Source organism: Balaenoptera musculus, chromosome 20 (genome assembly GCF_009873245.2).
Source record: "Balaenoptera musculus isolate JJ_BM4_2016_0621 chromosome 20, mBalMus1.pri.v3, whole genome shotgun sequence".
NCBI classification, from domain to species: domain Eukaryota; kingdom Metazoa; phylum Chordata; class Mammalia; order Artiodactyla; family Balaenopteridae; genus Balaenoptera; species Balaenoptera musculus.
The window spans coordinates 57,722,438-57,855,016 of record NC_045804.1 but is presented as its reverse complement, the minus strand read 5'-3'; the positions used below and the strand labels follow the sequence as shown (position 1 = coordinate 57,855,016).

The 132,579-nt window shown below is 44.3% G+C and overlaps 3 protein-coding genes, 1 non-coding gene and 1 pseudogene across 14 annotated transcripts in view; 1 reads left to right on the top strand and 4 right to left on the bottom strand.

Moving 5' to 3' along the window:
* Nucleotides 1–13,061: 13,061 nt before the first annotated feature.
* Nucleotides 13,062–78,929, bottom strand: ULK2 (unc-51 like autophagy activating kinase 2). Of its 7 annotated transcripts, XM_036836649.1 has the most exons (28): nucleotides 78,591–78,929; nucleotides 77,588–77,680; nucleotides 76,392–76,433; nucleotides 67,998–68,030; nucleotides 67,672–67,708; nucleotides 62,800–62,973; nucleotides 61,868–61,941; nucleotides 59,985–60,086; nucleotides 58,301–58,359; nucleotides 57,004–57,086; nucleotides 55,410–55,457; nucleotides 54,979–55,067; nucleotides 49,006–49,177; nucleotides 40,547–40,607; nucleotides 35,224–35,361; nucleotides 31,874–32,019; nucleotides 29,912–29,992; nucleotides 27,775–28,061; nucleotides 26,705–26,892; nucleotides 26,188–26,291; nucleotides 22,879–23,028; nucleotides 21,255–21,463; nucleotides 19,521–19,726; nucleotides 18,993–19,111; nucleotides 18,498–18,655; nucleotides 16,171–16,306; nucleotides 15,245–15,333; nucleotides 13,062–13,347 (listed from the first exon to the last, which is right to left on the bottom strand). In XM_036836649.1, the coding sequence occupies exons 1-27, from the start codon at nucleotides 78,678–78,680 to the stop codon at nucleotides 15,275–15,277; spliced, it is 3,138 nt and encodes a 1,045-aa protein (XP_036692544.1). In that variant the 5' UTR covers nucleotides 78,681–78,929; the 3' UTR covers nucleotides 13,062–13,347; nucleotides 15,245–15,274. The 7 variants fall into 7 exon arrangements, with proteins under 7 accessions (XP_036692544.1, XP_036692543.1, XP_036692547.1 ...); XM_036836648.1 differs by having other exon boundaries at nucleotides 13,062–15,333; XM_036836652.1 differs by lacking the exon at nucleotides 15,245–15,333.
* Nucleotides 39,261–39,333, bottom strand: TRNAK-UUU. The gene has a single exon. It is a non-coding gene; the product is annotated as a tRNA-Lys (tRNA).
* A 7,209-nt stretch (nucleotides 78,930–86,138) lies between the features above and the next one.
* Nucleotides 86,139–86,393, bottom strand: LOC118887391 (annotated as a pseudogene).
* A 6,469-nt stretch (nucleotides 86,394–92,862) lies between these two features.
* Nucleotides 92,863–93,240, top strand: LOC118887389 (heat shock factor-binding protein 1-like). Its single transcript, XM_036838181.1, has 2 exons — nucleotides 92,863–92,894; nucleotides 92,985–93,240. The coding sequence occupies exons 1-2, from the start codon at nucleotides 92,863–92,865 to the stop codon at nucleotides 93,238–93,240; spliced, it is 288 nt and encodes a 95-aa protein (XP_036694076.1).
* Nucleotides 93,241–104,034: 10,794 nt separating this feature from the next.
* The window catches only part of AKAP10 (A-kinase anchoring protein 10), a 55,585-nt gene continuing 27,040 nt past the window's right edge, over nucleotides 104,035–132,579 (bottom strand). The window contains exons 6-15 of one of the 5 annotated variants that reach the window (XM_036836506.1): nucleotides 129,248–129,332; nucleotides 128,312–128,435; nucleotides 127,043–127,179; nucleotides 124,647–124,791; nucleotides 122,716–122,889; nucleotides 117,304–117,413; nucleotides 113,723–113,805; nucleotides 109,401–109,453; nucleotides 108,683–108,778; nucleotides 104,035–105,520 (exon numbers count right to left, since the gene is read on the bottom strand). In XM_036836506.1, coding sequence (XP_036692401.1) covers nucleotides 105,515–105,520; nucleotides 108,683–108,778; nucleotides 109,401–109,453; nucleotides 113,723–113,805; nucleotides 117,304–117,413; nucleotides 122,716–122,889; nucleotides 124,647–124,791; nucleotides 127,043–127,179; nucleotides 128,312–128,435; nucleotides 129,248–129,332 — 1,013 coding nt within the window. In that variant the 3' untranslated portion in view covers nucleotides 104,035–105,514. Of the gene's footprint in view, nucleotides 105,521–108,254; nucleotides 108,779–109,400; nucleotides 109,454–113,722; nucleotides 113,806–117,303; nucleotides 117,414–122,715; nucleotides 122,890–124,646; nucleotides 124,792–127,042; nucleotides 127,180–128,311; nucleotides 128,436–129,247; nucleotides 129,333–132,579 lie in introns of those variants that run through there. The other 4 variants (XM_036836508.1, XM_036836507.1, XM_036836505.1 and 1 more) reach the window with 4 other exon arrangements.

The following is a 132,579-nucleotide window of genomic DNA, read 5'->3' as shown; positions in this document are numbered from 1 at the left end:
CACACGTACCTTCTAAGAGAAGCGTGAATGTAGGTTTCTCATTCATTTCTGTTCTTCTTCATCAATTCCATCTTCCTACTTTCTTTTTGTACTTAAACTGGGTAAGTAGGCCCTCTGACTTTTGTTTTCCTATTTTCATACCGATGGCCTTTGTCTTTATTTTCCACTGAATACGGTTTTGCCGTGTCCTGGAGTTTTGAGAATGTAACATTCTTATTTTCACCGCTTTCCAATAATTTTTAATTTCCCTCTTGATGGCCTCTTTGTTTTTTATAAGTGTGTTTCCTAATATCAAAGTAGTTAACATTATATTCGTCACACCTTTATTATTTACTGCCAGTTTTCTCAGATTATGATAAAAATATGGCCGCCTTCTCTGCTTTTCTCTATTGGTTCAGGCCTTCTTTGTGGTCGAATAGATAATTTCTGTAGCCGTTCCAGGGACATATGAATGAGATGCATTATTTCTGTTCATAGATGTAAGAATCTCCGCCTATTGAATCAAATGTACTGATTTTTCCTGGGTATATTATCCAGCTGTCCTTACAATTCTGATGCTTCTGCTTTGTGTGTTTAATCACATTTTGCTTTGTTCATACAAGTTTATGACTGATCCTCTTTATAATTTTTGCTTTTCTTCTTCCTCTGTTTTGATCTTAAAGGCCACCTTATCTGATGTTAATTTGGGTGGTCCTGCCTTATTGTTGTTTGCACCCGTCTGAACACCTAATTCCCTCCAGCCCTTCTTTAGCCTGCGGCTTTACATGCACTTCTCATAAATGACAGAGGGAGGGTTTGTCTTAGCCGCCCTTCTGACAGTCTATTTTACTAGAAAGACTGAGACCTTCCATCGTATTCTTCCCATTACCTTTGTGTCCACTCTTCATGTCGCTCTCTCCTCTCTGATGGTCACGGTTCCTCCCTTTCCCTGCTCATCCGAAAGCTCTGCTGCCAGGGAAGTCCCCGAAATGGCTTTTTAATGTGTTTTCAATTCCTGCTTCCAGCTGCGCCTCCTCAAATCTTTCTGTCCCTTCAAACATTCTGAGCGGCTCCATCACTTCCTGGTCAATTTCCGGTGCCTAAAGCTCCGTCCAGACTAACTTAGCACTCTGATCCCAGTGCAGAGCCTCCGCCAGCTCAGCTCCAGTCTGTGGCCCCAGGAAGGGGACAGGTCTCACCCCGCCACGTCCCCCGAGGTTCCGTCCCCCGAGGCCCCGTCCCCCTGGCGCAGGGGCTGACAGGAGGAGAAGGGACCAGGGCAGCGTCCTTCTGCTTACCTGGCGCTCCCCATGGCCTCTGGGGACTCCCAGGGGTCCCGCAGCTCCTGCCACCACACAGGTCCCGGGAAAGGAGAGACTTCCCCGCACCCTCAGTTCCAGCCCCACCCTCCAGGGCACCTTCCTCGGGTCCCCTCACCTGGCTGGCAGCTCCCCTGGTATCAGCGAGATGGTCCACAGGCCTGCTTCCTCGGAGTGCGGTCAGCTGGAGGAAACTCACACATCCTCGTGTGCAAATGGGGCCCCCTCTGCCCGGCTGTCTCTCTCTTTTCCAGCTCCATCATCTCGGATGACACAGAGGGTAGCTCAGCAAGCCCCCTGGGTGAGGAGATGTCCCTTCCCCAGGTACCCCGATCTCTCTCGGTGACTCTCGGAGCCCCCCTCGGTTGGCTTGGAGAGGTGGGGACTCCACCTTTGGGGGAGTGTCGGGGGGAAGGGAAAAGGCCACAGGCCCCCCTCAGGTGCACGACCTTGACTCTTACAATTGCTGCACTTTCTAGTTCCCTGTCTCCATGGCAGAGAGATGCTGGAAGCAGTTCTCTCCCTCACCTGGAGCGAGGTCTCCACGGGGCGAAGGGCCAGAGCGCACAAAGGAAGGACATACGGAGCCCAAGGGGAGGGGGCGTTTCAGGCCCTGGGGCCCCTGGCGGGTGGCTGGAGAGCTGGCCATTCCCACACTGGCACACATGCCGGTCTCCCCTGAGTCCATCCTGGTGATGCTGGGGAGGGCTCGGCAGCCGCTCGTGGGACCGTGGAGCCACTACGGGGAACACGGCCCGGTCAAAACCACCTGCGCAACTAACTACAGCGGAGCGTCATCCAGCCTTGAAAAAGGGGGGAAATCCTGGGACTGCCCTGGTGGTCTATTGGAAGAAATCCTGGGGACTGCCCTGGTGGTCTGCTGGATAAGACTCAGGGCTCCCAATGCAGGGGGCCTGAGGTTCGATCCCTGGTCAGGGAACTAGATCCTGCATGCATGCCTCAACTAAGAGTCCTCATGCCACAACTAAGGAGCCCGTGAGCTGCAACTAAGGAGCCTAAGAGCTGCAACTAAGGAGCCCGCCTTCTGCAAGCTGGTGCAACCAAATAAATAAATTTTTAAAAAATGTTAAAAAAAAAAAAAAGGGGCATACTTCCCTGGTGGCGCAGTGGTTAAGAATCCGCCTGCCAACGCAGGGGACACGTGTTCGAGCCCTGGTCCGGGAAGATCCCACATGCTGCGGAGCCACTAAGCCCACGTGCCACAACTACTGAGCCCAAGTGCTGCAACTACTGAAGCCCACGCGCCTAGAGCCCGTGCTCCGCAACGAGTAGCCCCCGCTCGCAGCAACTAGAGAAAGCCCGTGTGCAGCAACAAAGACCCAATGTGGCCAAAAATAAATAAAATTTAAAAAATAAGGTGGGGGAGGAAATCCTGACACCTGCTCCAACAGGATGAACGTGGAGGGCATTGTGCTGAAATAGTCAGTCACAGCAGGATGAGTACTGTATGACTCCACTTGTATGAGGTCCCTGGAGTCATCAAATCCACAGAGACAGAAGGTGGGATTGGGGGGGGGGGTGTGCCAGGGGCTGGGGGAGGGGTGGAGAGTGAGGGTTCAATGGGGACAGAGTTTCAGTTTGGGAAGATGAGAAAGTTCTGGAGATGATGTTGGGGATGGATGCATAACAACGTGAATGTACTTAATGACACTGAATTGCGCACTTAAAAATGATGAAGATGGTAAATTTTACGTTGTGTGTGCGCCTAAGTTCTCCACTCAATTCCACTGCTAAACTCGGCTCTAAGCTGTGGACACCATCTGGGAACCAGAGCTACTCTTCCCATCAAACCAGGGGCCTTCTTTGTCACGGGGCGGGGGCATGGAGAGAACCCATTTCTCCAGGCTCTTCCCTACCCGTGCCTGACAAGTGTGGACTCCAGTTTCGCTGAGAGTCGTTTTCCTACATCATTGCGGCTAATAATGAGACTCAACTCATGTCTCAACCAGACTCCGTGTAGTTATTTCCTTGGAACCATCAGCTGACGTTTCATATGGACCTTAACTCTGACTAGAATTTAAAGTCTCTGTATCAGCACAGTATAATTTCTGTTGCCCTTACCCTCCGCTCCCTTTTTTTTCTATTTTAATCAGAAAATATAAATACTGAAAAAAAAAAAAATCCCATCCACATGGACCCACTAACGTAGCAAATGCATGGACACCCTCTACTGAGCCCCCTGTCCCGGGTACTGGGGCGGGAGCCACGGTGGACAAAGGGGAGAGGCGACCCTTGCCCTCAGAGACCCCACCCCGCAGGGACAGAGACGGCAGAGGCTCTCGGGGAGCTGGGTGGAGGCCCTGTGCGGTGGGTCAGGGGAAGTGGCCCCAGCACTTGTCCAGGTGTGAACCAGCTCCGGCTTTAAGTGAGCAAGGCCGGACTTGCTGAGAGACACGGGTGGAGGAAGATAAAGCCGCATCAGGACAGCGGTAACCTCTGGGGGCGGGGAGAGGAATAGATGGGGGGGTGGGAGAATGCACCAAGGGCTTTCTAGGTATGTCATTTCTAAAGCTGGGTGGAGGGAACACAGGTGTTAAGTATTTTCGTATATTTTTGTATGCCTAATATATTTCATTGTTTAAAGTTAAGACTATTTTTTAGAGCAGTTTTAGGCACAGCAAAACTGGGGGGGAAGACACAGGGAGTTCCTGTGCACGCCCTGCCCCGCCGCATGCACAGCTTCCCCACCATCAACACCCCACCAGACGGTACATCTGTTACCACCGAGGAAGCTGCGTGGACACGTCATCACCACCCAGAGCCCAGAGTTTACATGAAGCTCACCCCTGCTCTTGTATATTCTGTGGGTTTGGACAGATGTATCATGAGCTGTACCTATCATTATCATATTGCACAGAGTATTTTCTCTGCCCAAAAGAAGAAAAATGTAGCTTTCGAGGTGTCTGTGTGACATCCAAGCTAAGTGTCCGGTGGTCATGGGAGTGTTGCTGGGTCAGAGCCCCACTGTAGACACGGGCTCCCCTGCGGGGTGAAACTGAGAGCCAAAGAAGGGAAAACAGGATTGAATCCTGGAAGCCACGGGCTCGAACAGAGGGGGAGAGAGGCAATGGATTCAGGCGCAGCTTCAGCAGAGCAATTTATCTGTGAAACCAAAGAAGTGAGGGAACCATTAGGTACTAGCAGCCTCACTGGGGCGTCACTGGTGAACAGCACAGGATTGGAGCAGCCCGCAGGCCCGACAGGTCAGGACCGGTTAAACAAATGAAGGCGCAGCCATTCGAGAAATAGCTTCAGATCTGTAAAAAGGGCAGATGTTCATAATATATTCATACATAAGGAACACAAGTTTTAAAATAGTATATTTTGTATAATTCTATTTTTTTTTTAAAGTATTACCCTGGGTAGGTATAGGAAGCACTTTTTTAAAAAAAATTTATTTATTTGGTTGCGCCGGGTCTTAGTTGTGGCATGTGAGCTCCTTAGTTGCAGCTCACCAGCTCCTTAGTTGTGGCATGCGGGTTCCTTCGTTGTGGCATGCAAACTCTTAGTCGCGGCACGCAAACTCTTAGTTGCAGCATGCATGTGGGATCTTAGTTCCCTCACCAGGGATCAAACCCAGGCCCCCAGCAGTGGAAGCACAGTGTCTTAACCACTGGACTGCCAGGAAAGTCCCTACAATTCGATTTTTATAAAAGATTTTGTTTGCACAGGGAAATCATGTGGGCAGATGAATTAAAATGTTAATATAATCTCTGGGATGATGCGAGGTTTGTTCTTTTTATTTATCTGCCTTTGTAAAGGTTTCTGCAATGAACACAAAGTACTTACGAATATGAAAAGGAGAAGGGCCTCCCACAGGGAGCGGGTCCTGTCATTTCCCGGGACGCTGAGAGAGGAGTGGGTCCCACGGCAGGGAAGCCGTGCTCCGTCCGGGGCAGCCAGCATCTGAACTCCACCGGGCCGGGCCTGGGAGACAGACCGGCACGTTGTCGGCCCTTCTCAGTGCGAGGCAGGCGAGGCGTAGGGAAGCCTCCCTGCCTGCGGGTCTGAGCGAGGGTTCCTCCGACACAGCGGGGTCCAGAGTTCTCTCCTTCCCTCGAGGGGTGGATTTGGGGGAGCCCCCGACCCCTCCACCCCCGGGACATAGGAGACTCCACGCCTCAGGCAGATGGCTGTGCACTCCCCCTGCCCTTAGCCTCTGACGGTGTCTCCAGCTTTCTGCCAAGGTCCCCTTACACCAGCCTGGCCAAGACCCCAGCCCACATCTCTCCCCTCGACACCCCCCTCACATCCTCTGCAAACACTGCAAAGTGTTTGAGAGCCGCTGGCTAGGTGCGACCTCTTGGCCACCTGCGTTCTCAGGTCTCAGACACCATCCACGATGGCCCCCGGTCAGAAGATACACATAAAAATCCCCCTAGGCTCCTCGGTGCCAGCAGCCCTCGGCCCTCCATCTGCGGCGTAGGGGTGGGGAGGGGCCTGAAGCACAGTCTTGGCCTCGGGCCCCGAAAAGGCAGGGCCGAGATAAAGGCTCCTGGGCAGGACCTCGCCGGGAGTGCGAGCCCAGGGGGCATGAGATGGGGAAGGGGAGCCCACAGGAGGACGGGTGCTGCGCTGGTGACCACGCCACCCCGGATGCGGGCTACTGCGGACCACGTGGGGGCCAGCCTGGAGGCTGGGCTGCTGCAGGACAGGCACCAGGGCCGCTGGCTGTGGCTCGTGGCACAAGCACTGGGCTCTCTGGACAGAGGCTGGTCGACCACTGGACAAGTCTTCCACGACCTGGTTTGCTCGGCGCTCCCCCTGGTGGCCACTTGCATGAAACGCAACGCTGTGCGCCCACTCCCGAGGTCATCCGCTCGGGCCAACCCCAGACCTCCGCACGTCTGATTTCCTGGTCTCCCTTCTAGGCCCCGGCCCCCCAGCACAGCCTTCACCACCACCCACATGTCTGCGTAGACCCTTACCCTGGACCTCTCCCCTCCACGCAAAGGCAATGACTGTGCACAAGCTCTGCCTGCCTTGCAAACGGGGGTCTTGCATGTGACCCAGGAGGAGCGAGGTGGTCCGGGGTGTGTGTGTGCGTGGGTGATCTGGGGTGTGTGGGTGATCTGGGGTGTGGTGTGTGTGTGTGTGTGTGTGTGTGGTGTGTGTGGTCTCCTCTCTGACACCAGGCAGGGTTGCTGCAGGATCAAACCCCCAGAGCAGCACGGACACAGGGTCACAGCAGTGCAGTGACACCCGTCCTGCACGTCCTGTGCCCTGATTTCTGATTTTGTTCCCAGGCCACCGCAAAATTCTTTTTACAAATAGCCATTTTTCACCAATTCCGTTCTGCTTAAATCAGCCAGAGTCCTTTCCATTCGTGGCAGACTGCAAAAATGGCCACAGGGATTCCTCCCCCCGCCCCCCACCCCCGTTGTGAGCACAGGGTTTCGTGGTAGGTCGTTGCCGTGCTTCCCCACCTTGAACCCGGACTCGGTCCACGGGACGCTGGCAGATCTGACGCCACAGGGCTGAGGGGTGAGCGCCTGGCGCTTGTCCTCTGAACAGGGCTGGGCCGGCAGTTGACGGCAGAACGTCAAGCAAACCCACAAGCACAGGTGAGGCCACCTCAGGCCACTGAGCACCAGCCACGCTGAGCCAGAGCAGAGCCACCCAAATGGACCACAGAACTATGAGAAATAATACGTGTTCATTGTGTTAAGCCACTGTCTTTGGAGTGGTTTTGTTACACAGCAAACGTGAGCTCATACGCGATGTCTAGCAACGGAGAATCCTACCCGATCCACCTACATCCTACTCCTCTCCAAGTCATGTGGGTTTTCGCTCCTCCCTACCTCTTGGAAGCAGGCATTTTCTCCTCTGTGTCTCAGTGGGTGTCCCTGCAGCCATTTATGCCGCCTCCCGTCTTTTCTCCAACCCGCCAGTTCGATCAGGCCACCCCCTCTGCTTCGAACCTTCTTACGGCTGCTAGAGGGCCTCCCCCAGCCTCCCTCGCCGCTCACTTTGTCCCCACACGCCGACCTTTGGTCAGTCAGGGCTGGTGCCGAGAGCCTGTGCCCGTCACGGGATGGACGCGCTCACACGTGCACAGACACGCGTAAAACAGTCTCTGCGCACAAGCAGAGTCCTTGCTATACCTGCATCTTGCGGCGGTGCGTCAGGGCACGGGCTCGGGAGAGCCTGCCTGAGATGAAGCCTGACACAGGCAGTGACCGCTGTGAGATTCAGCAAGTTACTTCTGTCTCTCACAGGGGGCTGCGAGGTTCACACAAGTTCACACACACGAGATTCTTGGAAGTGCAATGGCACAGGACTGCACACAGTGTCTGCCTGGAATGCGGACGTAACCACCATCATCAATGTCACCACCACCATCACCATCACCATCACCACCACGACCACCACCACCATCACCACCATCATTGTCACCATCACCATGACCATCACTATCATCACCACCACCGCCATCATCAATGTCACTGTCATTTTCCACAAATATCTGTTGAGCACCTGCTCTTTGCCAGGCACTGTCCTAGGAGCTAGGGACACTATTAACAAGACAGATTCCTGGCTTGAGAGAGCTGACATTTTAGTGAGGTGAGTAGAGTAACAAGTAAAAATATAAACAGGGTAATTTCAGAAACTGGTTACTGCGCTGCAAAAAGCAAACGGTGCTGGGACAGAGAATGAGTGCCGTGTCTGCGGTGCCTCTGTCGTTGCAGGCTCCCCCTGCCACGGGGCCTTTGCACATGCTAGTCCCGCTCTTAGAACATCCTCCCCTCCTTCATTAACCTGGTCAGCGGCCACTCATTTTTTCCTGACTTTGGTCCCGTCACCCCCGCCACAAGCCCCCCCACAAGCAATAACATCATCCACCTCTCTTTTGCGGCATTCATCATACCTGTGTGTTTATCAGTCTTGTCTGAAGTGTACACTCGGTGAGGGCAGCCAAGCCTCTCTCTCGCTGCTGTACCCCCAGCACAGCAGGTGCTTAACAGTTTTGAATAACAAACAAAGCTGGAGAAAAGACCAAATCTGAAGTCCAACATTACAGTTTCTTGAAATTTATCCGTCAGCTTCTGGCCTAGGAAACATCTCACAGAGGAGGAGACGCCTTCCCTAGACCCTGCCTCACACCAAACCCCTCTTCCCTGCGTGCGGTTCCAGGTGTTCACCCTGAATCCAATCATAGAGAAACTTGGGATTTTTCCTTCTCTACCCTGGTTGGCTGGAGGCCTGGCTCTTCTCGCCCACAAAAGACCCTCCAGGGCCGCCCTCAACACAAGAGCGTGAAGGCCCCTGGGGCCAGAAGTCAGAGGGAAACCAAGGGCAGCCTTTCCCCCAGGGTCCCTCTGTCTCTCCTTTGGGGCCCGATGCCCCACCCACTCTCAAGGGAAAGGCTGGTCTCACCAGCCCCAGGAGGAGCCTGGGGGGCTCCTCGGGGCAGTTTGCTTGGAGGAAGTGGGTGTAGGACTCATCTCCCTGCTCCCATCAGAAGGGAGCTGGGCTTCTGGGGGTCAGGGTCAAGTGGGCACCTGGGGACCCTGTGAGCTCCTGCGCTTAGGTTTTCCTCAGGCCCTCAAGTGCCCGTCACTGTGCAAAGGGCATTTTCCCCACAAGAATTGTGTGAGAAGGTACTACTCTGATCTTCAATGGATGGAAACTGGAGGCCCAGGAGGGCGAGGGGACCTGCCCAGGGCCACACAGCAAGAGTGAGAAGTACCTCGTTTGTCAAAGAAGCAGAAAAAACATGTGCTCCCCAAAATATTCCAAAACTAAGAATTGTACAGACCTTACATTCTGTGTGTTTACTAGCCGTTTGATGAAATGTCTAAGAGCAGGACCGTCGCTGGGGAGGCGCTGCTGACCTGGGGACACTGTCCACATCCGGGCTAGCTGATCCCAGGAGGGCGAGGAGCACGCGTCCCTGGTGGCCTGGGTCCGCCGCCGCGTGCGCCTCGATGCCTGGCTCTTCCGCGGTTCATCTGTGCGCCGGGGCCACACGCGACGGCCTGCAGGCCAGGTCCGGTCCACAGCCTAGAGATTAAGAATGGTTCTTACGTTTTAAGTGGATTGGAAAAGAAAAGGCTATTTTGTGACACGTGAAATTTACAAGAAACTCAAATTTCAGGTGCATCGTACCGGCCCCGGCTACTTTCTGTGGCACGACAGCAGAGCCGAGCAGCTGTCAAAGGCGCTGCCGTAGGGTCCTGAACGGAGAAAGTGGGCACCGCGTGGTGCCCTGGACGTCCTGTCCGATTTCCTCTGACACGACGCTACAGACGAACAGATGATGTGTTCGTGACCGTGTGGAAGGAAGCTGGGATCCTCACGAGTAAACAAGCTGCTTATGTAACAGGCATCTGTTTCCCGAGAATCCCCCCAGGTTTCACATCCTTCCTGAGCTGACACGCTTTTGTCACATGCTGGCTCCTCTGACGGCGACTGAATAAATGTCGATGTGTGCTCTGCACCAACTTGTCTAAGAATTGTTATTTTAGCACATTCTCAGTGGAAGGGAGGATTTGCGTCTCCAAAATCCTGATGTGACAAGGAGCCGGCCTGTGACCGGAGAAGGGCCCCCCGCCTCAGCCTCGCTCACCACCCCGCACCCACCTCCCGGGGCTTAGATCCGCCCCCCTATTCTGAGCCCAGAGACGAGGACCCTCGGCCCGTCTGTGCCAGGGGCTTTTTATTCTGCTGCTCCAAGAAGCCTTCAGTCTGAAGGGGGGGAGGGGAGCGGGGGGAGGGCTCTTGGGGGAGGGGGAAGGGAATTTCCTTACTTTCTCCCAGCATTTCCCCCACCTTAACTCCCCTCATCTGTTGTGTTGACTGCCAATACCTTTCCTAGTTGATGACCTGAGCTTTAGAGTTCTTCCCGTACTGAGAACACCTTGTTAAAGAATTAGAAAATTAACAAGCTCACAGTGAAACGACATCAGCATCACCACCCCCCACGACAGACACTCCCGACAGGGAAGGAAAACCTGTTGTCCCGCTGGACCAGCGGCGACGTGCGTCTTCATCACCTCACAGACCCTCCCCTCCGTGGAAGGCACCCTGCCCTCGCGAGGATCCCCACATCGGCCGCCCGCCCTGTGGTTCATTCTCAGCGCACAGCCCGCTCACCCCCCATCTTCACAGGAACCCTCCAGCTGGAACAGAGGCAGGCCCGTCGGGCCCCACCAGAGCCTCTGGCCGCAGCTCAGTGTGCCAGGCAGAAGTCCTGTTGTCGCCCAGACGGGACTCTGGGCAAAGGCTCGTGACCTGCCCCTGCCTGGCCCACCATCTCCCCACCCCCACCCCACCCCACCCCCGACCTCGCCCTACAGCAAGGGCAGAAGGTGGGAGAAGGGGCAGCTGGGTGGGCCTCAGTGCTTCTAGATGAAGACAGGGCTCCACGTGCCACCTCCTGTTGAGGGACCGAGGGGAGGGCGCTGGCTTACGTCCCTGGGAGACGGTCCCTACACGCCGCCGTCAGCGAAAGAGCTGGTCTTAGGACACCAGGGCCTGCAGGGGTCCCCTTGGCAAACCTGGGGTTGAGGCCCCTCCCACCCAGGACTGGCTGAATCCCTGCTGGTCTATCTCAGCGGCTCATGCACAGATAAACAAACAAGCAGGGAACCTGCAAAGTGCCCATCTGTCCTTGTACCCCTGAAGCCCTTCCCCTGGGGGTTCTGAGAGTGGTTCTGCTCTTGGGCTCCTGCTCCAGCCCCCAAGGGGATGGCAGATCTGCTAACCTCACCTGCTTCTCAAAACTTGCTGCCTGCCACTTGGCAGGGGGAGTCCAGCCGGAGACACCTGCGCACCAGGAAGCATAAAAGTGCACCAGCAGAAAGGAGGGGCTGGAAGGCCGAGGGGTGAGCAGGGGCCGGGGCTCCAGGCACGTGTGCGGGATGAGGAGCTCGTGGGCCCAGGCCCTGCCCAGTAGCCTGGCTGGCCAAACCCCAGCCCTGGCTTTTTTCTCTTTGGAAACTACTTGTCAGGTCTGCCTTTTCCATCTGTGAAACGAGGCCAATGAGAGTTGGTACGAAGACCAAATGAAGTAATAAATATTAGATTGCCACAAACCTTGAACTACAAGGGTCAGATCAATCCACAGGGAAAGGACGTCTGCAAGCAGGTGCCCAGGGCTCGGCCGCGGCGGCGGGGCTGGTCCTTTCAGACGGCGTCCAGACAGAGCCTGAAACCGGGCCTCACCCCAAACCAGGCGGAACAGTGAGGAGCTGCACGCTGCCCACCGCCCACGGCTGGGGCTCTTCAAACCACCTCACGCCCAGTAACTCGTTTCGTCCTCACCACCGACCAGCTCCGTGCCGGACGCGGACAGGTGTGGAGAGGTTAGGGAGGGAAAGCGCCCAAGGACGCGCCGCTCTGCACGGGAGTCTGAGACCAAGACAGCTGCACCCAAGGAAGCGGAGAACAGCCCGCAGCGAGCAAACTCTGAGACGGGGCAGCCTGGGAGCAGGAGGGCGAGGGGAAGCCCCAGGGCTCGGCCACCGCCGCAGCAGCCCCCGCTCAGATCCACGCCAGGAGGCTGTTCAGAAAGGACGGCACGTTCACAACCGGCCGAGCGAGGCCCTCCGTGCAAGGGGACCCGGGGGCTCTGCCAGGCGCCCTGCTCTGCGTGGGCCCGAGCTGTCGGCAGCCTCGCAGACCTCGGCTCCCTCCTCCACAACAGTCTGGGCACTGACCCCTGTGACCCTTCACCTGTTTGGCTCCGCCTTGTCCACCGAAGCTGGGACTTTAGGGACCGACTGCCGTTTCCCGCCGTGCGGTGCCTTCCCAGGCGGGTCGCTTCTGACGTGACTTCCTGTGATTCCGGTGAGGACGATGCCACCTTGACCCCTCTCCCAAGGACAGCATTCCGGCCAGGGCTGTGGCAGGCGAGGCGGCGCCTCGGGCAGGGCCCAGGACCCAGCGTCCGTCGTCTCCCGGGTGCAGCGGTGGACACGGACGCTCCTAGGCTGCGCCCGTCAACGCGGGAAGACACCGAGCCCTCCGGCGGCAGCGGTCCCCCTGGAACAACAGAGCCGGGAAGACACCGAGCCCTCCGGCGGCAGCGGTCCCCCTGGAACAACAGAGCCGGGAAGACACCGAGCCCTCCGGGCGGCAGCGGTCCCCCTGGAACAACAGAGCCGGGAAGACACCGAGCCCTCCGGCGGCAGCGGTCCCCCTGGAACGACAGAGCCGGGAAGACACCGAGCCCTCCGGCGGCAGCGGTCCCCCTGGAACGACAGAGCCGGGAAGACACCGAGCCCTCCGGCGGCAGTGACCTCCCTGGAACGACAGAGCCGGGAAGACACCGAGCCCTCCGGCGGCAGCGGCCCCCCTGGAACAACAGAGCCGCGCTCTGCCCCCCCCGCAGGAGCGGGCGCTGCCCACAGAAGCGGCCGGAGGCGCTCGGCGCGAGCGGCAAGTCTTCCTCCGTCACCTCAGGAGGAAGCCACGTCAGTGACTTCACACCCACGGTGCGCAGCTCGAGTCCCCTGCCATTCCCTGTGGGGACCGGGCTCCTCTGCTGGACCCCAGGAGGGGCAGAAGGACGCCCGCCCTGGGGAGACGGGCGTGTGGGAAGCATGCCCCGGGCCCAGCGCACGCGCCATGAGGGCGAGTCCTCACAGCAGGAACGGCCCCTCGGCGCTCACGGATCAGCCTCGCGCGCACCTGCGCGCCCGCGACCTTCCGGCTCGCCTGGGCACCGCTGTCGACGCGTGCATGTGTGGGCTGGTTTCTTTCTTTTTTATAAAAGAGGTGATACAAAATCAAAAGATACACGTGGAAACATAAAGCATTTGTTTATTATTGCTATAATCAAGGCAAAATCTCTTAAAACAATTGGCCTTGATGATGGAAATATAATCAGAACCATTAATCACGAGTTTACAGTTTGTTCTTCTCTGCTGTTCAGACTTCACGGTCTCACACATACCACCTACCACCTGACCTTGGTCGTACAAGAAGAAGAAGAATGCACTTGGAGGTCACAAAGCACAGCCCGGCCACTTCCCTAGGTACTGACTGCAGACCAAGCACTTCCTCGCTGTGAACCTGTTTCATCCTGTGTTTAAAAAACAAACGGAAGAGGGGAGGAGGGGCCGGAATGTACCCACCCCCTCGGAGGATCAGTGAGATGACACGGGCGGTAACTGAGAGAACATACAAGAAACTGCCCTTTACTCTCGAAAAAATCATACAGAATGGGGTATCGCCAGTGACAGTGCTTACCACCCCTGCAGGGAGGGCAGGAACCCACCACGCAGCCCATGCTCCTGGCAGCCTGCAGGACAGTCACCGAGCATCTGAAATCCTGGGGCAGGGCAACGGGTGTTAACCACCAAGCCTCCAAACACACTGAGGAAGGACCTGGCCTGACAAGCCACATCACAGGGACCCAGCCTTACCCTAGAAACACCTGGTCAGTTTTATTTACCTTAATATACATCTGTACAGGCAATAATAAAAAGGCTATTACACAACAATTCAGTGAGTTTTACCTAGTTTCATGAATAATGCATGCAGTTACAAATAAGAGGTAGAAACACTGTATTAAAGACCTAAAAATATAAACATCATATAAATAAATGTTCAAATTAACTGCTGGAATTTCATATAGATAAATAAAGTAAAAATTACATTACTTCGTCAAAGTAAAGAGAAACCATGTTTTTGTTTTTATCAATACACTAAATTAGATTAATGCCAAAGAGCTTCTGTGCAATTTGTCAGAGTTCAGATTATATTATCTAAAAGGATTAAAACTGGAGAATGGTTTATTCAAGTATTCAAGCAGGTAAGTAAGAGAAACGAAATAATCTACAACGTAGGCACCATTTCTAGAGGGATGTTAAGGGCCCACATTCTCCACGACTAGCTATCTGGTGAACTGTCAGGGTTAACACGGAAACGCACACAGGCTGGAAAGAGCTGCCCCTTTTCCTAAGAGAAAACAAACCTCATTTTTCACTAACTTCATGTAAAATTCCACATCACTAGTAAGCCTTTAAGTCACCAACTTTGTTTTGGCCCTATTACAACTCTCGAGAGTATCTCTGGATTGACACTTGTTCTAATACTGCCCCAATAAACCTAGCCTTTAGTAAACCTAGAGGTCATAGGCATGAATGCACATTCTGCATGCACAGCAAAAGATGCAAACAGAAGCAGACAACCAGCAACTTAAAAATATCACTGAGAAAACCTGTAGGTGTAGACGAATAGGTTAAGAAAATGCAAAGGTTCACACAACACAAGTTTTTACCACTTAAAAGTCCAAGAGAGATTACCTGTGAATTCTGGAAAGGGTACGTGTATATAATCAAGTAAAATATTTTAAACAAGTCCATTGTGCCTCAGTTGGTTTTAAATTGCAAAATCCAATACACAGTTGTTTTAATAAATTAGTGCAATATGAAAGATTTTAGAAGATTATTAATATGTGTCCATATTAGATCAAATTGAAGATTTCACAATTTCTTCCAAGAGACGTCTTTCATTCCCTCTTAAGCTATTTCTTCCTGAGCTGTTTATGGACGCGTGCTCAGACTCAGATAAACTTACCCCGAGTACCAAACGGCCTGGATGAGACGTGGCTTTTTACTTTTTCGCCTCAGTGAACGTGTGGAACCCCACACTTTGCTCTGGTGAGTGGCGTGAAGAGCCACTCATCGTTTCATTCCTAATTATCCTTAAGAAGAACTGTACTGACAACTCTAGCTCTAAGGTGCATTTATTTACCAAGTTCAAACTGAAAGCCAAGTGGAATACTCTTGCTTCCGCTTCTACAAAGAAAAAGGGAAGGGGCGACTTCTCTGATAAGGCAGGTAGTTCTGGGGTTGTTTTTCCTTTTTGAAATCACTGCTTGCTCTTTGGTAGTCACCGTGTAGGAACCCACAGTTTCCTGGGGGTGGGGCGACAGGATCCAAGCTGTGCTCCCAAACGCATCCCCTCACACCCACCACTGGTCCTGGGGGCAGGCCTGCTGCGGCTCACGAGGTCGAGGTGCTGTAGCAGAGGGCCGACAATCTCCTTTCAATACTAGATTTATCTAGAAATAAAATAAATTCATAATAAAAATCATTTATATTTTCAAAAGCAAGGAATGAAGAACCAATGAAAAAAAATCTCTCACTCTCCACCTACACCCTCACCTCTGTTCTATCTTTGCCCCAGAGTTAACAGTTCTGAGTACTTTTTCTTCTTTCCGCCTGGTAATTGTTTAGCTTAGTGCTGCACAGTGGTAAAAGCTAGATTAGACGTCAAATGAAGAACATTTAGGTTTTAACAGCTAGTTCGCTCACAACTGCCAACAATTTTAGAACTGCCAGCCCCTTGTGGCTCTTCAAAATGTGGCATGACCACACCTCCTCCTCCAAGAGGTCCACCTCCTCCTCCTCAAAAAATCACTGGTCTTTTATCTGACAAGTGGAAACACCATCCTGGTACCCTACCGGTCTCCACCCCGTTCTGTACACCAAACCTGCAGTACACAGGGTTTTCACAGGGCTCTTCGGTCACTAAGCCAACGAGGATTGAAACAGTTGCCTTTCTTATTGTTTAATGATAAAAGCAAAGTTCCCTGCATACACAAACACACCCACCTATACAGTCATGCAGTGTAGAAATCTAAAGACTAATGACAAAAGCCAACAGCTCCGTACAAGCAACCTCTCTAATCCTCACAACAGCTCCGCAAGGCAGGCATTGTTCCTCATCTTGTAGAAGAGACAGAGACCACAGAAAGGGTGAGTGACTTGCCCAAGGTTGGGAAGCCAAGATGCAACCCCCAGGCTGCACGGTTCCGAACTCCATGCTCTGTCTACTGCACCAGGAGGAGACAATGCAAGTGCAACCAACACGCACACTACTTTCTAAGTCAACTCACATTTGTGTACATTTTCAATATCTGCTGGGTCCTGGAGAATCTTAGTTAAGCCTTCCAAAAGAAGGGCCGCCTTATGATAGCGATAAACAATATCTTCAGTCTGCTGGAACATCTCATCCAGGGCTGCAGCCTGAACCTGGAACCAGTCAGCGAAAACAAGAAGGTTCTCAGCTTTCCCATGAAAATATGAATCCATTCAGGCAATGCAGCTTTAAATGGAATCTGTCTAAAATTAATACGTTTTGACAAAATGATATAATCTATCGGATAAGCAACATAAAAGAGCTTCTTGACAAAAGAGTTACTCTGCATTCAAACATAACTTTCTTGAACTCAGAGATTCATAACTCACAATATTTATACTTCTAAACTGGCTCTTCTATGACTTCACTAAAAAGTTTGTTTAAACTTTTCCACTAGTACACTTCCACACTAGTAACCTGGCATTTCACTAAAGTAGACCTTGTTACAATGAAATAATTAAATGATGTTAAAAGCCACTTATCAGCTTTTCCTTTTAGTTACAGAATTTTCTGGTGTGTGGGATTCATTCACTCAGAGGTATTTACTGGGCACCTGCTGAGGGTCGGCCCAGAGCATACGATGAAGGTGAGCTCCCAGTCCAGAGGGAGGCGTGGGCTGTGAACTCCAAGGGGTACATGGCATCACAGGAAGAAGCCCCGGACGGTACAGAACACACGCGAGAGGCATCTAACCCGACTAGGGAGGAAGAGCCTCCAGGAAGTGACGCTGAGGAAGAGCCATAAGGAAGCAGCAGCGAGCTGGGCAGGGGGAGAGGTGGGTAGGGCTCCCCAGAAAGACGGGCACAGTGTCATTCACGGGGTTAGGAGCATTTGTTTCCCCAACAGCATCCTGATTTTCTCTTTAATCATTCACTGCCCAGACTGTCAGTAATCCAGTATCCTAATTTACTTGTCAGTATGCTCTGTCTCTTTCAAAGAGTAAAGCCACATACAATACGATAAATAAAATGGATACAGAAAATTCAAGCCCTGAAAAGGAAGGAGAGAGAAATAACTAAATATAAGTTGAGTGTCTCCAAGCTTGCTCAGCAGCCAGGGCACAAGGAGAGACTTGTTGGAGGCACGTGGCTCTATCATCAGAAGAGACAGAAGCACCGTAACTCCGACGAGAGGACGTCTTTCCTGGCACAAATTTCTACAAGAAAATCTGTCCTATGAAGTCTTAATTCGGTACACAACGATACAATGCATATTATTCATGTCAACAGTTTAGGGCAATATAATGTATATTATTCTCATCAACAGTTTATATTCCAAAACTATTTTCATACGCCTTTTTATTATGATGGCTTTCAAAATAAGACCAAGGGGGTAATATAACAGTACAATTCAAAGTACACAAATTTGAGAGGGAGAAGGAAGCTCAACTATGTTAATATGGTAAAAACTATAAGGTTGGTCAGTAATTAAATTTTTCCCCACTTAATTACTTCTTTGACAGTCCCTAATTTCATGTTTCCTTCAGAGCAATTTTTCCCCCAAGATACAAAAAACAAATTATTTCCACTAATATAACCAGACAGTTGGAAAAGTAGATTATACTTTGTGTGTCTACACTTAAGGTCGGTCAGTTGTGGAATCTGAGCACGTGAATTTCTGCAGATTGGGTAATAAGAGCAGTATTTTTTCTAATGTTTTATCAGCCAAATTTCTTAAATAGTAGAAAACAGAAGAAACAGATCCAGTGAAAGCTTTTAGATGCAAACTATAAGAAGATTAGATCATGCCTAATGTTAGCAATTTTTAAGAGGTATGGTAAACTTTTACCAAATGTGGTAGGTAACCAACATAACTTATGTTTGTTGCATGTTAATTAAGTGTAATCACTCCTTCAGGAAGAGGGACCACAATACCTGAGACTTGGGAGTGGTGGGGCATAAACTCTTTTTAAAAGGATGATGTCAAGTAGGTGTGCACTTCAAAAGATGCTCTTAGGGGGCTTCCCTGGCGGCGCAGTGGTTAAGAACCCGCCTGCCAATGCAGGGGACACGGATTCGAGCCCTGGTCCGGGAAGATCCCGCGTGCCGCGGAGCACCTAAGTCCCTGCGCCACAACTACTGAGCCTGCGCTCTAGAGCCTGTGCTCCGCAACAAAGAGAAGCCACCGCAATGAGAAGCCCGCGCACCGCATGGAAGAGCAGTCCCCTGCTCGCTGCAACTAGAGAAAGCCCGCGCGCAGCAACAGAGACCCAACGCAGCCAAGAAAAACAAAAAACAAAAAACAAAAGATGCTCTTAAAGACAAGTAGTATTACTATGCAATATTACACCTTAAAAAGGGTTACCATTTCTACAGCACAATTATAGATGAGTTTCTCTGCTGTTACGCTGTTGATTTCATCAATAAATCTCTGTTTGTCAGAGAAGAAGCGATTCAGCTTTTCTGTAAGTTTCTTGCACATGCTGATGCAGAATTTATATCGTTCATTCAGATTTTTGACAACTGGAAAAAAAATTGAAATGAGAATTTTAATTTTCCTCCAGAAACAGAGTCATGGTGACATGCAACTTTCCTGCTGATTTATGGAAAGCGACACTAAATGATCACTGAAAAAAGTGACTGGAAATCATTCTTCCACATGTTCTCTCGCTCAGTGAAGAGAAGACTGAGAACAAAGTAATTCTGACTGCTCTCTGTATCCGTTAAATGGCAAAACCAAAAAACAGAAAAGCCAGCATCTTTTCCCATTTAAGAATGCTTAATACCACGGTGACCCCCCACCAAAAACTTCCCTTCCCAGTGTAAGGGGAAAAGCAGCCCCGTCACGCTCCGCTTGTACCTTGTTTCACACCCGTGGACGGGCTCAGCTTCCCGGACTTGATCTGCTCTTTGGCGAGATGCAGAGAGGCTGCCAGCAGCTGTGCGGCCTTCATGTATAACACCAGCTGCTCCACCCGCCTGCACCAGAGACAGCAAGCAGAGCGTCAGCCTGTGAACCGACAGGCCAGGGCCCCATCACAACAGTCTCTCTAAGGGAACATCATTCCCCTTGACACTTTCAGGGCACGAACACCTCCTGAAGGGAGAAGGGCCGGCATGGAGAAAGACGTGTGTACTTTGAATACGATGGGCACACTCAGATAAAAATACAATCTCTTTATCACCAAATATCTTAACAGCATGATTTACAGGAAAGGAAACACCAAGGCTGCAGAACCTCCAAGTCTTGGCTCACACAGTGAAATCGAGCACAAGGAGATAACTCAGAGACGCCCATGACCTTCAGTGGATGACACGGCCCCCAGCTTGGACACCAGTTTACAGAGGGCAGGAAGCCTCTGGAGATGGATGGCAAGGGGGCACCTACCCCCAGTCTTTGCTCAGCTGGCTGATCTGGTCCACCACCGCGCTCTCCTGGATCTGGTACAAGGAGACCGCGGACGCGCAGAGCCCTGGGTCTCCCCCACGCACGGCCGTCAGGTCCAGCACACACTCCGTGAACAACAGCATTGCGTTCAGGTGGCGGAAGGTGTCTGTGTGCTCTCGCTGCGGCAAAGCCAATCGTCTTAGAAACTTGTAGGTTAAGGAGAGGCGCACACTCATTTCTGCACATAAACTGTGGCCACTGCTAGTGTTTTCTATACTTATGAATGTCAGAATGATCAGAGGAGAATGAAAGTTTTAAATTCCAGAAAACTGTGAGAAAAATAAACACAAATGAAACCAAACAAGAGTGTGGCATGTGTTTGTGTGTATGGATGTATGAGAGCACCCACAAAATCCAGCCTCAAAGATGTGAGGTCATTGTACTTGCACCAGGAAAAAAATGAAACACAGAACAATTAAATCAATATATATGAGACAGAAACATGGCAAAATAGATACTAAGATATAAGAATGTAAGGATATTCTGTGCAGTAAACCACACTTCTTGATAGTTTAATGAATTCTACTGACTTACAATTTCAGAGACACTTTATTTTAATTTCTGGTGGCTCTTCAGTTAACAGTGATTCCTAATACCAAGGCTCTAAATTTTGTGATCTTTTCAGTTAGTTAAAGAGTGGAGTATAGATAGACATAATAGCAGCACATTAAAACTGGGTACTCTAAAATTAATGTTGTTTTGAGATTTGTTTTTAGCTATAAATGTATTTTGAAATCTCAAATAAGACTAAGTTTCTCACTCTCCTTTTATGGTTAAAAAGGGATGAGAATCAGTGTACTAGAGACAGAAGAATAAACCAATCAACTTTTGAAAGTCTCTCTGCTCTATGACAGCATATCAGACTATATGTTCCAGTACATATTGGAACATAATTTATGCCTAATTTGATGGAGATTGAAAAAACTCTGAAGATTGCTTTTCCAATCTCAGATTATACATATTTTCAAAATTACAACTTACTACAGAATCACTACTAAAATTCTGCATGCAGTATTTTATAACTTTTATGTGAAATACTTAATTCTCCTTCACACACAATACAAATATGGAAAGAGAATTTGTTCTTTAGTTGACCTGGAGGAGATGCAGTCTGTGGAACGCTGTCCTAGAGTCGACACTGAGCAATTAGCCGGCAGAGGCTCTGGAATCATAAAATTCACCTCTATTCTGCATTTGTGCTCAGCACACTTCACGTTCTGAGGTGTTCTTCCCTGGAGACCTGGCTCCGCGGAGGGAAGGTACTGGTGCACACACGCGACTGTCCAGTCTGCCGGGCAGCTTTATTCCTCAGCGTTATTGACTGATTTGGCATCTTAATTTGTTTTTTTAAACCTAAGTTTAAGTGTATCATTTTATCTTATGAAGAAAAGCAAGCTTTGAGAATAAAAAGTTATGGTTTTAGGAAAAAGATTATGTTTTAAAAGTCCTATAAGTAGTAAATAAACTTCAGATAAAGAAATTAAGAATACAAAAATCTGTTTGCGTCACTTCCTGTCAACCAAAGCTTGTTATGAATGAGTGTCACTGTCAACATTATTCTGAAAATATATGAGCAATGTTCCAAACAGGAAAGGTAAGGGGGATTTTGTCCTCCCATCACCGACACCCTCCTCGGAGCACCCTTAAGGAACACGTCACAGGGTCTCTTCCCACCTCCATCAGCGTCTCCTCGGGCAGTTCAGGGGCTTCAAAGGCGACGAGCCCCTCCAGGTTGGGGGGTGAAGCACCACAAGGCGCGTGTCTCAGGCTGGGAGCTGCCTCTGCTCCCGGAGGGGGAGACCCCGAGCACGGCCCAGGCGGGGAGCCCCCAGACACGTGGCCCCCGGCGGAGCCCAGGGAACCTCCGGAGCCGCTGGAGCCCCCTGCGGAGACGGGCGAGGAAGCGTTAAAAGGAAGGCCCCCGACCCCTCCCTGAGCACACGAACAGGCTTTATCTTCCCAGGCTCACCTTCATTCCTTACAGAATCAGCAGAGCTACTTTTAAATTCTGTTTTAAACAAATTTCTGGCATACACATTTCTCCCTGCTGCTCCACAGTCCTCACGGTGATAAAACTCAGCGGATGCGTGCGCTTCACTAAAATTATACCCCAATGCTTATGTGGAGGCACTTATACTATTTCTGATTTTTTTTTAATGCCACCAATAACACTGTAATGAAATCCTTCCTTCTTTTGAGTTATTTGTGATAAAGACTTTATAAGACCACTTTGTTGTAAGTGGCCTTATAAACAGAATGGGATTACCACAGATCAAATATTACTATAAATATTTTTATAGCTCTTTGTAAGACTTGCCACGCTATTTTCTAAAGCAGCCGTGAGTAAGCACAGAGATCCCACTAAGCCTCAACAACATTGGACATTACATTTTTTAAATGTTGGCTTAGTTAACAGGTATAAAAAGTTATTTTCTCAAAGTGGTATTTTCTTATTATTTAATACTCTTAATAATCCTAAAATCAAGATTATTAGCTCTTTTTCCACTCTCATTATCTATTTATATCCTTTGCTTATTAATCTACTGGTATCTTGATTAGTAACTGATTTAGCATAAGAGAACTTAAGGGACACAAGGTATAATATATGATGTCAAATGATAACTCAAGTCCAATCTAAATACTTTCTTAATTTTTCGTACCAATTACCTATTTATAGACTATGGCTGATAAACCCAATCTATCAGCCTATCTAAAAGCAGGATATAGGATTAAGTGCAAAGATTGGGACTCAAAGTACCAAAAAAAAGGTGAAACCTAGGTTTCTAAAAATACCCACAAAAACAAAAATAAACAACAATCTATCATTTTCAAAAAATTTACTGGATGTACTAAAATAAGCCTTCAATATAAGCTAAGAAGCACCAATATGCATAGCTGCTTCACTGTGGAGAAGTCACATTTATGTAATAATGTTATAAAATTATATAAATATTATTACAAATATATAACATAGTACCTTTTATTTTGCAAAGTTTTTTTTTTCCCCACAAGTATTGTCTCATTTACTCTTTTTTTTTTTTTTTTTGGCCGCACAGCGTGGCATGCGGGATCTTAGTTCCCCGACCAGGTATCGAACCCATGCCCCCTGCCGTGCAAGCGCAGAGTCTTAACCACGGGACTGCCAGGTAAGTCCCCTCATCTACTCTTCATAACCCTTTAAGGTAAAGTAAATTGTTATCTCCACATCATTGGTAAAGAAACTACGTCACACCATTAAGCCATTATCAGAATCTGCACACCAAACACGAGCCCAAGGCGGAACTAAGACAATCCTCACCTGAGGTGGTTCTTGTCCGAAGGACTATATGGGTACAAGCGGGGGTCGCGGCCCTGTGTGGAGGAGACCCTACCGTGAACAGCACAGCCCTGGGACTCGCTGCTGTTCCCACAGAAGGAGCCCGTGCAACACCACAGGCTCCTGCAGGGGCTGCAATAAAAAGTTCACCAAATGTGTCACATACCGGAGGGTGGGTTTATAGGGACACCTTTACTTTTATATTAGTTTTGTTTTCTTTTTTTACAATAAGCATTTATTACTCTTTTTTTTTTTAATTGCTGTTTACTATATTTTATTTATTTATTTATTTTTAATTTTTGGCCTCACTACGCAGCATGTGGGATCTTAGTTCCCCGACCAGGGATCGAACCCACGCCTCCTGCATTGGAAAGCAGATTCTTAACCACTGGACCACCAGGGGAGTCCCCGCATTTATTACTCTTAAAAACAGAAAATTCAATATAGATCTCCATTAAAAATATTTTATGGTAATCTCTTCACAGCTGTGAATCTTCTTTTCGCCAAAGCCTACAATTCAGTTACTTCTACGTGAATTGCCGTCACACCTGAGGATAATGTGAAAAGGTGGAAACCAAGAACTGGGAATAAAACTGTGGGGAAACAACCTGATTAAAAAAATGGGCAGAAGACCTGAATAGTTATTTTTCCAAAAAATACATATGGCCAACAGGCACATGAAAAGATGCTCAACATCACTAACCATCAGGCAAATGCAAATAAAAACCCCAATGAGACATCACCTCACACCTGTCAGAACGGTTATCATCGAAAAGACCACAAACAACAAACGTTGGTGAGAATGTGGAGAAACTAAGAGCTAAGCTGTTTTTTGTTTTTGTTTTCTTATACATTTATTTATTTATTTTTGGCTGTGCTGGGTCTTCGCTGCTGCACACGGGCTTTCTCTAGTTGTGGCGAGTGGGGGCTGGTGTACAGGCTTCTCACTGAGGTGGCTTCTCTTTGTTGCAGAGCACAGGCTCTAGGTGCACGGGCTTCAGTAGCTGTGGCTCGTGGGCTCTAGAGCGCAGGCTCAATAGTTGTGGCGCACGGGCTTAGTTGCTCCGCAGCAGGTTGGATCTTCCCGAACCAGGGCTCGAACCCATGTCCCCTGCATTGGCAGGCGGATTCTTAACCACTGTGCCACCAGGGAAGTCCCTAAGCTGTTTTATAGCTTATATTTTCTTAGAAGAAAATATAGTGTTAGGCATTTAAGAAGGGGTATCTAGGGAAACTCAAAGACAACAGGGGAGACAAAAACAAAGACACCAGAGAAAAGTTTACCCTGATGCCTATGGCTACAGCAAACACTAAACACAGCCTAACTCTTAGCCAGATAAACAAAAAAAACCCTCACACTATTTAACTCAATTCTATGTCCAGTAATATCATTTCTGGCTTTCAAAAAAAATTAAAAGGCAAGCTAAAAGGTAAAAACAGCCTGAAGAGACAGAGCAAGCACTGAACCAGACTCAGATATAGCACACATATTGGACTTATCACACCAGAAATTATAATAACTTCGATTAATGTTAAGAACTCTAATGGAAAAAATAAACAACATGTAAGAGCAAATGAGTAACAAAGCAGAGAGATGGCAACTCTAAGAAAGACTCAAAGGAAATGCTGTAAGTCAGAATCACTGACACAGAAATGAAGAATGTATTTGATGAGCTCATCAACAGACAGGACATGGTTGAGAAGAAAATCAGTTAGCTTGAAGATATGTCAATAGGAACTTCCAAAACTGAAAAGCAAAGAGAAAGAAGAATTAAAACAACAACAACAACAACAAAAATCCCAGAATATCCAAGAACTGTGGGACATCTACAAAGATATAATATATGTACAACAGGAATATCAAAAGGACAAAGAGAAAGAAACAGAAGAAATATGTGAAGTAGTAATGACCAAGAAATTTCCAAAATAAATGCAGAACCAAACCTTCCAAGTCCAGGAAGCTTAAAGAACACCAAGCAGTTAGAATGCCAAAAAATCTATACCTGTGCATTTCATCTTCAAACAGCAGAGAATCAAAGAAAAAATCCTGAAAGAAGCCAAAGAAAAAAAGCACCTCATTTATAAGAGGAACGAGGGTAAGAATTACACCAGACTTCTCTTCAGAAACCATGCCAGCAAGATGATGGTGGAGTGAAATATCAAGCCCTACAGCACAGAAACCATACTCGGGTGTTTGCTGGTCTAGATATTTCCTCCTTTGGAGGCTCATGGGAGAGACGGTAAAAGAATTACAGAGAAAACAAGAACAAAGAGGCTCCAATACTGACTCTCAAATTTAAGTGGACATAATAATCATGTGGGGAACTTGTTAAAGACACAGATTCCTAAAATCCTTTCCCAGAAAACTTGATTAAACAACTCTGGGTTAGGGTCTGGAGCCAGCCCTTTGTTTTCATTTTTTGATAAGCAGTCTGAAGTAATCTAGATGTGGGTCCATGGACATAAAGTTCCCTGGAACGACTATGAAAGAGCCAGGGATCTCAGTGACCTATGGCTCTTCATAGGTTGGGCTTGCTGTATAAGAAATGCTCAAGAGTACAGATGTGTAAGGCAACTTTGGCCAGTGTTATCCTACTGATAAAAAGCAATCTTGGTCGGCATCTAACTTCTAACTCATGGGCTGCTGATCATCAAGACACTGAACAAGTCCCTGTCTTGACAGGCTCCTAAGAAATTAGATGAGATGATAGGGACTGGATGAAGAAATCTGGTCAACAGGTTCGTCAACAGTCAACAGGAGTAGATGGGCAGAGTAATTACCCCCACGCCCAAGCCAAAGATGCCCACGTCCTGACCCCTGAAACTTGTAAATAGGCTATGTTACATGGCAAAGGGGAACTAAAGTTGCAGATGGAACCAGGGCTGCTAATCAGCTGAACTTAAAGAGATTATCCAGATTATCCAGTGGGTCCAATGTAATCACAGGGGTCCTTTAAGTGTAGACTTAAGGGGGCAGAAGGTCCAAGTCTAGACTGGCCATTGCTGGCTTTCACGGTCGAAGGGGCCACAAGCCAAGGGATGAAGGCAGCCCCCAGAAGCTGCAAAAGGCCAGGAAGTGCACTCTCCCCGAGAGCCTGCAGAAGGAACCAGCCCTGCCTACACCTCGATTTTAGCCTAGTGAGACCCACTGTGGACTTCTGCCCTCCAGAACTGTAAAATAATACATCCGTGTTGTTTTTAAGCTACCAAGCTTGTGGTAATTTGTTACAGCAGCAATAGGAAAGTTAACAAACAGATTACCTGCCTGAAAAGAAACCAGACTTCTCTTACCTATATCCATTGGTCGTTCTGTACTTAAACTGTCCGTGCTGCCCTGATGTCCACCTAAAGGTGTTTTTACCGGTGGATCTGATAATTTCCCAGTACTGACAGATCTAAAAAGAAGAATGATAATAATGTAAATGTATACTTTTAAAAAATCCAGACATATCAGTAATAAGGGTGATTTAGACCAAGCCAGAAAAGGGTTAAAGGAAGGTCAGAGAACAAGGAGACAAAAAATAGAGACCGAACAATTCAAGGTAGAGATAAACTTCAACACCCAAAATAAACAAAAAGGCAGAACCAGACTACTCAGGAGGCTCAGGAGGCGCTCCGGACTCCCACAGGTATAGGCAACAGCCAGGGCCTTCAGAGGCTCTAGGTGTGTGCAGTGCCTCGCACGTGCACAGCGTCACGAAGCACCGGCATAAACCAGCTCCTCATCGGGTCTAGCTGCCTCATGACAGGAATGGAGGCACTGTTACAGTTCCCACGCTCAGGGCTGGAAGGAAACGGCGTCTCTTACCTGCCGAACGCCGCCCTGACCTGCCGCTCGGACGTCTGCCTCTCCCCTCCTGGTACTGAGAGAAGGTGAGAGCATCCCCGTGCGTCACTCCCATCTTTCGACTGCCCCTCAGAAGGCCCGCGGCGAGCGGCCAAGGCTAGCAGGTTGGAAGACGCTTGCGTTTTCGGGATTTTGAAAGGAGCCGTGGTCTAAGGGAACACATGTAAACTGGTTGCTATGACGCAGGAATGTTCAGAACCGTCAGGCTCGTGGCACAGTGGCCGGAGCAGAGACTCCAGACTCTGTCAGTCTTGCATTCAAGTGCCGGCTCTCCTGCTTCCAGTCTCTGTGACCTTGACAGTTCATTCACGCTAGGCCTGTTTCCTTTTTTCAGCATTAAATGGGAACGTGTATATAAAGCATTCAGCAAGTAAAGGACTTACACTTTGCCTGGTACACGGCAGGTGCTGATTAAATTGCAGCTATCCTCTTCCTGAATGCTGTCTATAAAGTACTTATGATACTAGTTCATGACCTACTACTGAGAGTTAAGCTACTCCATGGTATTGCTGCTTCCACATCCACTGTGCTTGGCTATGCGGCCTGCAGGGACCTTAAATTGACACCAGCCCCGTGTACAAGCACACGCCCTAGACAGCAGCCCACAGAATTGCAAATAAATGTACGTTCCGGATACGACTTCCCTGACAGGCCTGGTGATCTGCCCCCGTCTCCCAGGGCCTTCCCGCTGTGTGCCCCTTAGACAAGACCCCCGTGGAGCTTATCAGAACCCTGCTCTTTTGGTTTGGATTGACCCATCCAGCCTTAGCCCGGGAACCCCACAGCACTCCACCCACAGACCCTAATAAAGGCATGTGCCCAGGTCCTGTCTCTCTCTGCACTTTGACTTGACTTCCCCGTGTGGCATCTGGGTGCTTCTTCCAGGACCACTGAGTAACCAACTTCTCTATTTCAATTTCTCCTGTGGTCCGTTGCTGGACCTCAGCTGACCACCCGGAACAAAATGCCCCAGTTAACAAATGTTAATTTAGCAAAGTCACAACATCTACAAAAGGGCTTAATAAACACACCTTAGTAGGAGAGCCAATGATTGTTGGTAATGGAGTTTTGAAGAACCAGTCGGAACTCCGCGGGGAGGACCCCGCGTGCTTGGTGGGAGAGGTCCCGAGGCTGCCGGGCCGACTGGGCTGGGGGGAGCAGCTGCACCCAGCCCCGGCGTGGGACGGGCACACGGGGTCCGAGTGCTGCTTTCTGAGCTTCTGCTTGTTCTGGTAGATGTCGGTGAGGGTGGAGGCGCTCTGCAGTCTAGTACCCAACAAGAGTGGCTGCGGCGACGGAGGCTGCGGCACGGGAGAGCCTGCCGAGGACAGAGACAGCGTTAACCCACAGGGAAGAAGCGCAGGGCAGGAACTGGCGAGTTAAGAAGACACCTCTTCAAGGAGAGTTCCAATGAATATCTTGTTTCCCGTGAGATATTCTAAAAGTTGTTCACCTGGCAAGAGACATTTTTTGGCATCCTTTACAAACAGTGACAAGCATGCTGCCGTTGGCCTTCCCAGGAGACAGGGGTTAGTGACCACGGGTCTGTCGGCTGTTTTACCAACAGCGGGCACACAACTCAATTAACGTAGCGTCTAGTCAGCACCACAGAGAGCTAAAGAGTGCGTAAAGCCAAGGAAAACAACAAAAATCTACATGGAACGAGATGATTTCCACTCTTCATATCGATACGTATGTGTGTATTATCAATGTAATTATTCTCTTTTCTCACATAGCAACTAAAAGAAACTTTTCAAGCTAACCTAGAATAGCTCTTTATTCAAAACAGAACGTTGGAAAGAAAATTAGAAAGATAATATACTTTTCCTGGATTTTATTTTGTCTAAAAATAACAAGCATATGCATATTTATTTTTGTCAGTTTCACGAAATTCATTTAAAACCTAAAGTATCCATCTTCTCTACAAAGAAAACACTTGTCCACAGATATTCTTGCCTCTTAAGGGGACACTGGGTGATGGGGTCTTGACATGATGAACAGCTGGCTATAACAAGGGAATTCCCCCCCACAAACCCTGCTGTTGCTGACTTGACATTCACTAAGCCTGGGGCTCCGGTTACAAATTCCTTGGAGCTTCTTGCAAGCCAAACTACCACCAATAACGTTAAAGACACACAAACCTTCTTAGTGGCTGATAACCATCATCTTTCCCAACAAACAGGAGCTCTTGCTGCTGACCACTCGTGGCTTAATCTCCTCCTAAATCTACTATTTCATTTTTCAGAACTGGGTTCTGCCACACATGTGTGTATATACGTACACATACACAAATAAACAGTGACAAAATGTTATGATCCGGACAAAGTTAATCAAGCTTTATTTTTAAAGAAACACAAAATATGAAACACTAAACCTAGAAAAGAGTGCTTTTCTTTTCTTTAAAAAACCTCTAATTAACTTTTTTTTTTTTTGCAGCTGCGTTGGATCTTTGTTGCTGCGCGCAAGCTTTCTCTAGCTGCGGAGATGGGGGGCTACTCTTCGTTGCGGTGTGCAGGCTTCTCTTGTTGCGGAGCATGGGCTCTAGTCGTGCAGGCTTCAGTAGTTGTGGCGCACGGGCTTAATTGCTCTGCGGCATGTGGGATCTTCCCCGGCCCAGGGATCAAACCCGTGTCCCCTGCATTGGCAGGCAAACTCTTAACCACTGCACCACCAGAGACGTCCCAAGAGTGCTTTTCTAAGTAACACAGCATTCCTTTCACTGCCCAACTCCTCAAATGCACATACAATAAAATCTGACTTATCAAAGTGTGATTTGCGCAGATCTTTTCAGGCATACATATTTTAGATAATAAAGCAAATAAACATCCATAGTTCTTTTTCATCTGATGCTAACTAGTAGCTCTTATCAAAACCAGTATTAATCAAAGTAATGAAATTTCATTTTCTAGACTGATTTTCATTATCTGTGGGACAACAACCGGAGTTTAGCCAAGTTGTGTAATTCCCAGGACTTAGTTTCATAAAAGAATCCTATACGTAGGCGAGAACCAACTGGCAGTGATACGCTAGAGCACATTAGCATAAAAGACAGGAGAGCAGAGAAAATACTTCCCATAAATTCTGTTGGTTTGTTATGACTGGAAAAACATATCTCAAATTCACTTACGACGGGATTTTAACTATTAACATTGCGAGTCCATCTCCTACCTGACCAGTTCCTGCTCCTGGATTCCTGGCCCTGAGGATGCCCACAGCAGCACTGACTAAACTGCTCAGGAATGGTGCCAACTGTGAAGAAGGGAAGGGCAAAGCACGGAGAAATGGCACACAACTAATACAGCATGGAAGAGGCGACACATGCACAGATCGCACATTACAGCTGACACCATTCAACTAGCGAAGATGCAGTTCAGCTCACACGTACTAAGCGACAGCGTGCTGGGCACCCTGAGCTAGGTCAAAGCACCGTAGGACCCGCCCGGAGGGCAGAGACTGGGCAAGAGCCAGGCAAACCTTTGCCGTGGGTCTCGGGCGTGGGGCTGCCGGGGCCCAGCTGCTGCCCCTCCAGCCGCCGCACTCCCCTCCCGCCGAGCTTGCCCCCCGGGCTGGCCCAGCTGCTGCCCCTCCAGCCGCCGCACTCCCCTCCCGCCGAGCTTGCCCCCCGGGCTGGCCCAGCTGCTGCCCCTCCAGCCGCCGCACTCCCCTCCCGCCGAGCTTGCCCCCGGCTGGCCCAGCTGCTGCCCCTCCAGCCGCCGCACTCCCCTCCCGCCGAGCTTGCCCCCCGGCTGGCCCAGCCCGACTGTGTGGGTCACGGGGATTCTGGGTGGCTTGAGCCTGGGGACGCTCCTCAGAACTCACCGGCCGTCGAGACGCCTGCCCACCCCTCCTTCCTGCCCTCTCCCCCCGGGCGTCAGGCCTACAAGGTGGTCAGAAGGGGCGCCCTGCGGCCCCTGCTTCCTCACGGCGGCTGCCCAGGCGCTCCGCGCACATTTCTGCAGCCCCTTCTTTGTATCTACCGCTGCGAACCCGAATTAACAAGAGGGGGAGGCGGGGAAGGCTTCCGGGAGCTCCAGCAGACGAGAGACGTGTGTCTCCAGCAGCGGCGGAACAGCGTGCAGAGACTCGACCCCGAGGGAGGGCCGCCTCCCTGAGAGCAAGGGTTGGGGCCTCGTCCGCAAACCCCGGGGGCCCGGGGGCCTCTGAGGGGGCGAGGAGGGGCCAAGACTTTGCTTGAAGATTTTCCAGCTAAAAGTAGTGTCCACACCACTGCCACAGGGGAAGTGGTGACATAAACTTTTAAAAAACATGATCACTGTGGTTTTCGCTTTGTGAACCGCGGCTCCTGGGCGAGGCTTCGGTCTCGCTCGCTCCGCCTTCTTCCGAGACGCGCCCCTCCCTCCCAGTCCTACTCCGGGGCGGAGACGGAGGGTGGGGCCTCCCCCTTCGGGGGGGGGGGGGGCGGGTGTGTGTGTGTGTGTGCGCGTGCGCGCTGGCCCTCCCTGCTCCCGTTCTCCCCCACGGTGCCGCTAGGGGGCCGCTGCTCACGGACTCTGGATCTCCGTTGCCCTGGCCTCTCTCGCGTGTGTTCTGAAGCTGGAGCGTTTTCTCTTAGTTAAGCCCCTGAAAATGTGGTTCGAGGTCTTCCTGTGGGGTTGCGATTGGCTGTTCTGTGGCCTCCCTGCGTGCCTCGGGCGGCTATTTTCGAGCTCCCCATGTTGCTGCCCGCGGCGTCCAGGAGAGGTGGGACGATCCGCAGTGGAGCTGCCCCCCGGTCCCTCCGCAGCGGGAAGGCCTCTGGTGGACGTAACCCAGCGCCGTCACGTACTCTACTGCCTTTTAATCCTCGTAACTCCTAGTGCCAAGTAGGATAGGCATTTTATGTACTTTCACCTAGGGTTTCTGAGTTGGTGTTTAGAGCCCAAACCCAGTGGAGATGCTTTTTATCCGCAAGATCCATTTATATTACCCAGTTTCCGACAGCGGTCTGAATGGCTTTATACAGAGATTCTCAAGAGGGAATCAGAGCAGGGTAGGGTTGGAGGGGCGGGATATGGCTCCCAGTCAGCTGGGACTCACTGCCATCGTGAGCCAGTGTTCCTAAAGAGAGTGTCATGTCGCATTGGTCATAATGAAAAAAGGTTGGAAACAACTGCTATAAATTCTCCTTACCCGAAGGGGAAGGTGAGTAAGGCCTGGAAGACCCCGTGGAGAGTCTTCGTCCGACCGCCTGTACTGCGTCTGCCGGCGCCGGGGAGCAGGATCCCAGCCGGGGGAAGCCCATGGGGCTGGTGTTCGACCTTCGTACCACCGCAGATCTAAAGAGAAAAATAATATTACTCCCTCACCGGCAGGTTCTAGGACTTTATTTCTCTCTTTTTTCCTAAAACTTCCTAACAATATGCCGTGGAGTCGATTTTTTAAACATATGGAACATAGTCATATGCAACAAACATAAAACCTATAAAATTATACAGAGTGAGGTCTCCCTCCCATCCTTGTATCCGTCTACCTAATTCCCAACACTTCCTCAATCCTGCTCAAAAGGTTACCATTATTTTTAGTTTCTAATGTATCCTTCCAGAGTTCCTTAATTCAAATACAAGCAAACTGAATATATAATCTTATTTTCATCTTGTTTTAACAAAGGTAATAGATTCCATACCAATCATTTTCAACTTTTTTGGTCTTAGATCCCCTTTATATTCTTAAAGTTACTGAAGATACCAGAGAGTTTTTATTTATGCAACTTATTATATCTATTGATTTTTATGGTACCAGAAGTTAAAACTGAGAAATTTTTATAATTATTAATTCATTAAAAATAATAAACTTATGACACAAGATTATGAAAAATATTTTCCAAAACAAATTATTGAGAAGCATGACATTATTTTACATTTTGCAAATCTCTGTCTGGCTCAAGAGATGGCAGTTGGGTATTCATAACTGTTTCTACATTCAGTCTGTTATACGTGTTATTTTGGGAGAAGTACATGAAGAAAACACTGCCTTATAAATTTGTAACTGGAAATAGGAGAAGCACTTTGGTAGCCTTTCAGATACTGTGACACTCCTCTTTTTTTTTTTTTAATTAATTATTTATTTATTTATTTATTTTTATGTATTTATGGCTGTGTTGGGTCTTCGTTTCTGTGCGAGGAAGGGCCTTCTCTAATTGCGGCAAGCGGGGGTCACTCCTCATCACGGTGCGCGGGCCTCTCACTGCGGCCTCTCTTGTTACGGAGCACAGGCTCCAGACACGCAGGCTCAGTAACTGTGGCTCACGGGCCCAGCTGCTCCATGGCATGTGGAATCTTCCCAGACCAGGGCTCGAACCCGTGTCCCCTGCATTGGCAGGCAGATTGTCAACCACTGCGCCACCAGGGAAGCCCTGTGACACTCCTCTTTGATGCTACCCCAAATTCAGCAAGTGGTCATTTCTAAGATCAGCTGCAATGTGGAATCTGAAACCACATCGGTAAAATTTGTACTCTGTTCCATTAAACTCCATTCTCTGGCAAAAGTATCTTGGACTTGGAATGGATCTTATATCTGTGCATGCTTTTTAAAAAATTTGGTCATTTGGAAAATACTGGTTGACAGAGTTATGCAGATATTCCAAACGCTGACGCATTATATAATATCAAAAAGTCACATTCATATCAAAATATCACCACCAACTTAGTTCACTTTTGACAAAATGGCTGTCAACACCACAGCCACAGCTGTCCTCTCAAGCACCAGGTGTTCCATGAAAAAGTGGCTAAAATTCAGCTCACAATGAAAACAACCATACAAGGGCTTTTCCTTAGGACCGCTACTCCGATGTGCAGCAAAGGTGCTTTATGCGTACTTTCCACTCAAGGTTGAGATTTTCAAAGAGAGATAATACCTTTCACTGTTTCACTAAAGACACTCTTCGGAACTACAAGTGTGTGGAGGTAAAGAGACCAGGGCTAATGGCAGAACGGGAACCACTCCTGTGACGTGTCCTGAGGCACCAGCAGCTTTCCCATCACTGTGTTCACACCAACAGTGCACGTGTCAGCGCAGTGAAGAAAGCAAACCGTGTCCTGGAATTACCATGGAAACAGTCTCCACCTCATGGACCCTCTGAAATGGAGCCGCAGACCACACTTTGAGAACCACTGCTAGTGCGCTGTTATTCACTTTGCTGTTTTCATTTTATAATATACCTTGGAAACCGCCCTACCTCACCACACAGAGAGCTTCCTGACTCTCTCTGGAAGGTGTTCCACTGTCACAATGGATCAGAATAAACCTGTCCCTTACTGGTGGGCACTGGGCTTATTGCTCATCCTTCGCTATTATAACAATTAACCACTTTGTATACATACGATTTTATACACAGGCAAGGAATATGTATCTTAGAATAAGTTACCAGAAGCTGACTGATGGGTCAAAGGATATATGCATTACTGATTTTCACAGATATTGCCAAATACCCTTCCTAGAAGTTTTCTTAATTTACATCGTACAAGACGGTGAGGATCCTTTTCGATTCACTGAGCTATTCCTTTGGTGGGTCCTTTTAATCTAAAATCTTGTCTCCTCCAATTTTGGAAAAAACTTTCTTAATTATTTCCTGGAAATTTTCTTCCTTGCTATTATAGTTTTCTTTCTAGAATGCCTAAACTAATTAATCCTTGAAGAGTATTATTAATTCACACTTTCCATCTTCTTGATTTGATTATCTATTTCAAATATTTCCTCAGCTCTGTCTTCCAACATTTATTTTTGTTTAGTTCAGTTATTCTATTTTGTAATGTCCAAGAGGTCTCTTTTACTTCGCTTGTTTTCAGTAGCATTTCGTTCTTACTTACAGATGCAGTCTCTAACCTAGCTCTCAGGTACTAGTTCTTCACGTGAGTTTTCCTCTCTTTGCACTCACGCGCTTTCCTCCAGATGCAGCTTTCCTGCTCTCAGCCGCCCGCCTCCATCTGGCCACCCCGCCTGAGCTAAGACTCCGGCTGCCCTGTTTTGCCGGAGCCCCACCTGCTCACACACTTACCCTGCCCGGTGGTGACAGCAGGCACCCCTCCGCTGTTCTCTCTCACTTCCAGAAATGTGTCGGAAGCGCTCACCCACTCAATACTTATTCTCGTTTTACTTGTCTTTGTGGACTTATACCTTTGTCATTCCTTTTCTACTTGAGTGGGGTTTTAGGATGTGGGAGAAATAAATAATATGTACATAGTCTGCTAAAACTGGTGAGATTTCATTTTTTAACAAGTTCTTCCTCAATTCTTAAAAATAATTATACTTGTGGACAAATATATATATATATATATCTCATACTATATTAATTACCCAGCCAAGCTTAAATATCACTTAAATAGACCCATTACAAAGAAATTTATTATTATTCAATTTTGTACATCTCCATTACACACACAGGTAAGAGTCTAAGTCGACCATGGAAATTAACGTATCTTTCAATCACAACAACAATTTTAAAAGAAAGGAAGAATTGGGAAAGGAAGCAACTGCTAGCTTACCTTGGAGAGCCATGCAGATTTGTGCCAGAGCTGGCAGTGGAGGAGAGGTTCTGCTCTATGCGCTGGTAGTTCCTTATCTGAGTAGGGACGGGAATGGGGGTGGCTGCGCTGTGAGGGGACACGGTGGGCTGGCACTGCCTGCAGACATCATTCATTGAAAAAGGAAAGAAATACAAGTGAGACCGCTTTCCTTTCATCTGACGCATTGGTGGTATTTAGAGGAAATTCTATAAGAAGCCAAATGATCACTTCTGAATGTGAATAAGAAATGATCACCTTGAAAATATACATAAAGCCAAAAAAACCACACTTGTCCTTTACAGAAGTCTACTGGCCTGCACATGCATACTGAGGAGGAAGACTTGTAAGAAGAAGGGGACAGACGCCCCTCTGCAACAACAGGAAAGAGCCACAGGCCGCAAAACGCAGCTTCATCTGCTCACATTCTGCTATGCACTCCTCATGCAAGAGGAAAAATACTTCTAGGAAAATATGCTGGGTAAAAGAACAGGAAGTTCAAGACTAGAGATGACTGGAATGTTTACAAAAGTTGTGAGTGTAGTAAGCGTTCCCAAGGAACTTGGACTTTGATGAAGACTGAAAATACACTGTGTGACTCTCCCTGCACATAACCCATCTGAGGTCCACATTTTGTAGTGTAGCTGGTTTCTTTCCTTGCTTTTCATAAATTCAGAAACAGCACGTCCTTCGATGACTTTCAGTTCAATTTACAACATACCTTAAAACATCAGGGACAGTACTGGGCCTTAAGAAAGATGAGTTATTTCCTTCTTTTGCCCTTCTGTAATTCTAAAAAAGCCACAAACTCTCCCATTTTTGCCCAATTACAACCTTACAGAGATAAAGAGATTATATATTTAGTTACCTAAACAAACAATATGATTATCTTCTAAAGTGTCACTTTAGAACTTTTGGAACCATTATTTCATATTTAAATAAAAAGAAAATCTAAGGACTTCCTGGGTGGTCCAGTGGTTAAGACTCTGCACTCCCAATGCAGGGGTCCTGGGCTGGATCCCTGGTCAGGGAACTAGATCCCCCATGTCTCAACTAAGACCCAGCGCAGCATGCATGCATGAATGAATGAATAAATAAATAAATATTAAAAAAAAAGAATCTAAGAGACAAAAGTACCCCCAAATTATAAATCTAGGTATTAATGGGTAAACACTAAATAAAGATGTAATCTGGAACATCAGTAACATAAAGGTGGGGGGCAGTATACTCTTATACTCTATAGGAGTAGAGTTTTTATATGTGATTGAAGTTGTTATCAGTTTCAAATAGATTGCTATAACTTTAAATTATTGTATATACTCTCAATGGTAACCTCAAAGAATATACCTACAGAATATACACAATAGGAAATGAGAAGAGAATCAAAGCATATCAGTACCGAAAAAAACTACAAAATACAAAGGTAGTAAGAAAGGAAATGAGGGACAAAAGAGCCACAAGACATACAGAAAAGTAACAAAATGGCAGTAATAAATCTTTCCCTATTAGGCTGGAAGTGCAAGGATGGAAAGAGATATTCCATGCAAATGGTTCCCAAAGGGGAGCAGGGGTGGCTACATTAACATCAGACAGAATAGACTTTCAGTCAGATGCTGTTATAAGAAACAAAAAAAAGACATTATTTAATGATAAAAGGGTCAATTAACCATGAAGACATAACAATTATAAATATTCATGCACCAAACATCAGCACTACCACATATATGAGGCACATACATAACAGACTTGAAGGGAGAAAAGACAATTCTACAAAAATAATCGCAGGCTGAACCCACACCCTCAATCATGGATAGAACAACCAGATGGAAGACCAATAAAGAAACAACCGCCTGAACACCACCACAGACAACAGGACCTAACAGACGCTGCAGAACACTCCCCCCACTGACAGAACACATTTTTCTCTGATGCACTGGAAACATTCTCCAGGACATACCACATGGTAGGCCACAAAATGAATCTTAACAAATTTAAATCATACAAAGTATCTTTTCCAATCAATCACAAAGGATAGAAACCAGAAATCAACAGCAGAAGGAAAACTAGAAAATCCACAAATACATAGAAACTAAGCAACACAACTCTTAAACAACCTATGGGTCAAAGAAGAATTCTTGGAAAAAATCAGCAAATAACCTGAGAAAAAGAAAAATGAAAACACAATGTACCAAAACTTACGGGATACAGTGAAAGTAGTGCTAAGATGAAGTTTGTATCTCACATTCGAAAAGGTCTCAAATCAACGATCTAACTCTCTCCCTCAAGGAACTAGAAAAAGAAGACAACTAAACTCAAAGCTAGCAGAAGGAAGGAAATAACAGGTAGATGTCAGAACATATACAGATTGTGCATCTTGATTTATTCAGAACTCTTTTTCTAAGATTCTGGTTGTCTTCCACTTGAGGGAAGGAAATAATAAAGATTAGAGGAGAGGTAAAGAAAATTGAGAAAATGGAAAAACAATAGAAAAAAATCAAGGAAACTAAGAGTTGGTTTATTTTTTTTAAATAAAATCAATGAAATTGACAAACCCTTAGCAAGATTAACTAAGGATAAAAGAGAAAAGACTCAAAATCAGAAAGGAAAGAAGGGACATAACTAATGCCACAGAAATAAAAAGGATTTTAAAAGAATACTATGAACAATTGCTTACCAACAAACTGATAACCTAGAAGATACAGAAAAAATCCTACAAATACACAAACTACCAAGACTGGATCATGAAGAAAGAAAATGTGAACAGACCCATTACTAGTAATGAGACTGAATCAGTAATTGAAAACCTCCCAACAAAGAAAAGTCTAGGACCAGATGGCTTCACTGGTGAATTCTATCGAACAGTTAAAGACTTAACACAAACACCCAAACTCTTCCAAAAATTTGAAGAGGAGGGAACACTCCCAAACTCATTCCATGAGTTCAGCATTACCCTAGTACCAAAGCCAGACACAGACACTACAAGAAAACTACAGAATATCCCTGATGAAATTTGATGTGAAAATCCTCAACAAAATACTAGCAAACCAAATTCAACAGCACCTTAAAAGGATCAAACACCATGACTAAACGGGATTTACAGTATACCACCATTAACAGAACACGGACAAAAACCACATGATCATTGCAATTGATGCAGAAAGAGCATTTGTCAAAATCCAACACCCTTTCATGATAAAACCACTAAATAAAATAGGAATAGAAGGAAATTACCTCAATATAATAAAGGTCATATATGAAAAGCCCACAGCTAACAGCATACTCAATGGTGAAAGACAGAAAGCCTTTCTTCTATGATCAGTAATGAGACAAGAATGGCCACTCTCAACACTTCTATTCAACGTAGAATTCCCAGCCAGAGCAATTAGGCAAGAAAAAGAAATTAAAGACTTTCAAACTGGAAAGGAAGAAGTAAAATGATCTCTGTTCACAGATAACATGACCTTAAATGTAGAAAACTCTAAAGATTTCACATGCAAAAAAACCCCAAAACACATTAGAGCTAGCAAACTCAGCAAAGGTGCAGGATACAAAATCAACACCCACAAATCAGCTGTATTTCCATTTACTAAAAATGAACAATCCCAAAAGGAAATTAAGAAAACAATCTCACTGACAATAGTATCAAAAAGAATAAAATACTGAGGAGTAAGTCTAACCAAGGAGACGAAAGACTTGTATGCTGAAAACTACAAAACACTGCTAAAAGAAATTAAAGAAGACATCTCATATTCATAGATTGGATGACTTAGTATTTAAGATGTCAATAGTACTACCCAAAGTGTTTTATATGGATCAGTGCAATCCCTATCAAAATCCCAATGGCAATTTTTGCATAAATAGAAAAATTTAAAAATCTATCCTAGAATTCATATGGAATCTGCAAGGACCCTGAATAGTCAAAATAATCTTGGAAAAGAAGAATAAAATTAGAAGTCTCATAATTCTTCTTTTTATTTATTTATTTTTTTTGCTGCACCACACGGCTTGTGGGATCTTAGTTCCCCAACTGGGGATTGAACCCAGGCCCACAGCAGTAAAAGTACTGAGTCCTAACCATTGGACCGCCAGGGAATTCCCGGAGGTCTCATACTTTTTTATTTAAAAACATATTTCAGGACTTCTCTGGTGGCGCAGTTGTTAAGAATCTGCCTGCCAATGCAGGGGACACAGGTTCAAGCCCTGGTCCGGGAAGATCCCACATACTGCAGAGCAACTAAGCCCATGCACCACAACTACTGAGCCTGTGCTCTAGAGCCCGTGCTCCACAAGAGAGGCTACCACAATGAGAAGCCCGTGCACCGCAATGAAGAGTAGCCCCTGCTCGCCACAACTAGAGGAAGCCCATGTGCAGCAAGGAAGACCCAACACAGCCAAAAATAAATAAATTTAAAAAAACATATCACAAAGCTACAGTAATCAAAACAGCGTGGCACTGGCATAAAGACAGATCTATAGACCAGTAGAGCAGAATAGAGAGCCCAGAAACAAACACTTGCATACATGGACAAATGATCTATGACAAGGGTGCCAGCACCACTCAATGGAGAAAGGACAGTCTCTTCAGCAAATGGTGCTGGGAAAACTAGACATCCACATGCAAAAAATGAAACTGGACCCTTCCTTATCTTATGCCGTATACAAAAATCAACTAAAAATAGATTAAAGATCTAAATATAACAATATAATATATAACCATATAAAAGTATATGGAGGGACTTCCCTGGTGGTGCAGTGGTTAAGAATCTGCCCGCAAATGCAGGGGACACGGGTTCAAGCCCTGGTTTGGGAAGACCCCACATGCCGTGGAGCAACTAAGCCCGTGCGCCACAACTACGGAGCCTGCGCTCTAGAGCCTGCGAGCCGCAACTACTGAGCCCGCGTGCCACAACTACTGAAGCCCGTGCACCTAGAGACTGTGCTCTGGAACAAGAGAAGCCACCGCAATGAGAAGCCCCCGCTCGACACAACTAAAGAAAGCCAGCGCGCAGCAATGAAGACCCAACACAGCCAAAAATAAACACATAAATAAATGTACATTAAAAAAATAATAAGTATATGGAGACCTGTTCCACAACATTGTGGATATACTTAATGCTATTATTGAACTCAAACTGAAAAATGGTTAAGACGGAAGATTTAATGTTTTTTAACACAATTAAAAAAGTTTTTAAAGAATAGATTGTGAAACAAAATAAATTTTACATCAAGAACACAGAGTTCTATAACTCTACTCACACACACAAAAAATATGAAAAAATGTTTAGTGAAATATATGCAAACATACCCTCCACACACCAAGAACTCATTAGAAGCACGTCTGCCAGCAGTGCCCATCGGCATATCATCTAAAGGAAAAAGAGAAAAATACAGTCAGTTCTGCTATACCACCTGTTAAAAAAATGTATATTGTTCCAACATGACTATTAGGAAACAATCTGATCACAGTACAAATTTACCATTTGCTTATGTTGTGATTCTGCCCATGAGTAACAACAGGTGAGCACAGAACACTGCACCCAGCTGAATTCACAGGCTGCCAACATCAGGTCTTTTCAGGGTAAAGTGTCATACTTATTGCAGTGTATACATATTTCTTCACCTTTTAACATGTGCAAAATCTGTGTTTTTATCATGTTCCTTTTCATGTGCCACGGACAAAGGTTTTGAGTGTTGTGCTCCTAATCCCAATTTGCCCATAAACTCTGTGGTTTTTACTGAACTACTTTGCAGGGTGTGGTGACTTTTAGGAACACGTGTGTCACATTCTAGTACAGCTGCCTGTATCCGAAGTCTAATTCACTCTAACGCTGGAGCACCCACACTCCTGCGTGACACTCTCCTGTGTCTTGCACGGGTAGCTGAACAAGATGTCATGAAACTGGGGCCTCTTGGACACAGATGCCACAGGCCATCTTCATGCTCAGACATCATCCATCTAAGGGAATAGAGCGCAGCTCAGAACACAGGGGCCTGTCACCTCTATACCCACTAGATCATACTGCCCTGTGTGACCTTTACATGGCTGCAAAGGTATAATTCATATGTGTTGATGTGAAATAGCAGTGTTGACCAAATAATATAAATTTTTAAAAATAAAATAAACTGTGGTAACCTCAAAATACTCAAAAAGGAAAAAAATAATCATAAATATCCTTTTGAATGGCCACACATGGAACTGAGAAATACATTTACTTTGGTCACTACTCTCATGAAGCTTACATTCTAGTAGTGAAAGAAGGTAATAATACCAGGCAGTGATAAGATGGATAAAAGGAAAATGAATCAGGGTAAGGGGATAAAGAGAGGGGCAAGGAAGGAGTCGATTTTAAAGACAATAGTTTCCTACGGAGGAAACGGGGCAGAGGGGACAGGGTTGGAAGCTGGAGTTCACTAAGAGTTCACCCCTTCATTTTGTAGCTTTGAGTTTGGAATCATATATCATTACGAAACAAAATTAAGTCAAAAGAAAAGAACAAGCTCTAGAAATCAAAAATAAAATGAAGCGATGGAACCTAATCATATATCAACTTGGTAGCATAACCACCAGAGGGGAATGAATGCTTTCTTTTTTTTTTTTTTAAGTTCTTTATTGAGGATTTTTTGTTTTTGATTTTGTTTGGGTTGGGTCTCCATTGCTGTGCGTGGGCTTTCTCTACTTGCGGCGAGCGGGGGCTACTCTTCGTTCCGGTGCACAGGCTTCTCATTGCAGTGGCTTCTCCTGTTGTGGAGCATGGGCTCTAGGTGCGTGGGCTTCAGTAGTTGTGGCGCACAGGCTTAGTTGCTCCGCGGCATGTGGGATCTTCCTTGACCAGGGATCGAACCCATGTCCCCTGCACTGGCAGGTGGGCTCTTAACCACTGCGCCACCAGGGAAGTCTGGGGATGCTTTCAAGTGACTTTAAACTCAGTAATTTAATTGGGGGGGTGGGTGGGAAACACCCAACTCCAGGCCCCTGTAGTCCTCCTGTTCCACCTGAGGCGAGAGGAAGAATCTGAAACACCTGTGAAGTTCACGGCCCAGAGGCACAGGCTCAACGCAAGGCAGAGCCCCAATCACAGGGCTCGCCCACTCCTCACCACCACATCACTAAAGGCCTACTGACAGCAGGTCCTTTCACCCGGTACATCATGTGCGCCTATCAAGAAAGAATTACAGGGCTTCCCTGGTGACGCAGTGGTTAAGAATCCGCCTGCCAACGCAGGCCACATGGGTTCGAGCCCTGGTCCGGGAAGATCCCACATGCCACGGAGCAACTAAGCCTGTGCGCCACAACTACTGAGTCTGTGCTCTAGAGCTCGCAAGCCACAACTACTGAGCCCAAGTGCTGCAACTACTGAAGCCCCCATGCCTAGAGCCCGTGCTCCGCAGCAAGAGAAGCCACTGCAATGAGAAGCCCGCGCACCGCAACGAAGAGTAGCCCCCGCTCACTGTAACTAGAGAAAGCCCGTGCGCAGCAACGGAGACCCAACGCCGCCAAAAATAAAAATAAATAAAATAAAGAAATTTATTTTTTAAAAAAAGAATCTTATTTCTTTAAAAAAAAAAGAAAGAAAGAATTACAAGGCATATCAAAAGGCAAAAAAAAACACACTTTGAAGAGACAGAGCAAGCATCAGAACCAGACATGGTGAGGATGTTGGATTATCAGACAGGGAATTTAAAACAAGTATGATTAATATGCTCAGGGCTCTAATGGGGAAAGCAGATAGCATGCAAGAACAGGTGGGCAAGGTAAGCAGAGATGGAAATCCTAAGAAAGATCCAAAAAGAAATGCTGGAGATAAACACTGTAACATTAATGAAGAATGTCTTTGGTGTGCTTATTAGTAGACTGGACATGTCTGAGAACAGAATCTCTGAGCAAGAGTATTATTTCAAGAGAATCCTTGAAAACCCAAAAACAAAGAGAACAAAGACTTAAAAAAAAAAAAACACCCAAAAAACAGAACAGAATATCCACAGTCTGTGGGACAACTATAAAAGGTATAACATATGCATAATGGTGATTCCAGAAGGAGAAGAAAGAGGAGCAACAGAAGGAAATATTTGAAACAATGACTGAGAATTTCCCCAAATTAATGTCAGACACCAAGCCACAGATCCAGGAAGCTCAGAAAACACCCAGCAGGGTAAATGCCCCAAACAACTACACTTCAGCATGTCATTTTCAAATTACAGAAAATCAAACATAAAGAAAATATCCTGAAAGAAGCCAGAGGAAAGGAACACCATACCTACAGAGGAACAAAGATAAGAATTACATAGACTTCTCCTCAGAAACCATGCAAGCAGAAAGAGAGTGGAGGGAAATATTTAAGGTGTTGAGAGAAATAAACCACCAACTTAGAGTTCTGTACCCTGCAAAATTATCCTCCAAAATGAAGGAGAAATAAAGACTCTCAGACAAATAAAAATTGAGGGGATTTGTTGCCAGTAGATCTGCCTTGCAAGAAGTTCTTTAGAGAGAAGGAAAATAATATGGATCAGAAAACCGAATCTACATAAAGAAAGGAAGAACACTGAAGAAAGAATAAGTGAAGGTAAAATAAAAACTTTTATTTTTATTATTATTTTTTAATTGGAGTAAAATTGCTTTACAATGTTGTTAAGTTTCTGCTGTACAATGAAATGAATCAGCTATATGCAGACATATATCCCCTCCCTCTTGGACCTCCCTCCCACCCCCCCACATCCCACCCGTCTAGGTCGTCACAGAGCACCGAGCTGATCTCCCTGTGCTTTACAGCAGGTTCTCACTAGCTATCTGTTTTACACATGATAGTGTATTTATGTCAAACCTAAGCTCCCAATTCGTCCTAGCTTCCCCTTCCCCACTGTGTCCACATGTCCATCCTCTATGTCTACGTCTCTATTCCTGCCCTGGAACTAGGTTCATCTGTACCATTTTTCTAGATTCCACGTATATGCGTTAATATACGATATTTGTTTTTCTCTTTTTGGCTTACTTCACTCTGTATGACAGACTCTAGGTCCATCCACATCTCTACAAATCCCAATTTCATTCCTTTTTATGGATGAGTAATATTCCACTGTATATACCATACCACATCTTCTTTATCCATTCACCTATCATTGGACATTTAGGTTGTTTCCATGTCCTGGCTACTGTAAATAGTGCTACAATGAACATTGGGGTACATGTGTCCTTTTGAATTATGGTTTTATCAGGGTACATGCCCAGTAGTGGGGTTGCTGGGTCATATGGTAGTTCTATTTTTAGTTTTTTAAGGAACCTCCATACTGTTCTCCATAGTGGCTGTATCAATTTACATTCCCACCAGCAGTGCAAAAGGGTTCCTTTTTCTCCACACCCTCTCCAGCATTTATTGTTTATAGATTTTTTGATGATGGCCATTCTGACTGGTGTGAGGTGATACTTCATTGTAGTTTTGATTTGCGTTTCTCTAATAATTAGTGATGTTGAGCATCTTTTCACGTGCCTCTTGGCCACCTGTATGTCTTCTTTGGTGAAATGTCTGTTTAGGTCTTCCGCCCGTATTTTAATTGGGTTGTTTGTTTTTTTGATATTGATCTCCATGAGCTGTTTACAGGTAACAATTTGTTCAAAATAACAACAGCAACAATGTACTCAGTTATGTATGCTTCCCTACATATCTTATGTGTATATATACAGACATACTTATGTAGCTTATATATAAGTGCGATTAATGACAGTGATACAAGGGATGGGAGGAAGGAATTAGGATTATTTTGTTATTGATATTATAAGATACCCACACTATTTATGAATGGTATAGCATATTTGAAAGTGGACTTGGATTAGTTACACATGTATTTTGCAAATCTAGGGCAACCACTAAAAAAAATAAAAAAGAGGTATAATTGATATGCTAAGAAAGGAAAGAAAATAGAACCATAATAAATGCTCAATTAAAACCACAAAAGGTAGCAAAAGAGTGGAAGACAAAGACAAGAACAAAGATCAAGGACAACAACAGAAAACAGTAATGAATATGGTAGATACTAATCCAGGTACAGCAATAATCACTTTTAACATCAGTGGTCTAAATGCACAATTAAAAGACAGAAATTTCAAAGAAGATACACAGATGGCCAACAGGCACATGAAAAGATATTCAACATCACTTATTATTAAAGAAACGCAAATCAAAACCACAATGAGGTACACCACCTCACACCAGTCTGAATGGCTACCATCAAAAAGTCTACAAATAATAAATGCTGGAGAGAGGGTGGAGAAAAGGGAACCCTCCTATTCCACCACTGTTGGTGGGAATGTAAATTGGTGCAGCCACTATGGAGAATAGTATGGAGGTTCCTCAAAAAACTAAAAATAGAGATGTCATATGATCCAGCAATCCTACTCCTGGGGATATATCTGGAGAAAACTCTAATTCAAAAAGATACATGCACCCGTATGTTCATAGCAGCACTATTCACAATGGCCAAGACATGGAAACAACCTAAAGGTCCATCAACAGATGAATGGATAAAGAAGATGTTGTACATATACACAATGGAAATTACTCATAAAAAAGAATGAAAAATGACATTTACAGCTTCATGGCTGGATCTAGAGATTATCATACTAAGTGAAGTAAGTCAGACAGAGAAAGACAAATACCATATATCACTTATATGTGGAATCTAAAAACATGATACAAATGAACTTATGTACAAAACAGAAATAGACTCACAGACATAGAAAACAAACTTATGGTTAGCAAAGGGGATAAGGAGGGATAAATTAGGAGTTTGGGATTAACATATACACACTACTGTATATAAAGCAGATAACCAACAAGGACCTATACTGTATAACACAGAGAACTCTATTCAATATCTTGTAATCACCTATAATGGAAAATAATCTGAAAGAGAATACATATATACATATATGTATAACTCAATCACTTTGCTGTACACTTGAAAATAACACAACATTGTAAATTAACTATACTTCAATTTAAAAAAAGTAGGAAAGGGGGAGGGAGAGCTGTACAGAGGAGCCACAAATCCCACCCACAATGCAGGAGCTGCAGTCCCCTTCAAAAAAAAAAAAAATCAGTGGTTTCCAGGGGTCAGGTGGGGAGAAATAAGTAGGTAGACCACAGAGGATTTTTAAGGCAGTGAAAATGCTCTGTATAATAACAATGGTGGAAACATGTCATTATACATTTGTCCAAACCACAGAATGTACACCACCAAGAGTGAACTCTGAAGTAAACTGTGGACGTTAGGTGATTATGATGTGTCAATGTCGGTTCATCGTTGGTGACAAATGAACCACTCTGGTGACTGATGATTACAACGGGGGAAGCTATGCAATAAGGGGTACATAAGGGTATATGGGGAATCTCTGTACTTTTCTCTCAATTTTGTTGTATAACCTAAAACTGCCCTAAAAAATTAAATCTTGGCGAGCTCCCTGAGGGACTAGTGGTTAGAATTCCAAGCTTTCACTACCGTGGCCCAGGTTCAGTCCCTGGTTGGGGAAATGAGATCCCGCAAGCCGCGTGCCGTGGCCAAAAAGGAAAAATTAAATCTTTTAAAAAACTATCTTATACATATGATATACTTCACGATAACAAATTTTTACTAATTACATGGCAGGGTGTGGTCAACCGTAACAAATGTTGTGGACACATCAAAAAGATGAGGACTGAGAAATGACCCCTGGGATTTGGCAGCATAAAAAGACCTCGACAGGAGCAGTTTGGGAAAAAAAGAAATGTTTTTAAGACAACATTTATACAATACAAAAAAACCCAAAGGTAACTTCAATAAAACAAAAGGTGTGAATGTCCTTTACGTAAAGTATAAACATGCATCAAAACACACTAAAGAAATCTAAGTAAGTGGAGGAACAAACACACAAACATTCTTGAGCAGACAATTCTCTAGGTCCCTGAATAGGTCTTAGAGAATCAGTACAATGCTAATCAAAATCCCCAAATGGTTTTTTGTAGGATTTTCAAGTTGAAATTAAACTATATGGGGGGGGGGGGAAAGGGGACCAAGAATAGCCCGGGTGACTCCACAGAATTCTAGGATGCTCCCCACCATCACCTTCCACCCCATCTTACGCACACACAATGAAACAAATCCTTTATATAAGCCTGATATGACAAGTCTGGAATTGCATATCAGTGTAGAAAGGACAGAATATTCAATAAATAATGCTAGGGTAATTGACAGAGCCCTTATGCCATCTACACAAATTAATTCCAGGTAAAGTTAAATATGAAAAAAAACCATGAAAATCTTTAGAAGGCACCATGATAACATTGGGGCAGCATGGCAGAGGTGTTAGTGGCCACAACTTGCTTATACCAATATTTTATAGAGTTAAAGTTATACATATCTATAGCATCCACCTGGAAGAAATTCTGGCACAAGGACATCTGTTATAACACATTTTGAACAGTAAAAAGAAATGTTCCAAGTCATAATCAGTAGGGAAATGGATGGTGGTTTAGTTGCACTATAAATATCATATATTAAAATGAACTAGATACACACCTAGATATAGATCTAGATACACAGCAAAAATATGAATAAAAAAGCAAACTATAGAAAACAATATTCTATATAACATTTACTTGAAACTAAAATCATGAAAATACTTTATGTTCTTTATGGATACAGGGACATATTAGAATTACAGATCAAGAGGCAGAATGCATCTCTGGCAAGAGAAGAATGATGCAAGGTGCTCTGGTTGTACCTACAGCATTTTACACCTTTAAAAAGACATCTAAAACATATATGGCAAAATGTTGACATAAATAAAATTAGCACGGTGGATGATTTGAGTACCTGCCGTATTATTTTGTTTGAAATATTTCACAATTTTAAAAGTTTTAATTAACTTTTTAGTGAAACAAAACCACCACACAGGATGAGTTTTAAAGGCAGCTCCCAGCCCTCAGCACACGGGTCAGGCCTGCCGCTTGCCTTAGGTGCCGTGTGGTTCCCCTGCCCCAGCCAATCAGCCCCGAAGCATGTTTGGTCTAGGGCCACAGCCTTCACAACAGCCAGCGCAGGGGTGAACGTCAGCAGCTACTAAATACGTATTTGACAAACAACTAGAGACCTCTTGATACAAACGTCTCCAACTTTCTACATCTGCACACAGTCAACTGGGTACTATTCACTTGTTGAAAGTAATCAAATTTCCAAGCCATGTTTCCATCCTTTTTCATGGTTTTGTCTAACTTCTCTTTTTGTAGGTTTTCTGGTGCCCTTCACTGTTCCACAGAACCCTGACTGTATTTAGTCAGCTTGGATTCTGCTTCCTTTATAAAAAATTCTTCCTGTAAATTTATGAGACTCATTCCTGAACTCAGGCCAGTAGCTCCTGAAGCACCATCCAGACTGTTTTTAAGACCCTTTGACTCTCAGTTTTTTTCCAAAAGAGGTCTTCTTTTAATTCCTTTCCTTAAATTTAATTTCTCTCATTATGTTGGCTTCTCTATTCCTTTCTGTTTGGATACAAACAGAATTTGAGATCATTTCCTACAAAGTTTTCATCTACCTTCAGAATCCAAGGTTACTGTCTTATAGAAGATGACTGAGCAGATTACAGGAAGGTAGGTAGATAGTTCTGGGAATTCCATCAACTAAATAAAATGTCCATTTGAAAAGGTGTCCTACACGAGAGAGCGTGATATGAAGGTTAAAAAATGCTAGTCTAGTCAATTCAGAAATATAATGTGTACAAGCAGAAAAGATTCTCACATGAGTGGTCTGACGAGGTGCTGTGTGGAACCAAAACAAAGTCATCCGTGTCACAAGAAGAGTTCTTGCTACTAGTACTGGCAGAATCTTTGGACACCTGGAGATAGTTGGGAGGACCCAATGGTGGGGAGGATAAGTTTTCTTCCTGAATATGCTGCATATCTGGAAGGGACTAAAATTAACAACATAAAATTAAAAGTGGCCTCATAATAAAATGCAAGTCAGAATAGCCATCAGACTAACGAATATTTTTTTCATGAAAGTGGCATAGAGTTCAATTCCATTTAAGATTTTAAAAAATCTCTTTGGAAAATCTTTCCCTTAGAAAAGCACAGTTTAAAGTGTCTTTGCATAATGACTTCTACAGTGTTTTCCAAAAATGATACTTAAAAATACATCATACCAAAAAAAAAACAACAACAAAAAAACCATCATACCAGTTATCACATGTACACGCTGCCTCTCCTGAAATGGTTCAGGTGAGTTTTTATCATCTCCACATCCCCGTTTCAGCGCATGGCCTAGCAAAGCAGATACTCAATACCTGTTTACTTAATGACTAAAACAAAACGTCCAGGGACTTTAAATTAATGACATCCTGCACACACAAAGTTTTAAATCTCCAATGAAGAAAACATTATAAAAGGGAAAGCAAGAGACCATGTTAACAGTAAGGATAAGGGCATGTAAGCACAGAGATTATTTACACTTCCAGAAGGAGAGATTTAGAAAACCTTACAGGCGTGGGTGTGTTCCTTTTCTGTTCTTTTTTGTCAGAGGAAGGAGTTGATTTGTGGGAGATACGACAGGAAGGGAAGAAAAGCATATAAAGATATTGACAGATACGTGGGCGTAAGTAGCTATAGACCTCTTGACACTTGCCCACTTCAAGGACACTAGTGACAACTCTAATTGAATGTCTTCATTATACAACAGTTTCCTAAAACAATGAACTTCATAATTTATTGTGTTAGGTCCCCATTACCATGTTTTGTTTTGTTTTTTAAATTTAGGTGTAGTTTAATCACGTAATAGTTTTACATTTTGAATGTTTAAGTTATATTTAATTTCCACCCACATAGCCCCAAAGAAAGAAAGTAATCATTCACTGTTAGTTGTGTTTCACTAAAACAAACCATTACCATGTTTAACCTTTGTTTCTATTTAAGAAAAAGAAAAATACTACAAAATGCTCTTTAAACCCCAGTCTTAAACTGCTGGCGCTCCTTTGAAGGTCACGGAGCAATGAAATCAGTCTCAAATCTCCTGATCACTTCTTTGTGTGTATGTGTGTGTTTGACATACACATGATATAAATTCTCCTTATCACTTTTTGAAGAGCACTTATGCTTCAAGGTTATAAGAGAGAGGAAGATGGAGGGACTAACATTACAGAGCACCTACCACGGGCTGGGCACTGCTAAGAGCTTTCTGTGTATGATCTAACTTCGGCCCTGTTCTGAAATCCATTTCATATATAAATAAACAAAACTCAGAAGATGAGGAAATCTGCCAACTGAAGAGCAGCTGAGCTGGGCTGGATCCCAAGTATCTAACTCCATGATTTCTTTCCAGTGCCATTTCTTTCCAGGCAGGAACTCTCAGTTTCTTCCTTTGCTATTTATAAAATCACCTTCATCCACAACCACTTGGGTGGAAGAGATGCTTCTTGCGTTCAAAGCTAATCTCTCCACTAATTCTCCCCACCTCCTCAAGGACCCAGATCACTCCCCTCTGCTCCTGACACTTTCACCCTCTCCCTTTATTCTGGCTTTTTTCCCCTCTGCACACAAACATGTTTAATTTTTCCACATCTCAAATCAATGCAACCCTCTCAATTACCATCTTCTCTCCCTTCTTCACTTAACAACGTTTCTTGAAACTTCAGTCTTCACTGACCCCAATTCCTCACCCCCTGTGTGTCGCCTAACCCACCATAACCCACCTCCTGCTTTCAACCCTCCACCAAAGCCGCCTTTATGAAGCCCGCCGGGGACCCCTGTGGCCGCGTTCTCCGGAGGCTCCTCTATGCCTTCAGTTACCTGCCTCTGCGACTCCGACACTGTGGGCCACTCTCCTCCTGACCCACCCCCTCCATTCAGTGACGCTACTCTCTTGCTTTCCCCGCGACTTCTTAGTCTCCTTTGCCCCTTGACGGAGAGGAGGGGCTTGCGGGATTCCCCAGGGCCACCCTGGGCCTCCACTCCGCACACTTCGTAGCCTCACCTGGGGTCACTCTCACCTTCCTGCCTCGGCTACCACTGCCAGAGGGACGACTGCAGCCCTGCCTCTCCCAGGCTGCCCCGCGCCTGCCCCCGCGCCTGCACACCACCAGCGCATTGCCTCTGTGCTCCCTCGCTGAGTGGCTCCATCAAAGTCCAACCACTTGGGTCCCGTCAAGATCACCCTCTTCCTTAGGTCCCCAGTTCAAGCAATCCAAGCGCCACGAACGCTTCACCTTGCTCCTCCTGGCCCCTCGTCTTCCCCTTTCCTACTGCTGACTTACTTCAGGCCCTCATTCTCAATAAAAACGAAGCAAAACCAAACCCAAACCGAAAAGTCTGCAATGGTCACAGGCTGTTCTCTCTGATCTGGCGGAGAGGCTTCTCTCCGTGTCCCCGATCCAATCCTCCACCCGCGTACAGAGGGATTTATTCGCTAAAACACAGCGGACCAGATGACGCCCCCACTTAGACTCCCTCAAATGGCTCACCACAGAAAGTCCGGCAGCCTCTGCTCGGTGCCCAAAGTCTGCCAAGACACAGCCTCTCCCTACCCTTCTGGCTCTGCTTTCCCCTCAGCACATCACCAATGCTCTCTGCACCCTACAGACTGAATCGTCAGAGAAGCCTGTCCAACAGAGCTTCCTGCAACGATGGGAGAGTTCTGTTCTATCCAGCGTGGCGGCCACCAGCTACATGTGGCTATGAGCACTTGAAATGTGGCCAGGGAGACTACGGAGCTGAACTTAATTCTAATAAACGTTGTGGCCAAGGACGGCTACAGATTCCTTCAGCGGGTCACCATTCCACAGGGATTCCTCTGCTTACAACACCACTCTTCTACAAATTCACCGTGCTTACTCTTCCTTCAAAACTCAGCTCAAGGGCTTCCCTGGTGGCGCAGTGGTTGAGAATCCGCCTGCCAGTGCAAGGGACACGGGTTCAAGCCCTGGTCCAGGAAGATCCCACATGCCGCGGAGCAACTAAGCCCGTGCGCCACAACTACTGAGCCCACGCTCTAGAGCCCGCGAGCCACAACTACTGAGCCCATGTGCTACAACTACTGAAGCCCGCCCGCCTAGAGCCCATGCGCCACAACAAGAGAAGCCACCGCAATGAGAAGCCTGCGCAACACGATGAAGAGTAGCCCCCGCTCGCCGCAACTAGAGAAAACCCGCGCGCAGCAACGAAGACCCAACGCAGCCAAAAATAAATAAATAAAAAAACAAAAACAAAAGCAAAAAACTCAGCTCAGTGCCTCTCCTGAGCATCTTTGCTGGCTTCTTAGTCTGATTTCATGCCCCTCATCCACACTCCCACAGGCAGTAAAGGCGTGTATACATATGCTTCTATAGTGATGCTTCACCTGACTCTTCTCCACACAATTAAACTAAAAGCTCCTCAATGAAGGGACCTGGTCATATCTTCCACTGGTATCAACCAAAACTTCACATAAAGTAGGCATTTAATAAATGTCATTAAAGCAACAGATATTCAAGAGATATTATCTAAATAGCATTTAGCCTATAGCCAGTATCATAACTAAAAGAGTGATTTGAGTTTTTTGTTACAGAGTTTTTCTTTTTCACCTTTCAAAGATTTCTCTGGAAGGAAGTAGCAGCTGGATATTTGTGTGAGAATGTAAAAAAGAGAATGTTACGTGGGCATGCCTGCATGCGTCCACCCTCAGTACAAGAGTCTGCTGCAGCCCTAGGAAGGAAGGCAGTGCCTATAGGAAGTCCTCTCACTTTTGCAGACTATGTTGAAAGCAAGGCCTATCAAACCATCCCATTTTCTAATCTCATTAACTGGAAATTACATTACATTACATTACATTATATTATATTATTCCTGCTCTCCTCTTATTTCCAGATTTCCTTCTTTTCACTTCAAGCATTAGCTTCTCAAAAAGGCCTTCTAAAAAAGGCTTTTCCACCGAAGTTCTGCGCATCTAAGTATGTCTCCCCTCCCCCGCCCCTCGCCCCTCCCCCTGTGAGCACGTGTTCCGCTCTTCCCAGCGGCCCAAGACGCGCTGCTGTCTTGCACTCCCTTTCAAAGCATCCCCATCCAACAAAAGCCCAGCACACTCTGTCCAGTCAAAGCACTTCCCAGCTGCATCCCTCCTGGCGGCCCCTCTCTTTCTCCTCCCTTGGGGTCCTACCATCCCCCAGGCTTCCCCACACTCAGGTTCTCCCCTGCTGTCCTTCTCCAGCACCATCTCTGCTTTTCACACCACGTGTCACCTTGTATCACATACGTGCTCCATCATGGTAGCTACAGTTATCAAGTACTCACTACATACTACCACCCACTCCCCTTCAACCAGAGGTTAACCAGGCCTCTGTAACCTACGTTACAGACAAGGAAGCTCAGCTCAGCCTGGGAACTGACCCGCCCCGTAGGATACAGTGAGCAAGCAGCAGGGCCAGCGCTGAGGCTGGTCCTGCCCGGCTCCAAACAGACCCTTCGGTCTTTCCTTGCAGTTCCTCTGCATTTCTCCCCAGTCGCTCCAAATCCAGTGTTTTCCTATATTCCAGACTGAAACTGGAAATAGACAACACTTTTTTCCCCTCTTAGTTTTTTTAAATTCATGGGACTGTAATGTAAGTCTTATTAGTCCATCTGCTTTTTCTGTTTGGTTTGAGTCTGCAGGGCTGTGCAGAGAGGTTTTTTGCCAGCTCTAGGACTCATCCGTTTGCAACAGGCTGCTGCAGCATCTGCTTTCTCTGTGGGGTACTGGGTTTCCCTGGAAAATAAGACTAACAGCACTTGCCACTTCCTGAGTATTACTGTGTGCCAGGCACTGGAGTAGGTGCTTTTGCTCATTTATCCATGAAGTGGGTAAATTATACTCACTTTACTTACGAGAAACGGGCTCAGAGAGATTGAGTCACCTGTCATAGGCAATGTGGCAAGTCAGGGATGTGGAAGCTCCCAAGCCCCAGACTCTTAAGCCTCAAGCTGCTCATCACCCAACCAGCTCCCTCTGCGATTCCCCGACCCTTCTGCCAGCAGAATTCAAGAAATGCACGTCTGCCAGGCCAGTCTGGAAAATACCTGCAGTGGCTGACACAACGGCCCCCGGGCCTTGGCTTGTGAAAAGTCTCAAGGTCACAGCCCTCTCAGGCAGCAAGAGAGACGTGGGGGAAAGTCTAGAAAAGCACAGAAGTCGGAAGGGCAAGACCTGGGAGAGCAGAGCAGAAGGAAGGAATGACCAGAAGTGGCCGTAAGTTCTCAGGATCAGGAAGAAGCACTGAGACTGCAGGGAAGATGGCCGCGGGGTGCACGGCTCGGGCAGCCCTGGGGAGGGAAGAGGCTGCAGTGGAGCCGGCTCACGGGGCCCGTCACCATGACTACGGGGTCTAAGGCAGTGAAGTCCGCTCAGAGGGCGCTCGTCCACCACTGGAAGTTCTATGTACGATAACTGTCCAGACCGATGTTTATGACATTCATGAAACAAATGCGAATTACCTATCTACGTGTCACAGTGACATCCTTCCCCACCTCGCTGGTCACGAAAGGCTGAGAGTACTGTGCCCACCAGTCAGAGGGGACACGTCTTGCTGAAGTGTGCACAGCCAGATAAGGCAGAGTCCAGACCGAGGGCCTCAACAACAGCACTCTTTGCCCAGGCCTCAGCTGCGCTAGGAAACTCCACACATAAAGAGAATACCCACACGTATCTGCAGGCTCTGTGAGCAGATGCAATAACACAGGCTCTAACGTTACCTTTAATACAACCAGGACTTACAGGTGGAGAGGCGAAGCGACAGGATGGAGAGCTGCTACAGGGACCTTCAGAGGCGGAGCCGGCGTACACGGGCACCGGGACCGGGCAGGCTGGGGGAGAAACACCGACAAAGGGAGTGCGATTACACGAGCTGTCCACTAGCAAACCTGTCACAACTACTACAGCTTTGTGTTGGCCAAAAATTTACATTCACCTACTTATTACAGCTCCCATGGGTGAAACCAAAAATGCAGTAATTACTAAACTCTTTCAATTTGGACTTGGAAGGAAAAACAGAATTGTAATTAAATAAACACAACTACAAATATTTAAGAAAAGCTCAATGAAATCTTGAGAAGCACATAAAAAATTAATTTTGTAATACCAAATACTAATTTTTCCTTAAGCTTGCATTCACTCTTTAAGTAGAAATGTAAAAAGTGGGTACTCACATTTTTTTACTGGAACTTGCTCAAGAAAAGGATGGCTAAAAAATGCTTCTATAATGAAAATGAGAATGCAACCATTAAACTGATGTTGATTTTTGCAGATAGGTTAACCTCATCAATGTAGTCAACATAATATCCTTGAGATCATACATAATTATTATTAACTTCTTTACATAGACTCCATTTCTTTTAAATGTAAAAGCACATTATTTTATAAACCATCCATAAAACCCATCAAATTATAAGTAATTCTTAATGAATGAAAATTTTAAAATAATGGTGTGAATTCTCAGAGTGGCCATTAGCAGCACAGCACCCCTGAGGCGACTAAAGTAGACGCGTCCTCTAGTGTGTGCCGTCTTCAAACAGACAAGGGCACGGAGAACTGTGACCAGGCCCTCGCGAATCACTCTGTGAACTATGGCTCTTAACTGTCCTAGCGGGAAATCTTAGACAGCTGATTTGTATAATAAACTCTACTCTTCTATCCCAGAAGAAATATTCCTACAGCTGGTTTCACATTTTTAAAAAAGCTATTAATTTGATTTTTAGTTTCTTCAGCTATTCACCAAGGATAAAACCTACACAGTAAGCCTGCTAATTAGATAAAGATAAATAGGTAGGTAAGTACATGGCAGTTCATTAATTTACTCTTTTCCTGTTTGTATAATTTATTTCGTTATTTCTTTAAAACCTCACAAAGACCATCTCATTTATCATTAAGTCTCCAAATTGTATGTTACTAAATAGCACAGAGCAGACAAGGAGAATGGCACAGCCCAGCACAGAGGTTCACCAGGTAATACAAAATCAGGAATGAGCTTAAGTCAGGTGTAGTCTAAACTACCTCACACTCAGAAGCACTCAGTTCACTGTCCCAGTAAATGTTCTCAGTAGACAGTAGCTCTAACAGTTTCTGTACGGGGGAAAGATGAAATAGTCTAACTATATCTTTTCTTAAAGTTTGGTAAAAATTGGAATTAAACTTTAGTCATGTAGTTTGGTAAATATTTTTATCTTTCAGACGGAGAAATTAAACTGAGATTGCTCTGTAACCATGAGAAATGTCGGCCAATAGTGGAACGACAAATAGGATAATAGTTTCTAAATTATCGATTATCTTAACTATTTACATACCTTCCATACATTTACAAAATATGTGAAAGAAAAAAGACAAAGAGATAGAAAGAAAAGTAAAACTGATTATCATTTTCTTCTGAAACATCTATAGTATCTTTAAAAAAAATCTTTACATGTGGTTGCCAAGGAGGGTAGGGGCATAGGGATGGAGTGGGAGTTTTGGATTAGCAGATGCAAGCTAGTATATAGAGGATGGATGAACAACAAGGTCCTACTGTATAGCACATATTCAACTGGGAGCTATATTCAACATCCTGTGATAAACCATAATGGAAAAGAATATGAAAAGAATGTATACATACGTGTAACTGAATCACTTTGCTGTACACCAGAAACTAACACAACATTGTAAATCAACCATACTTCAATAAAAAATAAATTAAAAAAAAACATTTTGGAATACACAAAAATAAAATTAGAAACTAGCATACATACAAAATTTGAAAATATTACTTACCAAAGTCCATTCTATCTTTTTGGTTTCTCTGAAGCAAACCCAAAAGGAGATTAGCCAAATAAGGTGATGTTTCTCTGGGAATGCTGGGGAGAAAGGAAAAAAAAAACCACCTAAGTGGTGAGTTTATATATTAACTACACGACTTTCGCCTTCATTACAGTAAATGAAAACGTATATGCAGTTTCACAAATACTACATTTTATACCAAGAGGACCATGGTAGACCCTCACTCCTTAAAGGAAAAAACAAACAAACAAACACTAAGCAACTGCCTTTGAAAAGCAGCATCAATTTGGGAAGATTCTTGCATTGTGCTTCTTATTGCTGTTGTTGGAATATCTGCGAGAACAAAGCACTTCACAAGCACAGACCATCCTGAGTTTTAACACAGTGTCGACCTAGCACTAACAGTTGCTACAGAGTTCTCTGTTAGACAAACAGCCACCTCCAATTCTGTCTGCAAAAGGGCAGAGCTTAGATAAATACAAGTGAGAAATAACACAGCTTCCTGAAATCCAATAAAAAAGGACAAGGCAATAAAAAAAAAGTGAGTACTAGGAAGAGGTAATTCACAGAATAAAAACTACAAAAGGATGTTAAACAAATAGCGAGCCAACCTCACTAGTAAAGAGAATATGGCAAGTTAAATGAAGAGCTAATTGGCCCTGCTTGGGAGGCATGGAGACTGGTAACAACCCCTGCTGGTAGAACGCAGGAAAGGAGCGCACTGCTTGTTCAGCAGTGCAAACAGGGCCAGTCGAGCTGGACAGAGTGTCTCTAAGCCCAACAATTCCATTTCTAGGAGTCCATCCTAAAGAAATGCACAAATGTGTGTACACATGCACGCACGCACACACACGCACAATCTCTCGTCACTAAAGCCTGTTTGTAGTATCCAAAAAAATGAAAACAGGGATCTGATTAAACAAAATACGTTACATCTAACTAGGGGACTCTCTAGCTATTTCAGAGCTAGCTGTTTTCTAGGGGAAAGCCTAGCTATTTTCTACTTTATGCCCATCTATTCTGTTTGCATCTCCCTCCCCTCAAAGAACACATATAACTTCTGTAGCTTTTTCTTTTAAATAAACTTAACATTTTTAAAAAGAAAGAAAATGGTACAGCATACAGGCACCTATGATACACTAGTAATTTTCTAATTTCCTGTTAAAATGAAAGCTCTCCTTACTGTTAATTGAAAAAAGATTCAATAACGGAAAAACATAAAACACACAGAATTCAAATAGATAACACTGTACTGACAAATGGTAAAACCCAGTGTAATCAAAACACATACCTAGGCATTAAGTTTCTGTTTTTCTCATAAAGCATCCTTAGGTCTTGAGGACTATTAGCCTGTTTAAAAAAGAAAAAAAAAAAAAAAAGGGAAGAAAACCGTTTAATTTCCTAAACAACTAAGGGCAAAAATTCCAAATCATGGGCTTCCCTGGTGGTGCAGTGGTTGAGAATCTGCCTGCTAATGCAGGGGACACGGGTTCGAGCCCTGGTCTGGGAAGATCCCACATGCCGCGGAGCAACTAGGCCCGTGAGCCACAATTACTGAGCCTGCGCGTCTGGAGCCTGTGCTCCGCAACAAGAGAGGCCGCGATAGTGAGAGGCCTGCGCACCGCGATGAAGAGTGGTCCTCGCTTGCCACAACTAGAGAAAGCCCTCGCACAGAAACGAAGACCCAACACAACCAAAAAAAAAAAAAAAATTTATTAAAAAAAAAAAAAATTCCAAATCATATGATCGAAGCTCACATTCTGCTATAGAACAGAGACTCTGAACTTGAAAGCCATGGAATGCTGAAGGAGCCACAGACGGGCACTAGGAACTTAAAACACTTCTGAAGTTGTACGTGAATTCTGCACATCTGGGCATAATAATGTACCTTTTCTGAGGTCAGATTCTCAGAGAGGCCTGAAACTTAGAAAAGAATTACTACTCTGGAGGTTACATGGCCTACCCAACAGGTGTGTTTTTACTGTGTAAGACCAGGGTGTAGTTTACCCTCGAGGGATTCAAGGCAGAGAGCTCCGATGACTGCTGCTCCTCTGCCGCAGTAACGAGCAGCACCCTCGTGGTAAGTGCTGCTGAATCAGTGACGCCGTCTCTACGGCCAAGCTAGGCTGGGGAATGCAGTGTTCAAGCTGGCTGTGTCACCGACTTTTAAAAACCATGTTGGGCAAAGAATTTCACTCTGTTCCAGTTTTCAGATTCAAAACTCCTCTTTGTAACTGGGCAGCATGAACTCAAGAGGAATCATTGTGATTATATCCTAGGAGGCCTCTTTTTGACAGGATGTTAAGGGAGAGGAAGACCTACTCAAAGTAACTTCCATAAAGCCTAAATAACTACCTCTCACCCAGCAGTGACAGGAATAGAGAGCTGGGGACAGTCTCCAGTGATCTTCCCAGACCTGCCCTAGCCCTCACGTGGATTCCAGGACCCCAAAGCCAGGCTAAGCAGGAAGCGCTGACCTCACTGTTCACACCTATTTCCCACCAGGTCGTTACGCTAAGCCGCACCAGCTTTCATGAGCCTGGAGAACCTAACCGGCCCCAGGCCCAGTCCAACTACAAGGGAAGGCAGATAAAAACGGAAAAAGCAAAAGATGTTCTGGCTCACTACAGCAGTTTCGCCTGTTAACAAAATCAAAACAAGTCACAGAGGAACCAGAAATACTACTTTCAAAGTACAGGTGACCCTTGAACACCATGGGTTTGAACTGTGCCGGGACTTTTTTTCGATACATACTACAGTACTACACGATCTGCAGTTGGTTGAACCCACGGATGCAGAACAGCAAGTACAAGGGGCCGACTGTAAAGTTACAGCACATTTTCCACTGCGAGGGGTCAGCACCCCTAACCCCTACATCATTCAAGGGTCAACTGTATTCCCCATTTTATAAGTCAAAGGCAACTGCAAAATGAGAGGATCCTCAAACTGAGCACATCCAAAAAAAGTCAAGGTACCTGGAAAGGTGGTTTTCCAACAAGGCACTGATATATCACTGTCCCTATGCTCCACAGGTCGGCCTTGGCATCATAATGTTGAGACATAATAACCTCAGGAGCCTGGGGATAAAACAATTCAAGAGACATGCATTAGGTCATTTACATAATTAATATGTATGGATTAATTAGCTGGAAAAGGTCACACTCCTAACAAAACTACAAAAATAAAAACAACACATTATGATATTGCCCTAATCAAATGATACTGCAACGAATATAGAACCACATTCTTACATTGAGGCTTACTGGTAAATCTCAGAAACAACCGTGCATTAAAAGAAGCAAGTTGCAGAAACAAACATTTCTATACAATATTATGGACACATAAAATACAGAAAGAGTATTAAAATAATAATAAAGAAAAATATACCCCAATTACAGGATAGAGGTTACTTCTGGGGTAGGAGAGTAGGAGAGTGGGAAATGGGAAAAGGAGGGCTACAGAGGGCACATGAACTGTTTCTGAAATACTTTATTTCTTTCTAAAAAAAGATCAAGGCAAACATGACAAAATGTTAATTTTGTTAAATACGGATGGTAGGTACACAAGTGTTTGCTATATTATTCCTGTCATTTGAAAACTTTTAAAATAATGTAAAATCTGTTATGCAAAATACAATAATGAAAACTATCTTGGGACTTCCCTGGCAGTCCAGTGGTTAACACTCCGCACTTCCAATGCAGGGGGTGTGAGTTCGATCCCTGGTCGGGGAACTAAGATCTCACATGCCGCTCAGAGCAGCCAAAAAAATAAAAATTTTTTTTCTCTGCTGCTTTGTCACAGCTATTTTCCCATCCTCTCATTAGATGTTGCTTTTTAAAAATACCATCAATCAAGGCAAGCATAGCATTACATAGGAATGTCAAATACACTTAAAAGGTAGTGAAATTTTATTTTCCAGGCATAACATTTTTATTTATTGTCCCTAGTAAATTTCTTCTTGAGCCACCTCCCTCTAATAATCAGCCCAAGCACTCTGTCTATCCTCAAGGTTATTAGTTCAAGGCTGAACTAGTTTCACACTCAAGAAGTGCAAAATAGTATTTAATTATATTAAATTATAACATTTACTATATAAGCAGTAAGATTATGATCAAGAAAAAGTAAGTCTAATACAAAAAAATTTTTTTGAACTTTGATTACTAGTTCCTTTAGCTCAAAGTGATTTTACGTTAGAAGAAACCCTAATTGAACATAAACCCATTTTAAATTAAAACTGAAATAGGTACATTTATTTACTTCACAGGATTCTGAAGTTCCAGAATTAAGGTATTTCCAGGCTTAACACCTCACATTAGTTCAGAAGTTTCACAGCTTCACCCTATTAGACCTGACAGTAACCACAGGAGAGGATAAAGCGGAAAACTAAGATTTTTTTTCAGCTGTTAAGTGTGACACTGATGGAAAACACTTCTACAATATAGGGATCCTGTCTAAAGAGACAACATGCAAAAGATGACTACATCCTAGAGCTGAAGAGGTACCCCAAAAGGTTTTTTTTTTTAAGTATTCCTAAAATTATACATTATGTATATAGCATGACCATATTTCATCAACTTTTGTTTTCAATTTAATCTAACAGGAGATTTCTACCATAATAACTAACTAATCATGTTAAAAAATAAATGCCAATGGGCAAAGATGACAGACTTTCATAGTCTGCTATACTAGAGCAAAAGACGTCTGCATTATATCATTATCAGTAATAGAATTAACATTTGTAATATGATAAAAACTCAGACTATATATAAAATCACATCTTACATGGAAACAAGCATTATACTCAAATTCCAATGCTTATGCTGCTGTGCTGTAAACACACAAGGGTGCAAACACTCACCATGTACATTGGAGACCCACACAGCGTTGCAGCCATCATGTTACTATGTAGGTAACGAGCAAAACCAAAATCCGCTATTTCACAAAATAAAAAGGAGAAAATCAAATGATACCTTTGCTCAGTTAACACAGATCATATGATTCTTTAAAGATACAAGAGGGTACAAAAGAACTGTGAGAAATTAAAGCCTATTGAATAAGACTGTCCACCAAAGAAAAAAGAGCTACCTCACTTTCAACAAGTTAAGAAACAGTAGTCATCACCAACTGCACAAGTCACTGCTCTGCCAGTTTTGTAACCAATAAGGGAGTGCCACACTTTGCAAGAGAAAATGCTAATTATAATACATGATTCATTAATACAGCTCTCATCCAATATCAATACCAGGTATAGAATTGGAGCTGTTTTTGTCCTCCTCCAGATACCAGATGTAACCCATAAAATATCAGAGATTTCTTAAATACTGCTAAATAATTATTTTTCCACCAATGAAGAGAAAAGCTTTAAAAAAAATCTAGCATTATAAACTGCTTCAAATAATCTTGAGAGTGCTAAAAAACCTTCCAAGTAAGAAGCCTGAACTAAATGATCTCTCAGATCCCTTACGTTAAAATCCAACAAGCTGTAAAGAATCCGGGCTATTAATTTGCTGCCAGCAACCATGATACATTAGCTCCCCTGTGATAAGGAGAAGCAGGACTTCCCGCTGGGAGCCACACTCAGAGTTCCTAGCATGGGGTCTTTGGCCCCGTCTAGCACCTGCTGCCAATAACGTAAAGGGTTCCCATATCCAAATGTACCTCACTGAACTCAATAAAAATTTTTAAAGTGTCTCAACAAAATCCATCATTCTAACAAAGCTGAACTAAAATTATCTAAAAACACCAAGTCCCAAAAATGTTCTTTGCATGAGACAATACATAGCCAGGTACCTATTTTGATGCGAATACCACTGACAGTGGACTTCCTACGATTGGCATAGGACAGCAGGATGTTCTGGGGCTTGAGATCCCTGTGGATGATCCCCTTGCTGTGCAGGACCCGCATTGCGGCTGCAATCTGATGCAGAAAGACTCTGATGGTGTCTTCACTGAGAGTGCCTTTAGCTGGGAGAAAAGGCGCTCCATCAACATTCAAGTATCATCTGCGTATTCTGAGGAGAACACTGAGGGAGTATGGAACTGGGATTCACATTTTCTCATTGTTTCTACTTTAACAATTTAAGTCTGTGAAGAGAGAGCGGATATCTCAAAATTTTTAATCAATCTGTTGTAAAGAGAGCTGATTTACACTTGCATCCTCCATTTTCATTGGTGTCCCTTTTTGGCTTTCCTTTCCCATTTTTACTGGGAAGAACGAGCACACCAAGAGGTGCTCAACAAACGTGAGTCTCCTCCACAAGCCAAAAATAAGTCCCCTTCATATCAAATACCTGGGATAAACGTCCATATTTAATTCCAACCATTACCTGAGCACGAACTAAAAACAGGTGAACTGCTTGGCTGGCGAGACTTGGGCATCACCTCCCCGTGGGCCTGCCGGGGTCTGCGACCCTACACCTGCCTCCTCTCGTCTCCCTGCTGCCAACACACCGCCTCACCGCAGCATCTCTCCTAACTAAAGACGCCCGTGAGGAGCCACGTCTTCAGTGCTGTGAAGAGGGGGTGGGAATGATCTGAGGGCAGTCGTTGTTCAGCAAACGGCAGTGTTTCTACGCGCCCACTGGAGCGTGTGACGGAACAGAGCTTGGTTTGGAGTCAGGCTGCCTTTGCTCAAATCCCAGCTCCTCCACTTACTGCGTGACCCTGGAAGACGACCCCTCTGTGTCCATCCTCATCTATAAAAAGCTGAAAATAGACTAACCACACGGGGCTGTTGTAACAATCAAGCAATACAGCATATTTAATAATAGAGACTTTAGAAAAAGGCCTGGCACATAAGTACTCAAATGTGGGCAGTACACAAATATATACTTCATGACAATGGGTCTGAAAGTCATTCCTTGAATCTACATTAGGGATTTAATATCCATGGCCCCATTTTAAAGCCTTGGTGAACATACTTCTGCCCATACAACTCTAGAATATGTTCTTTATAACCTTTCCATATGCACTTAAGATCAAGAAAGAAATAACATTAACACTCAGAACAAGTGAAATGTTACTTTAAAAATCATTTTAATGACACATTACGTGACAGTTTATGTCCTTAACATCTTCAAATAAACTAAATCCCCACGGTTTAAAAATTATCAAATTGGGCTTCCCTGGTGGCGCAGTGGTTAAGAATCCGCCTGCCAATGCAGGGGACACGGGTTCGAGCCCTGGTCCGGAAAGATCCCACATGCCATGGAGCAACTAAGCCCGTGCGCCACAACTACTGAGCCTGTGCTCTAGAGCCCGTGAGCCACAACTACTGAGCCAGCACACCTAGAGCCCGTGCTCCCAACAAGAGAAGCCACAGCAATGAGAAGCCCGTGCACCGCAACGAAGAGTAGCCCCTGCTCGCTGCAACTAGAGAAAGCCTGCGTGCAGCAACAAAGACTCAACACAGCCAAAAATAAATAAATAAATTTATTTTTTAAAAAAATTATCAAATACTTTTTTTCTGTGAGGGCAGTTCTTAACCTATCCCTTTTTTAAAATTCTTTGGAGTTCTTTTCCTGATGCTATTAAAAAATAAAAATCCAAATACACTAAAACATATAAAAAGTGAAATCTTCCCTAGTCCCATCCTGGAGATGAATGAACACTGTTTACCTCTGGAGTATATTCTTCCAGATCTACTTTCTTGCAGGTGGCAACACATAAATGACTGTACGTTAGTGGGAGTATCAAATCAACTAGAGCTTTATTTTTGTAATGTCTTACTTAAATTACACTGAAACAATTAAAATGGAGGGTAGGGCTTCCCTGGTGGCGCAGTGGTTAAGAATCCGCCTGCCAATGCAGGGGACACAGGTTCAAGCCCTGATCTGGGAAGATCTCACATGCCGCGGAGCAACTAAGCCTGTGTGCCGCAACTACTGAGCCTGCCCGATAGAGCCCGTGAGCCATAACTACCAAAGCCCACGCGCCTAGAGCCCGTGCTCCCAAAAAGAGAAGCCACCGCAATGAGAAGCCCGCGCACCACAACAAAGAGTAGCCCCCGCTCGCCGCAACTAGAGAAAGCCCACGCACAGCAACGAAGAGCCAACGCAGCCAAAAATAAATAAATAAATAAATAAATAAAATGTATTATAAGTAAATAAATAAATAAAATAAGAAATAAAATGGATGGTACAGTTTCTTCCATTTCATTCATTTACATTTTCATTCTAGGGCTTAGAAAAATTTTGCTACTTTAAATGACTACGACTGCTTAGAACTTGTATCATTGCCCCATGACATACTACTGAATAGACTTAGGGTTTATTTGATTCAGAGTCCAAATTCTAACACTGTTCCTGTGGGGAAAAATTAATGATCTAGTTTAGGCTGCTTCTGGGCACAAACTACAGTAAAAATTCACATATTTCTATGAACACAGGATGCCTACTCTCAACACAATCCCATAAATTGAAATTCTCACGTTAAAAGCTTAACATTTTAGAGGCACAGCTAACATGAAAGCTCTCAGATGAATGAGCTCTTGAGCAGTTCGCCCTAGCAGGGCGGGCTCAGCTGTGGCCGCCACACTGAAGATACCTGCTAGAATTAAAGCACAACTTACCAACTACGCTACAATTTGTCTTATTTAAAACTTGCAATTGATAGAATTTGTTTTCTATCTTTTGATAGAAAAAGGACTTTATTTATCAAAGCAAATAAAAGGACTAAATAGCTGTCTTGTGATTTGGTGGCATTAGACCAGCCCGACCTTTGACCGCCAGATCTTCCAGACCAGTGCTCTCCAACAGAAATATAATGTGAGTCACATACGTACCTTCAAATTTTCTAGTAGCCACATTTTCAAACATGGAAAGAAACTGGTGGAATAACATATATTTAACCTAATACTTCCAAAATATTATCATTTCAACCTATAATCAATATAAAAAACTGAAGATATAATCATTCTTTTTTCCTATGAAGTGTTCAAAATCCAACGTGTGTTTTACATCACAGCACATCTCTCAATTCAGACTAGCCACATTTCAAGAGCTCAACAGTCCCATGTGGTCCATGGTACCATATTGAAGAGTACAGCTCTAGACAATTCCTTAAGGACTAAATTTAGTTTACATGTCTCTTCAACTGGCAGCTGGAGACCAGGGAGAGGTTAAATAATGACCAAAATCGCATAGTGATTAAGTTATATGAACAACAGAACTACTGCAAACCAGCCTGCCTGCCTGACGGCAGCAGTCAGGTAAGCTCTTTACTCCTGGGTCTCCTGTTCTCACACTATTGCTCTGGAATATCCAATGCAGAGTTCAACATCACAGACAAAAGTGCTGTGGAAGCTAACAAATCCGCTACAGCAGCATGAGCGCCTGTGTCAGCCAACAGGACTGCTGTGAAAGAAGGAAACTGATACTCCAGTGAGGGCTCTAAACGGCTAAGGTGCCCCTCAACCTGACCCCAGGAAAAGGTGCTTTCATCAGGATCACTAAGCAGTCAAGGAGTTCAAGATTCGGAGGCGGACCAGAAGGTAAGGCAAGGTGTCTTCTAGCTCCAACTCCTCTCCCCCCGCAGTGAAGAAAGGGCCTGTCTCTGCACTGTATCCACTAGGAAATGACATTTTGAAAAATCTTTTTATCAAACTGAGAATTTCTTTAAAAAGAACCTCAGGGAAATACAAAAACAAAAACACACATGGACTAAACTCCTGAGTTCAGGATAATGGCTGTCTCTAAGCGGGAGGGACCGGAGTAGGATCACAGAAGGGCCTACAGGAGCTTCAGCTGTATTTAGAAGGAGTAACCCTTGTGTTCCTTACATTATTTCTACATGGCTTTCCAAATCTCAGCAATATTTTATATTTTAAAGATTTTTAAAATCTCATTTTTAATTGCACTCGTCGTTTACTTGAACATTTAAAATATGTTGTTTCTCTTCTGTAAACTGTCCATACCCTTTGTGGGTGTATTTACTGATGTCTTAGTGTTTTTACCATCAACTGCCATGGCCTGTTTCTAGGCTGAGTGACGAACCTCTCCCTGTCTTTTTGCCTACCCCCGTGTATCTTTAAGGGGCAAGCAAGTAGGTGCTGGCCTCATCTAACGTCGTTTTAAAAAGCACTTTTGAGGCACACAATTTGATTTGAGCACTTACTGTCCTACATGAATACACTTTAGATACTAGCAACATCTAGTACTAAAATCTTACCTCTGGGCCACAAACTATCTTACCTCTGGGCCACATAATAATTTCAAGGTTACACTTAATCCCTTATAACATTTTTAAAAATTTACGAGCAACATTCACATTAATAAATACATTCTTGGATACATTCTTCCATTATGGTTTGTTTTGTTTTGTTTCTGTGAAGTAAATGAAATGGACTAAAGGTTCACTGACAGCAGCCCACTAGCGTCTTTTGAAGAGAAATTCTGTTGGTTTTTCTCTCTTGGGGAGACGCCCTACCTCTCAAACTGTCCGAGAGAGGCACACATAAACAAGTACTTATACACAAGCAAAGTTTAGGAGCAAAACCACAACAAACGACAGTCAGTCAGCAAAGTGACCACAATTACACATACACAAATATTTACTGAATGTTTCTATACAAGTACAGAAAACAGGGGTAGCATATTTCAGAAGTAAATGAAGACTAAACAGACTACATTACTACACTGAACACTGACAAAGTAAAAAAGTTACCTTGCAAATAATCTGCCAGGTCTCCACCATTGCAATACTGATATATAAAAGAAAAAGTAATTAAAATAAGACACTGATTCAAGCTTAATTCATTATCAGTTAACTTTAATTAAAAATACATTGGTATATAATATAAATCTAGTCTCACACAAATTATAAGAATTATAGAATCAACATTTTAAAATTTTATATTCCTTATAAAATAGAATCTAAATCACTGAATCTTTATTAATCCAAATTTTCGAATAACCTACCATCAATTTTAAAGTACATATTAATCAAAAGAAATGTGAAATAAATTAAACAGAAACCTGTATACTACCTACCTCCATCACCAGAAAGACAGAGTTGGGTAATTCCTGAAAGAAAACATATTAAATATGGTTTAGATTAGAGAAAAAATTAAGCACAAATTTAAAAAATAATGACAGTTAATAAAAATAGTACATGTGTCCATTTTAAACAAGTAAAATGAAATCACAAAATCCATTCGTAAGTGAAATTTAAAATCCCCAAAACAATGACACAGCACCTCAGCTTCAATGACGCTAATGTAGTCATGAAAAAGTTCAATTCTATTCACGGAAAGAACTAAAGAAACATTCATCTTCTGGAAGAAAGATTCATCTTTTGGTTATGGTTATGGTAAATTTACCGCTTGTGGAAAAAAGGAAGGATTCTCTGGTCCTCAAGGAAGCACTTCCACTTTGAAAAGTTTACGATTTGGAGCAATGACTTGATAAATCCTCCCTAGCAACACTAAATGCACAATCTGAGTTCTGGAATACATGATCCAGGATGCTTAGTTCTTTGTTTTTCTGGTTTTTCTGTATATTTGAAGGCAATCACATTACTTGGGAATTGCTGGCAAAGGGAAGACATTTTATCACATGAGAAATCATTAAACATAACTTTCAACAAAATTTTCTTCTTCTCAAGTATAAAATACAAAAATCTTATCTCAAACCAGTGTTGTTTAATCACGTAAGAGCACCTAGCTACTGCAGAGGAAAGAGAGCGAGGAACTCCTAAGGGGAGGCTAAGGAGACACAAAGAACTTCTGTTCCCTCAATATGACAAAGACACATTCCCGTCTTGGTTTTCACAATTTTGGGGGTACACATAACCACTTAGTTTCCCCAAGCATTCACTCACTCATTCAATAAATAATAAATAAGACAGAAATACTTTAACATCTTTGACTTCTCGGGCAGACCTTCTTTTGCCCCCCTTTGAAGCAATGAAAATCTCCATAGATTCAATCATTCTCTCCCACACACCCCTTGCTAAAGGCCCGTCCTTTACGTGAAGCACCCGAGTAACCTGGAGCAGGAGGAGCTGCAAGCGCCAGGAAGAGTCAGCGACGGAAGCAGAAAAAACGTTCATTTTGTAGCAAAACCAATCAAGCCATCTATAGACAAATCAAAACTGAAACGGTACTGGAGCCCAGGGAAGAACTAAGAAATGCTTGTAGGGTCAGAAGGGCTGAGAAGTGAGGCCAACATACCTGTGAGCCAGACCACACCAAGGGTTTTCCAAAGCTGAATATATATTTATCCTCCCTTCTAATATTAAGACATCCACTTCCTCAACTACTCCCCAGAACTTCCACCAACAAAACTAAACATAATGAATTTCATTGCATCATTTCCCTACTCAAAGTTCTTATTAACTTGATAAAAAAAAAAAAACCTATTCTCTAAAAAGAAGGGGAAAAAAAGGATATCATTATGAACAACTCAATGCCAGTATGCCAAAATTTGCATGAAATGAATACACTGAAAAACAATTTGAGGAAAAACACAACTTACTAAAACTGACAAGAAGTAGAAAATTTGAAAAGGTATATATCTGTTAAAGAAACTGAATTATAATTTAAAACCTTTCCACAAAGAAATTCTCCTTAAGTTTCAGTATGGTCCCAATCAAAATCGAAGGAGATTTTGTGCATGTGTGGAAATTGACAAGTTGATTCCAAAATGTATGTGGAAATGCAAAAGGCCAAGAGTAACTATAAATATCATGTAGAAAAAGAAAAATAAAAGTTGGAGGATTTGTACTACTAGATATCAAGTATGATACTAGATATCATAAAACTATACTGAAAAAGACAGTGAGGTAAAGGCTAAGGGGACAGAAAAGAGTCTAGAAACAGGCCCCCACATGTGAGCTCGCAATGCAGAGATGACAGTACAGAAGGGAAGGATGTCGGTTCAGCAACAGATCAACTGGCTCCCCTTTGTAAAAGTAAATTAATTGTGACCCCTACCTCACGCCACATACAAAATCATTTCCAGGTAGATTATAGAGCTAAATGTGCCAGATAAAACAATGAAGACTCTGGGGAAAAACAAAGAACATCCTCATGACCCTAGGGTAGGCAAAGTTTTCTTAAATATGACACAAAAGCACTAAATACAAAAGGAAGAAACAATACACTGGACTACATTAAAATTAAGAACTTCTACTCACCAAAACAAATGCTTAGGATAGCAAAAAGGCAAGTCAGAGTGGGTAAGTCATTCACAACACCCATATCTGTCAAACGACTCATATCCACAATATATAAAGAATTCTAACAAATTAATAACAAAAAGACAACCCAATAGAAAAACAAGCTTCTATAGGAATTTCAAAAAGATATTTAAATGACTAATAGATTTACAAAAGGTACTCAAATCAGGAATCATCAGGAAAACGCTAATCACAATCATAATAAGACATCTCATCACCTGAATGGCTAACACTGCCCAGTGCTGGCAAGGATGTGGCGTGACGAACTGTCAAAATGTGGTGGGGGTGTAAGCCAATACGCTGGCAGTATAAGCTAGGCCTATGCATAGCCTATGATCCAGAAATTCCCCTTCTATAATGAAGCCTCCGTAAAAACCCAAAAGGACAGGCTTCCAAGAGCTTCCAGGATGGTGAACATGATGAAATCTGGTGAGAGTGGCCCACTCAGGGTGGATACCTTGCCCTAAGCATCTCTTCCATCTGGCTGTTCCTGTGTTACATCCTTTTATAATAAACCAGTAATCTGGTAAGTTTTCTCTGAGTTTTGTGAGCCACTCTAGCAAATTAATGGAACCCAAGGAAGGGGCAGGGAGCAGACCAGAGAGCTGGGAAAACCACTTCAACACAAACGACAAAGAGCTGCCAACTCTGATTCCCTCTTCTTCACCTCCTACAGTACCCAAGTCCTATCAACCCGGCCTCCTAGACATTCCATCAATCTGTCCAGGCCTCCCCGTTTCCACAGGTGCCTTCACCCACCCAAACACCTGCAGCATGGTGGCCCCATATCCACCCGTGCCCACTCTCCACAGAGTAGCCAGTGTTTTACATACTTTAAGAAACTCGTATGCGTATTAATTTATAATGGAGAATATATCTTTCTCTAACCATAATGATTAGGTCTGATACTCTCTCTATATATACTCCCTAACTGACATAAGAATACCTGGAATGCTAATTCATAATCAGAAGATTGCCCAAGGATTACAGAAAGAAAGAAAGCAAAAGTAGGTTTTCCCCTTTCCCCAAAAGAAGAAAGTTGCTTTTTTTCTTGATTTTAAAAAAAAGTATGTGCTTATTGCAAAAACTTAAGATACATAAAATCTGAAGGAAGAATGTTAAAAAATCACCTTAATCTCACCATCTGAAAGAAGCGCTATTAATATCTTAGTGGTCTTGTTTTCATGCATCTATAATACTTGTACACATACTCACACCCAAAGGAAGCATGTACATGCTAGGTTTTTAAAATTTTAATATAATTCATTTCCACCTTTTTGTTTAATTATCTTCACCTCTCCAAGTAGCCAATGTTTACATTTGGTATGTATCCTTCCATATCTTTCTCCTACTCATACAATCATAAGTTAAACATACACATACTTTACTTTGAAAAAATAGGATATCACATACAGATGTCTGAACCTTGCTTTCCTCACTCAATAATACACCAAAGAAATCCCTCCAGGTCAACTACATATAGACAACTCTTTTTCGTAAGTGTGTCATATGTCATAGTGTGACTATATCACCATTTATTAAGCTATTCCCTTGCTAAGGAACAGCACTTGTTTCTAGTTTGGGCCATTATAAGCAAAGCTATATTGGTTCTTGGACATATATCCTAATTCTCAAGCTTTTATGGCTCCGGGAGAGATGCCCAGGAATCTGGGTTGCTTAGTAAAAGGGTGTGTATTTCTAACGATGACAGATATTTCTCCTCACTGAAAGATTTTTTAACTACCTATTATATACAAGACACTATTCCAGGTCCTGAGGATACAGCAGAAAGCCCACAGAGTTAAACGCCCTGTTCTCCCCAGTCTTCAATTCTAAGCAGGGAGGGTCAGGAGCAAGACAATGGAAGAAATACGTATGCAGAGCGCGTTAGAGGTGACAGGTGCTTGGGAGGAGGGGAGACCGTGCCGGGGGCAGGGACTGCAGTTTTATTTAGGTGGCTAAAGAAAGCGTCCCTGAAAGCACAGCGCTTGACGCAGGACCTAAAGGAGGCTGGGGCGTGCCTGTGCAGGCTGCAGACACGGAGACCGTCCTGTGCATACAGCCTCCCTGTAGGGGACACGGCGCTCCAGGAACCACGAGGAAGCCCGAGCAGACGGAACACCAGCAGCGAAGCACAGAGCAGGGGAGCCAGAGCCAGGGGCACCGGGGTTGGGCTTTCACTCACAGGAATGGGGTCCGCACAGAGGAGGGACACGCCCTACCTGCACTACGGGGGGGAGGGCTCTGACCGCAGTGTCGGGACTCTTCTTCAGGGCAGGGGGGCAAGGTGTCGCCGGAGAGCATCCCCAAAACATTCTAGTGGTTCACATCTGTGCCAGTGACACAGGAGAATAGCTTACACCTCCCCCCACTCCCACCAGTAAGAATTACTGCACTTTTTAACTTTGCCCACCGGAAGGCTGAGAAGTGACATCTGTTACCTTAATTTACATTTCCCTACTTGTTCATGAATATCATCCATTTCTTAGCCATTTTTATTTCTCTTATGAGAACCAGCAATTTGTATCCTTTGCTCACTTCCTCTTTGGGTTGTCTTTTCCTTAATTTGTGAGAAGCTTTATGCGTCTTAGGTGTCAGCCTGTCACCTTTCGGGTTGTACATATTTTCTCAAACTACCATTCATCAACTGCATGTTTTTGCATTTTATTGTGGTATAGATTTAAGTGTACAGTCAAAGACTTGTGACACATGTATACACCCATGTAACTACCCTTCCAGTCAAAATACAGAACATTTCCATCAGACCAGAAAGTTCCCACATGCCCCTTTTCTGTCCATCCCTGATACCAAGTAGCAACCTCTGATCTGCTCTCCCCGATTTCTATCACCCTAGCTGAGTCCCATCTCCTCTTGAAACTCACAAAAACAGAATCACACAGTAGCTGTATATAGCTGGCTTCTTTTTCTCAACATAATGTTTGAGATTCATATGTTATGGCATGTATCAAGTTTGTTCCTTTTTACGGCTGTCAATTTGTTCACAATATTATTTGCTATGAAATAATTTTTAAAAAATTTTGTATGTCCCTACCACTTTTATGGCTTCTGAGTTTATCCTGATTTAAAATACCTTTCTAGCTCTTACATTACATATTTAAGCCTTTAATTCATCTAAAAGTTATTTTGGAAAATGATGAAAATAGACATCCAACTTTATTTTGTCTCAGATGTCTCAGTTTGCCAGCACCGTCTATGAAATGCATCTTTTCTCACTATACTAAAAATTACCAAGAGGTGGATGTTTATCCAGGTCACTGACATTCATGCAGGGAAGTACTCCCAACTGACAATATTTATCTCATGCCCAGAATGTTCAAAGATACGTATCTTCTGAAAAACAGACATGATAGCACCCTCCAAATGGCTCTGCACTGTCCTCAGACTAGAGATCCACCCCATGTGGCCCCTCCACCCTCTCCTGCATCACTCAGCGCTACTCCTCCCCCCCGCCTGCACTCCCACCACATCCCTTCTTCCAGGTCCTCACACCCGTCCCTCCTGTCAGCTCCTCACAGAGGCCGCATCTGCATGGGAAGCTGACCTGTTCTCCCCGCCCCCACTGGAGCCTGGCCTCCTCCCACTTGATTATAGATTCATATATCTATTTAGAAAACTCTAAAATAAATATAACAAACAGTGGTTATCTCTGGGAAGTGCCATGTCTTTTCCAATTTATTTGTGTTGACAATGTTGGAATATTTTAACTGTGGGCATATATTACTTTTGTAATTAGGGAAAATGTGTTTCTTTTTAAGTGTCATCCAAGCTGAAACCTGATCACTACAAACAATGTCAAAAGTTCTCAATTCATCAAAGTGCACACAAACTTGAGGTGGACCTCCACAAGCGATGGCCAGTGAGAATGGTGCAAACACCCTGTACCCCTTGATGAACAGTCGGAATCCAGGAAGCAAATCCAAACTCTGTTTACTGGACAGCCAAATGCTCAAGACTAGATTCATTTGACTAATAGTTCTTAAGTTTATTTTTACAAATTAGTTCCAGGAGTACACAATGCACAAAACAGTAAACATTTTCATGCAGTCACCTGGACATTCCCAATTGTTCCATAATTCTGGTTTCTGAGTACATGTTCTCCCTAATGCTATCTCATTCTGCAGCCAAAACCAGTACTTTAAATATTCCTCATTCTGATAGAAAAAATCCAACTACACTCTCTACCCTGAAAGCAAGACCTACTCTGAAATTGACAGGGTTTTCTGCACTCCTCAAAAGATGGGAAATTAAGAGTTAATATTATTCAACAATTTTTGTACGAGGCGCTGACTTGCACCACTTGGTGCCCTCTATCTACGGAGACGAAGACAACTACACAAACAGCTCTGAGGAGAACGGGCATTTCAATAGGGATTGTGACATCAGATCACTCTTAAACTTTTTTCCCCTTTCTTTCTAGGCTGCTTTGAAATTTCTCAAATGAAGGAATAAATTACACCCATTTAAATAGGTAATAAAATATACCCACAGCACGCACATATTCTGTGCGTGGAGTTTAAACTGCAATATTTTTGGAGAACAATCACACACTGCCATCAAACACTTTAAAACTGTTCATGCTATTTGTCCTAGTAATTCCAATTCTAGAAATTCAACTTACAAGAAATAACTGGGTATCTTCAGAAGCTATGTGTCCTCCTCGTAGCATTTGTTTTTACAATGGGAAAAACCTTAACATCTTGTAACGTGGGTTTAGTTAAATAAATACTCTGTAGTATGATATGACTACATGAAAAACGACCATATATATTTTTAAAAGGACATAGAGGGAGAGCAGTCCACTAAAACTAAGCACACTAAGAGCAAGGACGTCGTTCTACTCACAGCTTTGCTCCTTTGTTCCCTGCACTTACAAACGCCTGGCCACCGTAGCCCCTCAAACCTCACGCGACGAATGAATTTGAGTAACGCGAGTGTATACTGAATAGGTTTCAGCTAGAAACATACACGGCAGCATCACATAACACGTTCATTTACTTTCTGGAATTCCACTGCCCAGACTAAGCAAAACAAAAGAACAAGATAACACCCATCACGCGTACCCTGGTGTGCTTCCGGAATCACAGGGGAGGGAAAAGCTCAATCTGCTGCTCCTCAGTATCAGACCCCTGGGGCTCCCACCGGGTGAACACCACTGGCCACGTGTGATTCCAGTATGCAGGGATTTATAAAGCACAATATGGCCCCTAAATACAAGCCAACTACTTGCTCTGGTGCTCCACCCAAAAAACAGGAATTTTCTCCAAAGTTGGCCTTTTTACAAGGATTGCCAAGGGTAATTTTGATTTTATAGAAATGTTGCCTTAGAAGGTAACTTCTGAGGACTTCCCTGGTGGCGCAGTGGTTAGGAATCCGCCTGCCAGTGCAGGGGACACGGGTTTGAGCCCTGGTCCGGGAAGATCCCACATGCCGCGGAGCAACTGAGCCCGCGAGCCACAACTACTGAGCCCACATGCCACAACTACTGAAGCCCACACACCTAGAGCCCGTGCTCCACAACAAGAGAAGCCACCGCAATGAGAAGTCAGCGCACCACGATGAAGAGTAGCCCCTGCTCGCCGCAACTAGAGAAAACACGAGCACAGCAACGGAGACACAACACAGCCACAAATAAAAATAAATAAAATAAATACATTTATTAAAAGGAAAAAAAAGAAAGTAACTTCAGAACCCAGCCTTCCCACCTCCACATATAATGCAACTCTACTGTATGCCATGGCGATAATCCCAGACAAACCTAGATGAATATGCAGAGTTTCCTTGTTTTTATTCCACATATTGTCTAATATCTCCACTATTAGCAAATGTTGCTTTTGCAGTAAGAAAAAAGCTCTACCTGATTTTTTCAATAGCTCAATATAGTCCTTTCTACATTTATCACAGAGATGCTAGATCTGGACTTGACCTAAGACAACACGACTCCTATAGTATATTATCATCTGTCAGAAAGTTTACTCATGCAGCCCATTATTTATTTTATCCTTCTGCCCTATGCTACTGTAAACAAATTCTTAATAAACACACAGCTCAAGCTATATATCTTTTCAACAAGAATAAGGCAATTTTCTATTTCTGTTAAGATTCACTTACATTTGTATGAAACAGAAAAAAAATTTAAGTTCTTTATTAACATACAAATATTTCTTTAAAAATCCAAAATAAGGTACCTGAACATCATAGAGCGCTACAATGTTTTCATGCTGAAGTTCCTGTTAAGAAAATCGAGAATTCAAAATATTTGTATTTATTCTAATAATTATAATATTTCAATACACGAATAAAATTAATTTAAGTATACACACACATATACATCCATTTATACTACTTCTAGTATACCATACTTCTGTTACTAGATTAGAACAATTCAGTCTACTGAAGAATAAAAACAAATGTGCCTGATCGAACTTTACTTGGGGCCTAAATATTTTTTTTACTGTCTTAATTTTTTAGACTCTTAACAAGGTGAGTACTCTCATTTACAAAATAAAGGTCAGAGTTAGTATGACCACATACTTTCTGCTAGCCTTTCAGATTTAATATACAATTTCTAACAAGAAAGGCATAAAATTCCAAAGTGCTTTTAAAAAGCACGATTTGCCTAAAAGAAAACGAAGTATAATTCAACAAGCTATAATTCTTACCAAAGAGCTGTCCAGAGAATAGTAGTTCTGATGAATGTTAGATGAAGGTTCCATGTTTATATTACTTTGGGAAACACTGGGTTAAACACACCTAAATTGGTCCCTTCATTGTATCATTTTTTTCGACTTTCTTTAATGAGTCAAGTGCTTTGTCACTCTCCAAGAAGTATTTAGTAAACAGCATTTTCCACACTTATTTGACCACGGACTCTTTTTTTCCCTCAAAGCATCCCACTTGGATAACAGTACTTGTGAGTGATCTAAAAAGACCACTTTAAATAAATAAATAAATAAATAAAAAGACCACTTCCAAGGAAAGTAACTTTGTTCAATTTATAAGGAAGAAAGATTCCAACTGCCCCCATTTCTCAAAAAAAAAAAAAAATTAACTGTAACATGAAAGGAATCGGCAGAAGAGATAAATAATGTGTAAGAGGGACCTGCCTCTTCTCAAACAATAAGGCAGTAACTAAGGGAAAGAAATGATGAGAAGCTAAAAGCAGTTTTCATGTAATCCCTCTAAGCACTGGCCAAGAGCCACAAACATCTATTCTTAAAAATAGCTTCCCAGTACTCAATGCTTCAAAAAACTGAGCGTGCAAAAAACGAGAGCAACGGTGAACATTCTCAAACTTGGGGCCAACTACCAAAATTGCAAAGGATGTCATCGTGTATCCATTTAAGTTTTAATCTAGTATGAAATACCACATAAAGAAACATACCTTTAGGATTTTAATTTCCTTCCCAAGCAGTATTTGTGATTTTGACAAGTTCTTTTTATTAATACTTTTAATAGCTACCTCCCAATCAGTTTTCTGGAAAGGAAAAACACTGTTACTCCTGGAAATTATTCCACAGAAACAATTCAACAGCAAAAAAAAAAAAAAAAAAAAAAAAAAAATCTATAAGCATAAAGATGCTTTTAGCAAATTCATGTAACAGCACTGAGAAGAAAAATGGAAAAGAACCCGAATCTCTAACAGGAAAATGATTTTATAAATTAAAGGTGTAGCAAGCTAATGTCCTACAAGATAGCCAGTAAAAATAAATAAATATGAAGACCACGTAGTAACAAGCATTAAGTGAAAAAAGGACACAGTTTATTTACAACTATTTAAAAGTTATGGAGGATAACCTGGGAGGTGGTGTAATTAACTGAAAACAGGATTTGACAGCTAGGTAGGATTAAACGTGTTTTCGCTATTTTTTTTCCCTTGAGTTTTAAGTTACTCTCATGATAAAGTCAGTAGTATTTATTACTCTATCGGCTAAGCAACCAGGCCATCCCTTTGGACCTGCCCCTTGGCCCAAGCCTTATAGGATTATTTCCACGCCCGAGGTGCCTTTCCAAATTCTTTAGATCCTAAAACCTGCTGGGAGCCTGTTTGCGAAACAGCAAAAGCTTTAAAAAAAAAAAAAAAAAAAGCTAAGCCCGCTTTCGGGTCGATTCGGGTCTCCCCGCGCCCCGCCCAGCCCCGGGGACTGAGGCCGGTGGGGCCGTCGGGGCCCCGCGCGGGGAAAGGCGACACCGAGTCGGGGAAGCCCCGGGCTCGCGGGCCGCCGGCCGGTTTTCCGCTGGGTCTGCAATTACCGGCCACCGGGGAGGTCCGTGCGCTGCCGGCCCGGCCCCGCCGCAGCCCCCTCGCACCCGCCGCAGCCCCCTCGCACCCGCCGCGGCCGCGCCTCAGGCGCCGCCGCCCGCCCGGCCCGGCCGGCGGGGCTCACCTGGCGGTGCCGCCCCCGGAAGACGACGGCGAAGGCCCCGTGTCCCACGAGGTCCCGCTTGCTGTACTCGAAGTCGCCCACCACCTCCATGGCCGCGCCCCGGGGTCGGCGCGGGCGGGCGGGCGGGCGGGCGGCGATCAGCACCGCGGGCCCGCCGGCCCCGAGCGCGCCCGCCGGCCGCCGAGCTGGGGCAGCCGAGGCCCCGGGCCCGAGCGGGCGCTCATGCCGAGAGGCCGGGCGGAAACGGGGAGGCGCCGCGCGGGGCCGGGGTCAGCGAGGCCTGGCCCGGCCCCGGCCGTTCCTCATGCCGGCCGCGGGCTCCCTGGCGAAGCGGGCTCCCTGGCGAAGCGGGCTCCCTGGCGAAGCGGGCTCCCTGGCGAAGCGGGCTCGGCGCTGCCGGGCAGGGGCGCCGCCGCCTCCGTCACTGGGAGCCCCCGGGGCCGCGCGCGCACCCGGTAAAGGTGCGGGCCCCGGCGCCCCTCATCCCTGCCCGTCGGCGCCTCGGTCTCCCCGCGGGCACTGCTCAGCGCCGGCCGCCGCCCTTCGCCGGCCCGGCCCAGTACCCTATCGCCCTGCCCCGCAGCGGCCCCGCACGCGCGCGTCGGCCGCTCCGCGCCGACTGCCGGCCCTCCGCGACGTCAGCGCATCTTCTTCGCCGCAGCGCTCGGCGCGGCAGGCGCGCTCCTTCCGCCGGGAAAATGAGTGCCCAGCTGCTGATGGAGGCGGGAGGGAGCGCGCGAGCCTGCGCGCCGTGGGCTGGACCCGCTAGGAGGCGGGCTTCGGGGAAGCGGGTCGCCAACACCGGCTGCGGGAGGGACAGGGGCATCCCTGTGCAGAGTGGACCCCGGGCCTGCGGTGAGGGCAAAGGAGCATCTCCCAGAGCCCGGCCTTTCCCGCGCTCTCCAAAGCCAGGGGTCACGCTGCCAAGTCCCAACCCTTCTGCGTTTACTGCTCAGGGTCCCTCACGACGTCGTGTAGGGCAGGGATCCTGCACTTCTTGGGGTCGCTTGGCTTCTGTGAGAAGCTGATGACAGCTCAGGACCGTCCTCCCCGAGAATTGCCAAGGGTCGCAGACTCAGGTTTGCATACTGTCAAGGCTCTAGTGAGAACGCTTGCTTCCCGCCTCCGGTGTCCTGCCGGTGTGACCTCAGACTTACCTTAAATCACATAAGGGAGTTTTCTTTTCCACCCGATTATTAACGTTCAAGCGACAAGGAACTTATTTGTCACCTTTCCCTCAAAGAGGTGTCTCACGAAATCATTTTATAAACCACGTGCTTGAGAATGTCAGAAATCTCAGGTCCTATCATGCACTGTATGTTCACTTGTTTAACGTATTTGCTCTCAGGTTATCCCTCACCTCCAGACCTACATTTCCCACTCCAGGCCCATCCCTGCACAATGACCTCTGAAGGCCAGACAGGGACCCTGAGAACCTCCAACCTTGAGGCAGTCAGCGGAGGAAATCTCCGGAGAGGAACTGGCCCCTTCCTGAAACCCTTAAAATATGGGGTCTTGGGTTTATGCTCCCAACTCTGCACACCTACCTAATTCCCTCCCTACTTCAAAATCTGGCCCAGGTACGTGTTAGACCCTGTGAAAGTCTGCAGCCTTCAAAAATTAAGAGCAAATGAAGCAAGTTTGCACATACACACAAAAATTCATGTGGAGATGATTCCTTACCTCTTTGAAAGATTCTCTATCTTCCTTTCTCTTTAAACATGAGTATTTAAATAGGATATAGGATTCAATGTGCCAAAATTCACTGAAAAGTAGTTCTCTGGGATAAATATCTTATGGGCTGTAGGACCCTGGACCAGCCACTTCACCTCCCCTGCCTAGGTTTCCTCATCTGTAAAATGAAGATGTAACATCAACATATACCTTCATTGGGTTGTTAAGAGGACTGAAGGACTGAAATGTGGAAAGAGCTTGGAAGATTGCCTGGCTCTACAAAGCACTATTTCAGTGTGTGTTGGGTAAGTAAAGTGAGATCAAAGCTGGTCATAGGCAACCCTTCCCCGACCTCGGTGCAGTGCTGGGGTCTCCCCCTTCCCTCCTCTGTCCAGTCCCCAGGTGGTGCTTAGGTGAACAGAACGCAAGCTTTGCAGTTCTAGAGATGGACCATTACACCTGTGTAAGAGCTGTTTATCTAACTGTCGCCTGGAGAATTCACTTCCTATAAAGTTTCTGTGAAGAATCAATGGGTATAAAATTTTTGGACAGAAGGGAAGCAGTGGGGAGGGCTAACACACCTGGACTAAGGCTGGCAGCCTTTCCCATGCAGTACCTGACAACAGCCAACATCCCAGGGAGCAGAGCACGAGCCGACCAGGCCGTCCTGAGGTGCCGAAGCTGCTGGTTTCAGGATCCGTCGCTGAGGTGCCTCGTGGGGCCTCAGCACCCTCCGGGAGCAGTGCTTCGACCTTCCTGCTGGTCACCTCACCGTCCAGGTGAGGACAGGTGTATCCTCTATCAGCTGAGCCGGTGCATGAGACATCATTCATAACTCAGCCATGTTCACAAGGTTGCATCCACGAGGAATTGAAGTTAATTGAAGCTAATAATCAATATACAATTTTGAGCTGTTTATATTTAATATCATTAAAATTACATCCCCACAGTAGGACCTTATGGAGATGTTTTAAAGAAGCCACTAGAAGCCCTTAATTCAGACCTGCATCCCATCCCGTACGCACAGGCTAAACAGGGGCCCCAGGAACACACCACTGCTTTAAAAAATAAAGTATGCAGCAGGCACAGAAGGATTTCTGACCTCAGGGCTCACTACCGAGGAGAAGTGGGGGGGGCACGTGGAGTGGGAGAGCTTTGCTAAGGAGACGTTTAGTTAGTGTTTAGTTAGGACTAGGTCTATAAGCACATAACCAACGTCAAATGTGATAAAGCAAAGAAATAAAAGAGGAATGTAGATAAGGATACAGGTGTGGCTCTCGGGTTCCCAGCAGAGCCTGGGACTGGAGGAGACGTCTGCTTCCTTGTTCCTTCCCCTCAGGGCTCCGTGGACAGGGCAGAAGGGCGGAGAGCCAGCAGCCAGCAGTCTCAACCCCAGATTCTTCAGGAAGCGATTCCGATCAGCCCCGCTTAGGAGAGGTGCACTGAGCAATCATCTCAAGCCAGGGACTGGAGTTGAGGGGGGCAGGTCGAGCTGTCCAAGGCTGTGGGTGCTGCAGGGAGGGTGGAGAAGCAGGGGCTGGGTGGGTAACTCAGGAAGGGTGACCGGGGGTCAAATTTAGGCTTTAATCAGGAATGCAAGCAAGGGGGACTTTTACTTTACTTCTGAAAGCATGCCAAGTTGCCAATCTGATTCACTTTCATTGTTCTTTGTTCTAGTAACTGTGTGTGTATGTGTGTGTGTGTGTGTGTGTAAACATGCCTGTTGACAAACTATTGAAATGTTTCAGTTAGTAAATTGTGTAATAGTAACCGCAGTGAGAGGTGAAATCACTTACTAATAAAAATTCTAACATAAACTTAGTTCATCAGCCAAATGCCACGGGATGCTGTGATGGTAAAAGGACCTCCTGTGACAAGTAAATGTGACAAGTGTTCACGGCCCCATCTCCCAGGCAGGCATTCTGAGATTAGGAGAATCACCAGTTAATTATTCTCTTCAAATCGCATCATTGCTGTTTGCTTCTATTTTGGTTCTATTGTCTCTACTTTGATCATACTGCTGATGCTTTGAAATTCTTGGGACTGTTAGTGTGCAGAGCTTTGATGTTTATACGTGTACGATTTTATAGTAGAATATGGAAATAAGCACATAAAGTGAAGAGACAACAAAGTTTGGATATATTTCTTAAAGCTTTTAGAAAATATAACCACAAATCTTCTGAATCATAAACACAAATCTTCTGGAACGATATAAAAAATAGACTTCAGCCAGGAATTTTCTTTTTTTAAAAATAAGTTTATTTATTTTTGGCTGCATTGGGTCTTCATTGCTGCGCGTGGGCTTTCTCTAGTTGCGGCGAGCAGGGGCTACTCTTCGTTGCGGTGCGTGGCCTTCTCATGGCGGTGGCTTCTCTTGTTGTGGAGCACGGGCTCTAGGTGCGTGGGCTTCAGTAGTTGTGGCACATGGGCTTCAGTAGTTGTGGCTCACGGGCTCTAGAGCGCAGGCTCAGTAGTTGTGGCGTGCGGGCTCAGTTGCTCCGCGGCATGTGGGATATTCCCAGACCAGGGCTCGAACCTGTGTCCTCTGCACTGGCAGGCGGATTCGTAACCACTGCACCACCAGGGAAGTCCCAGCCACGAATTTTCTGATACTATGATAACATGGCAACAGCAAGCAGCATCTTTCTTTTCTTTTCTTTTTTTTTTTTTTGGCCTCACCACATAGCTTGTGGGATCTTGGTTCCCTGACCAGGGATCAAACCCGGGCCCCAGGCAGTGAAAGTATGGAGTCCTAACCACTGGACTGCCAGGGAATTCCCAGGAGCATCTTTCTATATTGTGCAAGAATCAATATAAAATTTTCATTTCTAAAATGAAAAACAATTTGATTATTTCAACCAAAAATTTGAGCAGCTTATGTTTGCTATTGCTATAACTGTTAGACCCAAATAGTGCTCAAAACTTGAATTATTAAAAGTTAAAACGCTAAGTATATATTTCACAGGAATGGCTATAATGTTCTGTTAACGCTAATGGTTGGAATAAAGAATATTTTCAAACATCACAAGGATAAATTTCAGAAAACATCATGAGTCTGTTGTCCAAATAAAGCATCTGAAATATTAAAACTCCTAAAGGAAATACTTGATTGATGTGACAATAAAGGAAATGAAAAATTTTAACTTCGAAACAATTTTATTCACAAACTTTTATTTTTGGCCATGCCACGTGGCTTGCAGGATCTCAGTTCCCCAACCAAGAATCGAACCCAGGCCCTCGGCAGTGGAAGTACAGAGCCCTAACCACTGGACCACCAGGGAATTCCCTCAAAAACTTCTTAAACAGAATCTACTTCGTGGTTTAAAAAGAATAACACATCTTCAACCATGATGGATTTACTACAACTTTAGACAGGAATAAGATCAACATCGATGTGTAATTGCAGCCTAGGTCTTTGCTCCCTCTTGTAAATCACATACCTACTGAAATGAGGAAACAGCTGTCCCAGCTGGGCTCTGCAGAAACAGATGTTGAGCTGGAGTTGGCATAGAGATGCTCATGAGGGGTTGACACCAGTGACGGGAGGGACAGGAAGGACATCAGTGACTGGCATGGGAGAACCCTGACGCAGGCTTGACCACGCCGGGGCCACCCCAGCAGAAAGCTCTGGAGCTGAGCCAAAAAAGCCCAGCTCACCCATCACCTGCTGGGGCTGCCCTGGAGGGCATGACCCTGGGTGGCCAGGCTGCTCTAGGGCTGAGGCCCTGGAGGAGCTGACAACTGGGGACTGACTGACAGTCCTTCCCCAGCTGGGCAGCACGTCCTTCCTCCCAGGGGAGTCTGGGTGGCACATCTCCCAGGCGACCACAGACTACAACTTTGGAAAACTTATGAGTCAGGCTGTAACGTCTCTATCATTATCAACGACAAGTCTATTGTTTCACAGACAAGTATTTTTGCTTTGTTTTGTTTTTTAGTTTTTAAAGAGAAATACAGTTTATCTTGGAAATGTTCAGAGCACCGCTGTGCTCTGTTCGTCTGTCTGTCTGTCTGCCCACACGTCCCAGGCTGCTGGCATGGGCCCAGGAACGGGCCTCCGGCTGAACTCCCAGAAGGCTGATTCCAGGGCTGCTCACAGGTCCAGCCACAGATTAAACAATAAGATACTATTTATTAAGGTTTTAAGCCTCATCCCTGAACTTGGATGGGATGAAGATTTGGAGAGAGGTTGGAGGAGACAGAAAACAAACCCAGGTCCCGCAAGCTCACCACGTAGCCAAGGTTTTAGACTTCCTGAGGGAACCCAGGGCTGGAGGCCAAGGTGCAAGAAGGGCGTGTTCCTGGGAGGTTCCGAGTTCTGGGCAGGGTGAGAGCTGCCCTGTGTGTGTGTGTTTATGGGAGCAGGGCTGGAAGGTGGATGGGCTCCACTGCTACTTTGGTTCGCATCTTCAACTACGGTAAGTCCCCTACATACGAACTTTCAAAGTTGCAACTTTCAAAGATGCGAACGTGTGTTCGTGTGTCCAATCACACTAAGTTAGTTCACGTCTGCTGTACATTTTCACGTGCATGCATCCTCTACAGGTGGTTGTGCTTTCGTGTACTTTACTGTGCAGTACTGTATAGAGTACAGTACTAGTAAAAAATAGAAGTGTTCATTTCTTTGGTACTAGTGCAGAACTTAGAATAAAATATGCAACCTTAGAATAAAATATTTCTTTAAAAATTATATTTAAAGCCCATAAAATAATTTCACCCTGAAGAATTTTTTTTTAACATCTTTACTGGAGTATAATTGCTTTACAATGTTGTGTTAGTTTCTGCTGTATAACAAAGGGAATCAGCTATATGCATACATATATCCCCATATCCCCTCCCTCTTGCGTCTCCCTCCCACCCTCCCTATCCCACCCCTCTAGGTGGTTACAAAGCACCGAGCTGATCTCCCTGTGCTATATGCAGCTGCTTCCCACTAGCTCTCTATTTTACGTCTGGTAGTGTATATATGTCCCTGCCACTCTCTCACTTCGTCCCAGCTTCCCCTTCCCCCTCCCCATGTCCTGAAGTCCATTCTCTACGTCTGCGTCTTTATTCCTGTCCTGCCTCTGAGTTCATCAGAACCATTTTCACTCTGAAGAATTTTGAATAGGAATGTACTTTAGATATTATAGATATTGGATTGATAGATAAAAATCAGATATCATCTTTTTAATCCAATTACTTCACTGTGACCACATTTGTTAAAACTGAGATCAATATTATGTGTGGTCTTTATGATTTCCTTGGATCCCTAGTACTTATACTTATTTCAGCAGACATAATATACTTGTGTGAAAAGTATTATAAACCTATTACGGTACAGTACCATATAGCCGATTGCATTAGTCAGGTACCTAGGCTAACTTTGTTGGACTTACGAACAAATTGGACTTACAGACGTGCTCTCGGAACAGAACCCCTTCGAATGTAGGGGACCTACTGCGTCTCTCTTCTGTTTGCATGCTCATCTCACCATGCCCAACCCAGCCCGAGTCTGGTTCCCTGGCGCTGAGAACTGGTCCTCTGCCTGTCCCCTCCCCTCACAATCCACCTGCCCACTGTCGTCAGCCAGGGTTAGCTCCCCCTCCGGCCCGCCCACACCCCACGCCACCCCCATCACACTGACTGCGCCCAAGAGGGCTGCGCTGGGAAACCAGGCCTCATCCCTCAGTAACTTAAGGCCCAAGGGGGTGATGTGAGTGGGGTCCCACCACCCCAAGACCAGGCCCTTCCTGCCCTGGAGGAGGCTGGACAGGGGATGGGGAAAGGGTGCGGGGGGGGTAACCAGTCCAGAGGCCCACAATCCTCCAGAAAACTCCTACGAAGGAGTCTCAGACAACCAGCAAACAAGGGCCCCAACCATTTCCAGCCCCATCATTTTTCTCTCCGGACAATGAGCCGGCCATCCTCCATCATCTCTTCCTTAATAGTCTGGGAGTGTGGACCCGAGGGTTCAGGTTGGGGGCAGACCCCACCTGTAGATGTGACTCCATCTCCGCTGGGGGTCCACATCACCCTCATCCTGGTCAGTCTCTCTGGCGGGCCTACGCGCCGAGGCTCTGACCCTGCACTTCCTTTGGGAGACGGGGAGCCCACTTCCCTCCAAGCAGCCCCATCACCCTCTGCCATCCTCCACAGCCGCACCACACTCCTTGGCCGTGAGCTCCCGAGGGAGTTTTCTGTCTCATCTAGCTCCAAGTCAGTTGCCGGGTCCACGACGTTGGTGGGTAAAGGTCCAAACAGTGAGCCTTTTATTCGCCGACGTGCTCACTGCGGAAGAAGCACTCCTCCACTGCACACCCCCACCACGTGGCCTTCCCCTGGCTCTGCGGGCCCCCAAGGCATTCTCCACCCTGATCTGCAAGGCCCACCAGGTTTCCAGCGCCGTTCAGTCACTAGCTCCCAGAGTGCTCGCGAATTTTCCCCATCTGGCTGTAGGCCCCACAAACAAGTAATACAGTCGTCCCTCCGTATCCATGGCGGATTGGTTCCAGGACCCATCCGCAGATGCTCAAGTCATTACATAAAATGGGTAGTTCAGCAGGCTCTCCGTATCCGCGGATTCCACATCCGCGGATCCCGCATTCTCGGATTCAACCAACTGCGCTTTCGCGGATATAGAGAGCTGAGTGTACTGTACTTAAACTGCAAAACTGAAGACTTGGAAGATCGTTTAGTGGGCCTTGCGGGTTATGTGGAGCTAGTAGAACAACATCTAAAATCATACATTAAATTTGATGGTCAGTGCTCAAGAAAAATGGTTTCAATCATAAATATTTATGTGAAAATTTTAATGGATTTTGTACAGACGGTGCCCAGTGTTATGCTACGGAGAAAGTCTAGCATTTCAGCCAAATATAGAAACAAATTTGCAAATTTGTTGCATCTCTGGAAGATGCAACAAATTTGTAAATCAATTAACTTGCTTTAAGTCTTTCCTTCATAGATTTTATATTTACTAGCACATGTCAAATAAACAGTAGGGAGAATGAAATAAAATATCTGAAAGCTGGGATTGAAATAATGGAACTTGGATGAAGACTTAAAACTTGATAGGCAGCCTGTTATCCTAGGATGACAAAGCAGTTTAAAAATTCTATCAATCCTGCTCTATAGAGTTTAATAAAAATTGTAAAATGGGAGTGGCTAGATAAATAATAAGTAAATGAAAAATTTTAAGAGTTTGGATTTAATAAATGATATTATACATTATCTATTACGTGTTATAATAGAAAAAGCAATATCTTTACAAGATATTGTTGAAGCTTGTAGATCATTTCACTGGTCCTCAAAGTGTGGTATCCTGAAATCTTCTGAGACACTTTCAGAGGTTCCGGTGAGTTCACAACTCTTTTCATAAAAACACAGAGATATGAATTGTCTTTTTTATTGTGTCAATATTGGCACTGATGATGCAGAATCATTTTCTCACTAAATTTGTTTTTGAAAATATAGTTATTTTTCATAATAATATGTTATTTGTGTTCATTTATAATGGGCTTATTATTGTGTTTTTAAATAAACTAAGAATAAACATATTTTTAACTTCTTAGTTTTAATTTTTAATACAGTAAACATGTCAGGGGTCTCGTCTCTTGAGACAAAAGTTTGAGAACTGCTGGATTAATTGAGCCAATGATAAAAAGTAACTGAACACATAAAACTAAGTAAGGGGGTCTTCCCTGGTGGTGCAGTGGTTAAGAATCCACCTGCCAATGCAGGGGACGCGGGTTCGAGCCCTGGTCCAGGAAGATCCCACATGCCGTGGAGCAACTAAGCCCATGCACCACAGCTACTGAGCCTGCACTCTAGAGCCCGCAAGACACAACTACTGAAGCCCGTGCGCCTAGAGCCCGTGCTTCACAACAAGAGAAGCCACCGCAACGAGAAGCCCGCGCACCGCAACAAAGAGTAGCCCCCGCTCGCCGCAGCTAGAGAAAACCCACGTGCAGCACCAAAGACCCAACACAGCCAAAAATAAATAAATTAAATAAATAAATTTATTTTTTAAAAAAACTAAGTAAGGGAAACTCTGAAAAGTGAGTGGAAGAAAGAGGAATAAAGAGATATGGCATACTATCAGAAATAAAACAAAGTATCAATTCCAAGAGAGAATTTTAGATTGTTTAATTCTATGATAATGAACTTATTATCTAATGACACAAGTGAAAATTAGAGTAAACTTTTAAATCTTTCCATTTATTAAATGGAAACTCATCCACATGATGTTTTAGCCTCGTGGATTGAAGATGAACAAAAATTAACAAAATTATGCCAACTAATTAGACACACTAATGACTTATTTTATATACACTTGATGATAAAGATGTTGACTATATTTTAAAATCTCTGAGATTCTTACAAGGATTAAGAAAGATTCAGAGCCAAGAACAGCATAGTTAATATCAAGAGACATTCACTACTTATTAAGAATACTGAAATTATTCTGAAATTAAGAATGCTGAAACACCTGATGACTTCAAATTTCATGGAGAAGTCTCAAGAAGAACTTGCCGTAGTTCCCTACTGTCAAATCATATTTCTGACCGAGCCCTCATCTAACTAGTGACAGACACATTAGAGAAATCATCACCCAACAATTTCAAAATATTAAATTATTCAGGAATGATCAAAGTAATTAAATAAGTAATGCATGCTGCATCTTACATGCGTTGGTAAGAGGCTTTAATGGTATACGTTGTTTAGTTTACTCAGAGAATAAAAAAGAATGATTAAAATTATTTATTTGTATATTAACATACAGTATTGTTTGTATTAAATATTGTTAAATGTTCTTAACATCACTTTGAATACAACAAAGATTTGGTCCCTGTCCTCAGCAGCCCCTCAAGGATGAAAATTGTTTCGATAATCAATTGCTGTCTTGAAAAACGTAGTGATTTCAAACAAGACCCTTTTTTTGTTTGCTTGTTTTTTTCAATTGTTGAGGCTTCTGTGGGTCCGGAGTTCCGGGGGGGCGCATCAGGAAAGGCTCAGGTGGGGCTGGTGGATCCAGCACAGCCCGACTGGAATGAATGTCTGGTGCCTCTCCCGGGTGATGGCTTGACCAGCTGGGGTGGGCTGGATTCACTTAGAGACCCTCTCGTGCCCCATCTAGTCACTGACCCCAAGAGAGTAATACTATCTCAGTTGTGGATTGAGTTCTGTTTGTGTCTGGCTTCCTTCCTTGGCATTACGGACGTGAGAATCATTCCGTTTGTTGTCTGCAGTCATCCGCTCCTTCTGGCCGCTACTCAAGGTCCCACAATGTGAAGAAACCTCGAGTTACCTCTCCGTTCTGCTCTTGATAAGCACCCAGGCCGTGTCCGGTGTATGTGGACTCTGGTGACCATGTGCGTACGTTTCTGTTTGGTTCACACCCAGCAGTGGAGTCGCTGGGCCGCAGGGCACATCTCAGCACTGACAGTAATAAAGTGGACTCCAGGGTGGTTGGACGACTCGCACTCACCAGCTGAGTATGAGTTTGCTGCTTTGCATTCTCACCAGTACTTGGTGGTGTCAGTCTTTTTATCCATTTGGTGAGTGTAATAGGATGGTCTTAACCTCCTCCTGGCAGGTCATAAGCTGCATTCTACAGCCCAGGGACATGCTCTGGGGCTGGTGTCACTGGTGGAGGACCAGTTGCCTCACCTCTGAAGCCACGAGGAGCAGCCCTCAGGGACCACAGCTTCCTGGCAGTTGGTTGGACAGATGGTGATTTGAAAATCGGTGGAAGTTAATTTGGGGACGTGGGTAGTGGTTTTGTTCTCTGGGTTCCCTCAGAGGCTGTGGCAGCCGCAGACCCTGAGTCAGGTGACCTGGATCCTGACCCATTCCTGCTTTGTTTATTTTATATTTTATTTTATTCTATTCTGTTTTATTTTATTGGCTGTGCCGTGGGGCATGAGGGATCTTAGTTCCCTGACCAGGGATCAAACCCATGCCCTCTGCATTGGGATTGCGGACCCCCAGGGAGGTCCCTATTTCTCATCATTACCCACCACAAACCAGCTCCAGATGTGCCATGGACCAGTCATTTCCCAAGCCCCCCCGCCCCTTCACACTGCTGTCCTAATCCTGCCTGGCATGACTCTGTTCTCTCTCAAAGGCCCAGCTCAGACACCCCCTCCAGGAAGGCTCTCCGGGGTTCTCCAGTCCCTCCTGGATGTCTCCCATGTCTCCCATCAAGGCCTTTGCCTCTGCTGTTCTCTCGGCCGGGAGCCCTCTTCCATCTGTGTGGCCCCTCGCCTCCTTCTCGCCTGTGTTCCCCATTTGTGTTCCCCACTGGGACGTAGAGATCTATTACTCTAGCCTCCAGGCCTAGAAAAGGGCCTGACACACAGTAAAGCCTCAATTTGTTGAATGAATTCATCTTGTCTCTCGATTTAGCTGTCCTGCGCCGGCCGGGGCTTCCCTCAAGCCGGGCGATCTGTCGAGAGCAGAACTAGACAGCACGAGAAGCAGCTCCTTGAGTCTGGGGTCAGGTGAGGCTGCGGTGTTTCAGGTGAATCAGGAAAGTGAGTCGGGTGCACGTGAGGAAGGAAGGGTTCCCAGCGTGCAGGTCCAGCTACGGTGACTAAGCCGGGGCGGCGGCGCTGGTACAGGCAATGGGCAGGGGATGAAGGAGGCGGAGCTGGGAGAGTGAAGGGGGCGCACAGCAGGTCTTCATTCAACAAGCGTTTGTTTAGCACCTGGACGGGAGAGAGGTTTGGGAGCTGTCGGGGACACGCGGGAGGTAAAGCAGGGAGAGGGGCTGAGACAAGACGGGAGAGGAGGGTGGACCTGGTACAGCTACACAGGCCGTGATAGGGAGTTGGCAGGTATTAGGGAACCTCCCCTGATTTTCTGGTTTCTAGTATTATCTTTAAACTTCCTTTTTTTAAAAAATACATTTATTTATTTATTTTTGGCGGCGTTGGGTCTTTGTTGCTGCGCATGGGCTTTCTCTAGTTGCGGCGAGCGGGGGCTTCTCTTTGTTGTGGAGCACGGGCTCTAGGCGCGTGGGCTTCAATAGTTGTGGCATGAGGGCTCAGTAGTTGTGGTGCACGGGCTTCGTTGCTCTATGGCATGTGGGCTCTTCCCAGACCAGGGCTCGAACCTGTGTCCCCTGCATTGGCAGGCGGATTCTTAACCACTGTGCCACCAGGGACGCCCCCTCTAATATTATCTTTACTTGTAACAAAAGCTACAGCATATTAGTGTAGACAAATTTGAAAATACAAAGGACATCCAGTCTTGGCAGAGATACTCATAGTCTCTTGCTCGATCTGTTTACAATTTTAGAGAGTGAGAGGGATATTGGTAGAGTGTCTATTTTAAACTATGTTAAAGTTTAGTTCTGTGTTCACGTATGTAGATTTCAGAAAAGTATAAATGGTGCTATGCTATTGGGACCCCCCGCTTTCCTTCCCTATCTTGTTTGTTTCCCTTTTATTTGAGTTCACCTCTCCCTTCCTCTCCTGCCATGAGACCCATGTCAGCAACCTATTACAGATTTTCCCCGTGCAATGACGGTCATATACAAATATATATAGACCTATGCTTACAAACATGTATGTGGAAAACATCCCTCCTGTATGTCAGTTTGACAAACGTGGGATCCTATGATACACTTTCCTGAATTTTGCTATTCTCAGGTATTGACTGATGGAATTCCTTTAAGTTAACTGGAGCAAAGCTGGTTAACCCTTTTTAATGGTTACATAACATTCCATGGTGTGGATGCACCAGAATATATTCACTCATTCTCTGTTGTTGAACATTCACTGCTCCCTGGTGTGTGTGTGTGTGTGTGTTGGCCACTATGAACACTGCTATATTACATTAATCCTTTATGTATTGGTGCTTTTATTTCTTGGAATCGATTCCCAGGAGTGGGATTGCTTGGTCTAAGTATATGGATTTTTAAATGTAATGAATTTTTCCAGATTGCTTTCCTAAAGTGCTGCCACAGTTCCATTTCTACCTCTTTAATTTTCCCAGTTTATGGGCAATAAAATGATGTTTTATTTTTCTTTAATATGTTTTCCCCTGGAAACTAAGGAGTATGTACATTTTTTTCATATATCTGTAGGCCATTTGGATTTGTTCTTTTGTGATTTGTCTCTTTTAATGGAATGTGTCAGAGTTCTTTATGGAGTTATATAATACACACACTTTTGTCATTTGCCTTGAGACTATTGTTTTTCCAAATCCATAATTTACCCTTTGCTTTGTTTACGGTATCCCTCATTTCACATTTTTAATTTGCAAACATGTATTTCTTTTCCCCCCTCCCCCATCTTCTGGGTTTCCTGTGTTAGTTAGGAAGTTCTTTTTTTTTTTTTGCATTTAATTTTTAAAATCCATCTGAAATTTAGCTTTTCCTAAGGTATAAAAATAAAACTCTACTTTTAAAAATTGCTCTTTCATTTTCCCAGGATAATGGATTAAATGAAGCACCTCTGTTTTGCGATGTCTCTGGCATTCCTTTTATTCCCGTCTGCTGCGTTGGGCCCAGGGACTTCTGTGATGGAAGCAGGCGTAGTAGACGTTTTACTGGAGGACTGGCCCTGAGAGTTGGAGTTCAAAGTCAGCACAGCGGCTCACGGCAGAGTTCATGCAAGATGTAGAGAAAAAATGTGACTCCAGGTCAGTGAGGTGGTAAAGTCGAGCATCTCTTAAGAAGGCCTGTGCCAGTCTGTGGGGACAAATGGAAGTGTAGGTGATGGTCTGAGACAGCACCACCAAGCCAGGAACCAGGGAGGTGGCCAAGACTGACCCCAGGACTGTGCAAGATCTCACCTCAGTGGTGCAGACACTCCTGCAACAGATGCAAGGTAAATGGCAGACCATGTCCAGCCAGATCACTGGAAGAATTGAGGACATGAGCAGTCGCATTGATGACCCGGAGAAAAACATCGCAGACCTCATGATACAAGCTGGGGTGGAAGAGCTGGATGGTGAAGACAAGGTCCCTGCCACACAGAAGAGTTGAGTGTCGCTCATTTACACTGAAATCTGGAGCACCCTTTCTACAAGCCAAGAGAAGCCGGATGGCTTTTTGCAGCTAACTACTACGCGTGGACATGTTTTATATTCTAAAGTGTGCATTCTTCTTAGCACATGTTATATAGTTAGTTTATAGAGTGATTTCCCTCCCCTGCCCCCCCCATGTTTCCTGAACACGGTAACTTCACATCTTGGACCTTGGTCAGTTGTGCTGTTAAACACGAAAACTTTGGCAGTTCCTGAAAAAGAAAGAAAGAGAAAGAGAGAGAGGAAGGAAGGAAGGAGGGGAGGGAGAGGGGAAGGGAGAGAGAGAGAGGGGGGGGGGGAGAGAGAGAGAGAGAGAGAGAGAAAGAAAGGAAGGAAGGAAGAAAGGAAGGAAGAAAGAAAGAAAGAAGGAAAGAAGGAGAGAGAAGGGAAGGAAGGAAGGGAGGGAGGGAGGGAGGGATGGAAAGAGAGAGAGAGGGAAAGAGAGAGAAAGAAAGAAAGAAAAAAAGAAAGAAAAAAAGAAAGAAAAAAAGAGAAAGGAAGGAAGGAAGGAAGAAAAGAAAGTCTATGCCAACCAAAGAGGGTCTGGGAACCTAGGAAGAGTAAAAAAGCAGAGTCAAGGAGACAGAGGGTTAGGATTTCAGTTGCCTCGATGGGTGAGGGCCTCCAACGCTGTTACCCGAGGTCGGAGAGTAACCCTGGCTTTGGTCCAGCTCACTCAGTACCTCTGGGGCTTTGGCTCTCTGGTGGCTTTGCAGGATCTCCTGATACAAGCATTCTCATCCACTGGACACGTCACTTATTCATTCATCCAACAAGTGTTTATGAGAAGACGACATGGACAAAGTGCCTACCCTTGAGGAGCTTACTCTCTAGTGGGGGAAACAGACCATAAATAGGATAAATAAAATAGCTAGGAGGTTAGCTAGCGACAGGGACCAAGGAGAGAAGTAAATCTGGGAGGGAGGGAGGAAGTATGGGGGGAGGGGCCCAATTTAAGAAAAGGTGACCCGGAATGACTTCACTGAGGTGACATCGGAGCCAAGACCTGAAGGAAGTGAGGCTGTGATCCATGCAGAGTGGAGGAATTCCAGGTGCAAAAGCCCCGAGGGAGGGGTGTGCCTGTAGCCCAGCATGGCTGCGGCTGAGTGGACCTGGGACAGTGATTGCAGGTGACGTCACAGGAGGCCGGAGACTGTAGGGTCCCACAGGTCCCTGGGTCAGATGAGAACCCTTTGTAAGGTTTTTAAGGAAAGAACAACATCATAGCAGCAAAACTGAGCAGAAAGTTGTTCCCACCCCTAGAAGAAACGATGATTGTATGATGCAACCGCGGTGTTAGCCAACTAGCCAACGCTACGGTGGCAATCATGTTGCAATATAAATGCATCAAATCAACGTGTCATGCCCCTTGAACTTACACAATGCTAAACGTCAACTCTATCTCAGTTAAAGAATTGGGCAGAAAGCAGAGATTCCCCACGTACCCCTGCCCCGCCGCATGCACAGCTTCCCCACCATCAACACCCCACCAGACGGTACATCTGTTACCACCGAGGAAGCTGCGTGGACACGTCATCACCACCCAGAGCCCAGAGTTTACATGAGGCTCACCCCTGCTCTTGTGCATTCCGTGGGGTCGGAAAAACATCAGAGTTGCGAGAAGTTTCCCTCTCTTCCCACTTTGCTGAGCATTTTTTTTTACATTGAAGTCTAGTTGATGTACAATATTATATAAGTTACAGGTGTACGATATGGTGATTCACAATTTTTAAAGGTTATCCTCCATTTATAGTTATTATAAAATATTGGCTATATTCCGTGTGCTGTACAGTATGTCCTCGTAGCTTATTTTGCTGAGAGTTTTTATCGTGAAGGCATGTTGGATTGTGTCAAATGCTCTTTTCGGTTTACTTTTTTTTAAAATTAATTAATTAATTAATTTAATTTTGGCTGCGTTGGGTCTTCGTTGCTGTGCACGGTCTTTCTCTAGCTGCGGCGAGCGGGGGCTACTCTTCATTGTGGTGCGCGGGCTTCTCATTGCGATGGTCTCTCTTGTTGCGGAGCACAGGCTCTAGGAGTGTGGGCTTCAGTAGTTGTGGCACGCGGGCTCAGTAGTTGTGGCTCGTGGGCTCAGGAGTTGTGGCACACGGGCTTAGTTGCTCCGCGGCATGTGGGATCTTCCCGGACCAGGGCTCGAACTCATGTCCCCTGCATTGGCAGGCGGATTCTTAACCACTGCGCCACCAGGGAAGTCCTTGGTTTACTTTTTGACAGTTGAACTTTTCCTCAGAAATCAGTAAGAAGGCTTCTGACCTGTATTTGTGTGTTACAGCCTGTGGGAGCTTGATTAACATGAACTGTCCCTGAATCTGACACCCTGGCCCCCGGGGCTCATGAGATCAGGTGTGGTGAGTCCCCTGGGGGATGACAGCAGGGCCGCTTGCTCCCCCATCCACTTCCTGCCAACACCCCCCATGCCGGGCTGACCTCGCCTGTGTCTCGGGCTTTCCATCTGGTTCCGCTGACCTCTGCTTTTCTGCTCCGAGACCCCGTGCACAGTCTTGGTCCTTGTTGCCTGTGGTTCTGCTTCTTGCTTCCTTTGAGGGAGGTCCCCAGCCTCCTCGAGCTTCCTTCCCGAGAGGTTGGCCCGCCAGCTGTGCCGCTGACCTCAGACGGGGCCCCCAGAGGCAGAGGAGGTGGCCTGGCGCCCTGCGGTCAGGACAGAACACTCATTTCCTCCTGTGCTGGCTGGAGACCTCGGATCAGCAGTTCTCCCCACACCTGGCGATTACAGCACGACTATAAACAAAGCCTCTCGCCTCTAAGGAGGAGCCCCTGCACACAAGCCCAGGGCCTGCACACAAAGCCGCTGATTTGCACCCTGAGGGCAGCCTTAGTTGGGAGATGGTTAGGGTGGGTCTGTCTTTGTAATTAAACCAAAGAAAACCAGCTCTCCAGCCTCTTCTTCATCGTACATCATCCAGACCTTCCGATTGCACTACCAAATGTTCCCCATGCCAGCGAACCCTGTCTGCCACCGTCTGTTTCTGAAGAGTCATTATCTCCGTTTCTACAGAAGGCACAGAGGCCCAGAGAGGTGAGGGAAAGGCCGAAGACCCCACAGCAAGGATATAGCACCATGTGGAATCAAACCTACTTTCATGCAAACAAACACAGTGCAAATAAGGCCTGGCTTCCTCCACCGGCCTGAGGTTGGACCAGCGGGGCAGTTCTCAAGTTTTCTCATCTCGGAACCCTTCATACCCTATGGGTGGGTCTCACACATTGAACCAATCTTTCACCTACTTGTTTTGTGCATCATGCATCAGTCATTTGGAAAATATTGGTTCATTGGGTTACACTGCTTTTCCAAATATGACACATTTCATCATACAATATTTTAAAAAATCACACATATATTAGATCTCATCAGAAACGTCTTTCAGGAAGGGAAGCTATCAAGGCCGCCGTGGTGAGTATCAGTTTTCCACAATTCTAGTTTTTGCTTGAAAACTCAAATTTCATCCCGGGCAATAATAAATACCGGCAGTGTTTTCTTCTCAAAGTGATAGGTTCGCTTCCTTCATTTTCACGAAAATGTCTTCGCAAGACCCAAGCCTGAATAACCGGCTTGTCGGGTGTGCCCTCGGGGGGGTCCACGGCGGGTGGCGAGAGCTTCTCCGGTAGACAACCATCACCCCTCACTGTGCAGAAGGGCTTCCCGTGTCCTTCCCATGTTGTCCCATGTAACATTAAAAACAGGCACTTGAGGGTCGAGATTTAATAAAATTAATAATTGTTACTGCTTCATCAAGACACTCTTATGCGAAACTGGCTCTCTTTTTTTTAATGGCAAGTGCCTGGCCGGGAAGAGTACAATGACCACTGGCACAGTGTGTCCAGATTCCTGCTAAGGGGTCACCATCGCTTTTGTATCATCAATGCAAATATTCACATAGTGAAAAAGACAATTCACGTCTTAGTGTTATTACGAAAATAGTTTTGACCTTGCAGACCTTCTGAAAGGGTCTCAGGACACTTGGGCAACCTGTGAGCTGCTGGACCCGGGTTGAGATATCTACCTCAACGTCAGCCTCTTGCCGCCAGCAGGTAGGGACCCCTTCAGCCCCTAAGGCATGGGAGGCCTTGGTTGCGATTCTGGGCAGATGAGCCCAGGAAGACCATGAGCTGGGCCCGGTTCATTTAAAGCGAACTTTCTCTTTTCTTCCCCAGCATCTCCTGGGCCACGCTCCCTGGGAAAAGCTCGCTCACATCAGGTGGGGCAGACGGGGCCAGGACCCATCCGCGATAAGGCCGAGTTGGATGCTGTGTGAGGATGTGCTGCTTGGGGGACTCAAGGGGACCGGACATCAGGGAGGGTCTTGGAGGAGGGGGAGGAGTGAGTCTTCGAAGGGGAAGGGCTTCCTGAGGCAGAGCGTAGGGGGGGAAGTCCGCAGAACCCCACAGGGGAAGAGTGTGGGGAGGTGGAGTTAAGGGTCTAGGGTTCCAAGGTCTCGGAGGCTGGGTCAGCCAGGGTGTTCAGTGCTAAATAAGGAATTTGGATTTTATTCAGCAGACCACAGGGAGGTAATGAATGATATAAGTGATCCTATATTTAAGGCAAACCCCGATTTTCCTAAAGAAAAAATTTTAAAAAAAGTAAGGTATCAATCTGAGTTCAAATTTTTTGGAATGTTGACAAAATAGTCAGATGTCTAGTTATAATATCTAATTTATTTAGTTACACATGCATGTTTAAAATAACATTATATACAAGAATACATCAGTACAAAATATTGCTTTTTTTCCCCATCTCACATTTCAAGTAACAATGTTATTCTCACTCTATGTGCATCTGGGACACCAAAGTCTGCATCATGACAGAGCTACGGTTTCTCGAAGCGTTTCTCCTTGTGTCTAAGTTGTTTGCGATGCAGCACGAGACACGTGTCCCACACTGGTACTGGGAAGACTGACCCAAGTCCCACGTCAGCATGGTCCTCCCCAGCCCCCGCTTGTCATCCTTATAACAAAACTACTCACTTAACTGCTTTTGAACTTGCTCTTCGACGCTGGTTTACAAAGCCCAACTCTAGTAACGGTGAGGGGAAAACCCCTGGGATCATCCCCAAGCTGCTTCTCACCCCTCTTTCAACCCATTCCAATAGGAGGCATCTGTAACCCTGCAAAGCTTGCATGGCTTGAGGTTGCTGGGGGCTGAAATGTGAGGGGAAACCAGAGGTAGAGCAGTTGCAGGAGATGACAGTCTGGCCGTGGGTGTGACTGGAGAGCCCCAGGCGGGGTCGCCATCATGGACAGTGCAGTTTGCTGGGGTGGGAGTGAGAAAGGGACGAAAGCTCCGAAGAAAGAGCCAGAGTGCGCCGGGCAGGACCAGAGTGGGCCGGGCAGGGCCCCGCAGGGGCTTCCCGGGGACAGATCCGTCCCCCACCTCCTGTCTGATGAAAAGCTTTAGCCTCCTAGGCCTTCCCGGAGGTCCAAAGAGCAGATTTAATCAGAGAAGTGAGAAAATGCAGAAACAAAGGGAAACAGTCAAACAAAACAAAATAATAATAGTTTAGCCATAGAACAAAGCCAGAGGACCTTTAGTTCCTCAGGGGCTGTAGATAACATCCTGAGCCATATCCTTGAGCTGTTTTGCAGATACTGAAATCCCCACCAGGTGGAAGAAGTTAACTGCATGCTGACCTCCAGCACGTAGACCCCAGACAGGTTGGAACCAGAAGGCTGATGACTGAGATTCTTGAACCACCACCTTGTTACCTCACCTCCAGCCAATCAGAGAATTGTGCACAAGCTGATCACACACCCCTTGACCCTTTCCCTCACCCTGTCTTTAAAACCCTTCCCTGAAAGCCCTGAGTCTTTAGAGCAAGAGCTGCCAGTTCTCTTTGCTTGGGGTTCTACAATAAATGTTGCACTTTCCTTCACCCTGTGTCAGTGGCTTGGCCACGCTGCGCGCCGGCGAGTGGACCGGAGCTGGGTAAGAAGATAAGAGGACAGCTTCCCCAGGCAGCAACGGAGGATGTGGAGTGAGAACATGGAAGGGCTGGGCCAGCAGTGGGCAGCCATGGGCAATGCTGATGTGGGGTCCTGGTCCATCTGGGGGAGGGGGGAGGGGAGGGGAAGGGAGAGGAGGGGAGAGGGGAGGGGAGAGGGGAGGGGAGGGGAGAGGGGATGGGAGAGGAGGAGGGGAGAGGAGGAGGGGAGGGGAGGGGGGAGGGGAGGGGGAGGGGAGGGGAGGGGGGGGAGGGAAGGGAGGGGAGAGGGGGAGGGGGGGGGGGGAGGGGGGAGGGGAGGGGAGGGGGAGGGGAGGGGGAGGGGGGGGGGAGGGGAGGGGAGGGGAGGGGAGGGGAGGGGAGGGGGAGGGGGGGGGGAGGGGAGGGGGAGGGGAGGGGAGGGGGAGGGGAGGGGAGGGGAGGGGAGGGGAGGGGAGGGGGGAGGGGAGGGGAGGGGGGAGGGGAGGGGAGGGGAGGGGAGGGCGCAGCCTGGGCGTGTTGGGACTGTGAAGAAGTGGTATCTTGAGGGAACAAACAGTGGGCATGTTCCGGGGCAAGGCTGCGATGATCAGATCAGGAGTCCATGAACCTCGGGTCCACCTAGGCTGCCCCCAGCAGGTCACTCACCCCAGCAATGCATCAGGGTTTATTTCCTAGGCAGCAAGGAGGGTGGGCAGTGTCTGCTCCGGGGACAGGCCCACAGCTGGCCCCCAGGAAGCGTGTGCTGAAGGGAGAAGATAGAGGAAGGGGAACAAGGCACCCGAGCCCTGCGGGAGGGACCTGAAAAGAGGCAGCAAGGGAGAGGGGGCAGGAGAGGCCTGGTCAGGGCCTCGGGGGCAGGCGGCATCGAGGACCTGGGGGACAAGCTGGAAGGAAGTGGGCCAGGCAGGGTTTGTGCAAAAGCTTCCACAGGGACCCCGGTGTGACCCACCAGCCCGGACTCAGCCCTGAAGGGGTGACACGTGCACTGTCCCCAGCAAATGCACTGGGGGCCGAGGCTGGTCTGGGCCTCTTCCAAGCCTCACCCCCGGGGGTGACACCTGCCTGGACGGCCTCAGACCTGCCCAGGCAATGAGACAGCGGGTTGGCGTCTGGGTCCCCTTGGCTTTGACAAATATCTGAAGACTGATAAAGGATTTATGTGCTTGAGTGAATGAGTAATAGGTCTCAAATTACACTTCTGTGTTGCGTGGGCACATCCAATAAAAGGGAATGAAAACACGCGTTTCCCAATTTACAGGAAAGGTTCTAAGGCCGAGATTCTCAAAAGTGTGGTCTCGTGAGCTGCGGTAGCTGGGAATTTGCTACGGTGCAGATTCCCAGGCTCCACCCCAGACCTACCAACTCAGGAACTGTGGGCAGCGGGGAGGGGTGGAGGCCCAGCAACCCATTTTAACATGTTCTCCAGGGGATCCTGATGCACATGGAGCGTTAAGAACCACTGCTTTAAGCTAATGGAATGTTTTTAATGGCTGCCTGGACTTGATCCCCTGGAGAATTCCTTTGCCTCCAGAGCCTCAGTCTCCTCATTTACAACAGGGAGAAGTATGCACTTGCAAGATTATCACACGGCTTACGTGAGAGAGGGCCCGGCACCCGGCAAGTACTCAAGGGCTGGCTATCTCGTTGAAGGAGAACTCGGAAGGGGCTGGCTCATCACCTCGTGGCATCAGCTCAACAGTGAGCTGGGTTTTCCAAGCTTGGGGTTTTTATATCACCTGCGTGTAAAAACTCTACATGGGTCTCCTTGTTTCTCGCTTCTAAGGCTCCACATTTCCCAGAGCTCTGCAGGGAGCCCCACGGGGCTGTGGCTGTTCCTGGCCCACCCTCATCAGAGAGCAGCCTGAAGGGCCCGGGGTCAAGGTGCCCACCCCTCGCTGTCAGCCAGGCGACGGCGAGGAAATGGAGCCGCACAGCAACCAGCCCTCCAGGGGCCCGTGGAAGGGCGCGGGCAAGAGGTCACGAAGCCTGGTGACTTCCGCCAGGAAGGGCTTTGGAAGGAAAGGGTGTTAAATCACTGGCTCAAAGGGCTGTCTTGAGTGAAAAATACCAGCACCCACTTCAGACGAACCTCCAACCTCTACCTCCTCGGTAGAATGGAAGCTCCAGGGGGCCCAGAGGTATTTTTTTTTTTTACCCCTTCCTGCATCCCTGCACCATCAACACTTTGCAGGTGAACACGTGCTAACCCGGCAGCTCTGTCATTAGAAAGAACAAAGGGCCCTTTGCCAAGATGGGGAGCTCTGCTTGGTCTGGAGGCCCAGCTCGAGCCGTTCCATGAGGTGCCCGCAGGTGGGGTTCTTACCGGGATGGAGGTGGAGGCCGGCTTGGGATCATTTTGGGCTGAGCCTGGCGGCTATTCAAGATCGGGGAGTCGGGCGTCCGAGGAAACGCCACCGTCACAACCCTCACTTGCTCCTTGGCAAATGCCAGCTGCCTTCGGCTGAACGGAAGCCACTGTTTCCGGGCACCTGCCCGCCCACCGCCGACGGGGTCCTGCCACCCCTGCCCGGGCTCACGAGTGCTCCCTGGGGGGGCAGCTGAGGAGCAGCCCCGTGGGCGCCCCATCGTGCCTGGGCAGTGCGCCAGCCAGAGCAGGCAGCGTGGAGGGAGCAGACGAGGAAACACCCGTTGGCGTGAACCACGAAGCGGGAAGAGCTCCAACCCCGAGTGACAGGCAGCAGACAGGCTTTCCTCCGTGGTCACGAACGCCCTCCAGGCTTCTGCTGGCCCTTTCCACCCACCCACCGCGTCCGCGTAGGACCCCACTTCCTACTCTGAGCCCAAGCAGAGGCCTCCGCGGCGTCCCAGGGCTCATCTGCAGAGGGCCCCGCACGGCAGCTGTCCTGGTGGGTCTTTGAAGCTGTAACCTTGAACCTCCTGCTGGAACTTACTCCCGCTTCCTGCCCCAGCCAAAGGCCAGACACCTTGCCTAGTACGTAGAAATGGTCAGCACTTACAAAGTTTGTGATAATCATTGCCCTCCCTCATATGAAGTTTTTATCACTCATTAACAGAAATGCCCTTTTATTTCTGGGTTTTATTGTAGGCGCTGCAAGTGGGGATGGTGTTTATCCTTCAGAAGGAAGTTGGGAAGCGTGCAAAGGCCCTGGTCCAGAAGGTGACCATCCAACCAAAGGCCAAAGACCTGCCCTTTTCCTAGGCCTGAGTAACTCCCCCCTGGAAAAATGAGGGAGTGTCTTTTAGTTCCGTGAGTTTAGGATTCCATTTTGAGAGAATACACAAAATGACCAAGGAAGGTTTACTGAAGAAAAATTCTCCAGAATTCACCAGTATTTTGCAAACATGCTGAGCACATGCGATCATTAGTGATTATAGCAATCTGGTAGTATTGTAGTCACGGTCCTTTTGGTTGCGCGAAGGAAAAACTCCCTTCAGACTGATTTTTAAAAAGCCAAAGTGCATCCTAAGGATACCCGAGGAATTGATGGAGTCCACGGCCGGGATGAAGGACTAGAGCCAGAAACCTTCACCACCTCCAGGCTACAAGGCAGCTGCTCTCACCCACTGGCTCTCGCGTCTGTTATTTCTGCTTGTACAGATCTCGGCTCGTCCACGTGGCACCGGCTCAGGGGTCCTGACTTGCAAGTGCCCCATACGCGCTATCACCCCAGACAGGGACTGGGATGTCTCCTGCCCTTTGCAAAATTCTTTGGATAAGGAATGTTCTTGGGCCTGTTTGGATCGGGAGAAGATCAACCCCGGTCCGATCAACGGGTGTGCGGGGGAGGGGAGGGACGAGGTCCTTGTGTACAAACAGGCCCCACGGCACGGTAATGAGAGAGCCGCCCACCCGCCCGCTTCAGCAATGCTCAGCTATCAGTACTTAAAACAACAAAGACGTCTGTACTTTTCTATTCAGAGCGACCTTCCCCTCCAAATTCTTACTGCACTAGCCAAAGCTTCAGAAACGTAAATTACGTACATTTTACGAAGTTCTACTGAACCCCGAAACCCAAGTAGAAAAGGTCACAGAAAGTTGCTCCCTGTTTTATTGCTCTTCACTGGGCTTGGTTGACGCTTGTTTTTTTAATTTTCATCACATCTTACATGAGTGATGAAGACAAGCCCAGTTACAAAAGGTACCCCTTTTCACTAACATCTTTTATTTATTTATTTTTTTAAACAATGTGCATTGATGTCAACATCATGATAAAGCAGGATGTTCAGTTGATTCACTGAACCTATAAAAACCCTGCCAGGGAATCCTATTTTGTGGGCACACCACACAGAGCCTGGCACTCGAGGTCAGATGATTCCAATCCTAATCTGAAAATAAGCGCAAGGAGCTCCGTGACAGCATACGTCTCGTCTGGCTACCAGTCTCAGGCCACACTTTGCTTGTGTCCTACAGTGGGCGGGGCAGAAAAAGTAACCCCGTCTCAAACTTGCTATTCTTTTCCTTATAAGAACCTTACACCTACCGACATCTCTAGCTCAGGAGCACACAACGCACACAAAGACATGACTGGACAGTATCTAAACTGAAAGCACTAGTTTAAATAGCCTAGAGTCTTACAGAAAATGTTATTCCAAACCATGCAGAGGCAGCAAGAGTCACCCAAAACCACAGTTTATTCTATGACCTTTACGTTGCTTTTCTGTTATTTAAAGGTTGAAGCAAAGTGAAACGGATGGAAATATTCTGTTAAAAGAACAAAGTGAGTCAATCACAGCATATGCATCTAATAACACCTCAGGTCTATGCCATATGCTCCAAACACAAGGCTGAGTCCAGGAGTGGCTCATGTTCTGGGTTCTTGAAAAGCAAATGGAAATATTGGGAAGAATCAACACATCTCAACAGAGGAGCCATAAATGCCCTGAAAGCAGAAAGTTGACACAAATTTAAATATAATTCATATATATATTTTAAAATCAAACACAATTAAATAGAATATGGTTTAAGTACATGAATACTTCACTTTAGAAGAATAACAGAGGTGGTACATAGTACCAAAAACTCATACACAGCCTTTCTGCTTCTTCTGTTGATGAAACAGTGCGCGTCTATACAACCAAATATTGCAGTGGAATAAATTCTCTATTCATTCAAGACTTTCTCAAGGACAGAGGTGATTAATAATTATATATTCATATGTGTATATATGTATTTTTTGCAAAGTCTGAGCAAAAGCAGTAACACCTAAGAGAACGTTCCTTCCCTCCGACAGTCCGTGTGGTGAGGCAGCGCTGGCACCGCCGGCATGGAGTGTGCGGCCGACGGGGCGGCCCCGCCCATGGCAGCGAGGTCCAGACCCCGAAGCCGACCGAGTGGAAGTGCAGGGAGGGGCCTCTCATTACCCCACAGACAGAAGAAAAAGGCCACAACCTGCACACTTCCCAGCGCAGAGCAAAGAAGAGGAGAGAGTCAGAACTGAGTGCCTCTCTGTCCCCACGCCTGCCCGCCCACCTTCTTTAAAAACTCTACCATCTGGGAATAAACATTTTGTTCAAGGAGCCACAGGGGAAAACTGGAGTGATGGCTGTTGCACATCCCTTTCCACAAGTACTGTGAGGGGAGGTGACGTCACCGGAGCCCAGAATCTCGGAGGAGCAAGTCCTACCACTTGCGGCGCAGAGGCTTGCCCTTCCGGCCGCGGGGGAGCTGGTTTTAAGAGTACTGCGTCTCAGGAGCAATTACAACGTGAACACCACACACTGTCACCAAAGGGGAGGACAACGTCACCAAGACTTGACCCACTTCCAAATTAACGCCTCTGTGCAGACCCCACTCCCTGGAAGAAAAGCCACCTGCTGGCACCACACCGCCTGGCTCCCGAGGGGCCGACTCCCCTGCCTGCTCAGGAGACCAAGCGAAGCCCCTCTGGTACCCGCCGTCTGATGCTGTTGGGGTGGGTCACCGCCACGGGAGGTGCATCAAATACCGGCCCTACGCCTCTGCGTCTCCCATGGCGTGTGGCCCCCGCCTATCCCAGTGGACTAACTCTCCCACACATGGGTTATTGCCATTGGAAAACTAGTAATTCTCTAGTAATGTAAACAACACCACTCTGTCTCTACGACTTTCACTGCGTGATCACCGTGTGCAGACGTGCCTACGCGACACTCTGCCGACGGTGGAAGTCTAGGGTTGTCTGCCATTCTTTCCTGGGAACAACAGTGAGAAGAAGTACAGTGCTCTGTTTTCACTGGCTGTGGGGAAGAATCCAACCAAAGGAAAAAAGTTCTCTTATTCTCCAAAAGCAGATTTCCTTTATCTCAGGTCTTGAGTCATAGCTGATGAAAGAAAGGAAAAGAAAAAGGTAAGGTACATTTCTACAACCAGTGACACATTACCATCACAGATTAAGGAAGAAGGGCACCAACACTTAGTGAGCGCCTACTACATACCAGCGCTCATGACAGCCAGGACCTGACTACAATCATGGGAGGTAAATAGCCCTAATTAGCTTCATTTACAGCTGAGTGAATGGAAGCCTAAGGAGGCCAAGCAACCCACCTGAAGGTTATATAACGAGGACTGGCACCCAGACTTGCTTTTATCTTTCCGTTTTGGCAACAGATATGAGAACGAAATATCTACTTTTTTGACAGATAATTCTGCTTCTAGGAATTAACTCTAAAGCATACTCATAAGAGAGGGCAAAGACTTACATACACATTCATCAAAGTATTGTTTGTAACAGGGAACGATCCCAAACGACCTAAGTGACCATCCACAGGGGATTCATTAGATGAAGACAGAGCCATAATATGGAATGCGCCAAAGCCTTTAGAAAGAAAACAGAGAGCTTTGATCTTCTGGCCTCCTAAGACCAAGCTTCTGAGGCTGAGTCCTCTTTTTCACTGCACTGGGGAGGAAACAAACATCACAGAAGACATGGTCCCTGCTATTTGTGAGATGGGACATAAACACATGAAACAATTCAGTAATGCTGTGAGGTCATTTACATTAAATGCCCAAGTGCTTTCTATAGACAAATGTAGAGTAGGCGATTCAAAGCAGAGAGGTATCCACAGGGGTTAAAGAGGGGTTGGGTACTCCTTTGTGGGTGCAGGACTTCTCACATTCACACATTCATGGAATGAGAATTACAGGGGATCTTACGAGATTTTCTTGTCCAATTTCTCTGATCTACTGATAAGGAAATGAAGGGACCGGAGAAAATTAACTTGCAAAAGGTCACACATACTGACTAGAAACGGACTCAACGAGGCCTGCCAGCCTACCGCGTTTTCCATACCAATACACTGCTGATTCCTAAAGGACAGACAGGACAGTCATCTTGGCCAGCCAAAGAGAAGGTCTAGCAAGGTTAAAAGCAAAATATATCTGTGTATCTTAGAAATGAAAAGCATATGGTAATAAAATCTGAACACACAACTCCAATAAAAAGCCTTAAGTTTAAACATCTGCTTTCCAAAATGGTTTCTAAAGAACATTTTCATATTGTCAAATATTTGATCATCAACATGATAACGGGGAATCACAAAAATAACTACCTTGCACTTCTTTATACACCTTTATCATGTTATTTGCTATTCTGGGTTTGACTGAGCCAGTGAATATAGGCAAAAATTATCACCTTTACATAGAAAAGAGGATGGAGTCTGCAAAAGTAAACAGAGCTTTGGTATGAATCAGCTCAGTGAAAAGTTCAAAATTAAACCAAGCTCTGGTAATAACAGAGTAAAAAGTTGCCTACAAAGTTAGCAAGGAAAGGTGATGCTGGACCCAAATCTAAGTTCACGCCTCCATCTGAACATAGGTAACTAACACAGGTAACTAAAACATAGTGTTCCCAACTCCTGCTAACGGAGACGACAGAAGAGTAGTTTAACACCTTCACAAAGAGTCTGAGCAGAGGTTCGCCTATCACATGAAGTCTTTGTGAGTCAACTCAAGTTACAGAAAGCAAAGCTGGTGGAGGAACTGGGAGTCTTTGCCTGAAGAGATAACTGGGGGTGCTAAGTGGCTGCCTCCAATTTGCTGGGTTATTTGTGTGGCTCTTGTGGGCACAGCTGGTGAAGCCATAGAAAAACAGAGTATTCGGTTGGGGGCAAGTCAGAACTTCCTAATGATTACTGTCGTTGACCTCCAGGTAAAGATGGAAGATGGATCACACCCATTCAATTCACTCCTTCCTAAAGTAGTACTTAAAAAAATAACCCAAACAAAAACACCAAAGTCACAAGAAAGGGAAAAGTGAGAGAATAGGCAACAACAAAATGGAAGAGTGTAAATGACTTAGTAGATCAAAAAAAAAAAGTAATTGATATTCACTTTTATCTTTATTACTTCCTTCTTTCTGCTTTCTTTGGGTTTCATTTACTCATTTTCTAGTTTAAGATAGAAGACTGTGACTTTTCCTCTTGTCTAATATAAATATTTAATGCTATAAATTTACCTATAAGAACTGCTTTAGCAGTATCCCACAAATATAGTTGTCCCTTAGTAATGGTGGGGGATTGGTTCCAGGACCCCTGCAGATACCGAAATCCGAGAATGCTCAAGTGCCTTACATAAAATGGCACAGTATTTGCATATAACCTACACACTTCATCCTGTGTATCTGAAATCACCTCTAGCTTACTTATAATACCTAATACAATGCAAATGCTATGTAAATAGTTGCCAGGCCATGGCAAATTCAAGTTCTGCTTTTTGGAACTTTATGGAAAAAAATTTTTTTTTTTTAAATATATTTTTGATTCGTGGCTGGTTGAATCCATGGATGTGAAACCTTCAGATGTGGAGCCCATGAATAGGGAGGGCAGATTCTACTATGTTGTGTTTTCAGTCCAAAATATTTTCTAATATTCCTTTTGATTTCTTCTTTGACTAATGGGTTACTCAGAAGTATGTTGTTTAATTTCAAAATATTTGGGGATTTTCCACATATCTTTCTTTCTCTCTTTTTTTTTTTTTTTGGCTGTGCCACACAGCTTGTGAGATCCTAGTTCCCCAACCAGGGATTGAACCCAGGCCCTCAGCAGTGAAAGCCCAGAGTCCTACCCACAGGACAGCCAGGGAATTCCCTCCACATATCTTTCTGTTACTGATTTCTTGTTTAATTCCTTTATGGTCAAAGAACAAACTGTATGCTTTCAATCCTTTAAAATTCATTGAAAGCTTACAGTTTGTCCTCCCTACACTTTGGAAACTGCTTCTGGGAAGTGAACTAGGGATCACCTCAATGTTACCTTCCTTTCAAGGATTAAAGCCCTCTACTGCCTGTTGTCTGATATCTGGAAATAGCTGTTTCATTTAGTTTGTCAGTTTTCTAGTTGTTTACAATGAGAGGGCAATTCCTATAGCAGTTAATCCTTCCACGGCAGAAGCAGAAGCTCCCTTACGTCCTTTTAAGTATTTGTATCTCTGGGATCTAATTCTCTTCAGTTTCACACACGCTAGATCAGAACACAAGTCATCCTTACCTTTGTGGACTTCTCTAACGGCTGATCACACTGTGCCTGCTGCATAACATCACTGACTATCATTTTAGCAATCTTCCAAGCTAGCTCTTCCTGGGCCTATAAAAGTAATTAAACTGTTGATAATGGTTATTCGCTAGAAGAATCAGCAAACATTATTAATGTTCTAAACACAGCTGTATATGCATAGCATTTCTACGTACTTGGGAGGAAGCACATTCCCACGCATGAAAGGACCCGGGCCGCCCTCTGGTTGTGATATATCAACATGCTCTTCACTGTCTATCCGACATCACGACTATTTTCATGTTAGGCGGTCAAAACAAAACGTCTTTCTTTTTCCACTCTCATCTTTCAATGTACTTAACTATTCAAAAAAGCAAGTCTCTACTTCTGAAAGTATAACTGACAGTGAGGAAGGAAACGTTTGAGCTTTTGTTTCTACACTGATTACTGGTGCCTGCTGATTAATGGAAACCTGACTGCTTGGATATTTTTCAGTGGCCAGAGTCTCTGGACGGAGGATACCTCCACTGCCTCTACCAGGCAACTGTGAGATGCTAGGAAGGGCCCACCCCTTCCTGTTACCTCCTAGATGAGGAAGCAGTGATGTACCACGCTGCTTAAGCAAGGGAACTAAGGAAAGAGAAAACTCGAAACCTTGCTTAGAGTAAGTGCCCCTTATAAACAGGAATCTTTTCACACTAAAAGCGGAATTTACCTCATCAGTATTTCCTTGGACCCATTTCTTCATAGCTTGAGAGAACATGGATCCTAGTAAACAAAGCCAAAGTTGAATGTAGACCTCATGCATAATTTTACATTAAAAAAAATGCTCTTATTTAAACATCTATTTCCCAGCTTTTAAAAGATATTCTTTTTTAAAAGATACTACTTTTGGGGTACAACCTCACCCCCAAATTAAGGAATATTACCATTAATAAAAACTAATGATATTGGCTCCATAACAGAGTATTTAACTTGCAAATATTATGGTTTGAAAAACTTTGAAAAGCTGTTTTAGAGCTCTAGATTTTTCTTCTATTCTCCTCACTTGATGAAAGAAACTATCATCTAGTGTTAAATTTGCAGTAAACTTTCAAAGATCAAATAAAACCATGACCAGGATCTGGTCTTGAGATAAGAATCTAGCAATACATCAGGAGATGCCATGTATGTAAATCTTTCAGATCAGCTCCTATACAAAAGGGCTTCCAGTGCAGATTATGCTGCTACATGCTGGATCTCTGGTCTGTGTTAATTTGCTGGGTAGGATCAGAGTTTTAAACAGCCATGCTCTGTCCAGGCCATAATACACCCCAGCTTCCCAGGAGACACACAAGCCTATCTCCATCTGTACTCTAGATGCTGAGGAGTCGCCAAGGACGTAGGTTAGCCTCTATTTCCAGGTATTAAATACACAGCTTATCCTTTCATTAATACATATAGGCTCACATCCTAACTTTGCCTTAAACCAAGTGGCTGGTAGATTATTTCTTAGGCAAGATCCTGATTAGTTCAATGACTGGGATACTCTATAGTAAACTGCAGCAGTCATGAAAAAAAACAAAACCTGGATCCTTTTCCCTTAATATTTTGTATTATTAGCTAAAAGTCTGAACAGTGATCTAGTTAAATTTTACAGCCAAGCAGAGCCAGCAGGGCCACAACACTACATGCTCTGCCCGCGTCTCGCCCCCGCCGCACTGCTCTGTCCTCGGGCAGCCTCCTGCTTGTTAACCTGCGCAGCCTCCTCCTCTGCTAACGCCCTGTCTTTGACTCCTGTGCCCCCTTAACAAGGAGCCTCATCAGGATTCCATTCCCTTCAGCACTTTCTCTCTGGGGCATCTCATCCCCTCCTGTGGCTTTAACTTCCTTCAAAATGCAAATAACTCAAAAACGTGTCATTGGGTGTCAAACCAATACTTACAAATTGTCCTAAGGCATCTCAAACGTAACATGTTCCGAGTCAAGCTCTTCTATCTCCCATGTACTCTTTTTCTTGTAGCCTCTATCTCAGAAATTAATTTAATCTTCTATTAAAAATTAACATCATAATGCTTCATCTAGAGAACCCATATGAGAAAACTCATCTGCCTTCCTCATCTGCTCTCCCTATGAAATCTGTCACCAAATTCCCCCTTGGATGTAGTCTCCTGAATTCCCCCTTGGAGGTCTTATAAATCTGACCTTCTAACTCCTGCTACCACTATCTATCCTCGGATCCTCTTTTTCTTCTATCTACATTCCTAGCAAATTATACTACCTGAATCTCTGATACCACTCTCTCCCCAACTCCAATTCATTCGCAGACTACAGCCAGAAAAATGCATCTCACTGCACTCTGCTTAGAAATCTCTGGTGCTCAACAGACAGTACCACAGGCTTCTTAGTTTGACACGCGTGGGCTTTCACAGTGTACACGCGGCTCTATCTCCCACCGCTGCACCGGGGCACGAGGAGACTGCCACTGCAGGGACCGCCTTCTCACAACATCCTCTACGATGCCTTCTTGTTACACTTTCTCCTAGATGATTTGAAGGTAACTTTTAAAATTACCTTGCTTGCCCTGAAAGCAAAGTTCTCATATTCTCAGAAGCTTCTGAGATACAGCTGCCCCAAAATGTAGCCCTTTCTTCTGTGCTCTACTGTCAGAGCTTTAAAATCCAAAATGAAACTACAGGTTGGTTAATGACAAATGTTCTTTGCAGCTGCCCTCAGCAAGGAGAGGAAGGGGGAGGAAGCAGAGCTGAGCTGCAAACAACCGCCGTCAACGCGGTATTCTGAACCAAAGAGCGAGGCTGCGCTCCGTCTGCTGTGATCCCTGACAAGTCACATTTTCCCTGACCCTCAACTTCTTCACCTGTAGAACAAGGAGGCGGTACCCACAGACGTATCATCTAAGATTCGAATGAGCCAGGGCTTAGTCCCCCATTCTGCTCAGGCGTCTACTCAAAATGCTACTTCCTCAGTGAGCCCCTTCCTGACAACCACTTCTAAGACAGCACTACCCACCACCCCTCCAGTCCCTCACTCTGCTTACATGTCTGTGTATAAACACAGACAGACAGACACATACACACTGTATTTATCTGTTTACTGTCCCTCCACTATAATGTTAGTTCCATGAGGGCAGGAATCTTATTTTCTTCCCAGTATTTACAGCAGTAGATGCATAGAGTAGGCACTCGAATGTTAGAATGAATGAACAAATGAGTAATGTGAAGAGACTGAATGAATAGAATAAGCAGAGACAGTGATCTGGGGAAAAGTGTTTTGTACACCTTATCTTCATCTTTACTCATATATCTTTAATACATCTTAATTCATATAATACAAAACCAAACTGCAAACACCCAACACCTATTCTCTGGAGCAGCAGCACGTCTTCATGAGCTGTCAAAGGAGTAAGACCAGCTCCAGAAAAAACCCGAACAGCTCAGAGACTCTGTTATTACTGGAGACCCCATTACCCTCTCTGACAGAAGCTACCTGATGACAGTGGAGTCCTTCCTGACCGATACCTCCAGAGGTTGTCCAGCATTTTCTTTGCACCTAGGCCACCACTGACCTCTTCCTAGTATTCATCTTCTACCCAATAAAAGACACTACTGGACTGTAAGTTTCTTAACAACAGGCTCTGTATCTTCTAACTGCCCCGTGAGTCTGAGTGCACGGAAGCACTCAATAATTATTTACAGAATGAGCTGTGCAGACTTCCTTCGGTCTTTACACTTTCCCAACTGTGTACCTCAGACTTCTCTGGCTAAATAGGAAATAAAATCAATATTTTGGATAAACTTATAAAGACAAATAGGTCAACAGGCCCTTTTCTGGTTTAAATTATTTCAACAATTGTTGCACTTTTTGCTTACTCTGTTAATTTATATCTGACCCCAAAGTAGATTACTCATCAACATAAAAGTGGTGCAGGGCTTCCCTGGTGGTGCAGTGGTTAAGAATCCACCAATGCAGGAGACACGGGTTCAAGCCCTGGTCTGGGAAGATCCCACACGCCGCGGAGCAACTAAGCCCGTGAGCCACAACTACTGAGCCTGCGCTCTAGAGCCTGTGAGCCACAACTACTGAAGCCCACGTGCCACAACTACTGAAGCCTGTGCGCCTAGAGCCCGTGCTCCGCAACATGAGAAGCCACCACAATGAGAAGCCCGTGACACCGCAACGAAGAGTAGCCCCCGCTAGCTGCAACTAGAGAAAGCCCGCGTGGCAACGAAGACCCAACACAGCCAAAAATAAATAAATAAACAAAATCTAAAGTTAGTAACTATTAAAAAAAAAGTGGTGCAAATCATTACCTAAACAATTCGTGTATTAAAAAATAAGATAAACAGAATAGAAATGAAGTTCTATTCAATTCAATAGGAAGACTGCCAATAGCTCTTAATTTTAAACACACTTATCAAAATGGAACATTTTCTTCTAACAAAAGTTAGTATCTTACTCAAGACAATACTGTCAATCCAATCACACTGAAAATTTTCTAGATATTATCTGAATGGACCCACAGTGGTTTCCTAAATCGTCCTGTGTAAACCAACTGTTTGGAAGCGGAGCTCGGTCACAAAGAGTATTTCTGTGTTTAACTCTTGGAATTAACCAAGCACTCTTTTGCTGATTAAACAAAGGATTTCAATTTCAACCTATTAATATTTTCCACACATATTTCATAATAACTTTCAGCGATTTAGAGGAAATTTAGTAAAATAAAGGGTCTCAAGATAAACCTCAAGTCCAACCTGGATTGGGTATTTTGCCTTTAAATCAAAAGGTGACGAGTATCTTTTCATGTAGATGCGCCTTCTGTAATGGTAAAGCAAGTTCAGTAACTTCTGATTCAGAGAGAGACTGTACTGAGACCTGATTACACGAAGCCCTTGCACTCGTTCGTGACTATAAACACAAGGTCAAAGAGATGGCAGTTATTTTGCAAAACAAACAGTTTAAATCTTCAATGATCCTTTACTTACAGTCAATGACTAATGTGAGTAAAGGCTTGATAAAATGTATAAAAACACCACAAACCTTTCGATTTCTTTATATCAGGTTCAGGCTCAGATTCTCGGATGAACTGCCCCAAGTCACTAACTCTTCCAAATGTCATCTTCCTAAATAAGTATGAAAAGAACATAATTTCTAAAAATCAATTTATAATTTTAAAAAAATTAATTTTTAAGCATCTTATCTAGATCTAGAAAGCTAGAAATACAATTTATATCTATCCCATGTTACTCAAAGTGGGGCTAATTTCAAAAAGAACTGTCCCCACAGAAAGCAATCTTTAATTCAATGCAATTCCATTCAAAATCCTCAAAAAGTTTATGAAACATGAGTTAACAGATAATTCACAGTTCTAAAATTCATACAGAAAAGGCACAAGCATAGCCAAGATAATTTTGTAAAAGAAACAAAAAGGTAAGACTTGCCCTAACAAGATAAAAATATAATTATATACATTATAAAGCTATAGCAATAGAAAACAAAGTTAAAAGGCAAAGAACACAGTGACAGGTCTTATTCTTAATAGATGCAGTAACTGATAATTAATAACCAGAAACGTACAGAATTCCAACAAACCACTAAGAAATTACCCAACAGAAAAATGTGAAAAAGAGATGATGGTCAATTCACAGAGGAAAAACCTGAACAACCAACAAACATGACAAAAGAAGCTCAATCTCATAAGCAACAAACCCAGATTGGTAAAACATTTAAAGTTTGATATTATTTATTGTTGACAAGGATGTGGGGAAAATTAGTATCTTTATTAATGATTGGTAAGAATGTAAAATGTTCAGATGCTTTTAAAGGTAAACTGTAAACTGGTTAAGGGCTATGAAAATTTTAACTCTGCTTCTTGGTACAAGGAAATATAAAAAGGAAGTCTTTGCTATACTGTGTATCACAGTAAAATTGCAAGCAATTTAAATAACCCATTTAATACCAAAATAGCCAAATAGTAACATACCACATTATGGAAGATTTTGCCACAGTTATGAGCTATAATTAATATTATTTATGGAATACTACAACATAGTTAAAAATGAGGTAAATATGCACAGACTAACATAGAAAAATCTCCAAACTCACTATGAGTGAAAGCACAAGATACAGCATAGAGTGTAATATCAGTTACATAAAAATAAGCAAACAAAAATATACAGCATAACGTAACAGTGATTATCCTGAGAAGGAAGGGGGGAAAATAAGCATTGGTGTGTAATCAAAGGGCACATAAGCCTTATCTGTAAATTTAATTTTTATAAGAAGAGATTAATATATTTGTAATTAAAAGTTAAAAGAAGAAAAAAGAATCCTATGCCTATGTATTATTTCATTTCTGGCAAAGTGAATCTTATTTTAGAGACAGCCTTCCTAATAAGTCATCAATGAATATATGGGTGCCAATATAGCAACTGATACAAATTTGTTTGCCTTTAGAAAAATTTCAGGAAGATGCTAAAACCATAAAACTAAAACACTGAAAAGTATCTCTAAAGATGGAGAAAAATCATTATTTCTCTATTTATGACCCATTTTATAAATTAAAAAATATGCATATTACACACTATATATTTTACAAATTTAAATTTTATAAATTAAGATATATTTATATATTTATTTTACACACAAAAAAAACTATAGAAGTAAAACATCTTGCAATTGATAGACTTTCTTAAGTCAGGTTTGAAATAAATGAACCAACCATTCCTTAAGAATAAATATCTTACAGTGGAGGATTACTGGACTGAATGTCAATATTATGACATAGTATGAGTGTGTTTCATGTTTGGTAATTGCAATCATTGTTGCTTTTGTTGTGGTCATCCATGTACAATGCTTGGTGTCAGTCTATTTATCTCTTGTAAAAATAAAATACAGTGTGTGTGTGTGAAAAAAAAAAAAACAAAAACAAACGAGATGGCAAAACAACTGAAAAGTACAACTATTTACCACTTAGGGGGAAAATGAGGTGAGTACAAGTAATAATCTTGTAAGAATTAACAAATGGAAATAGACAGATAATATTACAGTTAAATAGGCTAAAGCAAGTTTATTTCTCTTCATAATAACACTCATATTAATAAGAAATTATTCTATGAAATAATCTCAGTTTTGAAAGGCACTTATTCCTTCAAAAGTTCAAATGTACTCAGAAGCTCAAATGTTCTCAGAAAAGCTTAGGAACTCTAAAGGGAAACTGATGATCCATTGTAACGTGTCTTATAGAAAATACAAACACACCGTAATTGTTCATGATTTATGTATGATTCAGATCAGAGTGCTCGGAACATCCTTGTGTGCATGCTTCTATAATAAGTTCTTATGTATTAAATGAGCAAACATTGTCTCAAAAAAAAAAAAAAAAAGAATAAATATCATCTTTGGGAATTAACTCATTTAGGCTTACTGTCCACCATTTCCTAAAAGAAGAAATAAAGATTACTACAACACTGATACAGCTGAAGACAATGTGGTCAAAATAACCTTCTATTTACTTCAAAGTATTTTCCAGACTTCTTGGTCTCCCAAATATCAACTTACTCTCTGGTAAAAGCAATTAAACATGTTGAAATCCCTTTTTATGGTACTGCCAGGACTGGAGTACAGTAATCATGTCTTTACACAGGTTTCTGTGTTTTCAAGCCATCTTTAGGGAAGAGGAAGTGATTTTATGATTTGATCTGTGGTAAGGATCAAGAAGTGCTGTAACACAGGAATCACTGTCTTTCTGTTACAGGATAAAATAAACAACCAAGTTAATTCTTAAATACAAAGGAATCATTTTATTCCATTTTTCCAAGTATAGTTGGTTCTCCGTATCTGCGGGTTCCACATCCATAGACTCAACCAACTGCCGACTGAAAACTTCAGGGAAAAAAAAGCCAGAAAGTTCCAAAAAGCAAAACTTGAATTTGCTGTGCATTCCAACCATTTACATAGCATTTACATTGTATTTACAACTATCTACATAGCACTGACATTTTATAAGGTATTATAAGCAATCCAGAGATGATTTATACAGGCTTAAAATACTAGGCCATTTCCTATAAGGAACTTGAGTATACTCAGATTTTGGTATCTGAGGGGGTCCTGGAATCAATCCCCTGCAGTTACTGAGGGATAACTGTAATAGTTATACAGTCCCTGATAAATGATATCGGCCTCTTTGTAGTTTAGTTTTGGTTTTAAGACAGAGACTTTGAAATAGCTAACATATGAATCCAATGAAATGTGGAAGAGACAGCCTAAAACACACTATGTAAATGTGACACTCATCAGAGTCGTATATGGTGGTAGAATAATGATGTCAATGATATTTACCGAGTGCTCACTGACATCCGGCAATGTTTTAAATGCTTTTCACGTATTATCTCATTTAATCCCCTCACCAGCCCAAGGAAGCAGGAATATTATCCTCATTTTACAGATGAAAAACCTGAGACACAAAGAGGTTAGGTAGCTTACCATAAGTGGCTGAGCCAAGATTGAAACTCAGGAAGTCACTCCTGAGCCTTCACCCTTAACCATGCTCTACTGCACTGCAGGTATATTCAAGAGAGTAGAAAACAATTTTTAAATTAAAAAATAAAAAAGATGCTCACCCTGCATACGTCCGTTGATACAAAGATTCTGGATCCAGACTTGCAGCATCCACAATTATCGCTTCATCAAAATTTTTCAGAATTTTAACACTGGCTTTTTTCACACTAGACTACAACAGAAATTGTGAAATTAGTAGTATGTTATTCAGGAGTCAAATCAGTCCTGGGTTTGGAATGACAGATTCGTACAAAATCTTCAGTGTTTCAAACACATGCACTTTTCACTCAACCCTGTCACTAATGAGATGCTTAACAGCAATGATTCTGAAATGTCATCTTGAACATAACTACAGGAGGGAAGCACAATACTAAAGCGTACAACACATGCATCTGTGTGGCAAACGTATCTTCCTTAATGACTGAAGTTCCAACAAACGTGCTTACGTTCCCAAACGTGCAAAACTCCCATTCTTCCAGGCATATGTATCTTGCCTAATAAATGTAAAGCCCAACTTTTACAGGATAAACATGAATGCTTTTGATTCTCAGTGTGGCCATGTGACAAAAGAGAAGATAAAGGAAACTTTCTAAAAGGACCAGCATTCTACCTCCTATTCCTCATGCCCACAAAAAAAAAAGCAGGTCAGAATTGGTACTTCTGTGAAATACAGAGGCATGGGTTGACCCAGAAATTCCACTTCTAAAAATTCAATTATAGACAGACTCACACTTATGCAAAATGACTTATACACAAGAGTATTTATTGCAGTATTGTTTCAAGTAACAAAAGACAGGAATATGTTTAACATCCATGACTAAAGCATAGGTTAAATTAAAAAAATAATTGAACAGACACTTATAGAACACTCTATAGTAGGGGTAAAAAGGGCTCTCTTCACATGCTGAGAAGGGCACACAATTAAAAAGAAAGAGGCGAGGCTTCCCTGGTGGTGCAGTGGTTAAGAAATCCGCCTGCCAATGCAGGGGACACGGGTTTGAGCCCTGGTCCGGGAAGACCCCACATGCCACGGAGCAACTAAGCCCGTGCGCCACAGCTACTGAGCCTGTGCTCTAGAGCCCGTGAGCCACAAGTACTGAGCCCATGCGCCTAGAACCCGTGCTCTGCAACAAGAGAAGCCACCGCAATGAGAAAGCCTGCGCACTGCAACGAAGAGTGGCCCCTGCTCGCTGCAACTAGAGAGAGCCCGCGCGCAGCAACGAAGACCCAACGCAGCCAAAAAAAAAAAAAGAAAGAGGCACCAGAATAAAAGAAGAGAGAAATACTTCCATGAGGTCACTGAGGTAAGATATCAAAATGAGGTATCACTAGTAAAGAAAACTACAGACCACTATCTCTTAGGAGTATAGACGCAAAATCCTCAACGAAATACTAGCAACATATAATAATTATATACCACAACCAAGTGGAATTTATCCCAAGAATGGAAGGTTGGTTTAACATCTGATAATTAATTAATGTAATACACCGTAACAACAGAGTAAATCCCCAAAACCCACATAATCCCCTCAATTGATATAGAAAGAGCATCTGACAAAATCCAAAAGCCTTTCATGATAAAAAACTTTCAATAAATTAGGAATAGTAGGGAACTTCCTCAACTTGATAAAGAGCATTTATGAAAATCCCACACATCACAATAAATGATGAAAAACTGAAAGCTTTCTCCGAGAAATCAGGAACAAGACAAAGATTGCTCTCTTTCACCACTTCTATACTGCAAGTTCTAGCCAGAGCAGTTTAGCCAAGAAAAGGAAATAAAAGGCATCCAAAGTTGATAAGAAAGAAAACTATTACTATTCGCAGATGACATGATCTTACATATAGAAAATCCTAAAGAATCCACAAGAAAACTATTAGAGCTAACAAATGGATTTAGTAAAGTTGAAGGTACAAGATAAACACACACAAAAATACACTTAGTGAACAATCAGAAAATGAAATTAAGAAAACAATTTCTATCTATAATAGCATTGAAAATAATAAAATACTCAGGGATAAACTGACTCCAGGAGTCAGTTTATTCTTGTGTAAGAACTGTACACTTCAAACTACAAAACACTGCTGAAAGAAATTAAAGATGGCCTAAATAAATGGAATGACATTCCATGTTCATGGACTGTAAGACTTAATATTGTTAAGACGGCAATACTCCCTAAAGGAATCTACAGATTCAGTGTAATCCTGACCAAAATGTTAAAGCTGATCCTAAAATTCACACGGAATTACAAGGGACCCGAATAGCCAAAACAATCTTGCAAATGAAAAATAAAAACAAAGTCAGAGGACACACAGCTCCCGATTTCAAAACAGAGCCTGCAAACCATAGTAATCAAAACAATGTAGCACTGGTCTAAGTACAGACACACAGATGATGGAGTAGAGCTGAGAGTCCAGAAGTAAACCCATCTATCTAAGGTCAAATGATTTTCAACAAGGGTGCCAAGATCATTCAATGGTGAAAGAGTAGTTTCTTCAATAAATAGTGCTGGGACAACCAGATATCCACATGCAAAAGAATAAAGTTGAATCCTACTTCACATAATATATAAAACTAACTCAAAATGGATCAAAGGCCCCAAACTCTTAGAAGAAAACAGGTGGGTATGGGGAGTAACTACTTAATGGACACGAGGCTTCCATTTGGGATGATGAAATGTTGTGGTGATGGCTACACAATACTGTGAATATACTAATGTCACAGAATTGTGTACTTTATAATGCTTAAATTTATGTTAAGTGAATTTTACCTCAATTAAAAAAAATGTATTTCTAAACACGATGAACAAGTTGAATGTGAGATTGGGAAAACAATTACATTTATAATAGCATCAAAAACAATAAAACATTTAGAAAAAAATTTAAGAAAAGAAATACAGAATTATACTTGAAAACTACAAAATATTGTTAAGATGGCAATCCTCACCAAATGGATCTATGGAGTCAAAGTACTCCCTCCCTATCAGAATCCTGACTAGCTTTGTCGTAGAAATTGACAAGCTGATCCTAAAATTCACATGGAATTGCAAGGGACCTCAAACAGTCAAAACAATCTTGAAAAAGAAGAACTAAGTTGGAGGACTCTCACTTCCTGATTTCAAAACTTATTACAAAGCAACAGTTATCAAGACTGAGTTAAACAGATATCATTCAACCCAGCAATCCTACTCCTAGGTATATACCCAAGAGGAATGAAAACCCATACCCACACAAAAATTGTACAGTAGCATTGTTCGTAACAGCCAAAAGGTGGAAACAACCCAAATGTCGATGAGCTGATGGATGAACAAACTGTGGTGTGTCTATACAGTGGAATATTATTTGGCCATAGAATGAACAAAGTTCTAATACATGCTAAAAACATAGATGAACCTTGAAAACATGCTAAGTGAAAGAAGCTAGTCATAAAGATCACATATCATATGGTTCCACTTATATGAAATGTCTGGAATAGGCAAATCTATAGAGACATAAAGTTAAAGTAGATTAGCAGTAGCCTAGGGCTGGAGGACAGAGGATTAGGAGGGTGATAGTTAAAGGATACAGGGTTTCTTTCTTGGGTGAAAAAATGTTCTAAAATTGATTGTGGTGAGAGTTAAGCAACTCTATAAATATACTAAAAAACCACTGAATTATACAGTGTAAATGGATAAATTGTATGGTATGTGAATTATATCTCAATAAGGCTCTACAAAAAAAAAAAAGAGAGAGAAAAAAGAAAAGAGGAGGATAGTGACCGGAAGGGGGGACGAGAGTTTCTGACGTACTGGTGACGCGTCCTGTTTCTTGATCTGGATGCTGGTTACATGGGTTAGGTCTGCTTTTCGAAATTCTTTGAGCTGTACGTAGTTATGAAATGTAGAGTTTTCTGTATATGTTATTATACTTCAACCAAATATGTAAAAAAATACACTTTACAGTTAGCACCTACACCTTTTAAGAGCCTAAATAAAAACAAAGCATTCCAGCTTGTATCAAAAAACGAAATGGCAACCACACTCAGCAGGTTACCTCCTATGCAACCTCAATAAGAGGAAAAGGTACTGAGGACAGACAGCCTTGTTGATGGTAATAAAACTGTACTGTCCTAAAAATTAAGAAAATTTATCCAAGGCCCAGGGTCAAAAATTATTTGCCAATAGTGATGAGAAAATAATTATGCTATATTATTAAACTTATGGTGAAAAACTAGACAGAGAATATATTCGTGGCTCTGCCACTTACTGTGTGACTTCAACAAAATCAATTAACTTTTTTTTTTTTTTTTTTTTAACTTTTTGGGTTTATTTTATTTATTTATTTTTGGCTGTGTTGGGTCTTCGTTTCTGTGCGAGGGCTTTCTCTACTTGCGGCAAGCGGGGGCCACTCTTCATCGCGGTGCGCGGGCCTCTCATTATTGCGGCCTCTCCTGTTGCGGAGCACAGGCTCCAGACACACAGGCTCAGTAACTGTGGCTCACGGGCCTAGTTGCTCCACGGCATGTGGGATCTTCCCAGACCAGGGCTCGAACCCGTGTCCCCTGCATTGGCAGGCAGATTCTCAACCACTGCGCCACCAGGGAAGCCCTCAATTAACTTTTTACTACCTCCTTACTCTGTTCTTGGGCATAACCCACTTTCTGTGATTTTGCAGACAGTCAGAGAAGGCCTGATATATGAAAGCACTCCAAAAAAACAAAAAAAGTTTAAGGAAATGTACAATGGCATTATAGTTCAAAATGAAACCAAAAGCTCTTCAGTGAAATATTAATAAATCTAGGAGTTCACTCAATTATTCTCTAAAAAAGCATTCCAAATTTAGTTACTAAAATTTCCCAAATAATTATACAAACAGCTTTTCGGAGGCTATAAATATGTCATATGATTTGATTATTTAAAGCAAGAGCTGGGCTTCCCTTGTGGCGCAGTGCTTAAGAATCTGCCTGCCAATGCAGGGGACACGGGTTCAAGCCCTGGTCTGGGAAGATCCCACATGCCACAGAGCAACTAGGTCCGTGCGCCACAACTACTGAGCCTGCGCACCACAACTCCTGAAGCCCGGACGCCTAGAGCCCATGCTCTGCAACAAGAGAAGCCACCGCAATGAGAAGCCCATGCACCGCAGCGAAGAGTAGCCACCGCTCACTGAAACTAGAGAAAGCCTGCGCACAGCAACAAAGACCCAACGCAGCCATACATACATACATAATAAGTAAATAAATAAATAAATGTTTAAAAAATAAAAAAATAAAGCAAGAGCTGCAGTGTCAAGCAGAATAATGGTCTGAATGAAACAGCAGGACATCTTACAATATGACACACTGTTAATCATCACAAAGACTTCGGTTAGCATATATAGTAAGTAGGCTAATTTTCTCTCTCCTTTGTTTCTTCTACCACCTAAAAGCTACAAACGGGATCTGATGCTAAGATCTGAGCGAAACAATCCTGGCACAGGGGCACAGGGGTCACTACCTGCATGGCGGAGCTGTCAGCCGCCCCGGGGTGGGAATCCTCGGTGGGGCCGGCAGAGCCCAGAGCCGTCAGCAAGACACCTCCTCCCAGGAACTCGTCTCCACGAACCGAATGGATGAGATCATTCAAATATTTATAATAAAGGTTGCTGGACAAAAAGCCAGGCAAAAAGACCTGAAGAGAGGATACAATTTATTTTAAAGTTGAAATCAAATACACTAAACTTTATTTTACAACAAAATTTTACCTTCAATGCTACCAGTTAGCACACATGATTTTACTCCTCCTCTTACACTCCAAGTATTATCCCTTTGTACACAGCTTACATTGTAACTAAAACTACAATGTGTACAATTTATAGATTTTTTTCCCCCAGAAAACTTGCCATGAAACTACTGAATGGACTTGATTATCTAGACTTCTTAGATACCAGGGAGGGATCTAATTTGAAACTAGATTTTTCTTGTTTGTTATAAATATTGAAGTCTTTGTGTATATACTGATTTTCACTTTCGATCTGATTTCCTTAAGATAAATTACCAGGAGTGTGATTACTAAGTTAAATGATGCGAACATTTTAGCTTTGATAAATGTTGAGGATGCATCACTAGCATTATCAAGGCATCTGTTTTGACACAGGCTTCCCAACACTGGGTTCTGTCTTTTCAAATAGTTGTTAAATAAACGTCTAATGGTACATGGATGCTTTTATTTCTATTTAAAAATTATTAATGATGTTAAGTTCCCATCTTTATTATTGGCATTTCCTATTACCAACTTTTCCTTCACAGCATTTAGCACAACTGTAAATATTTACGTCTATGTTTAATATGTGCTCTTATAGACAGAGCTCCAGGAGGGCAGAAGCTATGTTTCTTTTTTTTGCTTACCCCATAACAATAATACCTAGCAGAGAAATACTCAAGGTATTAGGGAACGAAGCATACATATCTTTTTCCCATTTACCTACTTGATAGTACTCTTAAAAATTAAAATTAGTATAAGTTCCCTAGATACACAGTTAGTGAGAAATATTTTTACATTTAGTTTTTCTCTGTATTTTAACTTATTACCCAGAAAGTTTACATTCTTTATATGATACATATCTTGAACTTTTCCTTTAAGATCAGAAAATTTTAATTTTAATCATGAAAAAATTATCAACCCTGGACAATAAGCCGATAGTCTATCCAGTTTACCACCAGCCTTTCAATGATTTGATTTTTATGTGTAACTCTTCCATTTTCCTGAAATTCAGTTTTTATGTGTGGTATCGTGTGGTATCATGTGGCAGTGCTTACTTAATCCCTTTCCACCTAGATGCACAGGACATATATGAGCAAAATAACCTCATGGACTTATCCTGGGCTCTTGCAATTCCTAGTAAAATCTGCTTTAGTTCATCAGAAGAACAACTGAGTCACAAATTCCAACACTTTATTAAGCAGCTATTAGTGATACCCTATAAGTGATCATGATACAGAAAACTAGTGCTCCAACCCTGTTGGAGGGTTTTGGTGAAATATTTGGATCATCCCTAAGCTAACTTTGCTCAATATTAATTATCTAAAAGATGTTATAATAACAGTAATAATAGCAGTTAACATTTTTTAATGCTTACGTTACTAATAAGCACTCTCCACGTAGTACCTCATTTTTATCCTCAAAATAACTCTAAGTATCTGTATTAGCCCCATTTCACAGAGGAGGAAAATGGCATTAAAGGACTTCAGTAGCTGCCTGAGGTCACTCAGCCTATGAAGGTTAAGTTTAATACATACCAAGTCAGACTCAAAGCCCCCGCTCTCATCACTGCTGCACTGCTTCAATTTTCCACTGTTCTTTTCTGTTTGCTTTTTCCCATGTTCTATTTTCTGAGTTCCACCAGTTAAAAACTTCTTGTAGTTTAACGCTTTTCAAGTTTTGGTTACCTTCTCCATGGTTGTCCAGGCCTGACGTAACGGAGTGGTGAAACAGTTAGGGAGCGGCCCACCTTCCCTGCAGATGTTGGATTCAATTTCCAGTCGTACAACATCATCGAATCCAAGAGGATGTGTGGCCTGGAGGGAGAAGTACCTATGGTAGAAAGACAGCCAAAGTAAACCCCAACTCCACAGCAATCATAAGCAACTTCTGGCACCTACACCAGAGAACCTTCTATGAGGCTCCTGCAGACCTAGGACTATAGAGCTGGGTTGATGACAGCCCTGCTGCAACCTGTATTCCCACCGCCGAAGATATATCTGAGCCAACGTGACCCTCCCTATCTGCCTGCCACCATCTTCGGTTCTTGTTTAAGATTTTCCAGGTCAGGTTACAACTGAGGCAAAGAAACCAATCGCACACATTTAATGGGCACCTAGTGCTCTGTTCAGCGCTTGGGAGAAAGAAACAAATTTAAAACAGGGTAAGACATGGACATGTCCCCTGGAAAGAGAACAGAAAAGATCCCTGTACAGGGTACAAAGGAGAACATACCAGCATTACTATGTGGCATACGTAATATACATGTAGGAATTCAAAACAAAATAGCATTGAGGGTGAAGTGGATGAATTTGATGTATTTAGGTAGAACAACGAGATTTGCTAATGATTTGGTGTAGAAAGGAAAAGGAGTAATCAATGATAGCTCAAAGATTTCTAACTTCATAGGATATAAAGCAACTAGTGTTTTGGTAAACTGGTTATAAATTGAATACAAAAAAGGCATTAAAAGCAGAAAACCACATATGTTGTCTCTTGAGCATTCTGTGGCTTCTAACTCCTGTGCATGATACAAATACAGACAGGCTGATGAGGCATGATATTAAAAAGTAAAAATAGAAAAACAAATAAGCAGGAACTGGTAAAATGACAGTGCCGGGAGGATGTCACACAGTAATTTTCATTTAAAAATGGCTCCCAATTTGAAAATGGGATCCAGTGGGAAAACAAGGTCTCTGCTCTGCATGGCACCGAGCTCCGGCCAGGACCGTACTACTGCCACTCTTCTATTCCGGCAGGAAAAAATTCTTCTTTTTTCTTGCTATCAGTATTTTCTTAACAAAAAGTGAGTCTCCCATCTTGCAACAACTAAGTTGGCAAATATTCCTCCACGATTTGAATTTTGGGGCACCCCAGGCCTTTTTTTTGGGGGGCCATGTTGTGCGGCTTGTGGGATCTTAGTTCCCCAACCAGGGATTGAACCCAGGCCCCGGCAGTGAAAGTGCGCAGTCCTAACCACTGGACCACCAGGGAATTCCCTCAAATTTCTAAATGGAAATGCTTGCTACATTAACATCCATATAACAATGTTTCTTATATAATATTTTCCCACAAATATATTGCACAAAAATAAACACTGGACAAACATTAGAACTGCATCCAAGTTCTGCCACTAATTTGCCCTGTGACTTGGAGAAAGTCACTACCCCTGTGGGCCTTAGTTTTCTCATCTGCAAAATGGGAAAATCAAACCAGCTCCCTAATCTGGCTATTCGTCAGAATCAGATTCCTGGATCACACCTCAAACCTGCTGAATCAGAATCTCTTAGAGAAAAGGATTGGAAACCTATTTTTGACAAGCTCCCAGGTACTCTCATGCTGACAGGAGCACGGACCTGCCCGGTGATGTTCGGGAACCACTGACCTAGATGCTCTCAGCTCTCCTCCAACCCTAATATCCCATGGATTTTTCTCTGCCTCTCAAGTTATCTTCTTAGCAAGTGCTCACAGATACAAATAACACATTACTTTTCTTTACAGAACGAGAAAAGTTCGATGAAAGGGGGGGCAGACACAGTTTTCAATTCTGTTCACTAAGATTGTGCTGCCCTCTCATTTTCAGTGAAAACTAATGAAAAACTACTCTTCACCAAGTAGTTAATCTGGCTGAGCAGACTTGCACCAAAAAACATGGTATACCCCACACAGACATTTAAGACCCTTTGCAATAGATTCCAGCTAGTTTCATCTTCTCCTGTTCCCTTGACCAAGTGTCAATTACGCAAAGTTTCTATGGCACTGCTCGTACCGATGACTCTGCCAAGAGTGTCCTTCCCCGCTAGCAGAATTCAATCCATTTTTCAGGCGCCAGTCAAATCTCCCTTCTGTGAAACCCTCAGTGACCTCCACCAACAAACATCGTCCTGCTTGCCACACACAAGCCTCCCCCTGCCCCGCCAGCAACTTATTCTAAGAACCCCCTACTCTGAACACACCAATGAAAGGCAGCTCTTATGCGGCTCCCTGTGAGCTCCCTGGCGGAAGAGACCAAGGTGACTTCTGAAATACGCATCAAGTACTCAATATTCGCGGAAAGCTGGATACGTCTATCACTAAGACTCACTTGTCATATAAAATCATGGCGTCGTTCTGTGCCTCCTGTCCGTCATACTGGCCCTTTTTGGCAGCAAGCTGAGACTGGAAGTTGTCTGCTGCCAACCAGAACTGTAGGATATTCACTGCGTCCTCTTTCTCCATGTACTGGGAAGGAAAAACACGAAAGAGGAAAATCAGGCTATACACAGATTTCTCTCACTATCTCTCGTCTATATCTAAGCCCCAACTATTAAAATACAGGACATAGAGAAAAAAAAAAAAAAACCCACAAAAGAAACCCCCCCACCCCAAAACAGATCCACTTGTTCAGTTAATGCCAGTCTGCAGTCTGCAACTTACAGTCATTTGAGATTGAATAATTTTTAAATATTCTTTTAGGGGGAGAAAAAAAAAAAAACAAACTAGCAACAACAACAAAAAGCAACCACTACACAGCTGAATGCAGACTTTAGTGAACTGGAGTAAAAATTAAAGATGGATCAGTGGTCCCTCGCTGGCAAACATACAAAAGGTGAAGCAACCAGACCAAATCTTTTATACCTGATCATTCCCACCACTCCACGTGGCCATGCCAACCTGAACAAATGCTGACTTAAACTTAAGCAAAGAGAGGGAGTGAAAACAAAAATCAGCTGAATAACTGTATCCTTGTCAAGAGGCAAGATGCAAGTGTGAGTCTAAGTTACTGCTTCGTGAGACTGGGAATCCTCTTATCTCGACTTAATAGTCATTTGCTTCGCAACAAAATAATTTCATTTGCTGAAGCCTAACAAAACCCATCACTCTACACTGTATGCCTCAAAGAGATGAATATACTCATTGCTTGTTGCAAACGCTTCAGTCCTATCAAGGGCAATCCTATCAAGTGGCTAAAGTAAAATGAAGACAGTAGGAAAAAATTTACTACTTTTCCTTCTCTCTTCTGAAGTCTGCTCTGCAAACACTTATGCACTGGAATCAAGTATCAAATTTCGTGGTTTTAAAACAGCTCTAAATAAGTAAAAATCTGCATTCTGTTATAAGTAGTTTAATTAGGTTTTTCAAAATTAGAGTTATTTTACTGTGAATTTTCATGTTCTCTTTAATCTGACTAATGCCATTCAAGTACTCTTGCCATTAGATACAACTTAAAACAGTAATCACAGTATTTAAATCCACCTGATCAGTTTGGAAATGATTTGTCTCTTCTATGTTATTTTCTATAGACAGGGCCCAGCATGTACAGCTTAAAGGCTGGAATGCTCTAACAGAGTGTGAAAGGAAATGCAGACTTTACCTCAGAGAAATAAAAGAGGGCTGACTCACAGAAGAGAATGTCAGCCAGGTAAACAGTTCCACTGGTCAGCACTTCAATCTGGTATTTACAGAAATGGTGACTTCGTAGAAACTCACTAAAGTGCCTGCACGTGGACAAAAAGGTAAAGTTTGAGGGACCGACCAAGGAAAGAGCTCAGCTGGGAAGAACACACTCTTTGCCCACTGTGCCTACTGCATCTTAATGGCCTAGGTCAACGTGACCTCCCTTCCCATGGCGCCTTCCTGATTCCTCTCCCTGTAACCTGTAAGTAATCTCTCCCACCTCTTAATGACGTGCAGCTCTCCTCTGATAGCTAACTCACGCTACCTCCTATTACAGTAACCAAAGAACATGCCCTATTTCTCTTATTAGGCTGCAATTTCCTTCAAAGCAGGCACTACATCCAAACTGTGCATAGCACCCTTTTCATAAATGTTAAATGAAAGAATGAATATGGAGATTTTTTTTGAGGGCATGCAGCAATAATTAATCTAAGAAAACTTTGGAGGCAGTTTAAACAAATCTATGTGGATTTAGTAATATGGCATCCATTAAGCTTAAAGCATGCACTAACAAATCAGGATATCCACCTGAAGACATGCATCGTTTAAACAGATAAACCAATTACTATGTCACACTACAGTCACAATCACCTCTAACGACTTTGGAATTAAAAATAAATTCTTTTAACTTAGGAAATACTAACATTAAAAATAAAAATCTGTTTTATTTTTAGAACTCACATAATTTATATTTAAAAGAAACCATTACCCAAGATAGTCTTAGGGAATGTCTATAAGATCCTGTAAACATTCAAAGTATTTAAATTCTCAAAGATAGTTTGGTTTTAGTTACTCGTGAGACTGAACCCGAACTCCCAAGAATGCACAATGTGGAAATACGACATGGACGTACTCGTGCTCCATTGCACTGAAGACTATGGACTGTGCTGAGACAAAACAGTTGGGATCCACCTGCCCATCTTCTCCACAAATCTTTGCTGTAAAAGAAATGGTAAATAATTTTTCTCTAAATCCAAACTATACACATTTGTAAATCAAAGTAGGAAGTAACTGTAAAGTCATAAAGATTAGCAGGTTTTAAATGGAATTAAGACAAAATACAGGTGAACAGCTGATTTTGAGGTAGGAAAGGTCTTTCTAAGCATAAATGCAAAAGCAGAAATCAAGAGTCAACAATATAAAATAAATTTCTATACATTAAAACACCCCCAAAACCAAAGGGTAAACTGGGGGGAAAAATTTGCAGCATATATGACAGTTTATGAATGACAGATTATTTTCATTCATGTATCAAGAGCTCTTACAAACTAACAAGAAAGTCTTGAGAGAAAAATGGACAGTGGACACGAAAAAAATTCACTAAAGAACAAATATAAAATGGCCAATATAAAAAGATATGTGTGCTCACTAGTAACCAAGTAAATATAATTATAGATTAGAATGAGGAGGCACACCACCTTTTGTCTAGTAGCTTGGCACCAAATTGTTTTAACAATCCATAAGCTTAATTGTTTAATGATACATATGCTTGGGCAAGGGCATGGGAAAACTGACACTTGTGTTAGTGGGCATATAAATGGGTATATCTTTTTATGGAGGGCAATCTGGCAGTTTCTAGCATAAGCTTTAAAAATGAACATACCCTTGCAATCAGCAATTCGATCTCTAGGATTGTAACCTAAGGAACTACGGAATTGTGAAAGAATTATCTGTTTATCAAAATGTTATTTGGTAGAAATTTTGAAACATAAGATGGGCTAAAATTAGGAACTGCCTAAATAAACTGCAACAAATCAAAAAGCTGTTTACTAGCTAGCTCTTAAACATGGCTGGAAAAAGTTCAGGACCTTAGTGGGACTTTAATGAAACCCAAGGATCACGCTACAGTTACCTGGTCCATTACAGCACACCTCCTCTCTCTGTAGATGTCTTAACGCCTCTTGCTCTATCCTCTTTGCTGATGACTTGGAAAACAAGCAACCAGAAAACAAATTCCATCCGCTCCCACCACCTCTACCAACTCACCAGCATCACTACCTCTGCAATCTCTCCTGCTACTACAGACAAACTGTCCTCACTCCTATCTGGAAAACTCTAAGAGCACTGGGTCCCATCCTCTCTTACCTCCTCAAGGCACCTCTTCTACAGCAACTGCCCCCCTCCCTACTGTATCAACTTCCTCCTACTGCCTCATTCTCACCAGCTATGAACTGTTTGTATGTTATACATATATGTGTGTTTGTATGCTGTCATACACCTTACATGCTGTGACACATCACCTTAAAAACAAAACCCCAAACCACTGTCCCTTGACTAACACCCCCTGCCAGCTCACCTTTGAGTAAAATGCCTCTAACAGTTGCCATACTTGCTGTCTCCGCTCCTCCTATTTGCTTTTGAGACGCCTCCACTTAAGTTTTGTCCCTAATGGTCCACTGTAATTAAGATGCCCACCACTGCCCAGTCCATCCCATTCCTGGTATTCACCTTACTTAACCTACCAGCACGACGTGCCATCTTTGAGCACTCCCTTCCTCCCAGAAAGAGTTTTTCACTTGGCTTCCAGAAAAAACTGCTCTCTTGATACACCGCTGCTGCAGGAAGGCCTCCACTCCTGGCTGTTCCTTCCAGACGTCAGACCTGCCGCAGCACCCAGTCCTCAGACCTCGCGTCCTCACGCACCACACTCCTCCCAGGAATGTTCCTCAGCTTCATGGCTCTAAACCCAACCCCAGGCTGATCACTTCCAAACATACATCTCCAACCCAGACCTCTCTCCCAAGCTCCTGACGTTAACATCCAACTGCCTACTTGGTGCTCAGCATTTGGATGTCTGAAACCCAAACTCCTGATGTTCCCTGTCAGGCATTACTCCTGCATCGACTTCACCTTACAAATACTCCCCCAGGTATTCAGGTTTTAAAAAAATGAAGTCAGGGCTTCCCTGGTGGCGCAGTGGTTGAGAATTCGCCTGCCAATGCAGCGGACACGGGTTAGAGCTCTGGTCCGGGAAGATCCCACATGCCGCGGAGCAACTAAGCCCGTGTGCCACAACTACTGAGCCTGCGCTCTAGAGCCCGCGAGCCACAACTACTGAGCCCGTGTGCCACAACTACTGAAGTCTGCACGCCTAGAGCCCATGCTCTGCAACAAGAGAAGCCACCGCAATGAGAAGCCCGCGCACCACAACCAAGAGTAGCCCCTGCCAGACGCAACTAGAGAGAGCCGGCGCGCAGCAACGAAGACACAATGCAGCAATCAACCAATCAATAAAAATAAAACTATAAAACTTCTAAAAAATATATTGTTAAAAAAAAAATGAAGTCATGCTTGATTCCTTTTTTCCTCTCACACCACTCACTTCCAAACCATCAGCACATTCTGTCAACTGTACCTCCAAAATATTTTAAAAATTCCACCACTTCAAGGATTTGTGGAAGATGGAACAGGCAGTGGAAGCACAGTTTTGAGGTCAATCTAATTCCCCACATAAAAACAAAGAAATTAAATAGCAACTCCAAAAACCCAGAGATAACATCTACAACAAAACTAGGCAGGTGGGATACACAATAAAAGCTTAAGTGGAGGTTTCTTCAAACTATAACTTACTTGAAGTACAGCTATATTAAAATATTCCAGCTTGAAGAGGAGACATATAATTAGGGCAGGATTCAAAAGAATGAGGTCCAAAGAGGAAAAGTGAGTGGTCTAAAGACATAGAGGTAATTAACATTTCAAAATGCATAGTAATACACACTGGAATGGAAACTTCTTGATCACTAAATGTTATCAACTTGATCCTTCAGATTTTTCCCCTCATGGGATTACATCGTTAATTTGATAAAGTTTAAGGAAAGGAAAATTAGAACTGCAGTGACACTTCATCTTAAAATGTGACTCAAAACTCTCTCCTTTTCTCACTACCCCAGACAGTTTAGTTATCAATTGGTACAAACACCCAGTGGAATTACTAGCTAACCAATTCCTCAAATAGCCAAATTCTAATCTGTTCGGACACCTACCAGTTATTATTAGGCACAGTTGGTCTAGGAAAGTCTAAAAGATGGTAGCAACAAATTTTCAGATAGAAATAGAGGAACTACATAGAAAAACCAAAATCCCATGACAACATCTGCAACAAAACTGGGTGAAAACTCCAAAATACAAGCAGACAGGGACAGCCACCAACAGCCACAAGACCCGTGTGTCACAGGCGTCTGCGAG

What these genes read in the sequence shown, in the direction of transcription:
- ULK2 (XM_036836648.1), bottom strand. Translation starts at nt 78,680, where the DNA reads ATGGAGGTGGTGGGCGACTTCGAGTACAGCAAGCGGGACCTCGTGGGA. An exon ending in TCCGGGGGCGGCACCGCCAG is followed by an intron (nt 77,681 to 78,590) that starts GTGAGCCCCGCC and finishes TTTCCTTTCCAG; the next exon opens with AAAACTGATTGGGAGGTAGC. An exon ending in TCGGACAAGAACCACCTCAG is followed by an intron (nt 21,464 to 22,878) that starts GTGAGGATTGTC and finishes CCGTCTCCGCAG; the next exon opens with GGGGCTCCAGCGGCTCCGGA.
- LOC118887389 (XM_036838181.1), top strand. Translation starts at nt 92,863, where the DNA reads ATGCAAGATGTAGAGAAAAAATGTGACTCCAG. An exon ending in GAGAAAAAATGTGACTCCAG is followed by an intron (nt 92,895 to 92,984) that starts GTCAGTGAGGTG and finishes GGTCTGAGACAG; the next exon opens with CACCACCAAGCCAGGAACCA.